Consider the following 140,658-nt stretch of genomic DNA (forward strand, 5'->3'; position numbering starts at 1 on the left):
CTGGACTGACAGCTGGGGAGCATGCATGGGACCACACTAGGCCCTCTGAATGTGGGTGAAAGTTGTGTAGCTTGATGTGTTTGGGGGTCACCTGGCAATGGAACCAGGACTTATCCCAGGTACTCAAACTGGCTTTTACAGTACATTCTGTATGCTGAGATGCCTTACTCAGCCTTAATGCAGGGAGGAGGGGCCAGGTCCAACCCCAACTTGTTATGCCAGCCTGTGTTGACTACCGAATGGAAGCCTTATCCCTTATGAGGAGGGGATGGGGTAAGGTGGGGAGGGATGGGAGAAGAGGAGGGAGGGGGAAGAGGAGTTGGTATGTAAAAAGAAAAAAATTTTTTTAATGTAAAACATATTTTAAAAAAAGAGTTCAGAGACACAAAGAACCCAGGAAAAGACCCTGTGACCTGGGACTCCAAAGATGAGAACTGATCACACCCAGATGCAATGACACAAAAGGCCCAACTCAGTCTCTACTTGCAAGAGACCAAATGTAGATAAGCACATGAGAAGACAGAAGTGTAAGCCTGTCCACCAGTGTGTGCACTGGGTGTGATCAAAGACACAGCTGTCAAAGGTGGAAATCAAATGCCTGTGTCAACAGGGCACCTTTGGCTCAGCATGGCCCACTGGGATCTCTTCACACAGAGGCCATTAAGAGTTGGCACCTACCTTACTTATCACAGGCAACTGTGATCTCATGTCAGCCCTGGACAGCCCTGAAAGGCTCTCCCTTCAAAGGCACATCGGCAGGTAAAATCACTTAGTGTCTGAGACAAGTTGGCCTTTCTCATCCCTTTGTCCCCAGTTGGGAAACCTGCCCTGCATGACATATTCCATGCATCCTGGATTAGCAGAATTCAATGGCTTCCCCACCTCCTAAGAACCAGGAGGACCAGGGGCCACACAGACTGTCTCCTGATGTGCCCACTCCCCACCTCTTCCATAAGTAGTTTGGTTCCAAAACAACAACTGGGGACATTAAATCAAGAGACATTAAATCACTGAGAGGTGACAAGATGAGAAAAGAAGCAGAAAGGAGTTGGGCTTCCCTCCAGACAAAAATAGGGTTCAATTTCCCTCAAATGTCCAAAAAAAATAAGACCCAGAACACTTAGGTTCTGTCTTCTACTAAGCATCATGGGTAACACTCTGAGTTCTACCCTGTAAGAAAGGTCAGCTGCCAACTGTTCTTTGCATCTGACATTTCACCAAGACCAACAACACTGGGGCCTTTGGAGGGGGAGCTGCAGCTGAGATTCAGAGCAAGGACCAGTGTGGCTGGGGAAAGCCCTGCAATGGATGGACATGCTGAGGCTGTTCAAAGGGCCAAGCAGGATGATAGGAAGACCGCTCTATGCCCAGCCTGTGGGGAGCCGGAACAGGCATGAGTGACCTCCAGTCAAATAACCCCATCCTTGTTTGGACCTGTGATCGCACCAGACCCTGTGACATCATGGGCAGGGGATTAACCCCATCCTTCTTTGGACCTGTGATCGCACCAGACCCGGTGATATCATGGACAGGGAATTAACCCCATCCTTCTTTGGACCTGTGATCGCACCAGACCCGGTGACATCATGAACAGGGAATTAACCCCATCCTTGTTTGGACCTGTGATCGCACCAGACCCTGTGACATCATGGACAGGGAATTAACCTCATCCTTGTTTGGACCTGTGATCGCACCAGACCCTGTGACATCATGGACAGGGAATTAACCCCATCCTTGTTTGGACCTGTGATCCCACCAGACCCGGTGACATCATGGACAGGGAATTAACCCCATCCTTGTTTGGACCTGTGATCGCACCAGACCCTGTGACATCATGGACAGGGAATTAACCTCATCCTTGTTTGGACCTGTGATCGCACCAGACCCGGTGACATCATGGACAGGGGAAGATGGCAAACCCTGCAGGGATGGGAGCCCCACAGCCTTCTTTGGAAGTGGAAGGGAAACCTCACGCCCAGGAAACAGGCATGGAAGCTTGAGAACCACAGGATGGGAAAAGAGGCAGAAAGGAGTCAGGCTTCCCTCCAGACAGGGACTTACTAAGTACAACCAGAACCATGAGAGACCACTAACACCATTCAGGCCTCATTCTGTTACTGAACTCAGGGCCACACCCTGTGCCCCATCCAACAAGCCAGGTTTGGATGCCCGTTCTTAATAAGACAATGAAAAGCCAGATGAATGTGAAAAGCACAAAAAGGAGACTTAATCATTATATCTACTGGGGGAAGCAGGACAAAGGGATCCAGTGACACACCATCTCCCCCATCAAGACCCTTTTTAGGGTCCTGGCGTGAGGGTCAGGCTAAGTAGAGGCCAGAGTTCTATACAGCTAAGCAGTCTCAGCCAGGATGCGCTTGCTCCATCACGGTCCCCCTGTGGTCTCTGTTGCAGGGGGTCTGATGAGCCCGCAGCTGTGAAATCCCTTCCAGGACACACCCCACCTCTGGCAGGCACTAAGCTCCAGCCTTTCTGTTCCCAAATTGGGATTGCAGGGGACATTTCCCATTCCCCACAATGCCTTGTTTCAGTCTGCTTGTTAGTGGAGATACCATTGTCTTTTTAAAATATCCTAATCTTGAGCAGGCCTGTTATACTTCACGGGGAGAAGAAAGGAAAAGGATAACACCCAATTATCTAGCTTTCCTGTTTAACAAACTCGGGAACAGCACTGTACTCAGGCAACTTAAGTTAGTCCATTGGTACATTCATCTGCATCCCTTGCTCATTGTTACATCATTATATTACTAGATGTTACATCCCAATCATGTCTGAGATGGTCCTGTATCATGGATTCCTGACAGTCACTCTGTACTGAGTATCACCTTTGTCAGGGCACTGTTAGGAGCCATCAAGGGAATCTCAGAGGACTGATAACTCATCTTTATGGCCCTTTTCATCTGGTTATGGTGACTACAAGACAGCAAGATTGGGATATAAAAAAAAAGAGAGAGAGAAATCAGCCACTGAGCACAATAAACCTCAGGAAAGTCTAGATCAGAAGAATTCATAGTCTTCTCCTCCTCCTATGGTTAAGTACGAAAAACAAAGAACCACCAGGCCCCTAGAACCATTACACTCTGTGTGGTGTGCCTGCCTCTGCTATCCCAAGACCAGCTCTGACAGACACAGAGACATGCCAACAAAAGCAAGGATAAACAGCAGCTGCTGATTTTGGAAAGAATACTGCATCACAACTGTCTTATCAGCACATCTAGATCATGCCCCTTCCTCTATGGTGACCTTTCTAGGAGACAGTGAATGCCTATAAAAATGGGGTGCACCTTTGGGGCAGACAGTCAGAGGCAGGAGCAGGAGGAGAAGCAGCTTCTGAAGACGTTGACCCTTCAGAGGGGAAAGGTAAGGACAGCCCAGAGGGACACACTAAGAATGGCAGGCCAGGTAGGAACAACTATGGGACAGGTCACCTCTGGACAGATGACTAGGGCTTATTCACCGACAATCTAGAATGTTCCTCTGCTGCTGAAATGCGGGATTATGGGACTAAAGTGGGCTGGTACATGACAAGGGAAAATTAGGAGACTGTTTTCTGAAGAACACAGGAAACTGATTGCTGGAACATTCAGAGAGGTCCATTAAGGCAGCAGAGCCATGAACTCATTAACAGGCACAAATGCCTCGATTTTCCAGAGAGAGGGTTTAGATGAATGCCATGCTCTTTGGATTTCCCACAGTTAGGACAGCAAAGGCAGAAGTCTGGTGGAAATTGCTGAGATCTGTTTTTCAAAAAGGCAATTTATTCAAGGCAAGGAATTGTCACTGGCTTCTATTTGCTGAAACCACTTTCTCATGGCAACGGCAACAGAGGGCTTGCTTTTGCTAGTGAGTGTACATGGTGCCAACCTAAACCGTCACACGCACCCTCCAAGAATCACCCACTTTCCAGACACAGGCTAGCTCAGCTCTGGGAAGACAAACTTACTGTAGACTAGTGGAGGATGCAAAGAGGATGGGGCATGGCCAGAAGAAGACAGACTATAGATGATGTTTTCAAATGAGATCAAGTAATTACCAGGGTGGTACCAGTCATGACTGGAGCAGTCACTTGCTGGACAGGTATGTCACAGGAGCCTCTTTGTGTCAGGCTGCAGTAGTGTTTCTGGATATTAAGGGTTATAGCTGGAGTCTTGATGAATGATCCTTATTATTAGGAACACATGTGCAGGGTGCCCTCTGTCATAACCAAATTTTCATCTTGGGGTCACAATTTGAAAGAAGTGACCCCCATGGTGATTCTGACAGTGTTCTGAAAGGTGGGAGCAAAGACCCACACCCCCAATTTTACAAACCTCACAGGTGAAGGAGGACCAGAGGGAAGAAATGCCACAGTGCAACTCATGTCTTAGGTGAAAATGCCGTGGTCACATGCCTCAGGACCATTCTAAATGTTAGAAAGAGGACAGGGAAATCAGTCAGCTGGTAAAGGTACCTGCCACCAAGCCTGATGACCTCAGTTTGGTCCCTAGAACCCACACGACAGAAGGAGAGAACAAACTCCATCAATTTCTCCTCTGACTTGCATTCCCATGACATAGAACACACATAAACACCAATGGAAAGCAATGAATAAATGTAATTCCAAGACTTAAAGAAAGGACAGGAATAGGGGTGTACAGCATTAATCCCAACACTGGAGAGACAGAGGCAACAGTTTTCTGTGATTTCAAGGCCAGTCTGAACTAGAAAGCAAGCTTCAGGAAAGTAGAGTAAGACCCTGCCTCAAAAATAAATAAGCAAATAAATCAAGGTAAATGTCAGAGACAAAACACTCAGAGAATAAGCATAAACAAGGAATCTGAGAAAGTGAGATGGGAAATAATCTCCAGAAGTCACCAGTACACCTCAGATGCACCATGAATGAGGTCCACCACTCAAGGCAAGGGAAACCAGGATAAGAATGGGACCTAATGCCTAGCTTTGCTCACACAATTCTATAAGATGCCTCAGTAAAAGTCAAATTCTAACTACTCACTAAGAAGATACTTAGGGGAAGAGACCTGAGATTGTAGCCTAGGACTCAACTGGATATGTTCACAGACAGGAACTGGAACACTGCCAGGGCCCTAAGGACATTGTTCAATGGTTCAGCACTGGTGTAACATGGGCAAATCTTTTGTACAATCTCAGCACTGAAAAAAAAGAGGGGTGAAATTTATATTTGCCATAATACCAAGGATATTATATCTTATCGCTGCACCAAATAGCAGGAGAATATATATATATATATATACCCATGGAGCCAGACCTCAGGACAGGGCTCACCTTCATTGACATGCTACAGCCAATTCTGACAGTACAATTACCCATGGCAGAAACAGGAAGAGGAAAGAGTTGCTCCACAAGATGTTAACTAGCATGTATCAGAACATATTCCCATGAACAGAGGAGAAACTGGGGTGTCAATAATGTGAAAAACATGCTCTTACCAGAGCCAGGGAGCCATCTACACAAAGTAACATGACAGCTCTAAGGCCTGTGGTGAACGTGATTAGTGACCCATTTCCTTTCTGCAGGTTTCACCCACAACAATGTGGGCTCTCTGGGCCTTGGCCATCATGTTGAGCATCCAAGCAGGAACACTTGACCTGGTGGAAACACCCCCAGCGGTGAACAATCTCCCTGTTGCTGTGCCCAATGTGAGCACTCTCCCTCTTGTCATGCCAAGGCCCCCACACCTCAAAGGTTCTTCCAACAGCCAAGGCTTGCCTCCTAGAAAACATCCAGCTGCCCCCAAAGGAGGCAAGTGTGCACCTGCAGCCAGATACTTCCTCTCCAGCGGCCAACTCCACGACTGTAAGTAAGACTCACTCTAGCTGTCATTTTGGGTCCCGTCCACACCTTCCATAGTCTGCTCATTTCTAGCTCAGAGAAGGTTCAGTCAACCTTCTCAGCAAGTGAATTTTAAACATGATGACCCTGTGGCATCTGCTTGGTGCCTAGAGAGAGAAGGAAACTTGGGTCATACCTAGAAATTCTGGCACAGCAAGGGCTGAATCCAGCTTATCCTAAAGCTCTGAGAGATGGTGAAACTGAGTGTAAGGTAACTATTCTTAGACCGGGACTGACTTATGCTACCCTGGACAAAGGAAATGTCTGACCCCAAAGCTGTCTCTCTATTTGCCTTCCAGTGGATTCTTACCACTTAGAGACTGTGCCATGCCACAGGGTTACTCCTTGCTGGGCCCCAGGACTGCCTAGACTCCCACGGTTGATTAACCCTTGACCTAGTTTCCAGAACAAAAAGCAGCACATTCAGAATCAGCCTGAAAGCCCTTGACCACACGTGCTCTCTTGAAACACCCACTTCAGCCTCTCCCTGACATAAACTTTGGTCCAGGAGACGAGAAATTCTTCTCCCTAAGATTCTCAAAGGCTGAGACTACAGGAACCTGGGTAGTTAAAAGCATGACCAAAAGATAATTCTGCTTGAGGAATCAGGGACTGGTTAGGTTTCATGGGTTAAAAAAGAACAACAGGAAACACTTTGTAGTTCCCTAGAAGTTCTATGCAGCAACACTCCAGTAAAGCCCTGCATCAGATCATGACAGGATGATGAAGGAGGCCATAAGCCACGGACCTGTTATAGTGGCCAACTAACACCCCTCATGAATCCAAGATTCTACACACAGAACTCTGGGCACAGAAAGAGCAGCTAGGATATAAGATATGCTTGTCTGGACTGCCTTCAACCTTAACTCTGCTAAGGTAGAAATGCTCCTTGGACCAATCAGCCACAGCTCTTCAATAGCCAAGGCTGACCACAAGGAACACTTCACTGACATTTTTTTTCTATGCAGCTCCTACTAGAGCCAGACAGACAGGCATGTGGAGATAGCATTATAGTGATTTGACTATTTTCCAGGCCACAGGATGACTCTCAGCCTGTTCTTTACTACCTTAGAATTCCATCTTTCCTTTCTTACTTATACCAGATGGCAGGAAATACATGAGAGGCCCCTACTTGCCTATCACTGCTTAAGTCTTGGGCAAGTGCAAAGACTACCCAACATAGCATATCCAAGTAACAATCATCTGTAAAGACTAATGATATGAAAATGGGTCAAAAGAGCAGAGGAGACTTGGGCAGAATGGCCTAGAAAGAAAGAAAAACTGTGCTTGTCTATTCAATACACTCCTGCTTCTGCAGTCCCTCCACATTACAGTAGATATCTGCAGTCATAACCTTTATCCTTCATCTGGAAGCCAAGCACCACACCAATTATAAGCCTCCAACAAACACAGAGAATGGGAATCAGAATACCAATGACGACCCTGAGGACTAGAGCTGATACTGAGCACCAGACATCAGGACAAAAACAAAAATTAATCAAATAAAGCTGGCCAGATGGCTCATGCTCTAACAGGACCAGTCAAGAATGCACAACACGTGTGTGTGTGTGTGTGTGTGTGTGTGTGTGTGTGTGTGTGTGTGATTTTTGCCAATAGAAGGAAAGAAGGAGACAAGACAAATGATGACAAGAAAAATGACACACACAAATGAGGTTCCTCCTCACTCCACACCCAAGGATCTTTGAAGCTAACAGTCTCATCACAAGTTAGTGTCAGTGTAGGACCAGCAGCAGCTGGGGACAACAGGGAAGGGGGATCTCTCAGACAGAAAATCATTCTTAACTAGGGCAGGGGAAGCACTAGAAGTTGGAAGGCAGAATTCAGAGTTCCTATGTACCCCATATTTCAAGATGTCATCTTCCAAAAGGAGGGTGCTAGGGATGAACTGAACAGAAAACACACAGCAGGACTGTCTCTTGATCTTTTTCAGATCTCATGAACACTCTGCCCCCACAGATCGAGGAACTTGTGAAGTGTAATGGCGTTGGCATGGGAGGCGTGCTTGGGACACTGATGTCCACACTGGACAGCCTTGACCTGCTCTCACTCTTAGATCCCACCTCCCTCCTACAAGGGGCAGGCGGTCTTGGCCTAGATGGTCTCCTAGGCCAAAAAGGCAATGAGGAGTCCTCAAAGGCCTCTTCAGGGTCCAAGGCCACTGGAGGACTCAACAACCTGCTCCCAGGGGGCAAGGAAGGCCTGGGCAGCTTACTAAACCTCGGTGGAGACAAGGGCTCTGGCAAAGGAATCCTGAAGGGAGAGGGGCTCTCTGATATCAAGCAGACTCTGGGTGGCGCGGTGGAAAACGTAGAACATCTGAAAGAATCTGTTGAGGCCAAGGTCAAGGATATCCTCCCAGAAGACATCAAAAACTCACTTTCAGATCTGCTCAAGATAAACATCCAAGAGCTTGTGCTCGAGTAAGTGCTTCCTTGACAATTCTCTGGGTTTCTGGACAAATAAACTGCTCATTGGGAACACTTACACTCAGTCTACAGCAACCCCAGTGACAGCCACACTTTCATAGAGAGACAGACTTACTCCTGCTGGAACTCTGCAAAATATGACCAGGATGTCTTGAGTTTAAACCACTGGGTGGAAAGGGAAGGAAGCTCAGGGGTCACAGGACTAGCAGCGCTTAGCTGGTGAGGAACTGGGTGCCTCACACGTACTTCTCAGGAGGGCCAGGCTGTTTCTATGAAGCAGAACTGAGTCTCTGTCGTCACTCTGCAGGTTCAAGGTCGACGAGGTGAGAGAGGAGAGCACGGACATAACCATGGAAGCTGATGAGATCCAAGTCCACTCCACAGTCACTGCCACCATAGGCGGAAAAGGGTGAGCCTGTTTCCACCATGATTGCTGGGTCACTGGGGACTAGGATACATGCACCCTACCCTAGAGCCAGATGACAAGGACTCAGAGACAGAGAAAGGAGGATCAGCTATTTCAAGCAAGTCTGGCTTACACAATGAGACCCTGACTCAGAAAAAAAAAATTACATAGATGAATAGATACATACATACATATAAACATACATAAATTCATAGATACATACATAGATAGGCAGTTTCATAGATAGAAACATACATAGATACATAGAAAAACAGACAGATAGATGACAGATGGACAGACATACAGATGATAGATAACCTGCCTTGTACTAAGCTTCTTATGTTAAGAAGCCAAGCATTTCTTCTGATAGACTTCTTTTACATATTTCCACAAAAACTCAAAAGGCCTAAGGGCTAGACTTGGAAGTGAACTTATGGCTGGTAGTTTGTGCCACCAACAACAGGGGACCTCCTCAAGGCTACGTTAGACAGTTATTTGTCAAATAATAACTGACTACCACAAGAACCACCCTCTTCATTCTGTGCCATGGGACTGAGGCGCTAGGAGCATGTGGACTAGGAAACACAGTCCTCCCCTCTAGAGGACAACCTTCACCACAACATGAGCCTGATTCCCAAATGCCTAGCCCTCCGCTGCAGCCTCATGTCTCAGGCAGTATTTCATTCACGTTCCTCTCCACAGCGTACTTGGACCTGTCATCACCCTACTGAAATTTGAATCTAACTTGGATGTGACAATGAAAATTGCTATTTCCTCCAACAACACGCAATGTGTCAACCTTGACGTCCAAGACACCCATATCGAGGTCAACGAAATGAAAATAAACTTAATAGAGACGTACGTAACAGCTTCTATCCTTCTACTGAATCAATCCAAAAGTGTGTCAAAAGGCCCTGCTGCTGTCCCAGAGGAGAGCTGGTCCACCATAGTCCTCTAGACAATCAGGAAATGCTAGGAGAGCTAACTATCAACATTCCTCTCTTTTCAAGAACAGTCTTCTCACATCTACCTTCTATCTTTCCTACTGATTCTATTTAAGGGACTCATCCTATGTTTTCCCAAAAAGAACCATGAGGCCACACGGTGCAAGTCTCTCGGACACTTCTGTGGACCAGCTGCCTACCTCTCCTCTCCTGGGCCAACCATAGGTTCCAAGCCCTTCTGACGAGGTTAATAGTAGCCATTCTGACTAGGTTCACACTAGGAAGCTAGAAACGCTTCTCCCCCATACATACCCAGCCTGGACATTCTTTCCCTCCCTCTGGGATGCCCTATGCAGGAGTCACTGTAATTTCTCTAAGTAGAACTTAACAAGTTCTGAATTCAGATCCACAGCTACACCAAGACCACAGATAGGTCTATGGACAAATGTGTTCTGGTGTCTGAAGGATCCAGGGAGACCTCTGGGGCAGGTGTCCTGTGCTTTGGCCAGGAACCTTTGCATCTTCCTTAAAGACTAAAGACCAAGGCAGGAGCGCAGGACTCACCCTCACACTGAGAACCAAAACATCATCCTGACTCCTTCATCACTGAGTCGGTCTGTCTAAGACATGCACAAATCTAGAAACATGACGATCACTCATTTCAACACATATGTCTTTCACAGAGTCACAGGAACTGTGCCTCTCCCCACGTCTCTGCCCTTGAATGACATCATCCCAATACTGCTGACAGCAGAAATGAATGAGAATGTAAGTCCAGGGAAGGGCTGGGGTTCCCTCAGAGACCTGAATCACTGGGGGACTAGGAAAGAATCTTGCAGCTTTGTAAATGGCTGACTGCTGGGACAGATTTAGGAACAAGGGACCCCTGGAGCCCAAAGGACAGTGTGGCCAGGAAACTCCTCTGAACATATGTCCAGCAGCAGAACTAGAGTACCCGAGATTTGGGAATAGTGGATAACATCTGCCCATGAGAGGTTAGGGAACTAGCTCAGGAAAGGGGGAAGCCAAGGGGAGAAGGGGAGGACGTTGGCTGATAAGACAGACTACTGATGCTCCCTCAGCTAAGCTAACCTGTGGTGACTTCACAGCTGCAGAAATCCAACTCCTGTGCCATCGTCCTCAAGGACTTTAATGACTGCAAGAATGGTGAGTACTTCCTTGGTGTCTTTTGTCAGTAGACTCAAGTGGCCCAGGGACCTTGGGGAATTTCATAGGGGACATACCACAGAGATTGGGCCTCTGAGATACCAAACTCCAAAACTACAAGGATTCTCACAACCTCCTCAGCACTCTTAGGAAAGAGGATGGTCCAGTTGACTTTCCCTCAAGTACTTGACTTCTGACACAGAAGAGAGATGACACAGTGTTTCTGGGGGTCTGCAGAGAGCCTCACAACCCAAACAGCATTTAAAGGCAACACTGCAAAGAGTCTGAATGAGGAGAAGTCCCAGGCCCTCACCTCTGGGATCCTGAGATCAGGAAATCTCACAATATCCCTATAAACATACCAACAGTAAAGGCGGGAGGACATCTAGGGTTGAGCCACCCAGAGAGCTGAAGTAGCAAACTGGGCTTATTTCTCAAGTCCCAGGAGAGACAAAATGCGTGGTCCACCTAGACAGTCTCTCCTTCTCCAAGGGGATTTTGACACATCAGATTTTAAAAATAAAACCCTCTAAATCCTTGTGGGTAAACCCAAAGCTCACAGCATCCCTTGAGATGTGGAAGCCATTCAAGGCAGCACCTTGTGTCTGGCATCCAGACAGAAGCAGCTGTGCATACTGGTATATAGGGCAGACCAGTCTGAGGCACCACAGCCATCGATGGCTGCCTGGGCTCTTCCCATTCCTCCCTCCCTCTCCTCCACAGCTACCGGCTTATTCAAGTACCAGGTTCAAAGTACCAGGATTTCTTCCAAAGGACTTTCCATTTTCTACTGTGTAAGTACTCACTGTTATTGCAATGACACCCGCTGAAGGCTGGAAGCACACCTGAGCCCAAACAGAGATCAGAGAGTCAGGACAGTGAGATGATCGGCTCAGTTCTCACCCTCATCTTCCCTGGGGTCAGTCTCCTGAGTGTCCATCAGGACATGGTCAGCCAGTGCTCTTCTCCATTCAAACCCACAGACAAGGGCCTGTGAGGAACTCCCACAGAGAGAACCATAACTTGTCTCAGCTCAGCTCTCCATTCGCAGTGGACTGTACACAACACAACAGATAGAGTCAGCTCCTTCCAACCACCCACTACCCAAGTCAGGGAGGCAAAACCAGGCTGGGACAAGCGATGAAGAGAGGGGACATAGTTAGCTCAATTCTCTTCTGGAAATCCATCAAAAAAGCTGCACTCAGATGCTGAAGCATAAATCCATGCACATTTGGGATGCTGTTCCTCAACAACCTACAACACACACCAAGGACATAAGCTGAGGGTCAGAACCTCCTCCACACGTCACATGTGGAAACAGAGCCATGCTTCCCAGAGAGTATGAATCGCTCTAAAGTCAAGTAAAAACTAAAGGAGCTATTCATAGGACACGAGGAAACACCAGTGGTGTTAGGCATAAGTCTCCCTTCTCTGTTCCTGTCTGAATCTTCCAGCATCCCTTCCAAAAGGAGTATAGCTCAGAAATATGAGGATAGAATGCATAAAAAAGAAAAATGAAACAGACAGATAGATAGACAGACAAGCAGACAGACAGAAAAAATATCCCAGAATTGCCTTAATATCTAAGAACTTACTCCTCCATATGATGGTTTATGAAACATAGGAGGGAGGGAAATAGGGAGGGAAAAGGAAGACGGAGACACAGAGGGAGACTGGCCCTCAGTTCTGCAGAACGGTGACAAGGAGAGAAAGCAATATTAAACACACATCTTCATGAAGTCCGTCATAAACGACCGACTCACCTTCAGGTGAGGATTCATGGCCTCTGGGGCAAGCCTGGCTGCCCTGAGCCCTGCTCCACTGCCCTGCACAGTGAAGCCAGGCCACAAGGCCTTCCCTCTCCTTCGGGTCTCCTGATCTGACATAGCTGTCTCGCTGCTTTCCCTCCTTAGGTTGAATTCAATTTGGGAAAAAAACCAGTGCCTGTGCCTGGAGGTCGGCTGCCTCCAGATCCCAAAAATGCCACCATTTCTGTAACTATGTCCACCTCGATGTTGAAGATACTTTTAATGTACGTGGCCAAGCAGAGCTCTGTCAAGGTGAGTGTCCTCCATCAGCCTCAGGTCTGCACTACTCTGGATGTCAGCTGAGACTGTCACTTCTGAGGGAGAAGGTAGAGATATAAATGAGATACGAAGGTTGTTTGATTTTATTTTTTATTTTTTTTAGTTTCTTGAGACAAGGTTTCCTTGTGTAATCCTAGCTGTCCTGCAACTACCTCTGTAGACTAGCCTGGCCTTGAACTCACAAAGATCTGCCTGACTCTGCCTCCCAAGTGCTAGGATTAAAGGCATGTACCCACTGCCCAGTAAGATCTGAAGGTTCCTGCAGAGATGGATAAGACCAATGCCACAGGACACACATCATCCTTACTGATCAGCCTTGATGCCATCAGTGGGGCTCAGAAGCAGGCAAGGGGGTAGGGAGGGTAAATATTATGAGTGTGTCACCCACATGCCAAGCACACTGCCATGTGTCCTTAAATGATCAATGGCAAGTAATCCTCAAAACACAGCTCAATGTAACAACTCTTCTTGATTTTACTGATGCCCTCAAAGAATCTGTGAGTGGCCAAGTCACAGTAGCAGCAAGGGCACCACGCTTATCTACCCAGGAGGTACTTTAATATGACCCCCACTAAAGATGGAAGAGGTCTCCCCAGTGAGAGGAGCTCTCACACTCTAGGTACCATGATCAGGTGACTCAGCCTATAAGGAATCTTCACCACAGAGTCCATAAGTGTTCAGCAGAGAGCGTCCAAGAACAAGAGCCGAGAAACACACTTCTACTTTGAAAGGCTTGATAGAAAGCAACATTCCACAAGGTCTCTGCCCCAACATCCATCCACTCAAGTAAACAGAGGCATGGGGTGAGGATGCACATGTCATTTCTTTTTCTCAGCTGCACCAGCACCCAGCTGGGTGACTAAGCCTACAGAAGCAAAGTCAGTATCTCAACCAAGACTGAAGGACACATGCCTGACTCATGGTACGCCATCTCCCATCCTCTTCCTCTCACTGACTGAAGTCTTCTTCACAACAGATGAATGACCTGGGTGCCAACATCACCAAAATAGCCTATGCCTTCCAGAAAGACAAACTCCTCGGACTCACTTATGAGGTTGAAATAAGGAAGGGTGGTGAGGACTTTGCCACGGGGACAACGGTGAGTACAGAGAAATGAAGGTTCCCTGAGTTGGAAGAAGGGCAAGGACTTGGATGCATGAGATAAGCTGTCCCCAAAAGCCTGAGGCCCAATATACCTTGGAGTCCCCATAACAAAGGAAAGGCCACACCCCCATGTTTCACTCAAACTCTCTTGTGTCATTTCAGAAATTAATCATCGCTCATAACAGCAAGATTTCAAAAACCAAACTGGTACCAGACATCCAAGTCAAGAGGTACTACAAGCTGTAACTGCACCATCCTCCCAAGGATGTAAAGACCCTGTGAAACACATACACATGATGGGTTCTGGGAAAATATTTCAATAATTACAGGAAATGGGGAATTTAGGTCTACATGCTCTTAGTCACCTGTCCATTCTGCTCACTATCTCCTAGTCTACAGCTGACTTATTCCAAATCAACTGAGATAAGACTTGAACTCTAAACACAAGTGGTACTGTTCTCGTGAAGCTAACATTTCTTTGTTCTTTGTTGCTGACAGGTCTGAGAACACAGTGGAGCCTCCTGAGGCTGTAAGTTGGTGGGCCCTTATGTACTGACCCATGATAGGTGGGAAAGCATGTCAATGCCAGACACTCTGACTCAGGAATGGGGGAAAGAGAGGCCCATGGGTAATAGAGCACACACCTACTGTGGAACAGAACTCAGGTTCCTAACTGGCTCTCTGGAGAGCTCTTAAACCATAGCTGCCCATGATCACACTCACATCTGCATTGGGGGCCACAAGGAGCATACATAGAAACACATACAAAGGAGACGGAAGATACTGAAAGTCTGGGGCCACATGAGGGAGAGAGGTCCACAGTGGGACCCAGACATGGGGTTAGGAAATGTGTCCCTGTAGCGGCCTGAGATACGAGGAGCCAGTGAAGCAGCAGACTCAGGGAACATTCAGGTTAGCAAACCTTCCATCTCTGCTTCTCAGGCAAGAGACAGGATGGTCCTGGCTCTGGACTAAGTGATAAAGACTGCGTAGGATTGACCGCTGACCTCATAGAGACACCCAAATACAGTAGTTTATGCCAAGATCTGTCCCCGGATGTTAGAGAGCAGAGTTTAAGGAGTGTCCTCTCTGTGCACACAGTGGGGTATGGTTACAGTGGAACCCCAAGCCAGTTCACAGAAGCCTGATTTCCCACGAAGAGGGATGAGCAGTGAGAAGGAAAAAGAGGTGTAGAAGCAACCCCATATGCTCTCAGAGGAGGGTCACAGGATGAGAAGGGTGCACCATGACATGGAGGGACCCAGACCTACGTCCTCAGACCACATCACAGCAGGCAGCAGTGACCACCAAGTGCAGGGCTCCCAACCTTTGACCTCCTAGTCATCCTGAAGTCCCAAAGCTACCTGCTGGAACTATAGCAAGGTGACAGTAAACAGGACAATACCTCTGCTCATGGAGCCACAAGGGCAACAAACCCCAGTAGGGACCCCAAAACTCCAAAAAAGCGGGAGTCCTAAGGATACAGGGAGATCCATCTCTATATTTGACCTTGACATGTGACAGACCTGTCCAATAGAGAAAGCCCTCAGAAACCTGCAGCCTCAGCTCATGCTGCTGGGCATTGAGGACAATTGGAGGGCTGCAAGGCTCTACTGAAAATGTCCTCCCGGGTCTTGCAGAAGGAAGAGGTGGAAGGCATTATGGCTGAAGTCATGAAGAAGGCCTGGTCTTCCTTCAATGGTATGTGGAATTAATGATGCTGACAGCCAGCACAGTGAGTGCCCCATGAGAGGTGCCGGGAATGACACATGTGGGACACTAAACCCCAAGCACAAGGCCACCCTGTCACCTGCTGGGTTATACATCACCTTCTCTATCATAAATGACAGCATCATGATGGTATAAAGGGAAAACAGATCAAATTGCCTCCTCTGGAGCTCCCAGGAAGTCTTATCTGCAGGTACCTGGGACCAAGACCACCAGGGTATACAGCTGCACAGTGGACCTGGGTCACCCACCCCTAAAGACATTAGAGTTGTGTCCCTTGAAGGTATTATCAGAACCTCTTTGGACAACAACGATGATGGTGCCACAGGCCAGGAATACACAGTCCTGGTTTGTTCTACTGTGGTTGTCAATAGCATACTGATCTTCAAATGTATGTATCACCCCCGGTCAGGTCCTGTTGTGAGGCAGTGTATCATTTCTCATCAATGGTAGGAGACCACCAGGTCCCCACCTGCTTTGGGGCCTTCCTTCCCCTACACCGTATCTTGCCTCCATCCTACAGGCTGGGATGGACAGTCTTCATGACACCATATTGAATGTGTGTGGCAGTGACTCCTCCTAGGGCCACATACAGGTCAGAGATCCCAAGTGTGACTATGGTCAGACAAGCCACCCAGGTTCTCATTTCCCTTAACTGCTGTCACAAGATGCTACTTCCTTATTTCAGAACTGTTTAAACAAATGAATGTTCCGGAAGGAGTGACTACATTTGCCCTAAAGGATGCCAATGTCAGACCACTGAAATCGGTAAGAAACCGAAATACAACTCTTCCTTGCTTGTTTGTCTTCCTTCGCTTTGCCTCAAATACAGGACCTCGCACGGATTCCCATCCTGCCTGTACGTACGACCAGTGTGAAATTAACCCAGAGAACACCAGCTTCTCTCATAGGACTCAAACCTTAGGCTGTGCCTGACCCCACACTTCCCTGCATCTGGGCACACATCAATTCCTAGAGGGTCTGAATGACAGAAAGGCAGCACTTGCTCAGGGTGGCTTTTCATGTTCTCATTCTTTCCTGCCCACCCTATCAGGGCCAGGGAACCTGCACAAGCCAGCCTTGATCAGGGCACCGATCAGATGGATGACATCTGATCTACAGCCACAGTGACAAGAATCACATCCCACAGCAGTTCTGGATAACAGTGAAAGTGTAGCTACTGACAGCCAGCACTGTTCAGGGTCAGCAGGTGGTTCACTCAGGATCCTGTGACCCCAGAGTCGGTGCCTCGCACTGCTGTCTCTGGGTGGACCCCGACTGCAACCACACGGATCCCCTCCTGCCAGAGGCTTCCCCTTCAAGTTCCTTCTCTCCTAATCTAAGCTCTCTAGGGTGCTCTCCAGGTGCTCTCTCCCCATCCCTGAAGCAGTGCTATGTGATCTGGTGGGGTGTGGGTTAGTGTTTACCATGCCTGCAGTCAACTTCTGAGGTTAAAGGCAGTAATTACTGTCTTTCTCTCTCCGTAGAATCACCTTCAGGCAGCAAACTGAACCCAGTGCTACTGAAGCCAGGCAAAGTACTGCGAGACAGTGAAACCCCCTGTGAATCTTTTCCATGCAACCTTGAAGCCCCATCCTTCTGATTAAGGAAACAATAGCAGTAGTCCCCTCAGCATGCTCAGGATCCTCTGCCTTGATTGACAAGGGAAAGAAGAACAGTTCAAGGTCATGGGCATTGTTGGAATAGCTCCTTAATAAACAGTCTCTGCACGCAAAAGTAAAAGATGACTCATGTCTCAACTCTGGTACATGTTCGTGAGCATGCAAAGCACTTCTTATTTGGACTTGAACAATAATATGAGACAACAAAATCCAGCGTTCTCCAGTGCCCTGGGGGACAATCGTGACAATGATTAAATCTTTCTCCCCTCATTTTCCTGCCTTACTTGGATCTGGAGTGCCTCTCAAAGGCTCAGGTGGTACAGCCTTGCTCCCCACCTGGTGCTATTGGGAGGTGGTACCTTTAAGAAGTGGTGCCTAGAAGTAGTTCTTCGGGTCACTGGGGTGTGCCATTCAAGCAGATGGGGAACCCTGTCTCTTTCTGTTCCTGCTTTTGCTTCCTAGCCATCTCGTGAACACTTTGCTTCTCATAACCGTGTACTGCTAACCACAGACCTAAAGACCAGGAGAGAAATTAGGACACAGCTTGGGTCCTCTAACACTGAGCTTACATTAACCTCTTCCCCACTTAAGATGCTCACCTGGTTACACTGATGGAAAGCTAGCACACTCTCCAACTCTAAATGCTTCTTTCTTATTAATCGAAACCAAGCAGAGCCTGGAACCCAAATCCTCCATGTTGGAAATGGAGGAGCACAGTTTAAACACAAACTGTGAGATGGATCAGAGCAGGTAGAATCCTGATACCACTACAAATCATGCATAAAAGGCTTTGTGTGTCTTGGGTCATAACTATAGTCCTAGCCATGTGGCCCTAAATGAAAAGCCAAGCCTGTAGTGGCCTGCAGGATATTCCAATTACTGAAATGCCTTATAGCAGGAGGGGTGGGGGGGTGGCTAGATGACAGAATCTTATCCCAGGGCTGTGGAGACAGTCAGTTGGAGCACTAGGAATTTCCAAGTGGCCAGCCTAGTGTACTTACTGTGTTCTAGGCCAATGAGAGACTTTCTCAAAAGAAAAAATTAATATGCATGAACTGTACCTCAGGAATCATACTCAAGGTTCTCCTCAAACCTAAACACATATGGACACAGTTGCTAAGCACCTCATACACACATGCACCTGTACGTATATGAACATTCAAACATATATGCACATAAACAAACAGAAAAGGAAAGAAAGCAAGTCAATAAAGGTAGAGTAGAAAAATGCCAAAGCACACTCAGAAACATGCACAAGATGGCCACTTGTAATCTAACTGTCATGTCTACACGAGGCATACACCTTTCTACCCTCTGCTCAGTGCCTGGGTACCAGGTCTACTATGAGACCAGATAGAGTAAGTAGAGCTTGGGATTACTTTCAACTAAGGGGTTGAACCCCAGAAAACTGAGGCTTGGTTACCTGATTGACCTCAGATCTTTGTCCACATCTAAAGTCTTGATTTCTCCACAGGCCAGTGCCTTTTCTAGCCAATCCCACTGAGGCAATGAGCTTCATAACCCACCTTCTTTTACTTCAAGATTCCCAGAAATCATTCTCCTTGATGTTTGCTGAGTTTTTCTGCTTGTTTTCTTGTAACATATTTACTCTATCATCCTGTGTCTTAGTTACGGTTATCATTGTTGTAATGAGACACCACAGCCAAAAGCAACTTGGAGGAGGGTATTTCATTTACACTTCCAAGTAACACTCCCATCGAGGGAAATCAGGGCAGGAACTCAAACAGGGTAGTTACCTGGAGTCAGGTGTCAAGTTGACATAAAATTGATCAGCACACCCTGGCTGGCCTCAAATTGATGATCTTCCTGCATCAGCATCCCAAGTGCTGGAATCCCAGGAATGTGCCACCATGCCCAACCTGAAACCATGCCTAATTCCTCCCTTCCTCTCAGCAACACAAGCCCTCCCTGCTGCTTCCACCTCCAGGGCATCCACCATCTGTGTTTCCTTTGCTATCCTAGTTGTCAGAGACCTGTTTCAGTCGATGGGGGGTTCAGGTCCCAAAGAGGATGTGTAGAGTCGATGGGGGAAGGAGATGGACACGATCTGAGGATGCACTTGGATGGCTGCCAGCAGCCTTTAACTGAAAAAAAGACTACACCTTTTATACTGTATAGTTGTACTTAGGATCAAATGGGGGACAAGGGGCATGTGAGCTGGGGTGTGGCTGAGACCAGGGATTGAGGAATCTAGCATTGACCTGACAATAAGCACCAGTCACATCTTAATGGAAGGGCCATAATTTCCTCTTGCCAGAGATAAAAGTGACTGTTTATAGAGATCCATGGCTAGGTCCCGGGTGGATCTCTGGGAGTCCAATTAACGAGAATAAGGAGGGTTTATATGAGCGAGAATTGATGAGACCTAGGTTGGATAAAGCACAGGGACAAATAGCCAAACGAATGGAAACACATGAACTATGAACCAATGGCTAAGGGGTCACCAACTGGATCAGGCCCTCTGAATGGGTGAGACAGTTGATTGGCTTGATCTGTTTGGGAGGCATCCAGGCAGTGGGACCAGGTCCTGTGCTCATTGCATGAGTCGGCTGTTTGAAACCTGGGGCCTATGCAGGGTCCCTTGGCTCGGCCTGGGAGGAGGGGACTGGGCCTACCTGGAATGAGTCTACCAGGTTGATCTCAGTCCACAGGGGAGGCTTTGCCCTGGAGGAGGTGGGAATAGGGGGTGGGCAGGGGGAAGGTGGGGGGCGGGAGGGGGGAGAACAAGGGAATCCGTGGCTGATATGTAGAACTGAATTGTATTGCAAAATGAAAATAAATAAATAAATAAAAAGTGACTGCTTATGAAAGAGATATCTTGATAGAGGGAGACAATATGGGGTTAGGAAGAAACCTGGTGCTAGAGAAATTCCTAGGAATCCACAAGGATGACCCCAGTTTAGACTACTAGCAATAGTGGAGAGGGTACCTGAACTGGCCTACCCTGGTAATCAGATTGGTGAATACCCTAAATGTCATCATAGAGCTTTTATCCAGTAACTAATGGAAGCAGATGCAGAGATCCACAACCAACCACCAGGCCGAGCTCTGGGAGTCCAGCTGAAGAGAGGGAAGCGGAATTATATGAGCAAGGGGGGGTCAAACTTGATGGGGAAATCTACAGACAACTGAACCAAGCTCGTACTCCCAAACTTTAGATGACAGCTGTGGAACCTACACAAGACCAGACTAGGTTCTCTGCATACGGGAGACAGTTTATGTAGCTTGCTCTGTTTGAGGGGCCCCTGGCAGTGGGATCAGGATCTATCCCTGGTGCATGAGCTGGTTTTCTGGAGCCCATTACCTGTGGTGGGATGCCTTGCTCAGCCTTGATGCAGTGGGGAGGGGCTTGGTCCTGCCTCAACTGAATGTACCAGGGTTTGCTGACTCCCCATGGGAGCCCTTACCCTTTTGGAGAACGGAATGGAGTGTGGGTTGGGGGGGATAGGGGGGAGTAGAAGGAGAGATGGGAGGGGGGTCTGTGGTTGATATGTAGAATGAGTGGAAAATTTTCTTAAAAAAAAGAAAGAGAAAGAAAGGGAGAAAGGGAGGGAGGGAGGGAGGGAGGAAGAAGGAAGGAAGGAAGGAAAGAAAGAAAGAAAGAAAGAAAGAAAGAAAGAAAGAAAGAAAGAAAGAAAGAAAGAAAGAAAGAAAGAAAGCCTTTATCAAGCAGGAATTTTCCTCAAGCTCTCAAGGGAATGGAGACAGACCTTTATCCAAATGCCTGACCTATGGAAAGGACTTCTGGGGAGCAGACACTATACTACAGTTTCTTAGTCTTACTTTATGAGCCTGTTCCCCTCATAACACTCCTAAAAGGTTCTGAGGTCTTACTCTTTTCCATTGTACCATAGAATTCTGATTTCTCTACATTTATTAACTGAACTCTTGCCCTTAATGGTCTCAGGCACAGGATCTGAATTATAGGTATTTCATTCTTAGGATCAGGTGTGTGTAGTAAATCTCTAATTTTCCTGTTCTTGGTGTAATTAGGAGGGCACAATGGAATTCCTGGTTCTGTGGTGGCGGGGATTTTTTTTTCCAAAGAATTATTTGATTTAGAGAGTCTACCACTGTACACATTTTTATCCTTTACCAAACCCCACACAAAATTTCCCAAAGGGAAAGGCATTAATACTGAGAATTATTAAAATTGAAAGTAAAAAGGTGCTGGAGAAGTGTGGTCTGAAATGTCGAAACGCTGGAGCGTGGTCAAGCAGCAATAGTCACCATGCGGTCCACACCACCTAGTCGTCGATGCGACCTCCCATCATCAAGGACCACAGAAAAACTGGCCTCACTGCTGCTGTTGCTGCTCCAGTGGCCTACAGTCAACCCTACCCCTAAGCCTGACAGACAGCCTGCTCTTCATAAAACACCTGTTCTTCTTACTTAAAAAGTATTATTCATGCCAGACGGTGGTGGCGCCTGCTTTTAATCCCAGCACTTGGGAGGCAGAGCCAGGCAGATCTCTGTGAGTTCGAGGCCAGCCTGGTCTACAGAGCAAGATCCAGGACAGGCCCCAAAGCTACACAAAGAAACCCTGTCTCGAGAAAAAAAAAAAAAAAGTATTACTCATCTGTTTAAAAAAAAATAACATCATGAAATTTGTAGGTAAATGGATGGAATTAGAAAAAAACCATCCTAAGTAAGATCACCCAGACCCAGAAAGACAACATAGTATGTACTTACTTATAAGTAGATATTAGCTGTTAAGTAAATGATAATCATGCTACAATCCGCAGACCCAGAGAGGCTAGGTAACAAGAAGGGCCCAAAGGTGGACACATAGTTCTCCCTGGGAGGGGGAAATAAATTTCATAAGTGGACTGGAGGCAGGTGGGGATGGGAACAGGAGGGATAAGGTGGGGTGGGGTGGGAGGAGAAACAACTGGAACTGGGGGGACATTTCAGGGGTGAGATAGAAACCTAGTGCAGTGGAAACTCCCAGGAATCTACAAGGGTGCCCCCATTGAAAACTCCTAGTAACGGGGGATATGGAGTCTGAAAAAGCCAGCTTCTGTAACCAGGCAAGGCTTCCACTGGAGGGACTGGGACACCAACCTAGCCACAAAACCTTCAACTTACGATTTGTCCTGCCTGCAAGACGTGCTGCAGTTAAGCTGGCCCAGACCTTGTGGGAATGGCCAACCAACAACTGTCCAACTTGAAACCCATGCCACAGAGGGAGCCCAGGCCTGACACTGGAGGACCAGGACCCAGAAACCTAAGATAGAACCTAACAACCATTCCCCCGCCCTCAAAGTCAGCGAGTGGGCGGTGGTGGCACGTGCCTTTAATCTCAGCACTCAGGAGGCAGGGACAGGCGGATCTCTGAGAACAAGGCCAGCCTGGGCTACAAAGTCCAGGACCCCCTGGGCTGTTAAAAGAGAAACCATGTCTTGAAAAAAATAAATTAATGAAATGGTTCCTGATGATTCTATGCTATATTTGCTTTTGGGACCCTTTTTCTCCTAATTGCCTCATCCAGCCTTAATATGAGGGTATGCCTAGTCTTCCTACAACATGATATGCCGTGTTTAGTTGATATCCCCGGGAGGCCTGCCCTTTCCTGAAGGGAAATGGAGGAGTGGATGGGGGGAGAGAGAAGGTGGGGAAGGAACTGGGAGGAGAAGGGGTGGGGAACACGACACTGCAGTCTGGATGTAATATATGAGAGAACAAAAAAAAAATGTAAAATAAAGCAAAAAAAAAAAGAAAATGATTCTTGTCAATAAAGTGTTATTTGAGTGACTGCAGAACAAAACAAGACAAAAAAACCTTCTAACCATTGTAAGATACGGTTTTTAAAAAAAGAAAAGAAAAGAAACTTTAAGCATTGCTGATGACAATATAAAAAAAACAACACTTCCATCACTTTTGGATAGTAGATTGGCTATTCCTCAAAAATTAAACAAAGAGATAGCATACTGTCCACCAGTTCCACTCCTAGTTATACTTACAGACTGATAAGCAAATACTCAAATAAACTCTGAACATATCATTCATAGCAGCTATATGAACAGTACCAAAATGTGCAAAATACTCGAATGTTCATTTCTGGATGTAAAACAAATGTGTTGTCTACATGCAATGGGATATTATTTAACCATGAAATGTAACTGTAATGTGGATGAGCCTCAAAAACACTACACTAGCTGGGTGGTGGTGAAAAAAAAAACAAAAAAACACTACACTAAGTGAACAATGTAAAACTTTAAAAGGCCACTTATTTCTCATTCTTTGAGACAGGATGTCAAAACGGGTCTCAAACTTACTAGTAATCCAGGCTGCTGCTTACACCCTGCTTCCTGAGTACTAGGAATATAAGCATGTGCCACTATGCCTGATTTATGGCCACACTTATATTTTTTGTTTATCTGAAATGTTCAGATAAGCAATCTATACAGGCACAAAGTGTCTAATGCAGTTAACCAGGGGGTTGGGTGACAAGATTTCTCTCTGGAGTCTAGAAAATGTTCTCAAAGAACAATGGAGATGGCTGAAGCTTTTTGTGAATATGCTACAAACACTGAATTGTATACATCAAAATGATGGACCCACAAAGTTGTCCTCAGACCTCCAGATGCCTTCTATAACACACAAACATAAAGGTGTGAGCAATACACAGACATGCACACATGTACACACAGTATCCCTGTTCAGAGAGGAAAGAGGAAAGGAGCTAAGTGTGTATCTTTTTTTTTTTTTTAATTTTTTAAGACACGGTTTCTCTGTATAGCCTTGGCTGTCCTGGAACTCGTTCTGTAGACCAGACTGGCCTGGAACTCACAGAGATCCACCTGCCTCTGCCTCCCAGGTGCCGGGATTAAAGGTGTGTGCCACCACCACCTGGCTAAGGGTATTTCTTGATGACACTGTAGTTAGCACACATGAGGCCCTGGGTTCAATCTCCAGCACCAAAAAAGACAGAAAAAAAAAAGATGAAAAGAAAAGGGGAGAAGCAAGAGGGGAGAGGATATCTAGCTACACAGATAACATCAATTTCATAGATTTCAAAACAAACACCATTATTCAGGACAAAGAAAGTCATTCTAAAATGGTAATCATAATAGTCAATGAACAAGGGAACATACAAAATCTGTTTATTCACCTAGGCAGAAAGCTTCAAAGTACTTGAGACAAAACATGGTAACAACTGCGTCAGAAAATGCAACAAACCCATATTGGATTCAATAACTCTCAGTCAATAGAGCAACTTGGGGAATAAAAAGGACATTAGAGCTTTGGACAACATCTTGAATTAACTGACATTTATGAAATTCTTGTCTTGGTTACTGTTCCTGTTGCTGTGAAGAAGTGTGGTGATATTTTGTTTGGGCTCTCACAAATAAAACTTGCCTGGAGATCAGAGTGCATGCAGAGCTAGTCACTGGAGGCCAGGCAGTGGTGGCACACACCTTTAATCCCAGCACTTGGGAAGAGGAAACAGGAAATGATATGGCTGGGTGAAGAGAGGAGCTCCGCCCTTCCAGACTGAGGATTCCGTAGAGGTAAGAAGTCTCTCTAGTAGCTGGCTCCTTTACTGATCTTTCAGCATTTACCCCAATATCTGGCTCTGGGTTTTTATTATTAAGACCAATTAGAATCCATGCTAAAAGAAGTCCTTGGATAAAAGCAATTTAAGGGAGAAGGGACTTACCTTGGCTCACTGTCCATGGTGGAGAAGTCACAGCAGTTTGGGGGGGGGGGTGACACAGGTAGAAGACTAATGCTAGCGCTCAACTAGCTTTCCACTTTTATGCAGCCCAGGGTGCTATCACTTTATATATGTGTGTGTGTGTGTGTGTGTGTGTGTGTGTGTGCGTGCGTGCGTGCGTGCGCGCGCGCATTGGTGTTTTGCCTGCATGTGTATCTATATGAGGGTGTTAGATCCCCTGGAGCTGGAGTTACAGAGAGTTGTGAGATGCCATGTGGGTGCTGAGAATTGAACCCGAGTCCTCTAGAAGAGCAGCCAGTGCTCATAGATGCTGAACCATCTCTCCATCCCCAGTGCTACCACTTTTTGGGTGGGTTTTCCACCGAAATAACCCAGTCTAGGTAATCTTCACAAGTGTGTCCAGAAGCTTGTCTCCCAGGTGATTCTCCATCTTGTCAAGTTGCTAATCGATATTAACCATCACAAATCTTTACCCAGTAACAGAATACATATTCTTGTCAAGTGTTCAACAAAAATGTACCAAGACATATTTTATTTGGATTCACTAAACAAGTCTCAACAAAGGCGAATTAAAACCATAAAATGTATATTCTCTGATTAAAATGGAATTAAATTGGAAATCAGGAATACGACTCAGAAAAAAATCCTCAAATATATCAAAATTAGAAACCTAGTATTGAGCTAGGCAGTGGTGTGCACGCCTTTAATCTCAGCACTCAGGAGGCAGAGGCAGATAGAGCTCCGAGTTCAAGCCCAGCCTGGTCTACAGAGCAAGTTTCAGGACAGTCAGAGCTACACAGAGAAACTCTATCTAAGGGAAAAAGAAAAAAGGAAAGGAAGAAACCTAGTATCAACTAACCCTTAAGGCAAAGGAGAAATAAAAAGGGAAGTAAAAGGTACTTTGAGCTGAACTTCATGACAAATCTGTCAGAATTGTACAGCCAGCTTCCTAACTAACAGCATTATAGGTACGGGCCACCATGCCCTGCTTCTCCTGACGTTTTTGGAAGCACAGGGAGTTTGTAATCAGATTCTGCCCGATAATTCCTTAAAAGCTGATTTAATATTTATGCCTCATCCTTGTGCATCTCCGCCCCATCGTTACTGGGAAGAAACGGTGTTTGTCACCAGCTAGGTAAGTTTCATTTCCTGCCTTCCTACGGTCCTGCTGGCTTCCCAGAAAGGAGGTTTCTCTGGCTGGCACGTGGTCTTGTTAATGCACGTGTTTTATGTTTCTGTGCTTATGATATTTAGCATGTACCTATTCCATTACAAAAAAAAGTTACCAAAGTGAGATGCATATATGTTGTAGAATACTATTTTAAGGTGTGTTACTTTTGTTTATGTTGCATTTGTTTAACTCTGTGAAGCTGTGTTACTGTGCCTGTCTAAAACACCTGATGGACTAATAAAGAACTGAACAGCCACATAGCAAGGCAGGAGAAAGGATAAGTGGGGCTGGCAGGCAGAGAGAATAGATAGGAGAAATTTGGGAGGAAAAAAAAAGGATCGAGAGAAGGAAGAGGATGCAAGGGGCAGCTACCCAGCCAGCCACGAGTAAGAAAAAAGTAAGAGAACAGGAAAAGCCCAGAGGCAAAAGACAGACAGGATAATTCAAAGTTAAGGAAAGCTCGCAAGCAACAATCCAAGCTAAGGCTGGGCATTCATAATTAAGAATAAGCCTCCATGTGTGATTTATTTGGGAGCTGGATGGTGGGCCACCCAAAAGAGCGAAACCAAACAACACATATAGCTTTGAAATAAAACAGAAATCACAACATTGAAGATTTGGCTCAAAGATGGAGTGCTTGCCTAACAAGTTAGCATAAAGCCCTAGGTTTGATCCCTATCCTTAAAACAACACAACAGAAAATAGGAACAAAATGGGGAAATTCAGCCAGGCAGTGGTGGCACACGCCTTTAATCCCAGCACTCCAGAGGCAGAGGCAGGAGGATCTCTGTGAGTTCAAAGCCAGCTTGGTCTACAGAACTAGTTCCAGGACAGCCAGGGCTACACAAAGGAACCCTGTCTCAAAAACCAAAAAAAGAAGATTCTATATAGGACACTATTTGGTACCTGATGGAATGTCTCTTCCAACTGTTACTAGTACCTGTAAGTGGGCCATTTGTTGGAACAGAATGTCACACCACTTGTTCTGGCTCTGGTGCTGCAAGAACATAGAACTGTGGTACCAGCCTCACTCCTGGGGATGCACATAGTTCAGTCATAGGCTTGCTCTCCCTCCACCCCTGCACAACCAGACCTGTGGAGCCATCTCCGGGAGATCTCTTGGACCAAAGACATCAAATTGTCTCTACAGATCAATCTGGCAGCTGCTTTCCTGGGCTGAGAGTGTGATTCTCAGTAAAAACATAAGTATCTACATCAGGTCCAAGTCATCCTTATTTTCATTCCTATGTCAGCAGTTTTCTTATAAAAGATGCATGGTGGATTAAACAAAAAAACTGATCCCCCAGATCTGTAAATATGCTAGTGGTGTGCAGCCTCTGACAAGAGCCTGAGCTACAGCCAGTGTCATGCTCTGAGCCCTGCTCACTGTCCCAGCCCTCCCATAGGAGACCCAGGGAAGGTGCACATAAACTCACTGGCCATGTCTTCCCTCTGCAGTTAAAGAGCTGCACCGGCAGGAGGGATGCAGGTGGGTGGGGAAGCAGCAGCCTGACTCACGGCCCTGCACTCTACTTTCACATGTGTTCCCGGAAGGCCTCGGCTGGGAAGCTTCAAGACTGTCCAGACAGCAACTTCCTCGTGTGACCAGCCATACAGCCAAGTGACCATAAAGCCCTGTTGACAGGGCTTGGAGGTTATGTCCTCTTGGTTTGAAATACCAGCAGAGGACATTAATTTTGAACACTGAAGATTTAAGGTTTTCTTCGACTTGCAGTGAGCAGTGATTGGTCTTCAACAACCCTCCCATTCAGGAGCATCCCTGAAGCTTCTCTCTCCTCAGTATGAGCTTTGCAGTTTGCTCCTTCACCACACCCCATCCAACAGGATGCTGCAGCATTCTTGTGAATCTTTGTATTATATAATATATATACGTGTGTGTGTGTGTGTGTGTGTGTGTGTGTGTGTGTGTGTGTGTGGCTGTATTTGGAGCTCATATTGCAAATCATAAAAATGTTGTTTAATAGCTGGACAGTGGTGGCCCACATCTTTACTCCCAGCACTCAGGAAGGCAGAGGCAGGCAGATCTCTGTGAGACAGAGACAAGCCTGGTCTACTAAGCGAGTTCTAAGACAGCCAGGGCCACACAGAGAAATCTTGTCTCAAAAAACAAAACAAAACAAAAATGTTGTTTAATAAATTGTTTGGGGGAGCAAAATAAAAAGAGTTGTCAGAGAAAATCCATGAGAGAGACTGCAAAGGAGCACAAGAAACACTTCAGACTGGTGGACACAGTCACTGTTTGACTTGGAAAGTATCACAGACATACAAGCGAAAGGGCTGGAGAGCTGGTTGAATGGCTAAGAGCATTTGCCCTCTTGCAGAGGACCTATGTTCAATCCATAGTGTGTGCATGGTGACTCACAACCATCTGTAACTTCAGTTCCATGGAATCTGTTACAGCTAATCTTGGTCGTCAGATCGACTGGATCTGAAATCAATTAAAACATAAGCTACTGAGTGTAAAGTTTAAATCCCCCAGTTGTGAATAATGCTGCCACCGCCGCCTATGTAATAAGTCAGATAAGGCTAAATTAGTAAATCTAGGTTTAATCTAAGCAGAGCATTCCTGGGTGGTCCCAAGGAAAGAGAAGCCATGAGGGAGAACCATGAGGGGAAGTCTTGGGCCAGACCTTAAATACCCCTGGGTATGGAGCTGCTGTGTGGTGGGCTTTCTCAGCCCTGGGGTTTGGAGAGAGCAGCTCCAGGAGATATCCCAAACTTTGCATAATAATCAATAAATATGCCTTTATATGGCTGTTCAAGGTTCAGTCAATCAGAGGCTGGAACTTCCTAGGGCCACACAGGCCTAAAAAATTCATCTTAAGCCAGGTAGTGGTGGTGCACGGCTTTAATCCCAGCACTCAGGAGGCAGAGGCAGGTGGATCTCTGTGAGTTTGAGACCACCTGGTCTACAGAGTGAGATCCAGGACAGGCTCCAAAGCTAGACAGGATCTCGGCCCTTTTGATCAGAGGTATTGGAGAGGTAAGAAGTCACTGATGGCTGCTGCTCTGCTTCTCTGATCTTTCAGCTTTACCCCAGTATCTGACTCCTGGTTTTTATTGATAAGACTAATAAGGATCATGCTTCATCTGGCATACAATTTGGGGGGCACAATTTCATGAAAAAGCTCTTACCTAAAGGATGATCTATTATAGTTATTGATTTAAAAGGCTGTCTCTTCACTATATCTTTACAAGAAAAGGATAGAGAAAAATTTGCCTTTACAGTACCTACTTAAAATAATTCTCATCTTGTTAAAAAGATACCAATGGAAGGTTCTCCCAAAAAGGATGTTAAACAGCCCCACCCTGTGACAGTCATTGGAAATGATTCAGTTTCCTCAATCTATAATTTACCATTATATGGACGATATCTTACTAACTAATTCAAATGTAGAAACTTTAGGGAAAATATTTGAAGAGGTAAAGAAAATTTTGCCTTATTGAGGATTACAAATTGCTCCTGAAAAAATACAAAGAGGAGATTCTATTAATTACCTAGGATATAAAATAGGTTTACAAAAATTCAACCCCAAAATTGATCAGGATAGATCAATTGCAGACTCTTAATGGCTTTCAAAAATTACAGGGATCTCATCCATTTCTCCATTATTGGGCGATCCCCGTGTCATTCTTGGGGTCCTGTTTTCCAGGTAGCCTCCCTGGTGATGTAAGTAGCAGTCCAGTCACCCTTGTTCCACATCTAGTATCCTCCTATTTGTGGATAAAGCACAGGGACAAACAGCCAAACAAATGGAAACACATGAACTATGAACCAATGGCTGAGGGGCCCCCAAATGGATCAGGCCCTCTGAATGGGTGAGACAGTTGATTGGCTTGATCTGTTTAGGAGGCATCCAGGCAGTGGGACCGGGTCCTGTGCTCATTGCATGAGTTGGCTGTTTGAAACCTGGGGCTTATGCAGGGTCGATTGGCTCGGCCTGGGAGGGGACTGGACCTGCCTGGACTGAGTCTACCAGGTTGATCTCAGTCCTCAGGGGAGGCTTTGCCCTGGAGGAGGTGAGGATGAGGGGTGGGCAGGGGGGAAGGGGAGGGGGGCAGGAGGGGGTAGAACAAGGGAATCCGTGGCTGATATGTAGAACTGAATTGTATTGTAAAAGAAAAGAAAAGAAAAGAAAAAATACAGGGAGACATTAACTAGCTATGGCCCACAATTGGATTAACAACACAAGAAATGAGTAATTTGTTTCAATCCTTACAAGGTGATAAGGACTTAAAACAGCCAAGACAATTATCAGCTGAGGCTGAGAAAGAATGGCTTTGGTAGAAAAGAAATTACAAGATGCACATGTGGATTGTTTGGATCCAGAGTTTGATAGTAATGTGGTTATTTTACTTTCTATGCATTACCCTACATGAATTTTAATGCAGAGAGAAGATAATATCTTAGAAAGGATATTTTACCTCACAAACAGAGTAATAAATTAAAGACCTATGAAGAAAAGGTTTCTGAGTTGATTCTAAAAGGAAAATTGAGACTTCATCAATCAGAAGGAATAGATCCAGCAGAAATTATAGTACCTTTTACTAATGATGAAATTTCTTCTTTATGGGCAGAAAATGAACATTGGCAAAGAGCTTGCAGTAATTTTTTGGGAGAGATTAACAAATATCCCAAAAGCAAGAGAATTCAATTTATAAAGAGAACTAGGATGCTTCCTCACATTGTACAGGGATCACAAATTTCTGGAACCCCTACATTCTATACCGACGCAAATCAGGAAAGACAGGTTATAAATCAGGAAATTTGAATAAAGTGGCTCAAAGCCCTTATGTTTCTGTTCAAAAGTCAGAATTATACGCTATTCTTGTGTTATTATTAGATTTTCCAGAACCTCTTAATATAGGTACTGACTCTCAATATGAAGAAAAAGTGTTTTACGTATTAAAACTGATTAATTTATTCCAGATGATACAGAATTGACTTTGTTATTTATTGCCAATAATCTCATAATCTTTTGATTTTCTTAAGGTATAAATGTTATCTCAAAATTTATAAAATTTATATATTTTTTAAACTTTTTGTTATGATATTAATGGTCATATAGAGTACTAATTCTTGAAAAAGGCTTCATTTAACTTCCTGTACATGATTTTGGGTTTGAGTCTCTATCAAATAACTGGGAATTAAGTTTTTGAACTCTGGATGTACATAGCAATCTTCTGACCCCGGGGAAAGCCATCTTCTTCTCCTTCTCTCACTCTCACTCTCACTCTCTCTCTCACTCACTCTCACTCACTTTCACTCACTTTCTCACTCACTCTCTCACTCTCACTCACTCTCTCTCTCACACTCACTTACTTCTTGGGAAAGCCAGCCCACGTCCTTTATAGCCACTGGGCAATCAACCCCGTAGTGCCACATGGACAATGCCGCCGATAGGGTACACAAGCAAGCCAGATTAGGTCCAGGTGCGAGGAAGCAAGCCAGATCCTAGCCTTAGCCAAATAAGGAGCACCTGCCATCGGTAAGGCAGAAGCCAGATGCCGGTGCCATCCTTGCAGCGCGGCCGTGCACGGCTCTCTACAGGATCTAATTCTAAAAAGAAAAGGGGGGATATAGAAATAGGATAAAAGGGTAGATGATTGAATCTACTTTTAAACCAAAAAGCAACTACTAGTTTTAAATATTTTACATTGGCTTGGATTTTTGTGTTTGATACAAATTTAAGGTTATTTTTGTTAGAACATACTGTACATACATTTCTACTCTTGTTCAAGGTATTGTACCTATACAGCTCATCTAACAATATAAAGTAAATTTCTAGTCCTTGAAAGTTATTATTACAAACTATTTAGGACAATAAAGAAATGCAGGTTAGTAGTCACCTATTACAATCAAACTTGTAGTCATGTTAGCTATGTTTTCAAGGTCAAACAGATATTTCAGATAGGTGAGTAGTCTTCAAAAACTTCAGAGATCTACAGAAAATGGCATTTAAGATGTTTTGATAACACAAGGGTTTTTTTTAATGACAATAAGACATGTCTGCTCCTGGCAACACCAATCTACTTCAGAGAAGATGATGGGCATCAAAGAAACTCCATATGCAATTTACTTTCTTTGTGGCAAAAGTTAGTCACTGGGCAAGAAACTGCACTAGCCTCGACTGCTGACAGTATGTTCTCCAAACTAGACAAGCAGGACAAAAAAGAAAGTGACTGCTGAACTTTACCAAGACAAGGCAGAACAGTCCTTCAAAAATCCTGCTTCACAGCCGGGCGGTGGTGGCCCACGCCTTTAATCCCAGCACTCGGGAGGCAGAGCCAGGCGGATCTCTGTGAGTTCGAGGCCAGCCTGGGCTACCAAGTGAGTTCCAGGAAAGGCACAAAGCTACACAGAGAAACCCTGTCTCGAAAAAAAAAAAAAATCCTGCTTCACGGAAAAGTCTGTCAGATATTCTAAGCCTGCAGGCCAAAGATGGATGTCCTAACATTGCAGAGGAACCTTGGGTGACTGTCTAGGCAGCCAGATGTTTCTGTCATTTCTTAATTTTGGAAGTTGTTTGCTCTACACTTCCTGTTTACTCAGGTAATATTACATTCTTCTCAGGTCTCTAATGGAGTTGAAGACTAGATAGTTATAGATATACTTTTCCTTGTTACCAGACTCAGAAAAGAAACTCACTAAAGAGGTGTAAAGAATATAAGGTTGAGAGACATAAAAAAAAAATTTTGTTTGGGGTTGGTAATGCAAGTTATGATAGAAAGTGAATTAGGTACAATACTTTGGACTCATCAAGATAGGCTAGATTATGAATATGATAAGATAAAAAGGTCAATTATTGAATCTACTTTTAAAAAGGAACTACTTGTTTTACATAGGATAAGTAATGAAAATTTTTTGTGTGAGTTTATCAAATATTACTGGACTGGACATTGTTAATATATATAATGGAGTTTTTCATCTGAATCTGTCAAAGGTTAATGGACTAGACATTGTTAATGTAATTCTTGACTGTATATATTGTATATACTTATTGGATATAGTTTTTCATGTATTAGTTATAAGCTTTTTGGGGGGGTTGGGGATTTAGCTTAGTGGTAGAGCGCTTGCCTAGCAAGCATAAGGCCCTGGGTTTGGTCCCCAACTCTGGGGGGGGGGGAGCTTTTTTTAAATTTTAGACAAAAAAAGGGGGAAATGTGGTGATATTGTGTTCCCCCAAAATATTGTGTACCCTAATTAACTTATTTGGGGTCAGAGAACAGAACAGCCACTAGACAGACATAGAGGCCAGAAAATGGTGGCACACACACATTTAATCCTATCACTTGGGAGGCAGAGATCCATCCAGATCTCTGTGAGTTTAAAGCCACACTGGAAGCAGCCAGGCATGGTGACTCATGCCTTTATTCCCAGGAAGTGAGCCTTTAATCCCAGGAAGTGATGGCAGAAAGGTATATAAGGCGTGAGGACCAGGAACTAGAGCTGGTTAAGCTTTTAGGCTTTTGAACAGCAGTTCAGCTGAGACCCATTCGGATGAGGACACAGAGGCTTCCAGTCTGAGGAAACAGGATCAGCTGAGGAATTTGCAAGGTGAGGTAGCTGTGGCTTGTTCTGCTTCTCTGATCTTCCAGCATTCACCCCAATACCTGGCTCCAGTTTTGATTTTATTAATAAGACCTTTTAAGATTCATGCTACACTAGATTTTCTCTGAATTTGTCAAATGCTAATGGACTAGACATTGTTAATGTAATTATTGCTTGTATGTATTTGTATATAGTTATTGTACTTATTATATATAGTTTTTCTATGTCAGTTAAAACCTTTGCTCTTCGTTTAGACAAAAGGGGGAAATGTGTGATACTTTGTTTGTGTTCTGACAGATAAAGCTTGCCTGGAGATCATAGGGTGGAGCTAGCCACTATTTAATCATAGAGGTCTGGAGGTCTGTACAAACAGAAAACAAGAAGTGACAAGGCTAGGCAGAGAGAAAGGAAGTGATAAGGCATGGTCAGATGATTCAGAGAGGTAAGAAGTCACTGGTGGCTGCTGCTCTGCTTTTCTTATCTTTCAGCTTTAACCCAATATCTGACTCCTGGTTTTTATTGATAATTCTAATTAGGATCATGTTTCATATCACAGCAACAGAAAATTAACTAATGCAGAATCAAATGCCCCTTCTGGCCTGTTAGGGCACAAGGCACACACATAGTGCGTGCACACACACACACACACACACATATATATATATATATATATATATATATATATATATATATATATATATATATATATATATATATATATATATTTTTGGTTTGGGTTACTATTGCTAAAATGAAACACCATGACCAAAGCAACTTGGAGAGGAAAGGGTTTATTCAGCTTACACTTCTACATTATATTTCATCACCAAAAGTAATCAGAACAGGAACTCAAGCAGGGCAGGAACCGGAGGCAGGAGCTGATGTGAAGGCCATGGAGGAGTGCTGCTTATTGGCTTGCTCATCACCAATTGCTCAGCCTACTTTCTTTCAAAACCCAGGACCACTAGCCCAGGGATGGCCCAACCCACAATGGGCTGGGCCCTCCCCATCAATCTCTAATTAAGAAAATGCCCTGCAGACTTGCCTACAGTTGGATCTTATGGATGCCTTTTATTGATTAAGGTTCCCTCCTCTCAAATAACTTTAGCTTGCATCAAGTTGACATAAAACTACCCAGCACACTCTTACCAAGTAGGAGGCAACAAGATGGCTCAGCAAGTAAAGCTACTTGGCACCAAGCTTGACATCCTGAATTCTATCCCTATGACACTGTGGAAGGAGAAAAACAACTGTAAGTTGTCCTCTGACCTCCTCTCATGCACACACACACACACACACACACACACACACACACACACAAATAGATAAATAAACACAAAAAAAATCTTAAGGGCTAAAGAGAATACTCAATGGTTCTTTGTGGTAGTTTGAATAAGAATGGCCCCCAATGAAAACATGAGAGAATGGGATGGTCAAGCTGGAGCACAGAGTGAGAGAATAATGAAAGAAATACCATGATAGACAGAGATTTCATGGGGATAGGGAGAAACCAGGTGCTAGGGAAGTTTCCAGGAATCCACAAGGATGACCCCAGCTTAGACTACTAGCAATAGTGGAGAGAGTGCCTGAACTGGCCTACCCCGGTAATCAGATTGGTGAATACCCTGTCATCATAGAGCCTTCATCTAGTAACTGATGAAAGCAGATGCAGAAGTCCACAGTTAAGCACCAGGCCAAGCTCCAGGAGTCCAGCCGAAGAAAGAGAAGAGGGATTATATGAGCAAGGAGCATCAAGATCATGATGGGGAAATCTACAGAGAAAACCAAACCAAACTAGTAGGACTTTGGACCAACAGCCGTGGAGCCTGCATAGGACTGGACTAGGCCCTCTGCATAAGCAAGACAACTATGTAGGTTAATCTGCTTAAGAAGCCTCTTGGCAATAGGATCAGGATCCATCCCTGGTGCATGAGCAGGCTTTCTGGAGCCCATTACCTATAGTGGGACACCTTGCATAGCCTTAATGCAGGGGGAGGGACTTGGACCTGTCTCAACTGAATGTACCAGGTTCTGCTGACTCCCCATGGGAGGCCTTACTTGTCAAAGGAGGGAATGGGGAGTGGGTTGGGAAAAAAGGCTGGAGGGCAGGAGGGGGGAAGAGGAGGAGATCTGTGATTGGTATGTAAAGTAAATAAAATTTCTTTTTTTTTCTTTTTTTTTCTAAGATTTATTTATTTATTATGTATACAGTGTTCTGCCTGCATGCATCCCTGCAGGCCAGAAGAGGGCACCAGATCTCATTACAGATAGTAGTCAGGCACCATGTGGTTGCTGGGAATTGAACTCAGAACCTTTAGAAGAGCAGCCAGTGCTCTTAACCTCTGAGCCATCTCTCTAGCCCCAAGTAAAAATTTTCTTAATAAAAAAATTAAAATTAAAAAAAAGAATGGGCCGGGCGGTGGTGGCGCACGCCTTTAATCCCAGCACTCGGGAGGCAGAGGCAGGTGGATCTCTGTGAGTTCGAGGCCAGCCTGGGCTACCAAGTGAGTTCCAGGAAAGGCGCAAAGCTACACAGAGAAACCCTGTCTCGAAAAACCAAAAAAAAAAAAAAAAAAAAAAAAAAAAAAAAAAAAAGAATGGCCCCCATAAGTTCATATATTTGAATGCTTAGTCACCAGGGAGTGGCAGTATTTTAAAGGATTAGAATGATTCAAGAGGTATGGGCTTGTTGGAGGAAGTGTGTCACTGGGGCTTTGAGGTTTCAAAAGTCTATGCTAAGCCCAGAGTCTCTCTCTCTCTACCTATGGATCAGAATGTAGTTCTCAGTTACCACTCCAGCATCTGCTGCATGCTGTCATACTTACTGCCATATAATGGACTAACTCTCTGAAACTGTAAACAAGCCCCCAATTAAATGCTTTTTCTCTTATTACAATTGCCTTGTTCACGGCATCTCTTCACAGAAATGCAACAGTAAGAGTACATACTGTTCTTGCAGAGAACCTAAGTTCCTTTCCAAGCACCCACATCAGGCAGCTCACAACTACTTGTAACTTAATCTTAGGATCCAACACTCTCTTCTGGGCTCCACAGGAACCTGCACACACATGCATTTACTCAAAGACAGACAGACAGACAGACAGACACACACACCTGTACATAAAAATAAAAATCTTTTTTAAAATGTTAAGGAACAAATAGCAATGCTATATACTAAATGAACTATATACTAAATTTAATTATGAAATGAAATACAGAAGCATTGTATATTTTGTTTGTGTTCTGGCAAATAAAGCTTGCTTTGAGATCAGAGGGCAGAGGAAGCCACTAGTTAACCATAGAGACCAAGCAGTGGTGGCACACACCTTTAATCCCAGCACTTGGGAGGAGAAAGCAGGAAGATAAGGAGTTCAAGGCCACCCTGAGCTATATGAGATTGAACCAGTCTAAAAGAGAAACAGAGCCAGGTGGTAGTGGTACACACCTTTAATCCCAGCACTAGGGAGGTGGAGACAGGAATATAAGGTGGGTGGAGATAGGATCTCGCCCCCCCCCTTCAGTCTGAGGATTCATAGATGTAAGAAGTTTCTAATGGCTGCTGCTCTGTTTCTCTGATCTTTCAGCTTTCATCCTCCATGTCTGACTCTGGGTTTTTATTATCAAGACTAATTAGGACCACACTTCACAGTGATAGACCCCAAAATCTAGGGTCTCAAGTGGACTCCCCAAGGACCCAGACTCCAGTCCAGTTGATGCAACAGCAAGAGGTTTATTGTGGCTGTACAGTCGGGCTAACTCAACTCCAGAGAGCAAGAGTCACATCTTACTGCAGCCATATGGGTGCTTTTAAAGAAAAAACCCACAAAAACCACAAGATTACAATTCCCATACAATTTCATTTCGATTGATTTATGTCTAGAGGCTAATTTCATAAGATCATGGTCTGATCACAGAGTGATCAGAGTGGGTACAGTCATGTCCGCATGCACATTCTTCCTGAAACCTCAAGGGGGGGTATCAGGGCGGGAGTGGAGTTTACACAAAGGTCACAGTGGTCCTTCCTGGAACACTTGCAACTATCCCAGTCATAGTTGAGCGCATCTCTTAATAGAAATCTCTTTATATTGTTACATTGTGGCAGGGGGGATAGTAATGGCTGAGTCAGGTTGCCCTTGGAACTAGTTTTCTTTTTAGTTCCTTATTCTCCTGGGGCTTGGGGGGTGTAAGCCTGAAGGGTTAGGGTCTTTCAACAGAAGTAAAAATTTCCTTAGATTTAAACATACATAAAGCCAAAGCCTTAAAGAAAAAGGAGTAAGAGAGCAAATCCCAAACAATCATTCACTAATGCCTGAAACTGAGCTGTGGAAGCAAAATGCGTTCCTAAGGGGCAAGGAATCATTTTTTAAATTGCAGGGGCTTAAAAGGTAGAAAAGAATGCCATCATACCACACTTAGACTATCTTAGAGTATTTAAATAAAGGATGAAACACAATTGTGGGATACTGACTAGTCAACTGACTAGTTGGTTTTACATAACCAATGCTCCTATGTAAAAGCTGTCAATAGTTTCCTGAGCTGGAGATACCCTTGGATCATCTTTGAGTTATTTAGACTTGTCTATAGAAGAATCATTTAAAGGTTCACATTTGTACTATAAATTTAGGGTGAAGACTTCTGTTGTTTCCTTGTAAAACGTACCCTTTATCTTTTTGGCAGAAAAGATACAATCTCTTTGGTAGATGGGATATAAGTCAGAGACAAGACTGATGGAAAGTAGAGAGAGCTGGCCCAGCACCACATGTGACCACTTCTGATCTGACATCTCTTGCAGAGTATGATTGCTGTGAAACAATCCTTTTCTACACTATGAATATGTATTACTCTCACTGGTTAATAAAAGGCTGACAGGCTGGTAGCTGGGCAGGAAGTTAGGTGGGAAAGCCCAACTGAGAATGCTGGGAAGGAGAAGGGCGGAGTGAGGAGTCGCCAGCAAGATACAGAGGGAGCAAGAGATGAACACGCCATGCTAAATAAGGTACCACCACATGGCGAGCATAAATAAGGAATATGGGCTAACTTAAAATGTAAGAGCTAGTTAGTAATAAGCCTCAGCTATTGGCTGAGCATTTATAAGTAATATTAAGCCTCTGAGTCAATTATTTGGGAAGCAGTTCCCAGGTATTTGGGAATAAGTGGATGGGAGAGAAATGCCCGATTACAAACGGTTTTCATCTGTGTCTTCTTGCCATTTTCCTTCTGGTAACTGTTGTAATGCTTGGATAATTTACTTTTAAAGAACTGGGAAAAGATCCCTAACAGATGTTCTTTTCAGGATAAGATATGACACTGAAGGGGCTGGAGAGATGGCTCAGTGATTAAGAACACTGACTGCTCTTCCAGAGGACCTGGGTTCAATTCCCAGCACCTACATGGCAGCTAACAACTGTCTGTAATGCCAAAATCTCACACAGGCATACATGCAGGCAAAGCACCAATGCACATAAAATAAAATAAAAAAAAGTTGGATACTGAAAATAGAACCAGCTGTCCAGGACTGAACCACACTGAAGAAGGCTCCCATGGGCTGTCCCATGCTAGTGAGCTGAGTGTCTGAAGCAGATCACAGCCAGATACAACTAACAGCTCAGCATGCCCAAGTTCACAGTCTGCTTCAAAAGCAAATCTTTCAAGGGCTATTTCCATTTGGTAAGAGCTTACAGCGGGCCAGTGGCTATAGCTTAGTTGGTGGGGAGTACTTGCTCAGCATGCATGAAGCTCTAGATGTGATCCTGAGATGTGCATACGTGGTGTGGCGTGCATGCCTTCAACTCTGGCATTCAGGAGGAGGGAGGAGCAAATTCAAGGCCAGCCTCAATTACAAATAACCTACCTCAAGGAAGAGGTGGGTGGGTGGGAGCACTATAAACATTATTTTTCTTTTCCCCCTGTGGTGCTGGGGATCTAACTCAGAGCCTTACTTATTCTAGGCAAGCATTATACCACTGAGTACACCCACAGGTCTCATATAATGCTAAAGGAGTAAGGATTTGAACTGAAATCTAGTTCTAATTATTCCATGCTACCACTCGGATTTTTATTCTCATGTTTTTTGTTTTTACTTCATGAAAATAACTACAACAGTAAATAAGCCAAGAACCATTGCTCAGAGCCTATTAACAGGCAATGGCATTTTCAAGTTATTCAAAATTCCAAGTGTTCCTACAGCTAAAGGGGAAGCTGAAAAAGATGGCCATGAATAAATAAGTAAATGAACAAGTAGAGGTGGTAATACGCCACTGAGTCTACAGCATTGAATAACAAACACTGTGCTGAGAAACGTTTAACATAGCGATAGAAAAGAACCCCATAAATAAGCCAAGGTGAAAATGAAAAGTAGAGACAAAGGAGCCATTAATTTATGAAATTTATTGTTGTAAAAGCTGTTCAAGTGACAACAAAGAAATGTACTCTTCCATTTGGTACAAAGGCTCTTCATGACTAGTGCCTTGTCTCCAAAGCATGAGGAAAAACTGCCCAAGTCCACTAATAAGTCACCCTCTCAGGTCAAGCAATGCATGGCTGAGTCTTTCATAGTGGTCCTGCAGAGAAGGTGTCCTTTGAGAGTTTGAGAACTGGCAGAGGCGATCTGAAAGAAAACCCATCAAAAGGAGACAATGGTGTAACCTGACAGCACCATGGGCACAGGACACGGATAGAGGTGACAGGAAGTGCATGGTATGTGTGTCACCTCAAACCTGAAAGAGACATCAGACAGAACGGCAATGCAGATGAAGTAAGAAGCCACATACTCCATCGGGTGTGTGAGGCCTGTCAGGGACAGTGGACATCCCAACCACAGTCATCAGTCTTCTGACAGGGCACAGTTGCACACCTGATTGGCTAGAGCCATCAGCTCAGCCTGAGCTGACCTGGGCTTTCCACAGGAAGGGAGAACAGAACCTCAGGCTCCCGAGGCGGGCTGGGCATAGCAGGACACGCCTGGGCTGCTGCTGGGAGCCACAGTCCTCAAAGAGCAGCGGACCCGGAGTGCAGCCTTCTTCCCTCGGCAGCTCCCTTCAGTCTGTTACTGGGCAGACAGTCTCCCTGACCACTGGCGAGCTTTCCACGCTCTGTGAACACTTCCTTCTTCAACAGAGAAAAGGCCTCCAGAGCCTTGTGCAGGCCACAGAACCGGCTAGAGTTTAATGACATTGTTTGTTTTCACTGTTTATTTCTCTTTTTTTATTTGTTTTTATTTTATTTGCATTGGTATTTTGCCTGCATGTATGTGTGAGGGTGTCAGATCTTAGAGTTACAGACAGTTGTTAGCTGCCATGTGGTTGCTGGGAATTGAACCCAGGTCCTCTGGAAGAGCAGTCAGTACTCTTTAAATGCTGAGCCATCTCTCCAGCCCCATTGTGCTTATTTTTCTTTTTGTTGTTGTTGTTGTTTTGTTTTGTTTTTAGAGACAGGGTTTCTCTGTGTAGCTTTGCACCTTTCCTGGAACTCACTCTGTAGCCCAGGTTGGCCTAGAACTCATAGAGATCTGCCTGGCTCTGCCTCCTGAGTGCTGGGATTAAAGGCGTGTGCCACCACCATCCAGCTTGTGCTTATTTCTAAGATTACTTTCTACTTATGGCACAAAATCCTGGCTTTCCCTTTTATGGAGAGATCTACAGTGTCCATCTGAAATAATAAATTTATGTTTATGTTTATTTTTTATTTTTTCCTCTTTATTGAAAATATTTTTTTTCCTCATATAATATATCCTGATTAGTTTCCCCTCCCTCCACTTCTCCCAGTTCTTCCCCACCTCCCCTCCTAACTGGATCCACTCCCTTTGTGTCTCTCAATTAGAACACAAACAGGTAGCCAGCAGTGGTTGGTTGCACACCTTTGATTTCAGTGCTCAGGAGGCAGAGGCAGGCAGGTCTCTGTGAGTTAAAAGCCAGCTTGGCCTACATAGTGAGTTCCAGGCCAGCCAAGGCTATGTAAGAACCCTACCTTTAAAAACAAAACAAAAACAAGGTCAAACACAAGTCCAGATCCATCCCAAATAGCATCTCACCTTTCTCTGAGGAGAATGCTCCTTCTCAGCTCCAACTGTAAGACTCACTTGTGAGCTGCCCACCACAGACCCCACCCTCTAACCTCTGGAATGAGTTAGAGTGAAAGCTGGGCTAGTTAAAGCCATCCTTATGACTTTTTCTTTGTTTTGTTTTTCAAGGCAGGGTTTCTCTGTGTAGCTCTGGCTGTCCTGGAACTCACTCTGTAGAACAGGCTGGCCTCAAACTCAGCGATCTACCTGCCTGTCTTCCAAGTGCTGGGATTAAAGGTGTGTGCCACTACCACCTGGCCAATCCTTATGATATTTTTTAATCAAAGCCTAGTGAGACTGAGGACTGAATGGCTAGAACCCCAAAGTTACCATTAATCATAATTCTCATCAGAACAAATTGATCCATTAGTAAATATTTACAAAGTTCTTACTACATGTTAGAAATTACCTTTAGTGCAAGAAATACAAATATAAACAAAATAGGTACTTCCTTACCCACAACAGTTTCAGAGAAAGACAGGTAATGAGCATATACATAAACAAAAATGATTTCAGGCACTAAAAAGTACTCTGAAGATTACAGGAACAGGAAGTTAACAGGCATGGGAATTAGGCAGGAAAAGTTGCTTCTAAACAATGATGTTCAGATAAGGCATCTCTGAGGTGATAATGGAGAGAGAACCTCAAAATTCAAAGAAAGAAACCAGGCAAAGATCAAGAACCTCCCAAGCCAAAACAGCATGTAGAAGTTCCTGAGAACAGAACAGAATCTAAGAGACAAAAGGAAGGTCATGAGACTGGAGGAGGAGAACGAGAGGACATCAAGTTGGGAAGTAGCCAGGACAGATCACATAGGCCTGAATTACACTCTGGCTCCGATGAAAAGCTGCAGGCCCAAGCTGCAGAGTAAATGATTTGAATCAGAAAGATCATACCAGCTGTCATGGGGCAGACACTAGAGAACAAGAACAGAAACAGAGAAGGTGAAATTTCTACAATTCTCTAGCACCGCTGGCAGGAGTGCAGGGCACCGGGGCTATTCCTATTACAGTCACCCTGTGACTAGCCATACCCAGCCATATACCCAACAGACATAACACTCACGTGCCTTACAGCACATGCACAGGAATACTCATAGCAATGTCACATGTACTAGCTCCAAACTGGAAACAACCAATACGGCCCACTAGCAATAAAACACATAACAAACTGTTGTGATGGAAAAACACAACTCACAAAAGAACCACAGAATATAAGTTGAGGAAAAAGAGGCAGAAATTCAAACTACATACTACAGAACTCAGTTTGCCAGAAATCAAAACCAGACAAAACCAAACTATAGTATGAAATGGGACAGGGTATGGCACAGGCCTACAATGTACTACAACCAGGAAGTACATGAAAGGCATTTCTGGGTTCCAAAAAACATTCTTTTTGATCTCAGAAATAGCTACCTGAGTGAGGTCACTATAAAAATTCACTAGGCAGGGCAGTGGTGGCACACACCTTTAATCCCAGCACTTGGGAGGCAGAGGCAGGCAGATCTTTGTGAGTTGAGGACAGCCTGGTCTATACAGATAGTTCCAGAATAGCCAGGACTACACAGAGAAACTCTGTCTTGGAGGGGTGTGGGGAGGATGAACACAGGCCAACACAACAATACCTTATTTTATTTTATTTTATTTGAGCCAGTATTTCACTTTGTGAAATAGCCCAGGATGGCTTGGAACTCACTATGTCCAGGCTAGCCTTGAATTTGTGGTTATCTATAGCAGGCTTTCTTGAACCAACAGTCCTCAAATCATGACACGGAGACTTAGTAATTATGAATGTTCAACCTTAGCTTAGGCTTGTTTCTAGCTGGGTTTGGTTTTTTTTTTTTTTTTAACTTAAATTAACCCATTTCTTTTCATCTATGTGCTACCCCAAGGCTCATTTACCTCATCTACATACTGTTCATCCTGCTTTCCTGCTTCTTCTGTGCCTGGCTGGCTGGCCCCCAGCTGGCTGGCTAGCTGGCTCCCCTTTTCTCTCTGTCCCCCAGCCGCACCTATCCCTCCTCTGTCTAGCTGTTGACCATTCAGATTTTTATTAGGCCAACCAGGTGCTTTAGGCAGGCAGGATGAAACAGCAACACATCTTTACATGGTTAAACAAATGCAACACATTTTTACATCATTATACAAATATTCTACTCCACAACAGCTATCCTCCTGCCTCAGGCTTCTAAGAGTTAGAATTGCAGGTATGAGTCATTAATCTGGCTACCTTTTTGCTTTGAGTTAAGCCATTCTCAATTATGTGCAGTTAAGCTCTGTGTTTTTTGAGGTATACATTTTCTACCTTGTTTCTACTAAGAATAATACTGTTTTCTTTTGGTGGGGGAAGAAGAAAGTCTCTCCATGAAGCTCTAGCTGGCTTGCCTAAAACAGGAGCTTGTGAACCGCTGCCTGTAGGTGCTGGGAAAGGAACTTGGAGCCTCTGGAAGAGGAGGACGTGCTCTTAGCTGATAACCATCTCTCCAGGTGTTCTCTATTTGTCTATATGGCACCGTATTAAATTAAGAGAGAATGTTGACATAATTACCCCAAAATTCCTTTTAGTTTATAGGACTTAACTCTTTAACAAATCGGGTAATTCAAATCTGTAGGTAAGCCAGGCTTGGTGATACACATCTTTTTCCCAGTGCTCAGTAGGAAGATGGACCTCTCTGGAGTTCCAGGTAGGCCTAGTCTACATAGTGAGTTTCAGGCCAGCCATAGATACACAGACCCTGTCTCAAAAAAGAATTATACTACCATAACATAGGAACTTTGACAAGATGGGAACTTTTATTTTTGGTTTGATGACAAATTTTTTACTTTGACTTATCTGTTCATTGTGAACAACTGCACAAATAATATGGATACATGCACACTTTGTACATGAACATGTGGAGGCCAGAGATCTATCTTGGGTGTCATTACACAAGAGCTGTTCACCTTGTTTTTGAAAGGATGTCTCACTGGGACCTGGGCTTACCAACTAGGCTGGCTCAGCTGGACAGTAAACCACAGGGACCCTTCTATCTCCTCCCCAGTGCTGTGATTAAAGTCATGTGACGGAAGCTAGGCGAGGTGGCACAGCCTTTAATCCCAGCACTCAGAAAGCTGATAGCCATATCTCTGTAAATTCAAGGTCAGCTTGGTCTACATAGTGGGCTCCAGGCCAGAACTACAAGGTGAAAACCCTGTCTCCGAAAACAAAAATAACAACAAAAGTCATCTGCCAGAGCAGCACTTACTTACCTTTACCTCAGCTCTTAGAATGAGGGGAAATGGTGGGGACAGAGGCAGGCAGAGCTCTGTGAATTAGAGGCCAGTCTTATCTACATAGTGAGTTCCAGCACAGTTAGGGATACACAGAGAAAACCTGTCTCCAAAAGACAAATTAAAAGGTGCACACTTTTAATCCCGGGACTCCAGAGGCAGAGGCAGGCAGATCTCTGAGTTCGAGGCCAGCCTAGTCTACAGAGCTAGTTCCAGGACAGCCAGGGATAGACAAAGAAACCCTGTCTTCAGAGGGGGGACAAAATTACAACCTGATCACCAACCTAATTCCTTTTTATCAAGTGACCCATAGTTACAGTGGGAAGAAATTAAGAGGCAATATGAGAGGGCAACTGTTAGATCTCAGGCAATCCAAATATCCAGACATGAGCTCAAACTGAATTACAAGAGGATTTCCAGCAGTTAGATAAAAGGCTGTTTTCCTCGGCAACTTGGGAAACCAATTCCCATCTGCCAAAAGGAGTCATTTCCCTTACCTCTGGCAGAAGGGACATATGGCTACCTGTGGTTTCATACCAAAGCCCATGCCAGCCTCCAGGCTCACTCAGAATCTACTCACAAGTACTAGTAATACATTTCAAAGTCCACACTAGCACCCTGGCCCTTCTCATTTCAGGTCCCTGCTCTCTTTATGCTCCCTGCCCCTGGCTACGCTTGATATTTTCACTATTTATTCCCTTTCTGCCTATTCTCTCATCTCCCACCGATAGATAGCCCTGGCCAGGTCCAGCCTGTTTTTCTTTCTCCCTGCTCTGGACACTTGCAGATACCTCTGGATACTTTCTCTCTCTTACTCACAATAAAAACTTTCCCAAATAATGGAGCAGTCACGTCAGCAGTTTATTTACTGCACCCCCTTGCATATAGCAACTAAATCTAAAGTTACATTGCTATCTTAAAAAATAATCTTGGGCACTGTCAGCAATTAAGAGCACACACTGTGGGGATTGGAGAGATGGCTCAGCAGACAAGAGCAATGGCTGCTCTTCCAGAGGACCTGGTTTCAATTCCCAGGACCCACATGGAAGCTCACATTGTCTGTAACTCCAGTCCCAGGAGGAATCCAATGCCCTCTTCTGGCCTCCACAGGCTCCAGACACACACATGGTGGGTAGATACACATACAAGCAAAACATCCATATACATAAAATAAATGAATAAATTTAGAGGAAAAAAAAGGGGGGTGCATATTGTTCTTCCTGAGGACTTGAATTCAGTTCCTAGCATCCACACTGGGTAGCTCACAATAACTTGTAACTCTAGCTCCGGAAAATCTGCAACTTTTGGCCTCTGCAAGTACCTGCATTCACATGCACAGACATACACATACACACAACTAAAAATAGTAAAATAGGGTCTGAGAGATGGCTCAGTAGTTAAGAGAACTTGCTGCTCTTCCAGAGGGCCTAACCCACATTAGAAATTCCCAACTTTACTTAAGAAGAGCATTTCTTGGTCCAATGTCAGGGAATGTAAAGGAGACTATGAGGCCTCCAGCCAGTTTATCAGTTGTCTTCTGAGGTTTTGTCAGGTGGACAGAAGAAGGAAACTCAAGACACCTTACCTTCACCAGCACATAGTCCCCAGGCTGAGCTCTGACCTTGAGCCCAGAGTTAGTGACATCCTCCACCTCTGCATCAGGAAAGATCACCTTGAGGTTTGCATCATTCCGGCCACACAGGTCTGTGGAAGAACGTTTGCTGAACTGCAAAAAAACAGAGAAGAATGTATGCATCTGTCAGTGGTAAGTTTTAGGAGGCAGGCATTGCACCTGTTGTCTAGGCTCTCCAGGATCTATCACAGAACATTTCTTAACCAAGAAATCCAAAGTCTCAGTGTGTGTGGCTGCTTCAACAACAGGACAACACACGGTACACAACAGAAACAAAGTTCTGTTGACTATTTTAATGGACCAATGAATCTTTACAGTCTTGGCTTCTGCAGTAACTTTCAATAAGCATGAAGTCCAGGTACTTGTGAGTGATGTGCTTAACAAATCAACGTTCATGTTTCCTGATCTCACACTAAGCACTTAGGACTGTCCCAGAGGTTTTGGCTTGAGTTACTTGTTCCTATTGAATATGCCAATTTGAAGCTAGAGACTCCACCAGAGCCTGGGACTGGAAAGAAAGATAAACCACAATGAGAGTATTAAGTTCTGGAATATACATGAGTCTTTCTATTTCTGCCGAGATGCAGTGACAGGAACCAAATTTATCCTCTGCCCTAAAATCAGAAAATAAGACAAAATACCAGAAACAACTTGTAGGGAAAAGGGGCTGACTAAAGAAACCCACCCTGACCCTGGAGCCCAGAACTAGGGAAAGATGACTCAGATAAGGCCAGTGAAAGAAACACAGTTTGGCTCAAATCAGAGTCATCTCTGCCCCTGGCCAACTGACTGGTGAAACCAACCAATCACAGAGCAGGACAGTAGAATCCTGGCCCTAGGGCCCAGGACCAGGAAAAGAAACACAGCCTGGGTTTGGGACCTGAGACAGAGAAATGAACACTTTATCCCCAAACCCAGAACCAAGGAAACATGCCCTGACTCTCTGAAACCAGTACCAAAGAAACACTCTTGGCTCTAGAATCAAAGTCAGTGAAAGAAATGTGCCCTGGCCTTAGAGGTAGAGTCAAAAAGCCAAGAAAGGCCAGTGAAAGAAACAGCTTGGCTCTGAAATCAGGGCCATCTCTGCCCCTAGCCCACAAAACTGACCAATCCCTGGGCAGAAAAAAACTAGCAATCCCTGGTTGACTCCGCCCCCAGGACATCCTATATAAACCAACCTTCCTGGTCAGTTGTGAGCTGTTCTCTCCACCCTGGTAGAGGCAGATATTCTCCTGGACTCCTCCTTCCTGAATAAATCTCTTTCTCAAAAGAGTTTTGGGTGTGAAGACCTTCATTCACTGGTACATAGAAGAACCTAGCTGAGATGTCCCATAGTGGACTGAGCAAGGGGGAGCTGAATAGAAGAACCTTGCTGAGACGTCCCTCAGTGGACAGAGCAAGAGAAAGCTGAAAAATAACACTTTTCTCCTGAGCCTGAGGAGATTTGCTAAATTTTTGCCATTTCTTAGGCCAGAGAAGCAGAGCTCTTCTAGGAAGCCCCCTTAAGTGGGGGCTGAACAAAGCTCAGCTGTAGAGGCTCTCTAGGAGAGAAGCAGGATTACTATATCCTGCAGGGAGATCATCCCCCATCACACCAGGCATAGCCTGACTCTCCAGTCAGGATACCCTTCCCTGCTGAAGCAGTTCCAGACCTGACTTTCCTAAGAAGTCAGAAAAACTTCCCTTCCAGGGTTGGGCTGCCTCTTTGCAGCTCCAGCCACCAGAGCTGTCCTAAGCAGCTCAAGGTGTTACCTGAGCAGGAAGTAGACTCTCACGAGAACTGGACTGGGCTCACCTCTGACTTCTAGCCACAAAATTAGAAGAAATAATTTCTATTATTTAATCCAAAAAAAAGGAAAGGGAAGGAGTCAGGAAGGGAACAGATGGAAAGAAGAATGAAGAGGAGATGAAAGGGAAGTGGGGAAGGAAGGGAGAGAGAAAGGGAAAAGAAAAAGGGAAAGAAAAATAGAAAGGTCAATAAACCTTGATGGCAACAGAAAGAGATGTATTTCCTAAGAAGATAAAATTTCCAATAAAAACATCTATGATTTCTCATCAGAAACATGAAGGCCAACAGGAAATGGCACATTTTTCAAGACCTGAAAGGAAAGCATTACCAACTCAGCATACAAGTTCCAGCAAAACTATCCCATGGGGGCTGGAGAGATAGCTTAGCAGGTTGGAGCAATCGCTGCTCTACCATAAGGACCACAGTCCAGACCCTAGGGCACACTCAAGAGAGACTCACATACATCTGTAACTCCAGCTCCAAAAGATCTGACACCCTCTTCTGACCTCCTTGAGAACTCAAATATATACAAATGCTCACACACACACACACACACACACACACACACACACACACAATAAATCCTCAAAGAATATCCTTTGAGAAAGAAGCAGAAATGAAGACAACCCAAAATTAAAAATTTAAGAAAATCTATCACTAGAATATCCACAGGAAGTTCTCTAAATATAAAATACTTGGTACATTAGGAAGAAAGAAAAAAATATGGAATGGTTATATACATAAGAAAATTCAAAACAACAGCAGGGTAATCGTGGCACATGACTTTAATCCTAGCACTTGCAAGGCAGAGGCAGCAGATCTCCAAGTTCAAGGCCAGCCTGGTCTACAGAGTAAGTTCTAGGACAGCCAGGATTACTTAGAGAAACCCTGTCTCAAAAAACCAAAGAAAAAAGAAAAGAAAATTCAAAACACTAACAAGAAAATAAACCATCAAATTCAGCAAGGTCATAATATGCAAGATAAAAGTAAACATTTTGGGCTGGGGATTGTATAGTGTTTGTCTAGCATGCAGGGGGCCCTGGGTTTGATACAACACCACATAACCTGGGCACGATGGTGCATTCCTATAATCCTAGTGCTTAGGAAGATACAGGCAGGAGGCTCAGAATTCAAAGTCACCCTTCGCGACATAGCAAGTTCAAGGTCAACCTACATGAGACTAGATCTCAAAAAAAAAAGTCATGTAAGACCTAGATAAAGAAAACACATAGTGTTATTTTAAAAGGCAAAAACTAAAACTCTAAGAAAAAGATGCATATGACCTTACCCCCTCAACCAGCACCAGCTGGGTACAACCCACTGAGATCTGATTGGCTTTTGAAGCCTCTTCTCTGAAGACAGTAATAAGTTCCTCCAGACGTCTTAATTTTACTTCTTCTGGAACATCATCCTTCAGCCTATGATATGCTCGTGTCTTCTATTAACAAACAAAACAGAACAGAGTCACTAACAAGTTGTAGAATCCTCAGGGCACAAGGAGGGAATATATTCATTCTACTCACAAGTTACATATGTAACGTAGTCCAAAACCCACACCTGAGCCAGACTTATTTCTCTAGTTCTAGGAACATTCCATGAGAAAATGGTAACTGAAGTAGAATCTTTGTAGAGACATTCTAAATTTAGCAAATGCAAACCACACTCACGGCTGGCAGGATAGGTCAGTGGCAAAGGTGACTGCCACCAAGCCTGATGACCTGAATTCAATCCTAGAACCCACACAGTGGAAGGAAAGACCCAACTCCAGCAAGTGGTCCTCTAACCTACACACACACTGCAGCACATGCACGCCCCTACCAACATGTACACACAAAATAAATGAGTTTATAAATAAATACATTTTTAAAAGAAAATAAGACTCAAATTAGTCTTCATATTTGTCCTAAGTTTATATTTGGGTACAAACTAAATAATCCATGCACTAAGCTATTCCCCACACTGTTTATAGAGACACAGATGTAAAGCAGCTGAAATACTCACCAACTAGTACCCAGTAAATTATGGTTTATCAACAAAATGAAATATTAAGCAACTGTTAATAAGATAGCTCCACAAATACTAATGTAATTGTTCTAAAATATTCTGCAAACTGAAATTAGCAAAATCCAATCAGCATGCATGTCTTTGATGTAGAAAGTGTTCATGTTTATAAACACATGAAATATATCCAGAAAGTGATAGAAGAAATCACTAAGAGTAGTCGCCTTCAAGAAGGGAACTAAACCTGGGAGCAACAAAAGGAAGAAGTGTTTCATTTTTTTGTTTTGTTTTTTTGAGACAGAGTTTCTCTGTGTAGCTTTGGAGCCTTTACTGGAACTCACTCTGTAGCCCAGGCTGGCCTCGAACTCACCAAGATCCACCTGCTTCTGCTTTCCAAGTGCTGGGAGTAAAGGCATGCACCACCACTGCCCAGCTAGGAAGAAGTGTTTTAACCTTCACACTTTATACCATAAGCACTAGGCCATATTACCTAGTTAGAAACAATAATCATCCTCAAAAAGTATCTAAAAACTATCCTAGGTATACACTTACATGTCTTTATGCTCATGCTTAAATCAGGTGAAGAACCACTGAGCTAGGAAAAAAGCCAAGGAATAAAAGGAAATCTAAAGACATTTGAACCAATCTGCCCTGAAAGAACTACCATACCCACAGAGGAAAACTGAACGGGGAATGGGTATAGATCCTGCTTGATGCTGGCCTGCTGTTAGCAATGATAACTATCCTGATAGCACACTTATGTGTAGGAAGCACCACTCTAAGTTATATACACCATCTTAACAGGCCTCAAAACAGCCCTGAGCTGGTGTCGTTCTCACTTCACACAGCAACCAAGGACTTTAGACAAGGTCACTATTACTACATGACAAAGGCACAATTTGAGGGCCATATTTCCACTGTGTGTTGAAAGGCCATTTATACTGACTACAGAACACTGAGCACTGAGCTTTAGTTTTGTCTTGATTTACTTATTTGTTTGTTTGTTTTTGTTTTTGAGACCGTCTCAGTCTGTAGCCCAGGCTGGCTTCAAACTTGAAATTCCCCTGCCTCAGCCTCCTAAGTGCTAGAATTACAGGCATATATCACCAAACTCAGCTACTGTAAAATATTCATAAATAGGAACACTAGCATGGTAGTATTTTTCGTATCAAATTGCTGAAGTTTGCTGATTGTGGTGGCTAACATCTATAACGGTAATGATCAGGCAGCTAAGTGAAGTAGAAGGAAAACAGGCTTGAGGTTAGCCGGAGCTTTATATTAAGACTTTATCTCAAAACAATGGCTAAAATTTGACATAACATATAAAATTAACTACAGAAAAGAAAACAATTGACAGTAAGATTCTGTGACTTAGATGGCTGTGGTGACACACACCTTCAATCCCAACAATCAGGAGCAGAAGTAAGCGCTCAGACCCTGTCTCAAAACAAAAAACAAACAAACAAACAACAACAAAAAAAAACCCACAAAGATCTTGGGATTTCACTGTGGTGATATATTATGTATCAAATAAAGGTTGTCTAAGGATCAGAGAACAGAGCCAGCCACTAGATTAAGCATAGAAGCCAGGCGATGGTGGCACACACCTTTAATCCTAGCACTCAGGAGGCAGAGATTCATCTGAATCTCTGAGTTTAGAGCCACCCTGGACTACATGAGATTGATTCAGTCTGGGAGAAAAACAGAGCCAGGCATTGATGACACACACCTTTAATCCCAGTACTTGGGAGTCATAGGCCTTTAATCCCAGCACTTGAGATCTCAAGCCTTTGCTACCAGTATTTGGGAAGCACACACGCCATTAATCCCAGCACTGAAAAGGAAGTGAAATGGCTGGGCGGAGAAAGGCATATAAGGCCTGAGGAGACAGGAACTAGAAGCCCTTTCAGCTGAGGACTCAGAGGCTTTCAGTCAGAGGATTCGTGGAGATAGGACCTCGACTTCCATTCGGCCTGAGGATTCAGTAGTGGTGAGAAGTTTCTCTAGTGGTTTGTTCCTTTGTCTCTCTGATCTCTCAGTATTTACCCCAATATCTGGCTCCAGGTTTTTTTTTTTTATAAGACTTTAGGAATTTCACAACATTTGCAACATTTCACAAAGTCAAACTCTTTTCTACCCAACTACCTCCAGTCAGTCCCGAGCTGGTAAGAGAGCGATGCTAATTGTCTCCCATCTGGGACTCACCTGCCTCATGCTGTATGCGAAGAGAAAACCAGTATTATACTGAACTTCTTGAAGTAAAGACACTGTCTGCAGGTGATCATCCTCTGTCTCTCCACAGAAGCCAGTGATAAAGTCACTGCTGAGGCTCACACCTGTCAACAGACAGCAAAGGACGGAGGACCAGTGCTTAGAGTACTGCTACTGCCTACCTCAGAAGGAATGTGGGCATTTATAGATTACAGAAGGGAGGAAAGCAAATGGGACACATTTCCAGACTACTCAGAAGTCATTACAGAACAAGGGGAAAGAGGCTTGCTTTTCCACATCCTGCCGAAACTGGCTTCTCACTCTACATTTCCTCAAGTACTAGAAAACAAATCTTGGCTTCAAATGCTGGATTCAGAAATACTGCAGAAGTGCAGTTTCAAATCGGCCGTGCTTTTGCAGGGGAGGGGCAGGAGACAGTGCTAAAGACTGAACCCAGAGCCTATATGTGCTAGACAAGCACTCTACCACCAACATTCCAGCTCCCAGGTCCTGCTTTCACTAGTCAATCTTTCGGTGCTTCACACAAACATACATCTCTGTATCTTATTTTGCTGCTACTGTTCAGAGATAGGAGATTGTTTGTCTACTGTGCTAAGGGACAGAACCTAGGGCCCTGAACACTCTACCTCAAAGCTAGACCGTATCTATGTATTTTAATTAATTCATAACTGTGCATATGTATATATGATCAAACATTGAATTTAATTTAGCATTATGTCATTTACAATGCAGTAGCAAAAACTATTGGATACTGAATACTTAGAAAGTGCTGTATGTCACTAGCTATTCAATTGCCCTCAAAAATCAGGTGACACGAGCTCCATTTACTCTATTTTATAAATGACAAATCTTTGTTGTCACACAGCCAATAACACGGGACTCAATACAAAGCCAGTACACCCAGCTGCCACATCATCCTACCCCATCAAAACACAAGTATGTGTGCATAATACAAGAAGCATAGTGGCACACACCTTTAATCTCAGCACTCAGGAAACAGAGGCAGGTGGATCTCTGTGAGTTCGAGATCAGCTTAGTCTAGTAAGCTCTAGGCTCAAAAAGAAAAAAATAAAATAAAATTTGAGAGAAATTTAAGACAACATTATCAATCAAATCTAAGCAAAACAAAACAAAAACAGTAATTTTTTTAGGAGGAAGGGGAAAGGAAAGGGATATAATGGGATATCTAAAATCTGCCTAATTATAGTGGAATACGTGGTAGTGCATGTTTATAATCCCAGCAATAGCGATGAAGATGGAAGATCAAGTTCAAGGCCACCCTGAGCAACATAACAAGAGACTGTGTCAAAATTCAAGTGCTAGAGATGCAGTTCAGCGGCAGAGCATACGCCCATAAGACATGAGGCTTGGATTCCATCTCTTGCAATACACACACAGTCAGAGAGATAAAAAAGAAAGTGGAACAGAGAGAGGAAAATAGCGAAGCAGAAAATGAACATAAAAGTAGCAAAAACTATGAAATGACACCATAAGGAATTTGCCAAAGAGGCTAGTAATTGAGCAAGATGAATGTGGACTGTGGTAAGGTGCTCAACGTTTCTTAAAAGTACCTGGGATACATTCTCTGATATGATGAACCAACGCCACATAAGCTTCCCTTGAGTACCTGCAGTAAAGAACAAGAAGAAAAGACCTAGATAAAATACTCATTTTTTTGGTGGGGGCGGGGCAGGGTCTCATGTAGCTAAAGTTACCCTTAACTTCTGTTCCACTTGGCTCTACCTCCCAAGTGCTGGGCTCTTAGGGGTACACCACCATACCTGACTCAATCTTATTTCAATGAACGCTACCGAGAGATAATGAATTCCCACATGTGTTCATTTTTCGATTTGAGATTTCACAGCCACAAATCTCCACAGAGGAGTACAGGGAAGCACCCCTTTGGGCCAGTGAGATGTTCCAGCAAGTGAATACTTGCTACCAAACCTGATGACTTCAGTTCAAGCCCTGGAACCTACATGGTAGAAGAAAACACCAACTCCTGACAACTGTCCTCTGATTTCCATATACACACATGCTCCAGTTCCTAAGGACCTTTCATTTAACAAATCAAGAAGAAATTAAACACTTAAAAGGACCTCTCGGGGCTGGAGAGATGGCTCAATGGTTAAGAGCACTGGCTGCTATTGCAGAGGACCCAAGTTCAGTTCCCAGCACCCACATGGCACCTCACAATCATCTGCCACTCCAGTTTCAGGGGATCTGCTGCCTTCTTCTGGCCTCCGTGAGCACTGCATGCACAAGATACAGACATACATGCAGGCAAAACACCCATACACATAAAAAAAAATTTAAAAAAAAAAAAGAGGATCCCTAAATCTTTGCCTCTGTGGAAAACAAGGCAAAGTTCTATTTCTATGAACTTTGCCTTAGGTCCTATTAGCCCCCAGTCTCGCCTCTGCAGATTTATTTCCAAAGTGAGTCATAATCTGCATTTATATTCTAAGACCCAAAACTTTATTATTCCTGCAAGTTAAAAGACTAAAACTTCAAATATGGCACTGAAAGGACCAAGCAGATGCCATAACAGTCTGCTCAGACTTCTCTCAGAGATCAGGCCTTAATTTCAGTTTCTTGAGACTTGAGTAAGCAGTTTCTGGGAGGACCATAAACAAAAGACATAGTCCTTGCAGTAGCTCCCTTTCTGCACATGCTCTGACTGCTCAAGGTTCAGCCAGTTGTTTACTGTCTGGGACCCCTCACCAACTTAGACCTACGTGCATGGGTCAATGTGAAGGTGCAAGGCCAGCCAGCTTCCATGGCAGCTCAAGGACAGAGTCTGGGCCACTGAGTCAGCCCCCACAGTACGTGCTAGGCCAGCCAGCCTCTACAGCAGCTCAAGGACAAAGTCTGGGACTTGTCCAGGCCTGCCCACAAATGATAACTGTAACCCCCAACCAGTAAATTCAGAGGTTACACACCCTCACCCAATCATATGATGCAAAGGCTTGTACCACGCTGCTTGCAGTTTTTCCCTTTAAAAACCCCTCACCCTGAAAGCTCAGGGCCGTCCTCCTCCACCTGGCTAGTGAGTGTGCTGGACGCGAACCAAGCCGGGGCTTGCTTGTTATCAATAAACTCTTGTGTGTTTTGCATAAGACATCGGCTCTGTGGTGGTCTTGCTAGGGGGTCTCGCAATGTGACCACAACAGCACCCAGCAAGCACTTAATTTAAAAAATGTTAAGCAAATGAGAGACTCACTGCTTACTCTGCTTAGGGGATGCACAGAATCAAGTTCACCTGTGCATAGATACATTCAAACAAGAATCACTTACTAATTTGTTACTGTGTGTTGTATACTAAACTAGGTCCTTAGCAACAAATCAGTGTTTAGTGATTCAGAAAAACTGGAAAGGTAAAGGATGTCCTCTCCCCAGTAAGTCTGACCCTCTCCGCATGGCATCCAGCACACGGTTGCTTCCACTCTGGGCTGGCAGGTGGATCTGCTTACAGATGTTGTGTCTCTCATGAATCAACTGTAGAACCTGATTAAACAGAACACATTGTGGGTTAAGTCTCACCAAAGAATCCTGTAAAAAAGGATACTTCCTACATTCCGGAAAGGGTTGCTATTGTTTTGCCTTTGGTTTGGTTTGGTTTTGTCTGAGAAAAGATTTCACTATGTAGGGCTGACTGTCTCTAACTCAGCAATCTGCCTGACTGCCTCCTGAGTGCTGGAATTAAAGGCGTGTAACACAGTACTCAGTGCTGTACTCCTCTCACTGTTTCTCTTCAGAGGCTGATTTTCAAATTATTAAAAGGGTGATTGGGAACTGAGGATAAAGCTCAGATAGTACACTGACTGCCTGGCATGCAGGAGGCTCTGGGTTCAGTCCTCAGCACTGCAGAAAACTAGGCATGATGGTGCACATCTGTAATCTCAGCACTTAGGGGAGGGGAAGAATCAGGAGTTCAAGGCCAGCCTCAACTACATAGACCAACATGGACTGAGACCGGTCTCAAAAAATAGAAAGAGCCAGGCAGTGATAGCACACGCCTTTAATCCTAGCACTTGGGAGGCAGAGGCAGGCAGATCTCTGAGTTCGAGGCCAGCCTGGTCTACAGAGTGAGTTCTAGGACAGCCAGGGCTACACAGAGAAACCCTGTCTTGACAACAAACAAAGAACTTTTTATTATTCAGTAAGAAGACAATCCAATCTAGGTAGAAAAAGTAGATGAATGGATTTAGAGCAAAAATGTATGCTATTTACTCAATGTGTGGCACTGGGCCAAGTTTGAAACATGTATTCATTCTCAACACCCACAGCACTAGGTTATTACTACTCTTTTCCCAGATAAGACAGCAAACTAAAAAGTATCTTTATATATCTACTAGCAAAAGAGTACAACATCTGGGATTTGGATAAATTTTTTTTCCCTCTTTGACATTTAGTTTTATTTTTTTGTTTCTTAAAACATAGTCGCTGGGTGGTGGTGGCACACGCCTTTAATCTCAGCACTCGGGATGCAGAGGCAGGCAGATCTCTGTGAGTTCGAGGCCAACCTGGTCTACAGAGTGAGTTCCAGGACAGCCAGAACTGTTTCACAGAGAAACCATCTCAAAAAAAAAAAAAAAGCCATCTTGCTAAGTTGCCCAGACTGGCCTGACACTCACTATGGAGCTAAGGCTGGCCTGGAACTCATAACCCACCTATGTTAACCTCCCAAAGCTAAGATTATAAACATACATCACACACTGGGCAAGAGCTGGATTTGAGCCCAAGTGTGTCTCCGGCTACAGTCAGGTGCTTTCCCAAGACATCACATAGCCTCCCCTGCTGGTCTCACTGTATCCCCACCACTACCATCACCATCATGCAGATGCCCACGTTCATAAACTTCTCACTACACAAGTGGTCCCAAGTTCCCATTGCAAAACCATCTTATCGCCTTCCTGACCTTAGGGGACTTTAAGTCTTGCCAAAAGGCCAGTAGTTCTTTTTTTTTTCCCCAATTTTTCGAAACAGGGTTTCTATGTATAACAGCTTCGGCTGTCCTGGAACTCACTCTGTAGATGAGGCTGGCCTCGAACTCAAAGAGATCCACCTGCCTCTGCCTCCGAGTGCTGGGATTAAAGGCATGTGCCACCACCACCCGGCAGGCCACAGTAGTTCTGCAAGGAGATATTGCAATGTAACACAGAATCCCCAAAGCAGGATTCAAGGTCTCTGCTGTATACTACTTCATCCAGAAAATGATATGCTAATAAAAGTTTGTCATAACACTAAATATCATCAACACTCACCTCATCAGGAAAATCCTTGGGGTGGGGAGAGGTAAAACGGATCCTCATTTCAGGGTCTATTCTTGAAACCTGATCCAGAAGATGAGAAAAACGAAGCCCCCCTTGTTTGGTTTTATAGTTGGTAGTAAAGCCACGGCTGAGGTTGGTAGACACTGCATTATTGAACTGGACCTCTGAATTGTCCCGAAAACTATTAACATTCTGACCAAGAAGAGTCACTTCTTTTAGCCCCTAAAAATAGGAAAAACATGTTGAAAACAAGTTTAAAACTTCTTGAATAGTATCATATCAAACCACTAATTAAAAATTAGCTCAATCTACCAAGAGCCATGCAAAAACCTGTCTTTAATCCAATAATTTCACTATGGAGTGTCTTTTTTGTTTTGTTTTGTTTTTTTTTCTCGAGACAGGATTTCTCTGTGTAGCTTTGGAGTCTGTCCTGGAACTCACTCTGTAGAATAGGCTGACCTTGAACTCACAGAGATCCACCTGCCTCTGCCTCCCAAGTGCTGGAATCAAAGGTGTGCGCCACCATCGCCCAGCCACACTGGAGTATCTTATCTAAAGACTGAACAACAGAATAAAACCTTAAGTACAGAGTATGCATGCCTGTAATCCCAACACTCAGGAAGTAAAGGCAGGTTTTTGTTACCATTTCAATCTCTTAAACAGAGTATATCTATCCTAAAGGAGTTTTGTACTGTAAGAGAGTTAAAAATGGAGAAGAGGGGACAATTTTAGTATTTCGGCAGGTGAAAATAAAGATTTTACAAGCTGCCAGTGGTGAAACTATCTGTGGATAGGAAAGAGGCAAGAGAGATACCACAGTCTATAAAATTAGAAAGGCTGCCCTCAGCCTGTCCAGAACATGCTCTGCTGTGGGATGGTCTGTATATCAAATGTGTTGCTCTGATTGGTCAATAAATAAAACACTGATTGGCCAGTAGCCAGGCAGGAAGTATAGGCGGGACTAACAGAGAGGAGAATTGAGAGAACCGGAAGGCAGAGGGAGACACTGCCAGCCGCCGCCATGACAAGCAGCATGTGAAGATGCCAGTAAGCCACGAGCCACATGGCAAGGTATAGATTTATAGAAATGTATTAATTTAAGATGTAAGAACTAGATAGCTAGAAGCCTGAGCTATTAGGCCAAACAGTTTAAATAATATAAGCATCTGTGTGTTTATTTTATAAGTGGGCTGTCGGACTGCTGGGGCTTGGCGGGACCTGGAGAGAAAACTCTCCAGCTACAATGCTCATTTAAAGAAAACTCAGATAGCCTTACCTGCTCAGAAAGCTTCCTCACTTCCTCCAGAATGGAGGCAACAGGCCGACTCCTCTCCCGGCCACGGGTGAAAGGAACGATGCAGTAACTACACATGTTGTCACAGCCCCGCATGATTGACCTGGGGAAGAAAGTACCAGAACACCGCTAACAGAGGAGCAGTGTTGTCCTAGCATGTCTCCAGCTCTATAGCTCTCTTGGGATTTTTCTTTGGCTCTGGATCCTCCTGCCTCTAAGCTCACACTGAACTAATGTGAGATCTGTCCATACACAATCACGGAATATGAAGCAGACTATAACTGGGAGACATGTTGGTGAGGAAGCACAGTGGTAAGGGAAGAGGTCAGACTCAGCACTGCGGAGTTCCTACTGTTTTTATAGGTATATTAGTTGGAACTTTTATGTAGAGATTGAAAGCAAACTATGTCTATCTATGATATAAAAGAGACCCTGAATTTAAAATATAGTTTGCATTTCTCATACAATCTTTTTCTTTGAGACAGGGTCTTCTGTGGGTCAGGCTAGACTTAAACTTGTATGTAGCAAAAAACCTGGATGAGGATCTTGAACTCCTGATGCTCCTGCCTCCATCTCCCACGTGTTATGTTTATAGATATGCATCTGACTCCAGCTTTGGTTTTCTGACAGTCTCTCAATGGAGCTCTGAATTAATTGCCTAGTATGTGCTGTGGAGCCCAGGCTGTCCTTGAACTCACAGCAGGTAATGTTCCTGCCTCCTGCTAAAAAAAAAAAAGTTTTTCTATCAAGAAAGCCCAAGGTATTTCCTTAAGGGAAAATAAACATAGAACAATAATATTTATATTTTAAAAGGAGGGTATGGAACATATCCATATGAGTATATGACTGCATATTCAAGGGACAGTTCTAGAAGGCTTAAATAATGATTGACATGCAAACCTCTGAGAAATGGCCTGAGAGAGCAGGGATGATGGGTGTGAGGGAGTCTTACTATATCACATGCTGGTTTCTGTATGTTGTACCATTCCTGTTCGAATGCATTCCTTTTCCTTATGTTCAACATAATAAGATTAAACATGCTATTTCAACAGCAAGAGAGAAGGGAGAAGCTCATCCCCAAGTCTCACATAATGACTCACACAAAGGCAGAAGTGGCACTGGGGCTCGTCTGGACTGGCATGATATCCGCATAGGTCTCATCCAGAGAGAGAAGCACATTTGCTGCCTGCTGGCCTGACTCCACAACAGCCAGCAGCCGGGGAAGGTCTCGATAGGCATCTGGACCAGCCAAGAGATCCACCATTTTCTCCCTGTTGAGGATCTCTCCCTTCAGTCTCTCAGCCATGCAGCCTAGGAAGTAAAAGGAACTAGTACCTCTTCTGCAGTTCATCTGGTTTCCTGGCTTTTGCTCAGTGCACATGATTTATAACTTGTACTGGAGACCAGGGCACAGAAAACTTCTCTGAGAGTTTAGTATTATCCTTCAAACTGGACCCGTAGCACTGAACCCACATCTTCAAATACAAGAAAACCACAGAAATATTCAGAGCAACTCAGTTAAATGCCTGGGGGTGCGGGAGGCATCCAAAAGCCTTTCCCCCCATTCTTTCCACCATTGCTGGGGGTGGAAGTCAGAGCTTCCCACATGCTAAGCAAGCATACTGCATTCCCTGCCCCTCAAAAGCCTCTCAAACATGAACTACCTCTTCTGCAGTTAAAAGTTACCGCTAAGATAGAACGTATTTTACATTAGAAGCCTATTTATAAGTTTACAACTACACTTACCCTTTTTTCTCTTTCAGCCTACAATACTTACTAAACCCATAAGAAGTGATACAAATAATTATGCTGATAAAATTGATACCCCCAAACCATCATTTTACTAAGGCTATAAAACTTTAAAGCATACCTTTTACAAACTCTTTGGAGTGGTGAGTTGGTTGGGGTTTGTTTGTTTGTTTGTTTGTTTGTTTGTTTGTTTGTTTTTCCAAGACAGGGTTTCTCTGTGTAGCTTTGGTGCCTGTCCTGGAATTCACTCTGCAGCTCAGGCTGGCCTCAAACTCACAGAGATCTGCCTGGCTCTGCCTCTGCCTCCCGAGTGCTGGGATTAAAAGCGTGCGCCACCACCGCCTGGCTTGTTTGGGGTTTCTTTAAACATTTTTTTGTTTGTTTGTTTATGTGAATGTGTGCTTGTGTATGAGTATGTGCACAAGAGTGCAGATGGCTGTGGAATTCAGTAAAGGGTGTTGGAACCCCTAGGTCTGCAATTACAGGCAGTTGTGAGTTGCCCAACACAGATGCTGGAAACCAAACAAACTTGGATCGTCTGAAACCAAACTGAAAGAACAATACATGCTCTTAACTGCTAATACATCTCTCCAGTCCCATAGTTTTTTGGTTCTTTTTTAAGATTTTAAAAAAAAATATTTAGGGGCTGGAGAGATGGCTCAGAGGTTAAGAGCACTGACTGCTCTTCCAGGGGTCCTGAGTTCAATTCCCAGCAACCACATGGTGGCTCACAACCATCTGTAATGGGATCTGGCACCCTCTTCTGTATACATAATAAATAAATAAATCTTTAAAAAAAAAATAGTAACATCGGGCCTGTCTGCTGTCTTTAAAAAAAAAAAAAAAAAAAAAAAAATTGAGGCAGGGATGCACATGAGTACAGGTGCCTGAGAAGAGGGCACTGGATACCTCAGAGAACTTGAGTTTCAGGTGACTCAGACATGGGAACCAACTCAGGTCCTCTAGAAGAGCAACATATGCTCTTACCACTGAGCCATCTCTCCCCATAGTGTAAGTTGTCATACTGACCCAACCTAAGCTCACCTGGGATGAGAGTCTTAATTGAGGAATTGTCTAGATCAGGCTGGTCTGTGGGCATGTCTGTGAGGATTGCCTTGATTGTTAATGGAAGTGGGAGGACCCACCCTGGGCGTGGCATCATCATCCATGGCCAAGGCCCTGAACTGTAGATGAGTGAAGTGAAGCTAGCCAGCTGAGCAGAAGCAAGCCAACAAGAAATGATGTGCAGCCGGGCGGTGGTGGTGCACAGCTTTAGTCCCAGCACTCAGGAGGCAGAGCCAGGAGGATCTCTGTGAGTTCAAGTCCAGCCTGATCTACAAAGGGAGTTCCAGGAAAGTCAGAGCTACACAGAGAAATGATGTGTCCATTCTCTCTCCGCCTTGACTGTGGGTGTCACGTGACTAGCTGCTTCACTTCCTGCCTTGACTTCCCCTCAATGATAAACTGTAACCTGGAACTGTAAAGACAAACAAACCCTTTCCTCCCTTTTTGGTCAGAGTGCTTCATCACAGCAACAAAAATGAAACTCAGACACTCCCTGTGAAAACAACTAAAAATTACTCACAGCCAGGGCCAATGAGACAGTTGGCTCAGCATGTAAAAGTGCTTGCTGGCGCACGCCTTTAATCCCAGCACTCGGGAGGCAGAGCCAGGCGGATCTCTGTGAGTTCGAGGCCAGCCTGGGCTACCAAGTGAGTTCCAGGAAAGGCGCAAAGCTACACAGAGAAACCCTGTCTCGAAAAACCGAAAACAAAAAAAAAGTGCTTGCAAATAAGCCTGCCACCTGAGTTTCCTCCTGGCCCACATGACAGGGGAGAACCAACTTTTCCGTACGCTGTCTTCTGACCTCCATTAGCATGCTGTCACCCACACTAGGCAAACAGATGACATTTTTTTAAAATGTTAAAAAATTATTCACAGACAGACGGAGTGGTACAAGTCTGTAACTCCGGCACTTGGGGGACTAAAGCAGGAGTATGGCAATGCCTCTGAAACCATCTCAAAGTCACATATCAAATACCACACCAGCCAGACCTACACAGCAAGACCATGTCTCACACAAAACAAAGAAAGCGGAAACAACCTAAATGAATCAGCCCAAACCACCCAATAAACAGATATAAAAAATGTAGCACAAATATACAATGGCGTATTATTCAAGCTTTAAAAGGAAAGAGACTGAGATTGGAGTGGTAGAGCACTTTCCTAGCATGTGAAACCCTGGGTTTAAATTCTAGCACCCTACCCCATTCACAAAAAAAGGAAAGGAAACGTTGACACACAGTATAACATATAGCATAAAGTATACAAAGACAAATACTGTATAAATCCATTCATAGGAAGTACCTAGTATATCCAAAAACAGAAAATAGAATGATGGATGCCAATAGCCAGAGGGAAGGTGAAATGTTAAGTTATTGCTTATGGAGGTGGATGATAATTGTTTAAGTCCGTTGAGGCACGAGTGGCCAGGCCCTCTCCCTAGACTACTCTAACAGCCATAATTTCTAGCCCCTCTACACAGGTGGCCAAGCTCCACTCTACAGGACAAAAAAACCCTCCAAGATCAGGCCACAAAATCCCACCCTGGCTACCCTGGAAAGCTCCACCAACTCTATAAAGCCTGCTTCCTGCTCAGTTCTCTCCTGCTTCTCTCCCAGGCGAGGCAGCCACTCCCCGGCATCTCTTCCAATAAATCTCTTGTGTGAGGTCTGTTGTGCGGTGTGACTTTGTGGTATTCCTTGGCTCCTGACTGCCAGGATACCTCTCCCCTCAGAGCTGTAACACTTACAGCAGCAATGGCTGTCTAAGTATGTGAATATACGTAATACCACAGAACATATATAAAAACTATAAAAATGGCAAACTGATGTATACCATGATTATTTTCAGTTTTTTTCCTTGGGGTTTATAAAATTCCTGAAGGATTTATACCCAAGGGCAACTATAATGAAGTGAAAAGGAATAAAACTCCTCTAGTATCTTCCTACATTAATCAGTATAATTGGATACACTAGCTATGTGTTGACATATCAAGAGTGATTGAGTTAACTATACTACAGTGGACACAGTCCACTAAGCATAAAGTTAAATATATCAGCCAAATTCTGAGACAGAAAGAATGCAGAGATTTCGCTTTTGATTAGAGTGTTTTTTACATGGTGTGCACATGCTACGGTACACATGTGGAGGTCAGAGGACACAGTGGGGTTCTCTCCTTCTATCATGTGTGTCCCAGAATCAAAGTCAGGTCAGTAGACTAGATGGCGAGTGCGTTCCCTGCTGAGTCACCTGGCCAACCCCCAAGCATTTATTTTTGAAATATGTTTCCTGGCCACATAGACCAGAACTGTCCAACAGAGCTTTCTAACAAGGTGAAGGGATGTGCTGGATAGAAATGATTGGAGGTGCTGTGTGAGCTGGTGGCCCATAGCTGGTGCTATGGCTACTGAAAAGCTGAAATATGTCTGATTCAAAGGAAGAAGTGGATTTTTGAAATTTTATTCTAGATGTGACTATTGACTACCATACTGGTCAGGGCAGACCTGGATTTTCACTTGGGCTTGCTTCAGTAGTTCACATGGCAGATGACTATACTGTAAACTCACGTTACCTCCAGACTCCAAATGCTAATCCCGTATCTATCACTCTGTACTACATGAACTGCATCGGGCTCTAGGAAGAACACATGACTAACTGAGCATCTACTGTTTCTTTCTCTCCTTTTTTTTTTATTTTTGTTTTTTATTTATTTTATTTATTTATTTATCTTGGTTTTTCTGTGTAACAACTCTGGCTGTCCTGCAACTCACTCTGTAGACCAGGTTGGCCTCTAACACCCAGAGATTTGCCTGCCTTTGCTTCCTGAGTGCTGAGATTAAAGGCATGTACCACTACCACCCAGCTAAATGCAAGTGGTTAAATCCCTCATAGCAGAAATACCATTATCCTAGTCTTTTGAGGTTTTTTGTTTGTTGATTGGTTGGTTTTTTTTGTTTCTGTTTTGTTTTGTTTTTTCGAGACAGGGTTTCTCTGTAGCTTTGGAGCCTGTCCTGGACTAGCTCTGTAGACCAGGCTGGCCTCAAACTCAGAGATCCGCCTGCCTCTGCTTCCCAAGTGCTGGGATTACAGGCGTGCGCCACCACCGCCCGGCTTTGTTTTAGTTTTTTTGAGACAGGGTTTCTCTGTATAACAGTCCTGGCTATTCTGGAACTCACTTTTATAGACTAGACTGGCCTCGAACTCACAGAAATCCAACTGCCTCTGCCTTCCAAGTGCTGGGACCAAAGGCGTGTGCCACAACCACCTGGGTACCTATTATATCTAATGAGCTTCATCTCACTTAATCTCAGTCTCTAACAGCAAGTAAAAGAGATGCACGGGGGAGATAATGGCTAATTTACACCCTGGGATCCAGGCCTCTAAAGCAGCAGTTCTCAACCTGTGGTCACATATCAGATATCCTGCATATCAGATATTAACATTATGATTCATAACAGTAGCAAAATTACAGTTATGGAGTAGCAACAAAATAACTTTATGGTTGGGGTCACCACAACAAGAGGAACTGTATTAAAGGGTCCTAGCGTTAGGAAGGTTGAGAACCACTGCTCTAAAGGAAAAACTCTAGGATCCCAAGTCTCAAAATGGAAAAATCTGCAAATGAATGTATACCTAGAATCCCAATCCTCAGAGGTACCCGGGAGCGTGGTCGCTTTGTCTTCAGGGCTTTCAGCTGATGTAAACGGTTCCAGATGGTCTGCTCAGCCTTCTCCCTGCAGAGATCCAATGAGGCAAAAATGAGCAAGATAGGAGAGCAGGTCAATGGGAAGAAAATGAAAGCCATCTGAGTCCTTAACTCAGGGAAGGCACATAGAGGCAAACTGGAAAAGCACCACTTGCTGTCATTCTCTTGTCCTCTGACAATATCCTCCCTACACATCTCAAAATCCAGACTAGCCTTTAAACCAAACTCAAAAACTACATCCTTCACAAACCCTTCCCCAACTTTCCTGTGACTCTCTTCCCTTCAAGTATCCTCTACCTTAACTCTACTTCTCCTGAACCTGGAAATTTGTTTTTGTTGTTTCATACATTCTGTAGCCCAGGCTAACCTAAAACACATAATATAGCCTGAGCTGTCCTCAAACTCACAGCAACTCGTCTTTCTTGACCACCCAAGTAGTGGGATTACAGGCATAAACCACCACCCCAGCTTGTATGATGTTTAGTTAACATTTTCCATCAGATGTTAGTGGGCCACTTATACACCTGTCATAGTCCCTATACGAGACCAAGCTCCTTGAAGTCTAGCTTTACGGAAGAAGATTCATTTCTGAATCTCTCATAACAACCAGCTCAGTATCATTCCACAGAGGTCCCATAAAAAAATGTGTCAGATCAAGGAGTTAATGTTAAAGGCAGCTGTGGAAATAGTAACACTAACATGTCTTCAACAACAAACAACAACAAAAAGAGGATGTGTTCGCTTTTTTTAAAATTCATTTTTAAAATCTGTTATGTGTATGGGTATTTTGTCTACATATATGTACACCCATGTGCCTAGTGCCTGTAGAGGGATTGATCAGATCCCCTGGAACTACAGACGGTTGTGAGTTGCCATGTGCTTGCTAGGGATTGAGCCCAAGTCCTCTAGAAGAGCAGCCAGTGCTCTTAACTGTTGAGCCATCTCTCCAGTCTATCACTTTTGATGAACTTCCTATGATCAAGTACTTCCTGGCAAGCTCTGAAGATGTCACTTATATCTTCTCAGAATTCTGTTTCCCAACCACTGGCTACACCTCAAATCAGATATATATATTATAAGAATATGCCATTAAAGCCAGAAAACTTTAGGAAATTTGGGAGCTCAGCACTGTGAATTTAAAAATTCTATATAATGTATAGAGCTTGGTTTGGGCATTTTTGTGACTACTGTTTACTTTTTAGACAGTTTCACTGTGTAGTCCAGGCTGGTCTAGAACTCACAATCCTCCCAACTTCTGCAGTGCTGAGGTTACAGGTGTGTACTACCATGCCCAGATAAATGGGTTTGGTAAGAGAAACAACTTCACAGAATTGCTACTGTGAGAATTAAACTAATACATCCATGTATATTGTACACATGGAACCCAACACACAGGACATGCTCAGCAAACGTCAGCCAGTTGTATCAATACTATCTCTATTACAGAGAAACTCTTAACTCTCACTGACCTGGAGTCATTGGCTCATCTCCATAAGTAAGCCTCCTTGACATGGTTACACACAATATATTTATTCCCTATGGAAAGAACAAATCTGTACCTGATAGAACACGTGACAAGAAGGATCACATCAGCCTAAGGGAGAACAAGAAAAAGAAACTTACAAGCTTTGAATTAGCCTTGCAGAATCACTACCACGCAGTCCACCTGCTTTTTTCCTATTATTACGGTGTTTCAACCATTTTTAAGGGTACAGTGCTATAAAGAGAATACTTGAACACCACAGTGCAACCATCACCACCATCTCCTTCCAGAACTTCCCAGGGAAAGCTCTGTACCCACTATGCACTAACTCCTCAGGCCTCACCTGCACTCTCCATAAAGTATCTTTGTTTGGCTCTGGTTTGGTTGGGTTTGGTTTGGCTGCTCTGGAGACACATTCATGCCCTATAGTCAAATGGCCTCCAATTCTAGATCCTCCTGCCTCCACTTCCCAAGGCTGGGATTACAGACACATGTGACCACACCAAATCTGATAACCCCTTTCCTGAAGATGAACAGCATCATGAAAGCTGAAAACAGCTGGAACACCAGTATATGCCAGTCCTAGGGTACACACACTCAAAGAAACTAACTCAGCAGCAACACTCTCTCCCTAAAACTCACTGCACCTAAGAACCTGCACCAAGGCAGGTAGCCCAGGCCCAGGAAACGGGGAAGCAGGGAATGCAAGCACCTCTTGAAGGTTGCTGGTCCGCAGGTAGCCGCTCTTCTGTAAAATGGACCAGGCTATCTCCGTGTCATTTACATTCATCTGGCAGCCATAGGTCTCGAGGTAGACTGCAATGAAAGGTGGACTGAGTAGACAGAGGGCCACATGTCTTGGGCCTCCTTCCCAAAGCCCTCAGAAACACCTGAGGCAACTCGTTATCCACAAAGTCCCCTGTTGTCCTTGTTAGCCACAAGGACCCTAAAACACCTTCAACTGACAGGTGTACTCCCAAATTAATAACAGCCTTTCAGAACAAAGGAAATACAACATTGTATACACACACCTATTATAAGCAAGGTATTTAAAATATAAGGGGAAATATGCTCCTTAAGAAATAAGGAAATAGCTGGGCATTGGTGGCCTTTAATCCCAGCACTCAGGAGTCAGAAGCAGATGGATTTCTATGAGTTCAAGGCTAATCTGGGTCTACAGAGTGAGTTCTAGGACAGCAAGGCTGTTACACTGAGAAACCTTGTCTTGAAAAACAAAAAAACAAAAAAACAAAAAAAAAAAGGAGGAAATAGGGCTACAGAAACAAGAACAGGAAAGACTAACGATCATTTTCATCCATCTGAGGAAATACTAAATTCAAGTCCCCCCTCTAACAAAGAGGTTCTCTAGCCTCTGAAAGCTGCAGCACTGACTAGAGGGTACAAACACCACAGAATAAAAAAGAAGGCAGCCATGGTCATACTATGAAGTAAAAGTACAAATTTACACCAAGTTGCAAAACGTGAATTTCACACTGTGGTAGGCCCTTTCAAATCTTATTTCTAGTTACTACCCCATTACCCCCAGTAGGCTATTATTTATTCCAAATGGAAGCCAGACATAGTGGGTTCATACCATAAAGCCAACACATGGGGGGCCACAGCAGGAGGATTGTCATGAACTGGAAGCCAGCATGAGCTACACAGTGGGCTCCAGGCCAGCCTGGGCTAAAGAGACAGATTCTTTCTCAGAAAAGCAAAACAAAACAGGAAACAGGCTGGACAGATGGCTCAGTAGTTAAGAGCACTGGCTGCTCTTCCAGAGGTCTTGAGTTCAATTCCCAGCAACCACATGGTGGCTCACAACCATATGTAATGAGATCTGGTGCCCTCTTCTGGTGTGCAGGCATACATGCAGACAGAACACTGTATACACAATAAATCAAACCTAAAAGAGTCCAAAACAGAAAACATTAGTTTTTTGGTTTTTTTTTTTTTTTTTTTTTTTTTTTTAAGCTAGAGTCTTATTATGTACCTCTGGCTGGCCTAGAATTCATTACGTAGACAAGGCTAGCCTTGCACTCACAGAGCTCTTCCTGTCTCTGCTTGCCAAGTGCTGAGATAAAAGGTGTTTACCACAGGCCTAGCCAATTTTTTAATATATTTTGGAGGGGGGGGCACATATGCACCAGTTCGGAGGTCAAAGGACAATTTGTGGCAGTTTTCCCCTTCCACCGTGTGGGTTCCAGGGATCAAACTCAGGTTATCAGACCTGAGGGCAAGCAACTTCTGAGTCATCTTGCCAACCCCAAGAATAAAATTCTAAACCAGAAGTGATGGCAGACATCAGTAATTCCAGCAATTAGGAGGCTGAGGCAAGAGGATTATGAGTTTCAGACTAACCTGGGCTACACAGCAAGACCCAGCTTCAAACGGTAGAGGGCAGGGTTGGGTAAGATGGCTTAATGGATAAAGGCTTCTGCCACCAAGCCTGATGACATGTGGAAGGAGACACCAACTCTCACAGTTGTCCTCTGACCTCCACATGTCACACACACACACACACACACACACACACACACACACACACACACACACGCCACACACACATGCCATACACACAAACACATAAATGATGAAATTTAAATGGAATTTTAAAAATTGTAACTAGAACACAGATTACAGTGTTTCCAAAAGTAACCAAAGAGAGGACTCCACTTCCTGTGCAGAGCTTTGAGTTCTGTTTTCTTTTTGAGGAGCTGAGGATGGAGCTCAGAGCTTCATGCAGGCCAGGCAAACAACTCTCCCCCAGCCCAGCCTCTGAGTCTCTCTACAGTAACACCACTCGGCAGGGTCTGATGAGTCTATAACTGAGCAACCTGCCCACACTGTTGACTCCCCAAAGCCACAGTGTACAAACAGAACAGCTAAAGCAGTCGAGCTGGAGGCCGCGGTGGCGCACAGAAGGAAGCCAAGGGGAAGAGAGAAGTAAAACTAACCTTTTCTCTGCCTTCCTAGGAGTTCATCCCCTGTGAGATAGGGGGGTGGGTCCTCCACTTCTGGAGAAGATGGTTTCTCTTGAAGAACCGAAGCACTTCTTAAAAAATGCTGAAAAGTTGGTCCGGCGGCTAGCCTGGAGCTGAAATCCTTCTGAACACCTTCTGAGTTCTGCCCCTCTGGACTGAGACATGAAGTGGTGGGGACACTGCTATGTGCCCTGCAGGTCCCAAGCAGCAGCCAGGACACAGAAGTCAGCGGCCCCCACTTTAGAGACCTCTGTGCTTTGAGGACACATTGTAAAGGCTGCATGGCACCTGCAGTCCCAAGTCTGCAAAAGAGTGAGACACGCCGATATTTACCGCACACTCTATACAGGTATTGCTCTGGACACTTCCTCCTCACCAAAGCATAAGAGAGCATGCCTTGGGGTGGGGAGCATAAGAAGTAATGAGACATAATCTCAGTATTATCTTGAGCTGGCCTGGAACTCACTATGTAGTCCAGGCTGAGGGGTGGGGGTGGGGGGACTAGGTTTTGTTTGTTCATTCTTTTTTTTTTCTTTTTCTTTTTTTTTTTTTTGAGATCTTGCTATATACTCCAGACTGACCTCAAACTCTCCTCATTCCTCCTGCCTCAGTCTCCCAAGTACTAGAATCACCAGCACAGACCACCATATCCAGTTCAAAGGTACTCCTGATAGTTTACCTTAACCCAAGCATGGTAAATCTATAATCTCCAGGACTTGGGAGGCTAAGGCAGGAAGATCATTTGAGCCCAGGAGTTCCAGGCCTGCATGGACAACCTAGCAAGGTCTCTCACGCTGGGCATGGTGGTGCATGCCTTTAATCCCAGCATTTGAGAGCCAGAAGCGGGTCGATCTCTGTGAGTTCAAGGCCAGCCTGGTCTACAGAGCGAGTTCCAGGACAGCCAAAACTATGCAGAGAAATCCTGTATCAACAAAACATAATAATAAAAAAACTTATAGTATCTATAATTTACAGATAGAAATAACTACAGTAGGGCAGAGAGATGGCTCAGTGGGTAAAGCCACCTGCCACAAACCCTGACTTGACCCACACAGTGAAGAGAAAGAGCCGATTTCCATAGGTTGTCTTCTAATCTCTACACACACACTACGGCATGCACTCATGTGCATGAGCACACAAACAAAAATTAAATAAATAAAATGTAATTATAAAAAAAAAAAAAAACCACGGGTGTGATAGTGCACGTCTTTGATCCCAGTGCTCAGGAAGCAGAGGCAGGTGGATCTCTGTGAGTTCAGGTCAGCCTGGTCTACAGAGTGAGTTCCATGACAGTCAGGTCTGTTATATAGAGAAACCCTGGGGGTCGGGGAGGACCACATACTAGCCTACTCTCAAGTGTCAGAAAAGAGACTTTTAGTGTGAGCTTTAAATTTTTTCACTATGGGCTGGAGAGATGGCTCAGCGGTTAAGAGCACTAGCTGCTCTTCCAGAGGTCCTGAGTTCAATTCCCAGCAACCACATGGTGGCTCCCAACCATCTGTAATGAGATCTGGTGCCCTCTTCTGGCCTGCAGGGATACATGCAAGCAGAGCACTGTATACATAATAAATAAATAAATCTTTTAGAAAAAAAAAATTTTTTCACTACATTTTTTATTTTCATGCATACATGTGAACCATCTTATCAGCCCGGGTGTGAACTTTAAAATCATCTACTTCTGCCCTTTAATTGCTGCGTGACCACTTTTTGCAAGTCAAATTCCCACCTCTGGACTACAAATGTCATATCTATTTTTTTTTAAAGTAAAAACAGGACTTAACCACTTGCCAGATGTTATGAAAATCACACATTAAAAACCTACCCTGAAACAGGGCAGTGGTAGCACACAACTTTAATCCCACCACCAGGAGGTAGAGGCAGGTGGCTTTCTGTGAGCTTGAGGCCAGCCTGGTCTACAGATCGAGTTCTAAGCCAGAGCTACACAGAGAAACCCTGTCTCAAAAAACTAAAAACAAAAACAAGCAAACAAACAAACAAAATAAAAAATCTAGCCAGAAGCCATTGGTGATAGCACATGCCTTTAATCCCAGCACTCAGGAGGCAGAGGCAGGAGGATCTCTGAGTTTGAGGCCAGCCTGGTCAACAAATCGAATTCCAGGACAACTAGGGCTTTTACACAGAAAATTTCTGTCTCAAAAAAAAAAAAAAAAACAACACAACTTTAAAACCACAGTGGGTAAAAGTGCCTGTGGCTCAAGTCTGAAGACCTCAGTTAGAGCCCCTGAATCCACCGTGAATGGAAAGAACAGTGGAAGGAGGAATGACTCTGCTCACCGCACGCTGTATCCACCTCACACACAATACTTTTAAAGAGGTGAGAAAAAACCCAAACAGGCGTACTAAGACCTCAGCAACCATTCATTCACAGCCACATCTCTTTTCACAGCACGGACCTTAAGAGTCAATGTGATTGCTGCCTAGCGGGGCCAGCCTGGGATCCGGGAGCCTTCTTTGGGAGCGTTGGGACGGGGCAGCGATCCCCTTGGTTGAATCTGGTGGGAGGGTCAAACGCAAACTTATTAAAGGTTTGCACAGCACAGGGCAGGGCAGAGTTCTTAATGGCAGTGGAAAGGGGCGGGACCACCTGCCACATACAAGCACGTGATTGGGCAGATACTGGTGCTGGGCGTGGCGGGGGCTCCGCGTGCACGCCCACTAGAACCCCGACAGCCACCCAGCAAGGCCGATCGACCCCCATCTCTGCTTCCCAAGGGGAGGCGCTAGGGCTCGGAACGACCCGGTGACTTGGCCCAGGACGTACAGAGGTAGGCAGCGGGACTGAGCTACATTCGCTGGGTCTCCCGCAAGGCTGCCCGCCGCCCAACACCTAGCACCTTCCCCTAGTGCACCCGGCTTTTCCTGGACGCCGCGAACCCGCCTGCTCCACGGCGCGTCACCTGAGCAAGGCCATTTCAAGTCTCTCACCTCCCACAACTGCGAGGTCCCGCGTCCGAACCGGAAGCTCTGTCAGCTGGTGTGGGTCTCTCTCCGGCGTCCTCCGCTGCGCGCCTAGGCGTGCAACTTCTGTTCCGCCGTGACTTCCGTCAGCGGTGTTCTAAGGGAAATGTTTCCTACCGGCCTGGTAGACTCAGGCCTTAGGCTTTGAAAAATATACGGGTGTGAAATCCAGTTCTTTATATGCTAACCAAAAAATTCTAAATAAGACTTAAAAACCAGGTTGGGCCGAGCGGTGGTGGCGCACGCCTTTAATTCCTTGGATCTCTGAGTTCGAAGCCAGCCTGGTCTGCAGAGCGAGTTCCAGGACAGCCAGGGCTACATGGAGAAACTCTGCCTCAAAAAAACAAACAGATTGGGCACGTGGGCAGCCTCAGAGTTTGCATCTGCCCTCTTCCCAAGAAAATGAGGGATTCTTAGGAGTGCTCTGCCCCTGAAAAGTAGGGACTCTGCCCTGTCACCCATTAGCTCCCTCCTGTCATGTGCACTCTCCTCTCCTCCCCGCATCAGACCCTTTAAGAAAAGTGACCCATGGGGCTGGTAAGATGGCTCAGAGTGTAAGGCACTTGTTGCCAAGCCTGACAACCTTAGTTCGAATCCCCAGAACCTACAAGATGAAAGAGAATTTATTCCTGCAGGTCCTCTGACCTCCACACATATGCCATGGGACATACAACCTTGCCCAACACACACACACACGCACACGCACGCACGCACGCACACGCACACACACACTCAGGAAGCAGAGCCTGACAACCTGAGTTCGAATCCCCAGAACCTACAAGGTGAAAGGAGAGAACTGACTCCCGCAAGTCCCACAAGTCCTGACTTCCACAGATTCGCCATGGGATATACACATACACACATACTAAATGTCTCCTGGCCCAGTAGCATGCTTCAGTAGTCCCAACACTCAGGAGGCAGCAGCAGGCTGGTCTTTGTGAATTCAAGTCCAGACAGAGCTACCTAGTAAGACTCTGTCTCATAATAAATAAGTAAATAAATAAATGTAAACAAGAATTTAGAGAAAAGAGTAAAGAAGGGTTTCTGTGGCTAGCTCTGAACTGCCCACCTTTCCTCAATCTCCCAAATGGCCCTGGACAGCCCTGTTCCTCACCACTTCTTTACCTATTCCTGTCACATGGCAGGGCCTTGATGCTCTCAGCTGCTCTCCCTTCCCCGTGGGCCATGCCTCTAGCCAAGGTGCTTCTGTTATGCCCAGATCGCGACCAAAGACCGAGGGTGTCCAGAATGCAACAGCAAGGTTTATTCTGTAGATACAAGCTTGGGCAGGGAACTCATTCCTACACCCAATACAGTGAGGCAGGGAGGAGTTGCTCTTTCTTTGTGAGGCTAGCTTTTTAAAGGCAAAAACCACAAGCCCTTCAGGGCGGTTGGGGAGTTGGGGGTTTGGCACGAGTGCAACTCGGATTGGTTTATTTTTATTTTTGAAGGTCTCTGTTCTCTTTTAATTGGGTGAGGGTATGTAAACTTTGAATTTACTGGTTGGGGGTTATAATTATCATTTTGGGGGCTGTCCGGGACAAGTCCCAGGCTTTGTCCTTGAGCTGCCATGGGGGCTGGCTGGCCTTGCACGTACTGACTGTGGAGGCTGACTCAGTGGCTGAGGTTCTGTCCTTGAGCTGCCATGGAGGCAGGCTGGCCTAGCATGTTCACATTGACCCATGCACGTAGCTCTAAGTTGGTGAGGGGTCCCAGACAGTAAACAACTGGCTGAACTTTGAACAGTCAGAGTACATGCAAAAGGGAGCTACTGCAAGGACTATGTCTTTTGTTCATGGCCCTCCCAGAAACTGTTTGCTTAAGTCTCAGAAAACTGAAATTGAGGCCTGATCTCTGAGAGAAGACTGAGCAGCCTATTACGGCATCCGCTCGGTCCTTTCACTCCTTCTCCCCTAGACCTAACTTATAGACTCTATACTCAGGAAAATGCTGAGAGCAGGCAGACAGACCAGAGCCCTGAGGTCAGAACCACCCTGTGTAGCATAGGTGTTTTGCAAGCTCCACCATAACACCTAGTTTTAAAGTGTAAACATTCCATGTGGACAATTCAAATTCCACAAGCATATAGCATGAGTAACAGAGGAGAGGCGCCCCCTCCTGGTCTCTTCCGGTCACTACTCCCACCAAGAGCCTGGATTTGGGAGGAGGGATAGAGATCGGCATTCCCAGCCTTCCTCTTCGTTCTGTTTTGTTTTGTGTGTTTGTGCGGAAAGCTAGAAGCACCTCTGTGTGGGAAGCCAGAAACCCCCTATCCTCCAACTGAAGCTAGAGTTACAGGCGTTGTGAGCCACCTGATGTGGGTGCCGGGAATCAAACTCCAGTACTAACAGTGCTAAGTGCTCAGTATTATCTCAGTGGCCCTCCAACTGGTTTCTTTAATATGTTAACTCTGAAATCTCTGTGTAAGGCATCCTGGGCCTCACTCTCTACCTCATTGTCCTATTTCAAAGATATAGCTAGTGCTATGGTCTCAATGCGGGTGTCCCCCTCAAATCCATATATTGAAACTGTTCCCTTCAAGAATAGGAGGTAGGGTAATTAAGTCATAAAGGCAGAGCCCTCATGGATGTAGTTAGCTTATTAAAGACACCTAGGCTGGGCATGGTGGCACATCCCTTTAATCCCAGCACTCTGGAGACAGAGGCAAGCAAATCTCTGTGAATTTGAGGTAAATCTGGCCTATATATATCTAGTTCCAAGCCAGCCTGGGCTACAGAGTGAGACCTGTCTCAGAAAACTTGTTTTTGGTCTCATAAAAAAAAATTTATGAGATTAACTCATTTCACACACTTGAAGGTGAGAATACAGAAGTGGTCACACACAAAGGCTCACACAGTAGACAGAGTGGGCCGTGTTTGGGACCCGCCCATAGTTCAGTCTGATCCCAAAGCCCTATTCTTAGCACCGACTAACTCAACCTCAGACTGGCTGGGTTCCCGCTGGGGCTGTGCTGCTGCTGACGGTTGGATAACCATGGCCAACTAGCCACTGCTGACGCCAGTGTCCTTGCCTACAAAGTGGCGACTGTGTGGTGAATACACTGTGGCATGGGGGTGAACGGGATGAGGAGGGGCCGAAGGATCAGAAAAGCGCCGGGGCTGTGGCAGTAGTCCAGAGACCAACTGTGGATTCCTAGGCCAGTGTGGGATTTGGGTCAGGGAAGTTTTAAAAATAATCAGAAACAAAACCCTATGGTTCCAGGAGCTTGGGAACCTCATACTCTTTATGCTTTAGGACCCGAATGTGCTAAGATACTCACCTGTCTTTCACGGAATTCTACTGGTTGGTGAAAGTTCTGATACTGAGCACTCACTCACTCCCCCTCTCCCCTCCCATGAGTGGGGTGTGCTTTCCTTCTCTGTCAGGCAGGTGACCTGAATGGTCTATGTGATTGACTGTGACTGTTCTTCCCACTCCACTGACCTACCCTAGGGCAAGCATGCCCGAGGAAGCCCAACCAACAGCCAGGGGCGAAAGTGCTCTGCTCAGCCCAGTTTGAACTAGTAAAACTGTAGTCGATGCACAGCCAGGAGCATGAAAACAAAGGCCTGTTGTTGTAGCCATGGAGATTGAACCGGGTTGGTTGGTTTGTTGTTGTGTGACAGTATTACCTCAGGAGAAGCTGGCTGAAGTATGTTTCTCTAAGCTGTACCTGCTTCAGTGTCTCCTCCTACAGAAATGAGACCAGGAGAGGTCCTACCATCATCTCGGCTCACTCCCTGGGTCTGACCAATTGGAATCACACATTTGATTGTGGAAGATTTTGATGGATTTCTTCCAGCTGAGGATAGAGACCTGTCAGCTTTACATCACCAAGGACTAGCACAGAACAGATGTATCCTAGATACTTCTAGGTGAACTGTGGGTTGGTGGGTGCATGAGTGAGATGGATGAGTAACCAAGACTGGAGACTCTTCACCTACCTGCATCTCCCTATTTCTTGGTGCCTAATTTCCAACCAAGCTAATTAAGTAACTTCATGGGACAATTTCCTCATTGGCTGAAATTTTATAAGAGACCTCCGATCGGAATAAATCCAACTCAGATAGGAATAAATCCACTCTTACATTTCTGACCCACAGAATGGAAGACATAATGAGTAGCTGTTGCTTTAAGCTGCTAGATGGCAGGGTCATTTATCACAGAGCACAGATAAAGCCTGAATTGACTTTGAGACCCAGTTCTCCAGGAGAAGGTCTCACACCTTGGTCTGGTTCCTCTTGGGAGTGCAGAGCCACCTCGGAGTCGAAATGTCAAGACACAAACCACAGACATGGAGCCAGGCTGCCTATGTGCTCACAGGCTGTTTATTAGCCAAGAGGAAGGAGGAGAGAGAAGAGAAAACCCAGACGCCCCACGGGGCTCAGGAGAAAGTGAACAGGAAGGTTCCTCTTCTTCCTCTTGCCACTGACCCAGAAGACTCCAACCGCAGAGACCTCAGGGGTGGCTTGGGGCCTCCAGGAGGCCTGGCAGCTCTGCTGTTGGCTGGGGACAGAATCCCCACATGGGGCAGGTCCCAGGCTTGGAATGGCTTCTGTGTACACAAAATATCTCTCTTCAAAAGGCACTGGTGGAGGTGAGCAGTAGGAAGGCTGCCCCATCACAAGCCAGACCTGCTGTCTCAGGTCTGAGTCCTGTTCCCCAAGACCAAGCTGGCCTTCCTCAGGCTGGTCTCTGAGACCCTTGTTCTCCTCCTCTCCCTTCCCTCCGCCCAAAGATGAGTAGGCAGTCGGCAGAAGGACAAGTCAGGCCACAGGGTAAATGATCCTCTTCAGGGCTAGTGCATCTGACAACTTCTAGGCCAAGAGCCCCAAGCGGGTGACTTTGGCCGAAAGGAAGGAGTGGATGATAAAGACCATAGTTTTGGGACACGAATGCAGGTCCAGCTGCTGCAGAGTAGACAGAGAGAAGGATCAGGGGCTCTTTCCAGCCCGGCCTCCAGGAGAGCATCCCCACCCCCAGGATGCAGAGGCAGCCCTCCACTTACGATCTCTCCTTCAGCACCCCCAAAGTCCAGGAAAAGGAGACTCGTGCCATCGTCTGATGACATCTGAAGCTTCTCGAAGGGCTGTCGGAGCAGCACAGCTCGGGCTGCTCCTGGCTCAGCTGCCCACAGTGTGAAGCCCTTGTCAATGTGCACAGAGAGGTTACAGGGACGGCCATTCCACGTGCAGGCTGCAGGAGAGCAGGGAACACAGGCTACTGGCACCTCAGAGACCACAAGCCCCACTCAACTCCAAAAGCGGCTCCAGAATCTGGCCTGAATTCCCCTAGATATGGGGGGCTCGCTGTCAAGACACCTGAACAGTGCTGCCCGGTCACCCCCATCCTAACACACAGAAGGGCAAGCCTTCAGAGAACCTGAGCTGTGTCTTGCCCCACTTCTGGCGCACGTGTTGGAGAAGCTTGGGCTGGAAGGCTCCGTGGAAGAGTATGTAGCTATCATGTACAAGGTCCTGGGTTCAATTCGCAGCACAATAAAAAATAAATGAGAGCTCAATTCTGTGATGGACACAGTTTATCCCATAAGGTCCCAGGACTGCCCGGTTAAATTTAAATTTCATATAAAATGAAGAATTTAGATTGACATATAAAAAAGTATTCATTGTTTACTTGAAATTCAAAGCTAACTGGTTACTGTCTTACCTACAGCCTCGCTCCCAAGACAGGGTCACATTGTGCAGCCCTGGCTTGCCTGGAACTTGTTATGTAGACCAGGCTAGCCTCAAACCCACAGAGATCCACCTGCCTCTGCTTCCCAAGTGCTAGAATTAAAGGTGCACACCACCATGTATCCTCACCAGCAGAATCATAAGGATAACATAAGTAAGACTCCAAGAAAAATGTCTCCCTTCCTCCCAGAGCACCTGCATCCCCCAAACAAGGACCTCTTAAAAGGCCCAACCTCCATTTGTTATCCCCCTCCAGAAATGTCATAAAGAAAGAAACTTGAATGCCTCTGGGCACAAGAGGTTCCCCCCGGCACACCTGTAGAGACTTCCTGCACACCTTCGGCAGCCCGGTGACAGCCATCCACCAGCTGTCGGGTCCAAGCTGCCAGCTCTTGCGGTGACTCCACACTGAACAGGTGAGTGTCCACACCGTGGCGCGTGCCCGTGCGCAGGGCAAAGGAGAGTTCTGCATCATAGGGCACTGAGCCCTTGGAGGGGCCCGAGTGTACCAGCCTGTGTGCAGAGCAGAGGGCCACGCATGAGGCTGTGGGGTGGGGTGGGATGGGGCCAGGGCAGGGACCCGCATCCTTCAGTGTCTTAGAGAGGACAGGAATTGCAGCGCATATGTCTCCCCCATCTTCCCCTTCCTCTCATTTCGGCCTTAGTGGGGTCCTCACACATGCTGGTTGCTCTGCCCAAGTACTCCTCCCTACCCCCGACATGGCTCACTCTTTCACGTCCTGTAGATCTTAGTTCAGATATTCCCTCCTCTGAGAAGATCTGTCTAAAGTAGTTCCCCCGTCACTCATAGCCTCACTTTTCATCAGGATTGCAGAGATTATACATTTTGAATGTTTCTGTTATTTAACAGGGTCTCACTGTGTAGCCCTGGCTAGCCTGGAATTCACTATGTAGACCAGGCTGACCTTGAACTTGCCTTGAACCTCCAGCTTCTGCCTCCTAAGTACTGGAATTACAGGTATGTGCCCCCACATGCAACTGAAATTACATATTTTACTTATTAGTTTCAGTAGGCTTTTGCCTAACTTTTTCCCTAGAATGTCACTAAAGCAGAAGTTTTTGTCTGTTTTACACAGCACTATATTCCAAGCAATTTAAACTATGGGCACATAGTAACTGTTTAATAAATATTTGCCTTAATTAACAAATCACTTGACTGGGCAGGCAATCCAAAACCTGCCACTAGTCAGCCGGCCCAGAACCTATCCAGAGAGAGGAGACATGGTAACAAGGGCCCCAGACCGTGCAGCTTGATTCTCATTGGCAGCTGTGGCCTTAGGCAGCTCACTGCCCCTCTCTGGCCAGCAGACCTCTAAGTTCTGGCCCTTAGCCCCTCTGTTCCTCACTCCACCCACTCTGTTTCCCTTTAGAGCTTCTACTGAAGTCCCATCCTCCAGCCCCGAGCCTCAGACCCAATAGTCCCCAAGCTTCTGAGCCACGTTCCCTATGTTTCCCAAACATACTCTGGACCTAACTCAGCATCCCCCTGAACCTCCTCCATAGGCACCCTCACTCCAGTCCCACTGCCCCCACCAACACACACACACACACACTCCAAACCTCCTATTCATCCGGGACGTCTCCTGCCCTCTCCCAGTTGGCAAGCCCTGAGCCTGTGAGTTCCCACCCATGCTCTTTCCACTGCAAATGCCACTGTTCTTCTCCATATGCTCCCTCCACCCACTTGCTTCTTCCCTCAGCCCATGTCTCCCAAAGCTATGGCAGCCTCTCAGCTTCTGCCCTTCCCCTCCCCAGTGAAAGTTCTCTGAGGCAGGCACAGGGCTTCCTCTGAAACACAGCCCCCCGTCTCCTGACTCCCCAACTTAACCCCTCCAGCACAGCCTGCCTTGAGTGTTAAGACACTGCTGGGACTAGGGAGCTGGCTCTAGGGGTGAAGTGCTTGCTGCTCAAGCAGGAGGACCTGAGTTTGGGTCCCAGCATCTATGTAAAAACCAGACCTGCAGCCCCCAGGCTAGGCGAAGCTGAGACAGGGGCCACTGGCCTGTCAGTCTAGCCAAAACAGCAAGCTCTGAGTTCAATGAGAGACCCTGGCTCAAAAAAATAATATGGAGTGGGCATGAGGGCACATGCCTTTAATCCCAGCACTTACAGCCAGAGGCAGGCATATCTCCTGCAAGTTCAAGGTCACTTTGGTCCATGTTGCGAGTTCCAGACCAGCCAGGGATACATAGTAAGACTCTGTTTCATAAAAATTAATATATATGTACATATATACACAAATATGTATATATACACACATATATGAATATATGGTAAAGCCAAATGTGACATCACATATCTGGAACCTCAGGATTGGAGGGGGCAGAGACAGGTGGATCCTGTGTGCTTAATGATCAGCCAGTCTAGCCAAAAATAGCAACCTCTAGGTTTGGTGAAAGGCAAAGTCTCAAATTTAAGGTAGAGAGAAATAGAGAAAGGTATCTGAATATGAGCTCTGGTTTCTACATTTGTATGCACTTGCACACGTGCGCACACACATACACAAAACCTTGCTGACACAGTGTTCCTTCACCAGACAGCAGCTCTGTCTCTTTCCCCCCAGTTCCCATGTGGATTCTGCATCTGGTTCTGCCACATTCACAGGCCAGGAACATGCTCTAGCCCTTCCTGCCTCTGTACCTCTGGCCACACCTAAGATCCTCTACCGTCCTTCCTCAAAGCCACACTTCTCCTTCATCAAAGTCCACTTCAAATGTCACCTCCTCCCAAAGACTTCCCTTGCCAAGCCAGACAGCTTAGTGTCTCCTATAACCTTCAATGTAATGGCTATTCTGGGTCTATCTCCCGACTCTGGATTCTCCCTGAGGGCAGTGACTGTTCATGTCAACTCTGTGTCCCCTGAACCATGCAGTACAAGATGTAGGTGTCAGTAACTGAGTGACAGTTAGCACTCCACATTTTTCTGTTCCGAGCTTCAACTTTATAAATGAGGGAAATTGTGGCTAAAAGGAGCAGAACTTGCTTCAGACCACCTGGGAAATAGCTGGAGGCAGAGCAGGGCTGACATTTGGGGCTTCTGGGGCCCATCTGGAATACCACCTTCCCAAGTCTGAGTACAACACTGAGCGCAACACAGTGCCCCTGCCCCTCGGTACCTGGTAGCAATGAGCGGGGCAGTACGGGCTGGCCTGCTCAGGGCCTCTCGAGTCTGGGGGAGAGAGCAGTAGAGGAGCAACTCCTTCTCCGTCAGGAGGGCCAGGGTTGGGGCCGTACCCCCACTGGGCAACTGCAAGCAAAACAGTAGTGAGGAGGGGTGGAAGGAAAGAGATCAAGGGCCAGGAGGGCATGGGGTGATAAGGGGTGCCAGAAATGGGGCCCAGCCAGCACCTGTTCCGTCAGCCAGCCAATCTGCTTGATGTCCTGGCTCCCAGCTGCACCTGTGGCTGTCAGCAGCGCCTGCAGCTCGTCCTTGACCCAAGGGATGAACGTGCTGATCTGGGCTTGGATGGCACCTGCCCATGACCTTGCACTGGCCTCATCCTTGGCCCTCAAGAAGAGGGTGTCCTGGCCATCTGCTGCCCAGATCTCCAGATACCTGAAGGGACAATGGGATAAAAGATAGGACGTGTCACTGGCCAGCTATCCAACCCCGACATGTGGTCCAAGAAACCCACCCACTGCCAAACCGGAAGAAACCACACAGGGTGTTCATGAGAGATAAGGACTGAGTTTGTTGCTAGAATCCCAGCCACGGGTGTTAAAAGCTCGCAAGACTTAGAGACAAGAAGCTACAACACACACATATACACACACAAATTTTAGATACCCACTCAAACATTGGCCAGGAGCCACAGTTATGGTATAAGGACCCAATCCCCTTTTTCTCCTGGTGTCTATGAAAGGTTCCTGCTGAGATAGCTTTCCAGCCCTCCCTGTTGCCTAGAATCTAAGGCATTCATCTACTAATAAGGGAAATATATTAAGAATCTTAAGAAACCAAGTTTACTTATAGGGGTCTGGAGAGATGGCTCAGAGGTAAGAGCACTGGCTGTTCTTCCAGAGGTCCTGAGTTCAATTCCCAACACCCACATGGTGGCTAACAACCATCTATAATGAGATCTGGTGCCTTCTTCTAGCCTGCAAGGATACATGTAGACAGAACACTATATACATAATAAACAAATGAATCTTTTTTTAAAAAAAGTTTACTTATAATAAAGACCTGGGCCAAGCAGTGCACATCTGTAATCAAATCAGGTTGAGGCAGGCAAGAACAGACTAAAGAGACTCCATCTCAAAAGAAAAGAAAAGAAAAGAAAAGAAAAGAAAAGAAAAGAAAAGAAAAGAAAAGAAAAGAAAAGAAAAGCAGCCAGGTGTGGTGGTTCACATCTGCAATGTCAGCACTTGGGAGACTGAGGCAGAAGGATCAGAAGTTCAAAATTATCAAGGCAGTCAAGACGGCTCCATGGGTAAAGGCACTTGCAGCCAAGCCTGATGACCTGATTCCCGAGACCCACATGGTAGGAGAGAACCAACTCCTAAAAGCTGCCCTCTGACCACCACACATGCACTGTGCGCGTGCACATACACGTGCACATACACATACACACACACATACACACACACACACACACACACACACACACAAAATAAATAAATACATAAAGATAATTCTAAAATTTTTAAAGACTGAGCTACCTAAACTATACAGACTCTGTCTCAAAAAAGTGTGGGGGGGGAGGGCTTGGGAAAAGAGAGAAAGTGAGTAGAGAGAAAAGAAACAAAAAGCCATCCATCAAGTATGGAGGGAGAGTTCCAGGGGACAGCAACAGCAGTGCTGGAAAGGTTTTCCAAAATGTTTTGTGTTCCATTAAAGATTCACTCCCCTTTGGATTTCTGTACTACGTGGAGCAGAGCAGAAACCAGAGGCTGTTCCCAAAACCTAGCCCATCCACCTTCACCCCTGCCTTCCTCTACTGCAGAACTAGAGAGCAAAGTATTCGGGTTCATGGCTTCCCTTGCAGTTATGCCTGCCACGTGACCCAGTTCTAACCACTGAGGCTTTGACAGGAATCTCTGGAAATCAAAGGCAAACCTTTCCTAGATAACAATCTCCAAAGACAGACTCCACCAAATCCACCCCTCCCTACGCACACAGTCTGCTACTTCTCCCAGCAGAGGGATGAACTTCAAAACACCAGATGTGGTGGTGCATCCCATAATCACACCCCTCCTTAAGTTAAAGCAAAAGGATCAGAAGTTCAAAGCCCTCCTGGGCTCCACAGAAAAATTGAGAATAGCTCTGGCTGCTTGAGACCCTTTCTAAAAATAAAAAAAATCAAGGAGAGTCAGGATTGGAAGTCAGGGCTCCTCCCTACACCAAGTCCCTCCTCAACTGTTCATTTCCCAGACGAAGAAGAGACAAAGGGAGTGGTGGTGCGTGCCTTTGAAACCAGCACTCAGAAGGCGGATCTCTGTGAGTTCAAGGCCAGCCTGGTCTACAGAGTGAGTTCCAAGGCAGCCAGGGCTACACAGAGAAACCCTGTCTTGTGTGTGTGTTGGGGGGGGGGGGGCAAGCAATGCATACAATCACCCTAGAGTTAAGTCATACATCCATTTGACCGAGTTGTTAAGCACCTCTTTTGTGCCAGCATAGATGCTGGCATCATGTCCATCAGTTACATACAACACAGATGTCTTTTGTTTCGTTTATATTATCTCAATGCCTCCCCCACTCCAGCCTCACCTGGGTTCCGGGTCAGTGGGGGTGCACCTCCTTGAGACATATGCCATCTTCAAGGATATGTGTTTGGCCTCACTGAGGTTCCGGGGTTGGGAGCCAGGGGAAGAAGGCTGACGTTGAAGAGGCGAGGCAGGAGGTGAGTCCCAGCCAACTGAGGTCCCGCCAGCAGAATTCTTGAAATACGGTGAGACCTCCTTCATGTACTTAACTGGTAAGGAGAGAGGTCACCTGTTACCACTGTGGCATGAACTCCATGTAGCACAATTTTCACTAGTTAACTAAAAGCTTAATTTATGGTGCTAGAGAGATGGCTCAGTGGTTAAGAGCACTGACTGCTCTTCTTGAGGACCCGGGTTCAAGTTCCAGCATCCACATGGCAGCTCACAACTGTCTGTAACTTCCAAGATCTGACAACTTCACACAGACATATATGCAGGCAAAACAATAATGTAAATGAAGTAAAAAATAATTATTTTTTAAAAACTTAATTTCTGCCTAACATTATTATAATTTTCTAAACTAAATCCTCTAGCATGGCAGAGGGGTAGAAAACATTGACTACCTCCCAGTATCCATCTACTCATTTAACCTGGTTTATGGACACAAGGCCACCTAGAACAAAGGCTACACTTTCAGCCTCCTTTGCAGCACGTGTGGCCAAGTGAATAAGTTCTAAGCAAGGACTCGGAAAGTTTGGGGCCTTCAGGTGGCCATTTGAAAAAAGCAGTCAGCAGAGGCCAGGCAATGGTGGCACGTGGCTATAATCCCAGCACTCAGTAGGTAGGAGCAGGAAGAGCTCAAGGCCAGCCTGGGCTACATACTGAGATGAGAAAGAGAGAGGGCAGGAGAGGGAAAGAAAAATAGAGAAATGGAAGAGGGATACACAGAGGGGTAGAGCCGAGCGGTGGTGGGGCACACCTTTAATCCCAGCACTCCAGAGGCAGAGGTAGGCAGATCTCTGTGAGTTCAAGGTCAGCCTGAGCTAAAGAGCAAGTTCCAGGATGGGCACCAAAACAACACAGAGAAACCCTGTCTCAAAAAAAGAAAAAGAAAGAAAAGAAAAGAAAAAGAGAGAGAGGTGGAGTTGGGAGAGAGGAGAGAGAACAACCACTATAGCAAGACAGGCTCCGAGCACCATGATGGAAGTCAGGCTTTGTGACTTCTGGCTACTGTCCTGGAGCTTGCTCCCACCTCTTCACACTTATCTGCTAGAAGGAGCCAAACGAGATAGTTCTATGGCAGTGTTCATCATCCTCCAATACATTAATAGCCTCGTAAAGACTTCATTTCCCAGGGTCCTCTACATTTATAAATACCCATGTCACCAATTCTGGCCAATAGCATGAGAAAAGAATAATGATACACAGCAGGCTTTGACGGACAAGGAAAAGAGGTGTCCTTTCCTTTCTCTGTGTTCTCCTTTCGCTGCCCAGAAGCCCCACTGACAGGGTACCATCTTCAACATGAGGATGTCAGCCATACTCTAAAGAAGTCCAATGAAAATAGAGATAGCAGGGCATTGGAGAGATGGCTCAGTGGTTAAAAGCACTGGCTGTTCTTTCAGAGGACCCAGGTTCTATTCCCTGCACCCACATGGCAGCTCACAACTGTCTCTAACTCCAGTTCCAAGGGATCCAATGCCCTCTTCTGACTTCAGTAGGCCATTCATGCACATGGTACACAGACATTTTTGCAGGAAAAAATACTCTAAAACATAAAATAATAAAACAAAAATAATTTTAAAAAATAGATGGTGTAGTCCAATTCAAATATACATAAACAGATGCAATTATCTCAGAATTGCTAACATCAGAGTTGGAACCCTTACCAAAACAACACATTTGGGCTATTGAGCACAGGTAAACACACACACACACACAAATAAGTATTTAAAATTTTTTAAAAATAATGTTTTAAAGCAAAACATCTTCAAGGCATGTGATGTCAGCTGCCGGTGAATCCTAGCTATGCAGGAGGCTGAGGCAGAAGTATCACGAGCTGAGGCCAGCCTGGGTGATTTAGCTAGACCTCCCCATGTCAATAATCCCACTTCAAGGCCAGCCTTGTCTCTACAGAACAAGTTCCAGGACACAGAGAAACAACACTGTCTCAAAAAAAAAAATCTAAGTAAATAAAATAAGTCAAATGTGTAGCACATGACTGTAAGCCAAGCAAGGCTATAACCTGTTTTTATGTTTAAGCTGTGTATTATTTCTCCTGCAGTTGTACATAAAATGCTTTTATGTTCGAAGAAGAAGAAGAAGAAGAAGAAGAAGAAGAAGAAGAAGAAGAAGAAAAGAAAGAAAGAAAGAAAGAAAGAAAGAAAGAAAGAAAGAAAGAAAGAAAGAAAGAAAGAAAGAAAAAGAAAAGGAGACAGAGCCAGGTGGTGATGGTGCACACCTTTAATCTCAGCATTTGGGAGGCAGAGGCAGGAGGATCTCTGTGAGTTTGAGGCCACCCTGGTCTATAGAATGAGTTCCAGGACAGCCAAGACTACACAGGGAAACCGTGCCGTCCCTCCACAAAAAAAAAAAAAAAAAAAAAAAAAAAGATGGAGACAGAGAGTTGTATGATGGTTCACACCTGTAATCCCAGAACCCAGGCAGCTGGGGCAGGATTGCCAAGTAATGGATGCTACAGAGCAATTGTTCTCAATCTCCCTAATGCTGTGGCCCATCAGTTCCTCATGATGCAGTGACCCCTCAACCATAAAATCATTTCATTGCCACCTCATAACTGTTGTGAATCATAATGCAAATATCTGATATGCAGGGTATCCAATATCCAACCCTGTGGGGATCAAAACCCACAGGTTGAGAACCACTGCTACAGAGTGTTCCAGGACAGCCCAGGCAGTGACGGCACACGCCTTTGATCCCAGCACTCCAGACACAGAGGCAGAGGCAGACAGATCCTCTGTGAATTCAAGGCCAGCCTGGTCTACAAAGCGAGTTCCAGGACAGTCAAAACTACACAGAGCATCCCTAAAAAAAAGAGCCAGGCGGTGGTGGCACATGCAAAGCTACACAGAGAAACCATGTCTCGAAAAAAAAAAAAAAAAAAAAAGACAATAAGTAAATAAAAAATAATAGAATAAAATAAAAAAAGAAAGAATGAAAAAGAGAATGGAAGAAGGAAAAGAAGAAAGGAAGAAGGGAGGAAAGAAGGAACAGAAGGGAAGAAAAGAAAAAAAGAAAAACTTCTATTATGTTGTTCCCCTTCTTTTAATGTCCTTTTTAGATTTATTACTTCATTTTATGTGTATGAAAGTTTTGCTCAAATGTGTATCTGTACACCATATGTGTGCCTCAGAGGTCAGAAGAGGACACCATGAGCGCCATGCGGGTGCTAGGAATCATGGCCAGCTCCTCTGCAAGAACAAGCGCTCTTAACTGCTGAGCCATCTCTCCAGCCCTGCTGTTGGCCCTTTTGAAACAGGGTCTCTTACTGGCCTCCCCAACACTGAGATTGCAGGCATGTGTCATCATGTCCAGCTAATTTTATCTTTTTTTTTCCCAGTTTTGGTTTTGGTTTTTTGAGATAAGGTTTCTCTACGTAGACCTGGCTAGCTTTGAGCTGAGAGATCCACCTCTCTTTGCCTGGGATTAAAGGGGTACACCACCACCACCACAACCCTCCCCCTGCCCCTGGCTTACTTTTATTATCTTTAAGGCACCATGATTTATGGGTTTATTTCTTACAGCAGCAGTTAGTATCTTAACCAGTATATGGCCAGGGACCCTGGCAGATCTGCCCAATATCTCTGAGAGGGTGCTGTGGACCTTTTTTTTTTTTCCTGTGGACCTTTTGTCATGGTGGAGTATGTATTGCTCTATACAATGAAGTCACCATTGGCTACACACAGCAATGAACAAGTGAAATGAGACTAACACAAACCAGAAGAATTGTTTAAAGGATTGATTTTTATGTGACTAGGCACCACATGGGTGCAAGTAGCCACAGACACCAAAAGAGGGCCTCAGATCCCCTGGAGCTGGTGTTATAGGCAATTGGGGGACCAACTGATGTGAGTGCTGGGAACCAAACCCAGCCCCTCTGCAAGAGCAGTGCTCAATACCACTGAGCCATCTCTCCAGCCCCTGAACAGAATTTTAAAATGTTTATTGAACTACAATTAAAATTAATTTTTAAAACCAGGTGTGGTGGCACACACCAGTAATCCGCTAGGACAAAAGCAGGAAGGTCAGAAGTTCAAGGTCATTCTTGGCTACATAAAGAATTCAGAGCCAATATGGGCTACATGAGACTATCTACAACAACAACAAACAAAAACAAAAACAAAACGGGCCAGCAAGAGGCTTAGCAGGTAAAGGCACTTGCCACAAAGTCCAATGACCTAAGTTTGATTCCTAGAATCCATGCCATGGAAGGCGAGAACCGACTCCTGTAATTCATCCTCTAACCTCCACACAAAGGCTGTGCCATACCCCCAGCCCTGTCTATCGGTAAACAGTAAATGAAACAAAAAAAATCATAAGTAAACTCAAATAGTCACAGAGAGCTAATGGCAACCACAATGGACAGGACAGTTCTAGAATATCAACCCAGATCTGCTTCTCTGTCCAACTAACCAGCAAAGCCCTGCTCTGATATGTGAACCTGCCCTACTAACTGTGCTAGGACAGGAAAGGACATCTGAGCCAAAAAGCCCCTCCAAACTAGGTCCCAGAGAGTCTATACTGAGAGTTGGATGCAGGAGGATCAGAAGGCTAAGATTATATTCAGCTATAAAGCACATTCAAACCCAGGACACTTGAGACCTGTCTCAAAAGAAATAGAAACAAAGCCAGGCAGTGGTGGCACATGCCTTTAATCCCAGCACTTGGGAGGCAGAGGCAGGTGGATCTCTGAGTTCACAGCCTGAACTACAGAGTGAGTTCCAGGACTATCAGAGCTGTTACAGACAAACCCTGTATGAAAGAAAGAAAGAAAGAAAGAAAGAAAGAAAGAAAGAAAGAAAGAAAGAAAGAAAGAAAGAAAGAAAGAAAGAAAGAAAGAAAGAGAAGGAAGGAAGGAAGGAAGGAAGGAAGGAAGGAAGGAAGGAAGGAAGGAAGGAAGGGAGGAAAAGAAAGAGAAACAAAAGCTTGAGCATGGCCAGGCATGAGGAATTCAGAGACTCAGAGTCATCCTTGACTATATAGGAAGTCTAAGATCAATCTGGCCTATTAGAAGGAGACAGACAGACAGAAATCTTGAGGAAGCATTGTGGCTCACATCTATAATCCCTGGCTCACTTGAGAGAGTCTAAGGTAGTTGAATTGCCTAGAGTTCTAGGCTAACCTGGGCTACAGAATTAGGTCCTATCTCAAATGACTGAACAGGAAAAAAAGTTAAGGAAGGTAATTTAGCTTTAGTTCAGGGGATCTGTGTGACACTCTAGTCTGGGTCTTACTCTTGACTTTGCCCTCACAGCCACAGGAGGGCTGCCATAGCTCAAGTCAATCATTCCTTATGTCACAAAATACAAAGCAAGGAGAGAAGAAAGAAGCAGAAAAATGGCTGCTTCGTTGCACCTGTCGTAACAGGTGCCCGTGGAGGCTGGAGGTGTTGGATTCCTTAGAGCCGAAGTTACAGGTGGTTGTGAGTCACTTTGTGTGGCTACGAGGAACCCAACTGCAGTCCCTTGAGGTCAGTGTCCCCACCTGGAGAGAACACTGGGAGGACAAGAACTTCATGTGACTCATCTATGTCCTCAGAATCCAGCAAGCTTCTCCTGTGCTACACGTTCAGCAAATGAACATTTGTCAACTCTGAAGCCAAAGAAACTGTTAGAGTCACTGCCTGTCTGGCTGTCCCAGAACCAGATCATCTTTCTCCATTCCCACAGGAACATACTATAAATGAGAAGTGTTCCAGCTGGTGCCAGAAACAGGGCTTGGATTTCACAGACCAAGTGGCCTCTCCCTGAATGAGGGTGGAAATGTGGAGGCCCCAGAATTTGGCCATAAATAGCCCAGTTCCTCCCCACTCTGATTTCTGCCTGACTCATCTGAGCAGAGAGGGTGGGACTGCCTACAGAGTGTGGCTTCCAGAACTGAGGGCATGACCATGGCTGGTGGCCAGGATCGTGGAATCTACAAGGATATAGGCCCAGCCAGAGTCTACATTCTCCCCAGCCAAGTCTCTGACCTAGCAGCCTGGTAAAGCTCACACAGGAAGCTGAAGGTAATGAAGAAAGCCAGAGGAGAGCCCTGGCCCCAGGACACAGGAAGAGATTCCACTCAAGGCATTTACTAGATTCTACAATGGAGCAAGGCCATACCCCTGCCCACTTTAACTGAAGAGCATAGAGTCTCATGTGTTTTGCTGAGAGGAGTCACATTTGTTTTGGCTCAATGCAGAAATGTTCAGAATGCATCCCAGGGCTCAGTAAGTGCCCATGACTAAATGTCCTGGCCTGGAATCTTGGAAAATCTGTTGGCTAGGCTCAACCTGTTCCCTGTCTGCTCAGAGTGGGTGGTTACTTCCCTGTTGAAATTATACTATGGGTTCATCTTTTTACTAATCTAAGGCCTCTATACTCTAACCCAAATGTCAATACTGTGAACAGAGGAACCCAATCTCATTTGCCAGGGTACAACCAGCTTCTGCTATAGCATTTGACATACACGAGGTAGCAGGAGAATAACAATAACCAAGTATAGTAATGCATACCTACAATCCCAGCACTGATGGCTGAGGCATGAAAAGCAAGAGCAAGAACCATGTAGGCCAAGCAATAGTGGTTCACATGTTTAATCCCAGCACTCAGGAGGCAGAGACAGGTGAGTTCAAGGCCTACCTGGTCTACAGAGTGAGCTCAAAGACAGCCAGTGATACATGGAGAAACCCTGTCTCAAAAAAACCAAAAACGAAAACAAAACAAAACCATGTAGGGACTGGAGGGATGGGTTCAGTGGTTAAGAGCACTTGCTGTTTTAGCCAAAGACCCAGGTTTGGTTCCCAGCACCCACATGGTGCCTCACAACTGTCCTTAACTCCAGTCCCTGGGGCTGCCCCTACCTTCTAAGGGTGCCGGGCACACACGTAACATACATACATGCAGACAACACATTCATATACATAGAGTAAAAACAAATGTCCCATTAGAAAAATATTTGGACTACATGGGAATCCCTAGTATTGAACAACCAAGAAATGTGTTCTGTGATGTGAGAAAGGCATTGCTCTTCGGTAGAGTGCTTACCTAGCATACCCAAGAGCCTGGAGAAGGAAAGAAGAAAGGGAGGAAGAAGGGAGGCGTATGGGAAAGAAGGGACACCTGTCGAAGGAATGGCTATCGAAAGGCCTGGAACGAGAACATACAAGTGGTCTCTGGGGGCTTGGTTTAATGTCCTTGTTTTATGACATAACCACTATGAGCCTTGATGTCCTTTTTGTTTGTTTGTTTGTTCCTGAATCTACCTTTCCTTTTTTCCTTCTTTCTCTTTCTTTTCTTCTTTTTCCCTTTCTTTCCTTCTTTCTTTTGTGAATAAGGTCTCAAATGCCTGAGGACAACCTTGAACTTTTTTTTTTTTTTTGCAACAATGTCTTTCATTAGGCAAGGATTTTAAATGATCTCTTCAATTTCTCCACAGACAGGCAAAACTATGTGTGGCATTTAACATATTTGAGCCTGCCAACTGACTCACTACCTAAAGAAGGGAAAATTACCCCCAACATGCTTAACCAGGAGACCAATTCATCTGCCGACCCCAAGAACATGGAGATGAATATGACAGAAAGATTGTTGCCCATCTGCAACTTCCTCCACCGCCATGCGATAACCCAGTTCAGGCCCAGATTCCCGCGCACATTTCTTGCCAACAATTATCAAATATCCTCGAAGACTTTCATCATCATCTGCTACAGAAATCTGGGCTAGGGGTTGGGGATTTAGCTCAGTGGTAGAGCGCTTGCCTAGCAAGGGCAAGGCCCTGGGTTTGGTCCTCAGCTCTGAAAAAAAGAAAAAAAAGAAAGAAAGAAATCTGGGCTATAAGATTCTTGGGTATCACCAGAAAGTGTTGGTGCTTGAGGAGAAATGTCATGAAAGAAAAGATGATCTTGGTGGAGGATTTCTTTGCGATGATCTTGCTGAAGATTGTGTCACCACCAAGCTGGGCCACTTGAGTGTTGGCAATCTCTGTCAGCCATCAGAGCTCCTCAATGTCCTTCCTGAACAGTAGCCACAGAGCAGGGAGCAACCTTTAACTCGTGATCCTCTTGTCTCTACATCCCAAGTGCTGGAATTACAGGTGTGCACACCGTTCACCTGGCTCTTTTCTGCTCTTTAAGGCAGGGTTTCATTACTTGTGGTTCATACTGGCCATGAACTAGTGGTCCTTAGCCTCCCAAATGCTGAGGTTTCAGACATGTGTTACCATGCCCAGTGAGTCCCTCATTAAAAAAAAAAAATTAATAGGGGCTGGAGTGTAGCACAAATCTTAGAAGTTCTAATTAACAAAAACAAACCCCCAAAAAATAAATAAAAATTTTTAAAAAAAAACCCAGAGCCAGGTATTGGGGTGAATGCTGGAAGATCAGAGAAGCAGAACAAGCCACAGCTTCCTCACCTCACCAATTCCTCAGCTGATCCTGTTTCCTCAGACTGGAAGCCTTTGAGTCCTCATCCAGAATGAATCTCAGCTGAACTGCTGCTAAAGGCCTAAAAGCTTAACCAGGCTCTAGTTCCTGGTCCTCACGCCTTATATATCTTTCTGCTTTCTGCCATCACTTCCTGGGATTAAAGGTGTGAGTCACCATGCCTGGCTAGTTCCAGTGTGGCTTTGAACTCACAGAGATCCGATGGATTTCTGCCTCCTAAGTGATAGGATTAAAGGCGTGTGTGCCACCATTTTCTGGCCTCTATGTCTGTCTAGTGGTTGTTTTGTTCTCTGACCCCAGATAAATTTATTAGGGTGCACGATATATTGGGCAACACAATATCACCACACTGGAGAGTTGGCTCAGTGGTTAAGAGCACTTGTTCTTGCAGAGAACATTGGTTTGATTCCCAGTACCCACATGGAGGCTCACCACTCCCTCAGGCACCACGCATGCATGTGGTGCACAGACATACATGCAGGCAAAGCACACATATAAATAAAATAAAATAATAGAATTTTTATTTTGTTTATTTGGGGTTTTGTTTTTTAAGACAGGAATTCTCTGTGTAGCCCTTCCTGCCCTAGAACTCGCTCTGTAGACCAGGCTGACCTGGAACTCAATCTGCCTGCCTCTGCCTCCCGAGTGCTAGGATTAAAGGCGTGCACCGCCACATCGGGCCCTAACAGAATTTTTGAAAAGATTTATTTTTATTAGGACTGGAGAGATGGCTCAGTGGTTAAGGGCACTTACTGCTCTTGAAGAGAACCCAGGTTCAGTTCCCAGCACCCACATGACAGCTCACAACCTTAAATAAGTCCAACTGTAGGGAATCCCACACCCTCTTCTGGCCTCTGAGGGTAGCCATAAAAGTGCACTTACAGATATGCAAGCATTTAACTTTAAATGATTTTTATTTTTATTACTTTTAAGAATTGGGTAGGAGGTATGTGCACCTAAATATAGATGCCCTCAGAGGCTAAAGGCATTGGATCCCTTTAGACTTGGAGTTATAAGCAGTGTAAACTGCCAGTGTGGGTGCTGAGAACCAATTTCAGGTCTTCTACAAGAGCTCAGAACTCAGAGATCCCCCTGACTCTACCTCCTGAGTGCTGGGATTAAAGGCGTGCGCTACCACCCAGCTTGCAATACACATTCTTAACTGTTAAGACATCTCTCTGACCCCTATTTTTTGCCCTAATTTTTTTATTATTTCATTTTTATTTAATGTGTGTGTACAAGTACATGCAAGTACACTGTGTAGGCACAGTCACACGTGGAAGTCAGAGGATAACTTGTGGGATTGGGTCTCCCCTTGAACCATGTGGGTCCCCAATCTTTGGGCCTAGCAGCAAATGTCTACCTTTAGATCCATCTCTTCAGCCCTTAGTTCCTCATTTTTAAAATGGAACTAATACGCATCTGCCTCGCAGGATGATGAGGCCACTGTTTGCCTGTCTGCCATAGAATAGGTCTTCAATAGAGGTGTGGTTCCCTGATGTAAAGATATCAACAGAGGTTATCACTGTGAAGGGGGGGTTGGTTTTTGTTCTTATTGTTGTTGAAACATGGTCTCATGTAGCCCAGGCTGGCCTTGAACTCCTCCTTCTGCCTCCACCTCCCAAGGTCCTATGTATCTGGGCAAGTGCTTCACCACTGAGCCATATCTCAGCCAAGAATACTTCTGCTGTTCTCGGCATAACAGTGTAAGGGAGTGGGCACAGCGGTAATACCCAGATAAGTATTTGAATCCAGGCCCTGTCACTTGGTCTCTAGCCTTGGTATCTCTCAAAGTCTCTCTGAACTTGTCACTTTTCCTATTTAATGGGTACTAGTATGATAGTTCTCTCAACAAGGCATTGTGAGGATTCAAAGTCTCTGCCCTGAGGCTGGTGGAATACAGAGAGCTTGGGATTCCAACGCCCATAAGGGATAACCTTTAAGGGCCTGCTGGCTTAGCAAGGCTGGACTAAAAATAGTTTTTGGACTCCTGTATGCTGACTGACCAGCAGAGACCCCACACTACACCTTGGAGAATAAAATCTCATTTTACATCACCTGTCTTACAGATGTGGTATGGCAGGAGCATTTAGTAAGATTCTAAAGGCAGATGAACCCTTTATTCTAACGGTAGTCCTCTTAGGAACCACACTCCGAATATTTATTCACAGGTACATGAAAAAGCCACATCAGGATTATCTAGGATACAAGAGCCTATAGACAAGGTGTATGTCCATGATGAACATCAACAGCACAAAACAAGACGTGAGCTCCTGAACTGTCGGACATCATTCTGTGCCCTGGTATCTGTATCCAGTCCTGGATCAGGAGGAAACAGGAAATATTTGCCAGAAGAATGAATGAGCCAAGCATGGTAGAACTAACCTGTAATCATGCTAAAGAGGCTACACAAGCAACAATACCAATTCATGGGCTAGAGTTGTGGAAGCATAAAAAGAGAAAATTAGCTGAGTGCCAGCGTTCATCTCGGTCTGCCTACGGACTGCAGATGCACTGTGACCTGTCACCTCTCTGCCAGATGAACTGTACATACCCTTCCTTAAGTTGCTCTTTGTCAGTGATCTTATCACAGCAATAACAGGAGTAACTAAGATGCCTAACTTCACCTATTCAGTGAAAGATTAAAGCTCTTTGTAAAGGCTAAACTAGACCTTAGAGAGCCATATGCCTTGCAGTAGGGATATTTAAGAACATCACTTCCAGCCAGGCAGTGGTGACACACGCCTTTAATCCCAGCACTTGGGAGGCAGAAGCAGGAGGATCTCTGTGAGTTCGAGGACAGCCTGGTCTACAGAAGAGTTCCAGGACATCCAGGGCTACACAGAGAAACCCTGTGCATAAAAACAGGAACAAAAGCAACAACAACAAAAAAAAAATAACATCACTTCTGAGAGATCTGAGCTAAAATCTCCTCCTCCTCCTCCTCCTCCTCCTCCTCCTCCTCCTCCTCCTCCTCTCCTTCTCCCTTCTCCTCCTTCTTCTTCTCCCTTCTCCTCCTCCTTTCGTGGGAAAAAATCTCACTCTGTAGCCCTGGCTTGCCTGGAACTCACAATTAGAACCAGGCAAGTGTGACCTTAGGCAAGCAACCTGCATCTAAAGACCCAGCAGTTTTTCTGTTTGTTTTGTTTGGGGAGGTGATGGTGTTGGGCAGTAAGTACCACCACTGTGCTATTTCCCAGCCCTAACTATTTTTATGAAATCCTATTTACTGTGTGTGTTTATGTGTATGAACACACGTGTACAGAGGTCAGAGAACAACAGGCAGGAGTCCGTTCTCTTCCTCCAACATGTGGGTTCTGAGGACTGGACTCGTCATTAGGCTCGGCAGCACGCGCCTTTACGTGTTGAGCTGTCTCTCTGGCAATAGCCACAAGCATTTCAATTGAGTTCTGCAGATCAGGCCAGCGCTGGATTAGGCCAAGTTTTGTCTGTGGGGAGTCACATGATCCAAAGTTATGTGTGTGCAGCCAAAAAAATGTCTCCTTGAGAACAATGGTCAGAACAACAGGTCTTTGCATTCATGGGAGACCCAGACAGGGGTTCCATTTATGTCTGTTCCAGGCACAGAAGTCCCTCTGACACCTAAGGGGCACAGAACACTCAGCTCCGCTGAATAGGTAACCCCAAATTAACTACATCCACTTTGAAACTGTTAACACATGCAGCCAAATCACATGGGACACATAGGAAGTGTCTGTCTCCCAGAGGAAGAGCCAGAGTTGGCTGGCCTCAGAGTTCCAAGGACCCAGAACAGAGGAGCCCCAATTTCACAAGCCAGAATGAGCCTAGAGACTTTCTTAAAGATTTAGGAATGACAGCTGCAATCATGAATGTTAGCGGGAAAGTAAAAACAAAAGACCAGAAACATACCCTGCTGATCCATCTTCAAACACTCTCAAGATCCAAGCTGTACAGAGCTCAGTGCCAGCCCTCGAGGGGGCCGGAGGGCTCAGAATACAATGGCTTCTGCTCTCAGAGAGCTTCTAGATTGGAGGAACAGCTCAGTGATACAGTGCTTGCCAGTCATACATGGGGCCCTGGGTTTTGTTTTTCTTTGTTTGTTTTTGAGATACAGTTTCTCTGTGTATACCTGGCCCTGAGGCCCTGTGTTTGATTCCCAGCACTGGCGTAGGGGGCATGGGGGGGCGTGGCGGGGGGGAGTTCTATACTAGATGCTTGAAATGTACTATCTCATCCTGATGAATGGGCTGGCCTCGGCTTTACGTACATTATTCTGTTTGCTTGTTTGTTACCGGAAGGGTTCGAGACAAGGTTTCTCTGTATAGTCCTGGCTGTCCTAGAACTTGCTCTGTGGATTAGGCTAACCTCAAACTCAGAGATCTGCCTGCCTTTATAGACCCCCCCCACATCCCCACCCCACACAAGTCCTGGGATTAAACATGTTTGCTGCCACCACCATCTAGCCTACATGCATTATTACTTAATCTTGGGAGGGGAGGAGAGAAGCATGGCAAAGAGTATCATCCAAGACTGAGGCAATAGTGGCCTCTGTAACCAGTTAGAATCAGTTCAATAGGAGTGAAAATCTTCTTAGATTCTGCAGGACTTAAGAAACTTTATTCTCAGAGCTGGAGAGATGCTCAGTGGTTAGGAAAACTTCCTGCTCTTGCAGATGGCTGCAGTTCAGTTTCCAGAGCCCACACCAGGTGGCTCACACTGTTAACTACAGCTACAGAAGAGGGGGCCACCCTTCTTCTAGCCTCTGAAGGCACATGCATGTACACATAATTAAAAATTATAATATAAATAATATAAAAAATAATAGTAATTCCTGTTATTCTAGGCTTTTATCATGAACATTTATTTACATGCTAATATATACTTGTGTCTTTTTTATTTTTCCTTTTCTTGTTGTTTTTTGTTTGTTTGTTTGGTGTTTTGGTTTTGGTTTTTTGGTTTTTTGAGACGGGGTTTCTTTGCGTAGCTTTGCGCCTTTCCTGGAACTCACTCTGTAGACCAGGCTGGCCTCGAACTCACAGAGATCCACCTGCCTCTGCCTCCTGAGTGCTGGGATCAAAGGCATGCGCCACCACTGCCCAGCTAGATTCAGAGTCTTACTTATAGTCCAGGCTGGCCTGAAACTCACAGCAATTCTTCTGCCTTGGCCTTTTGAGTGCTCAGGATTAAAAGCATGTGTCACCAGGCCCAGCCTTTAACTTTTTCTTCTTTTTGTTTTCTTACTTTAAAAAAAAAAAAAAGATAAATTTATTTTTATTTATGTCTGTCTGTGTGAATGTATGTCACGGTGTGCTAGCACTCATAAAGGCCAGAAGAGGGTGTCAGATCCCCTGGAGCTGGATTCACAGGCAGCTGTGAGGCACTCCATGTGGGTACTTGGAGTGGAACTCAGGTTCTCCGAGCAGTAAGCACACTTAACCACCAGCAATCTCAACAGTTCTTTCCACTCTAATTTCTAACATTTCTCTACATTTTATTTGCAAAAACTAATAAGTAAGATGACTGTGTGCATTTCAAGTAGGAAACTCTCTAGTAAAGTAAGTCAAAGTTTTAAGAGATCTACCTGAGAGCAAACATTTCTATTGTGTAGGAAAGGGACTCTCATCACTTAGGCCTCCCCAGTGCAACCTAGCTTTTTTTTAATTCTTCTAGTCACTATCCTTAAAAATTTCAGAAGCAGCTGGGCGGTGGTGGCACATGCCTTAGGCAGACAGATCTCTGTGAGTTCAAGGCCAGCCTGGTCTACAGACTGAGTTCCATGACAGCCAGGGATACACAGTGAAACCCTGTCTCAAAAACCAAAACAAGCCAGGCAGTGGTGGCACACACCTTTAATCCCAGCACTCGGGAGGCAGGGGCAAGCAGATCTCTGTGAGTTCAAGGCCAGCCTGGTCTACAGAGTGAGTTCTAGGACAGCTCCAAAGCTACACAGAGAAATCCTGTCTCAAAAAAAATGGGTTTTTTCAGCAGCATATCAACTCTATATTTCTTTGAGAATTTCATACATGGGTACACTGTATTTATATCAGTGCTACCCCTCCAAGTCTTCTCGTGTCCCCTTCCACTATATATATATATATCCCCTTCTCAAATTCATGTCCTTTTCTATAATTATTATTGTCTATACACAAATACACACATTTCTACACAAATGTCCCCTATCAGGAGGACCATCCCTAAAGAAAACTGACTCTCCCTCCTTCAGTCGCCATTAACTACCTGTAGCTCTTCAGTGGGGGTGAGGACTTCTGAACGTTTCTCCTGTCGATGTTGGCATATCAGCTTGCTGTGCTCTTGTGCAGGCAACCATATTATTGAGAGTTCATGGTTACAACATCCCTATCATGTCCAGAAGACTCTATCTCATAGCAATCCCCATGGTCCTCTGGCTCCTACAATCTTTCCACCCCATTTCTCTATTTTCCTTTAGCCTGGGGCATAGGGGCTATGTTATGGGTGTCCCACTGGAGGCTGGGCACACACCAACGTGACTTATTCTCTGAACCTTGACCAGCTGTGGCTCTCTAAAATAGCCCCTGACCACTGCAAAAGGAAGTTTCTTTGATAAGCAAAAAGAATTGCACTTAGGAAGCACACGAATACAGCATCCCTTCTTTTTCCTTTCTTTCTTTTGGGGGTAGGGTGAGGGTTCGAGACAGGGTTTCTTTGTGTAGCTCTGGCTGTCCTGGAACTGGCTGTCCTAGAGACCAGACTGGCCTCGAACTCAGAGATCCACCTACCTCTGCCTTAAAGACACAAGCCTGAGGAGGTGGTGCATGCCTTTAGTCCCAGCAGGTATAAGAGGCAGGTGGATCTTTGTGAGTTCCAGGACAGCCAGGGATACACAGAGAAACCTGTTTTGAAAAACCAAAAAATAGACAGGGTCTCACTGTGTTGCCCAAGATGTCTCTGAATGCCTGGGCTCAAGAGATCCTCTTGTTCAGTCTCATGAGTACCTGAGATTATAGGTTTGTTCCATCCTGGCCATCTTTTTGTTTATATCTTTAAAAACCATAATCTCAGCCAGGCGGTGGTGACACACACCTTTGATCCCAGCACTCGGGAGGCAGAAGCAGGCAGATCTCCATGAGTTCGAGGCCAGCCTGGTCTACAGAGTGAGTTCCAGGACAGCCAAGGCTTCACAAAGAAACCCTGTCTCAAAAACAAAACAAAGCCGGGCGGTGGTGGCGCACGCCTTTAATCCCAGCACTCGGAAGGCAGAGCCAGGCGGATCTCTGTGAGTTCGAGGCCAGCCTGGGCTACCAAGTGAGTCCCAGGAAAGGCGCAAAGCTACACAGAGAAACCCTGTCTCAAAAAACCAAAAAAAAAAACAAAACAAAACAAAACAAAACAAAAACCATAATCTCTGTATGGCATGTAACTTTCCCACTTTGAATAAAGCATTTAGACTTACTTTATGAGTTTTTACTGGGCCTTGGTATTTTGTTTTTATGTCTATGAGTGCTCTACTTGCATGTATGCCTATATGACAGAAGAGGACATCGGCTCCCATTACAGACGGTTGTGGCCACCATGTTGTTGCTGGGAATTGAACTCAGGTCCTCTGAGAGAGCAGCCAGTGCTCCTAACTGTTGAGCCATCTCTCTGGCCTCCATGCCTTCGTATTCTTTTTCAATGTATGACAGATTCACTGCTGTCACTATCGGTATGTTCAGCCAAATTGGAAAAAGAATGAAAGAAAGAAGGGCATTTCCTTGTAGGTATCCCTCCCTCTTCTCCCTGGCCTGGTCTCCAAGGGGCCAGGCCAGTCCTGGCATGAGATCTGCACACACAATGGGCCGCTCTAAGCAGCAGACAGAGGCGTATTGGCTGCCAGCTTACACCCAGGCTCTGGTCACAAGCATATCCCTGTGGATGAAAACCGGCTCAGAAGATTTGTGCAGACCCCTGACTTAGCAGAAAAAAAGTTCTAGGAGGCATGCTGGGGTGGCTGAGGTCCAGATGAGCCCTCACCTCAGGCCAGGGAAGGAGGCCTGTGAGAAACACCTAGAGTTCACTGATGGCACCTGTCCTTTCTGGACATTCTCGGGGATTCTATATCCACCAAGCTGCCTTGTCAAGTTCACATCCAAATGACAGGCCAGCCTTCCCTGGCTCTTCCAAGTAGCCTTAGGGGTAGGTTGGGGAACTGGGAAGTTGAGAACAATGTGGCCAGTGACTGGGCTCTCAGGGAACCTAGGCCCTGGCAAGCTCCTAAGAGCCCTGGTTCCAAACAGGGAAAACTGAGTGCCTAACTCATACAAATGCCTCAAAGTCCCGAGGAATAAGTGCAACCCTGCATTCTTCTGTCCTCCAGGTTTTTCCAATTACTCCTGCAGTGCAGACTTGAACCCAGTTCCTCACCCAACACGGCCCCCCACCCCCACCCCCACCCCCGCCCTATCAGCCTGTGGTGCTGTCTTGAAGAAAACTCCCCCTTTCCATGACGCAGTTGGCCAAGAGACCAGGTCAAAAGAGACTCAGGGCTGGGAATAGAGCTCAGTGGTAGATAATCTGCCTAGAATATGTGAGCCTTAAGTTCAGCTCCGGCACTTCCACCACCATAACACAACAGGGAGCTGGGAGAGGGAGGGAGAGGAAATGAGGATTCAAGTAAGAAAAACTGGAAAGCAGAACATAGTGATTAAGACATATAATCCTAGTAGGTCAGTGGTGGTGGCACACACCTTTGATTAAAATCCCAGCACTTGGGAGACAGAGGCAGGCGGATCTCTGTGAGTTCGAGGCCAGCCTGGTCTACAGAGTGAGTTCCAGGACAGCCAAGGCTACACAGAGAAACCCTGTCTCAAAAAAAAAAAAAAAAAAAAGGAGAAAGAGGAGGAAAAAAAACAAAAGACATATAATCCTATTAGTCTAGAGGCTAGGGCAGAAGGACTGTAAATTCAAGACCAGCCTGAGCTAAACGGCAAGACTCTATTTCAAAAAGCTTAAAAAGAGTCAGATGATATGATGATGTATCATTTAATCCCAGAATCTGGGAGGCAGAAGCTGGAATATGTCTGTGAGTTCAGGACCAGTGTGGTCTACATAGTAAGACCCTGTCTCAAAAAAAACAGTCAGTCAGGGCACTTGAGGGGCTGGAGTAAGCTCTGGCAGTTTAAAGCTCATAGTGCTCTTCCAGAAGACCCAAGTTCAGTTCCAAGCACCCACATGGGATGGCAACTCCAGCTCTAGGAAATCTGACACCTCTGGCATCCAAGGTCACCTGCATTCACATACACAAACCCATATACAGACAGACACATAGTTAAAAATAATAAATGCAATTTCTTCAAAGAACTCAGGCATGCTGATACAGCCTGTAATCTCCACATTCAAGACTTGAAGGCAGGAGAATCAGAAGTTCAAAGTCAGCCTGGGCTACTTGAAACTACATCAAATAACCAACACATAAAATGAAGGTGCTGGGGGAGATGGTTCAAGTACCTTATTTGTTAGTATTCTTTTGTTTGTTTGTGTTTTTGAGACAGAGTCTCACTATATAGGCCTTAGCTGATCTGGAACTATGTATACCAGGTTTTCCCTCAAACTCATAGAATTTGCCTTTACCTCTGAGTACTGGGATTAAAGATATGTACCACTATACCCAATAGTTATTATTCTTTTAATAAGAAGTGTGTGTGTGTGTGTGTGTGTGTGTGTGTGTCTGTGTGTGTGTATGTGTGTCTGTGTCTATGTGTGTCTGTGTGTATGTGTGTCTTTATCTGTATGTACCACATGTGTGAGGTTGTCTGTGGAGGCCAGAAGAGGGCATTGGATCCCTGGAGCTAGAGTTATAGGCAGTTGTGAACCACTGACCTGGAGGCTGGGAACTGAACTCAGGTCCTCCAAAAGAGCAACAAATACTCTCAACCACTGAGCTGTCTCTTAGCTCCCTCCCTACCTTCCCTTACCAGACCCAGGCTGTCCTAGCCAAGGATGACCTTGAAGTTCTGATCCTCCTGCTTCCACCTCCCATCAAATCATTCATCCTTCTCAGGATGATGTATGTGCTACAGATAAATTGTTCTCATCCTAAAGATGAGAGGGTAGAGATTTGGAACATAGCTCCAGTAAAAATTTTCCCATCTATAGACTAAGGTTTCAAACAGCAATCCAGGTGCAGTGGTATATGTCTTTAATCCCAGCACTTGGAAGCAAGGAGCAGGCAGATTTCTGTGAGTTCAAAGCCAACCTACTCTACATATCAAGTTCCAGGACAGTTGGAGCTAAACAGACCCTGTCTCAAAATGAGCAAACAAACAAAAAGCTTCAAACAGCAGAGACTAAAGAAGCTTTTACATCACCTGTAATGTGATCCATCTTGATGTGAGCAGTCCCAGGTGCATGTTGCCACTGCCATAAACCCAGTCATATCTTCCTGCCATTTTGTTTTTTACTTTACCCCTTCAAACCATAAGCTTAATATAAATCCTACCTCCTTTAAAAAATACAATAAAATGTGACGTTTCAATTAATGTCAATTACTTTAAATCACATCACTGGCTATAAACATCAAAATAATAAGATGTCTGAAGCAGAAAGTCTCTCTCATACCCATAACATGTATGATCCTATTTGTTGATTGTGCTGTTACAGTATGATTGATAGGGGCTAGGGATATATCTCACTGGAGGAATGGTGCCTGGCAGGCCAAGGCCCTGGTAATGTGATTTTTTTTCTTTTTATTAGGTTTATTCATTTTTTTTAGATTTATTTATTTATTATGTATACAGTGTTCTGTCTGCATGTATCCCTGTAGGTCAGAAGAAGGCACCAGATCTCATTACAGATGGTTGTGAGCCACCATGTGGTTGCTATTAATTGAACTCAGGACCTCTGGAAGAGCAGCCAGTGCTCTCAACCTCTGAGCCATCTCTCCAGCCTCATTTTTAAAAAAAAAAAAATGTATTTTGCCTGTATGTAGATATGTGCCCCACATGCATGCCTGGTGCCCCCAGAGGTCAGGAGAGGGTGTTGGATCCCCTGGAACTGGAGTTTCAGGTGGTTGTGAACCACCACATGGGTGCTAGGAACCAAACTCAATCCTCTAGAAGAGGAGTAAGTGTTCTTAACTCCTGAACCATCTCTCCATCCCAACTTTTTTTTTTCCCTTGAGACAGATTTTCATTATGTAGCTCAGCTGACCTGTAACTCCCTATGTATACAAGACTGGCCTTGAACTCACAAAGTCTTCCTGCCTCTGCTTCCTAAGTGCTGGGAGTAGAGTACCAGGATTCACTGCCTCCGACCTGGCCTTGATTATATTATACATGTAACTAATTGGTATACTTAAGCTTTTAAGGACTAACATTTTAGACTGAGAAACAAAACTACTATGTACAATGAAATAAATAAAATGTATCAATACTAGTTATAGATATGCCTAAAATATCAAATAAAATAAAATTAAGTGGGAGTTAAGGTCTTGGGCCACAAGAATGGCAAAGGTGAGGCTCTGGAGCAATAGCTCAGTGGTAAAGAGTGGATCATTGAGAACCAAGGTACTATCCACATACATAGTGCACAAACATACAGGCAGGCAAAGCACCCATTCACATAAGATAAAAATAAATGTTTCAAAGTGGCAAAGGTCACCCAGGGTCCCAAAGCCTCTTTACTTCTGTGGCGTCTTGGAGACCCTTTGGGGAAACTTGGCAGGATTTGGGTCTGGGACTGAGCTCAGCAGCTCTGCTAGCCATGGCATTGTGCATCAGCCCCCACCATCTCTGGGTTCCTATTCTGGGCAAGAAGCCAAAGATACATTCTTCAGGCCCCCACAGGCGTTTGGAGCTGACAGAGTGGAGTTTGAGGAAAGGGCTGAGCAAAGCAGAAACCTCCTGAGAGTGTCAAAAGGCAGATAACAAATAACCACATCACAGAGCTATTCAACAATGGAGAGACTGAGACCCAGGGAAAGTGAGTGTCTCCAAGACCACACATGGACGACTTGTGGAGGGAGCCACCCAAGTAAGGTTCTCCTCAAGACACTTCTCTGGTCCTCACTGGATGTGATGGGTGGGTCACTACATAGTGGACAAATCTCAGGACTTGAGGGCCTCGGGACGATAAAAGAGCCTGGAATTAAAAGCTCCAGCAGCGCTTCAGCAAAGAATCCAGTTGTCCTTTCCCAGTCCCCACTCTTCCCCTGCCCTGAGCCACTCAATGGGTGACAAATCCTGTTCACAGCCCAGGGAGCCAGGAGCTACGGTCTCATTTAAGAGGAAATTAAGGTTCTTAGAAATGAGGCAATTTGCCCCAGACCACACTACTAGCGAATGAGAGACAAGAAATACAAACCAGACCTACTTAGCTCTGTGCTTCTCTCCTTCCGGCAGCCCAAGATGACCCCAGGTGGGTCCTAATTCTATTTTCATGCCCACATCCCATCCCTCAAGGCCAGGCTGGAGCCACTGGAGGCCTGGAGGAAGCAGGAAAGAAGTTAAAAACAGCCCTTCCCAGCCCTCTGGGATCCGTACCCTGGTACTCACCCTCCAGCACCACCTCCTTGCCTGTCTTCTTGAGGGCCTGTACCGCTTCATCATGGGTGGCAGAGGACAGATCTTCACCATTCACAGACAGGATGGCATCCCCAACAAAGAGGGCCTCTGTCTGGTCTGCTGCCAGTCCCTTGAAGATCTTGGAAATGAGAATAGGCATCTTGTTCTCCCGGCCCCCTGCACAGGCACAGAAGGAAGAGGAAACTGAGGCAGGTGTTTTAACACATGGGGAACTTACCAAGGTGACATTGCTTCTGACTCTCTGCTGGGAAAAGGGAAATGGGCAAATGATGAGAAATACAGGGAGAAAACTGAGAAGTCTGACACACAGCCGGGCTTGGTGACGTGCAGCTATAATCCCAGCATTCAGGAGGCTCAGGCAGGAATAGATTGCCTTGAGTGCACAGCCACCCAGAGATACAGCAAGACAGGCGAATAATGTATTTTCTAAACCATAATGCTATAGTTTGGCTCCTGGACCTCTTGTTTAAATGTCTTGTTAGTTCACTGCTTTACTGATTTTTTTTTCAATGTTTTAGATTGTAAGCAACTTCCCACAGTATGAAAATCTACTGATAACCCCCAATCTGGAGTTCAGGGAAAAGTAGTGGTTGCCATGACCTGAAGGACCTCTTCTACAATCATCAAGTTTTAGAATCCAGAGCTGGGTGTGGTACAGAATGCCTTTTATCCCAGCACTTGGGAAGAGGTGGGGAAGGGGGCAGGGGTGGGGGGAGACCAGGGGTTCGATCATCCTCAGCTTTGTAGGGAGGGAGCTTGAGGCCAGACTGGGATAGATAAATAAGACCATCTCAAAAATAAATAAACTAATTAAATAGGCTTTACTAACCAAAATTCACACTGGAAAGGAAGGCCTTAAGTTCTAGACATTTCAAAAGTATATCTGAAATTTATCTCTGATACAAGAAAATAATACATTTTACTGGACTACTTTGTTGTTTCCAAATCTCAAATGCCATTTTAAAGAATTTGATACGTATTTACTTTGTGTCTGTATGCATGTATACAAATACACATGTGCTATTTGTGGGGGTCAGAGGACAACTTGCAGGAGTTGGTTCTCTCCTTCCACCATCTGGGTCCTGGAAATCAGTCCAGTCATCAGTCTTGACAGCAGTCACCTTTACCCTCTGAGCCAGTGATTCTCAATCTGTGGCTCGCAACCCCTTTGGGGGTCAAATGACCCTTTCACAGGGGTCACATCAGATATTTACATCATGATTCATAACAGTAGCAAATTTACAGTTACAAAGTAGCAACGAAAATCATTTTACAGTTGGAGGTCACCACAACATGAGGAACTGCGTTAAAAGGTCAAAGCATTAGGAAGGTTGAGAACCACTGCTTCTGAGCCATCTCACCAGCCCTCAAATGTCCTTTGCTTGTTTGTCCTTTGTTTGTGGTTTTGATTGTTTGAGAAAGGGTCTCACTCTATGCAGCCCTGACTGGCCTGGAACTCACTGTCTAACAGGCTAGTCTGAAACTCAAGAGAGATCCACCTGCCTCTGCCTCTGGAGTGCTAAGATTAAAGGCATGTGTCACCACGCCCAGAACAAATGTCTTTTTAAAAATAAATAGTCATCGGGGCTGGGCATGGTGGTACATATTTGTAATCCCAGCACCGAGGTGGCAGAGGATAAAGGATTACTGCAAATTCAAGACCAACCTGTTCCACATATGAAGTTTCAGGACAGTATGGGCTACATAGCAAAACAGTATCCAAAAAAGAAAAATCAGTGCTCAACCCTATGTAGACTCAAGTCAGACCCTCAGATATCACATTCCTGGCCCATCCTCAAAGTACTGAGGATGAGAGACCAGTGGCACAGAGCAAGAGGTCATTGTTTCAAGGTTACATAAGTCAGTGACATCTGAGCCTGGATAGAACACCTCTCCCAACCCCCACCCAAGCCCCACAGTTGCTAGTGGCACGGCACAAGGCTTGAGGCCTTGTAGAGGAAGGTGTTTCTATTTATATCTAGCCTCCTCACCTAAAAGTAAGGACTTCCATTCCATTTGAAGCTATGACCATTCCCAGCTGCCTTGGACTCAGCTGGACCCCAGAAGGGAAGTTACCATGGCAACAGGAGCCCAGGCTTCGATCCAGGAGGAACTGGATGAAACTGCTACTTTCCGTAAAGTCCCATGAAAATACCCTTCCAATCACCTGGAAGTGCAGATCTGGGTAGTATCTCTGTACTTTGACAAGACCCTGCTCCTCTGAGAGTCAGTCTGTCTGTCTGAAAAGTGGAACTCTACAGGAACTCTAGGTTCCTTCCTGCTCTAACACACTGAGTGTATTTTTTTTTTTTATTGCTGTGTTTCCCTAGCCTATACTAGAGTTTGGGATTAAAGCTGGTGCCCACTCCGTGTTTTCCTGTTCCTTCTTTAGACTCTTGGGGTTAACTGCCCAGGAATTTACCCTTCCCTAGAAAGAACTTACTCCCTGGGCTGTCTTTCGGGCAATGGAGGCTCTATAGTTAAGATTTAAATGCTGGTTCTGCTGTTCACTGACTGACCCTGGGAAAATCATTTCTCCCTTTTGAGTCTCAGTTTCTTCACCTGTGAAATGGAGATTAAACCCGACGCCTTTCACCACTGATGGTCAAGGTGGAATAGACCATGGGCAAAGTATAACGGACACAACATCTCCTAGCACACAGTGGCATTCACCACCATGCCCACTTCCTAACCTGGGCCAAAGTCTAGACAAGGTATCAATGAACACAGCCAGCTCCCAGGAGGCCACGGAATATATGGACACATTCAATTAAAAAAAAAAAAAAAAGGCTGACAGTCTGTTGAGGGCTGAAACCGATAGGCAGATGGGCAGGAATGGTGAACCCAGCAGCTGGGAATGCACATGGATTTTAAGCACCACGTTTAGTTGTTTTCGAGAGTCCCTCCTGGCCTCTTTTCCTCTCACCACATGTTGGCAAGCCCTGCTCTCAGAAACATCATCATCATATAGTTACCAAAACAGATTCAGAGATAGGAAGTGACTTGTCCAAGTTCACACAGAGATTCAGAACTCCAGTTGCAGCCTACCTGAGCTGGGGAAGTAGCTGGTAAAGTGCTTGCCTACCATGTATAAATCTCTTGATCCTCAGCACAACATAAACCTATTTTAGCAGCACATACCAGTAATCCCAGCACTCTGGGATTACTTCAGTGTTATCCTTTGCTACATAGTGACTATGAGGCCAGCCTGGGATACATGAGACCCTGTCAAACAGCTGTCAGTCTTGGAGACCAAGAACTATCAGGAATGAATGGCAACTCTGGGTTCACCCTCTCCCCCCTTGTCCATGGTACAAATGGGCAGATGAGGAGACTCAAACCCAGCCATCGCGACTCCCAGCCTAGGCGTACAACCTTCTGGAGCCCAAGATGTCTAGGTTGTTACTGGCCCCTTCTCTGGGACCATGCCTGTGACTTCATCCACACTGAGCTCCTAGACTCCAGGCCTTCACCTGTGCACCTGGGTTGTGTCTCAGGATTTCCTCCTTTTCCTAAGTAGTGTCCCAGGCCCCTATCTCCTTTCGCCCGTCTGCCTTCCTGGGGATCCTCATGCCCTGATACCCATAGCTACCATTTTGCTTCAACACGGAACTACGAACCCATGTCCTTGGTGTGCCCAGACACTTCCATACTTGTGTCTTCAGAGACCCCTGTAAGACCTCCAACTCCCCAAGCCCCTTCCGACCTTGGTGCTCCTCCTCCCTCACTCCGTTCCTTCCTCCCCTCAATCTCTGCTCCACCTCAGACAGAAAGAAGGCGTTTGGCTATCTAATCTCCGTGCTCTGCCAGGCCCCGTGACCCTGAGCGCTTCGCAGCAGCCCAGACACCACGACCTCACGCCCTCAGTGCCCCGCACCTACCCTTGATGCTGATGCCCAGCCCGCCGGCGTCGGCCTTGCGCACCGTCACGCGGCGCCGCTGGAGCAGCAGCGCCTCTGACAGCTGCGGGGGCGCCGTGCCTGGCTCAGCGGCGCCGTTGAACTGCGCGGGCTCGGGCTCCGGGCCGGGCTCGCCGTCGGCGGGGCTCACGGTCAGCGCGTCCTCCGCCAGAGTGAGCAACACCCGCTGCCACCGCTCGCCTCCTGCCCCGGAGCCCGCCCCGGCGCGCAGTTCCAGCAGCCCGGTGCGCGGAGCGCGCCTGCCTGACGCCATCTTCGCCTCGAAGTCCCAGTCCGCTGCGCTCGCCCGGTCCCACAGTACCCGGCCGGCTCCGACCCAGCGCCCAGGGCAGAGGGCGGCAGGGCTGCTGAGCCAGCGGCCACCCTACCCCGGGCCTCGGGGGGGCGGAGCTTCGGAGGACAGGCTGTCGGGGGCGGTGCTAACGGGGGCGGGGCCCCGGGAGAGACCGAGGAGAAGCTGCTGGGTAACCTAAGGATGCTCTGCGGACCGCTTGGGAGTGGGTCAGAACCGCGTCGCCGAGAGGCCATAAAGTTAGAGGAGGAGGTTGGGGGTGTGGGGTGCTCGGCGGGGACATAAAGGGACCGGATTCTGTGGATGGGGCAACCCAAGGATCGGGTTCGGTGCGCCGTCGAGGACTGGACCGTAGCTCGTGGAGGCAGAAGGACGAGAAAAAGAATCAAGGATCCCTGGGCGAGACTTTGGGCTTTGGGACAGGGCTGCGTGTGGCGGGGAGCTAGGCTCCAGGGACTTTGCAGACAGAGTTAACTGGTAAGCGAGCTAAGGAAGGAGATGGTTTCCCACGTTTTGTGTGCCGTGGGGAGAGGGTCCCAGAGGCGGTCTGTGGGCGTGGTTCAGCTTGAGGGCACAGCCTCTAAAGAGGTAGGCCTGCCTGTCAAGAGGAGAAACGCTACTCCTTTGAGGGCTTGGTCCCAGCACTTGCAAGCAGAGGCAGGAGGATCTGTAAGTTTGAGGCCAGCCTGGGCTACATGAGACCCTGCCTTAAAAGAATACAAAATAAAACGACATAAGAGGCTGAAGAGATGGGAGGCTCAGCGGCCAAGAACATGCACTGTTCTTATAGAAAACCTGAATAAAGTTCGCAGCATCCATGTTAGGCAGCACACAACCACTTGTAATTCCAGCCCCACGGAGATCTGACACCACTAGTAGCCTCCTTGGGAAACTGCATTCACATTGCACACACCCAACCACTTGTAATTCCAGCCCCAAGGAGATCTGACACCATAGCCTCCTTGGGAACCTGCATTCACATTGCACACACCCACACACGACACACAAAAAATAAAAATAAATTTTAAAATGTGTTATATATACATGTACATACATGTATGTCATTTATTCAGTGCTTGCATGGCACATGAGCTGGCTGATTTATACTATCATTTGTGCCTCATTTGTAAATCCTGCATAACCTATACATTATTACCATTTTTATTGTTGAGGAAACAGACACATGAGTACTTAGAGCAGACCTCTGTTTTGTTTGTTCATTTATTTGAGACAGGGTTTCTCCATGTAACAGCCCGGGCTGTACTGGAACTTACTTTGTAGACCACGCTGGCCTCGAACTCACAGAGATCCACCTGCTTCTGCCTCCTGAGTGCTGGGGATTAAAGGCGTGTGGACCACCACACCCGGCTGTAGACCTCTGTTCTAACTTGGGTCTTTCTGGCTTCCAAGCTCATATCCCTTCTACTCCCCAGCGCTGCATGCATAGCAGCAAGGGATGATTGCACTTTACTAATTGAGCACTAACTGGCCCAAGCAAGATACCATACACCTGCAATCACAGTACTCTGGAGACTGAAGCAGGAGGCTCACGAGTTAATTCTGGCCATCTAGGGACTCATAGCGAGCTCCAGGTTATACATTTTAAACATATATTTTCATTTTTATGCAGATTGATATTTTGCCTGTGTGGATGTCTGTGCACCACATGCAGTTCTCAGATGCAGAAGAAGACATCAGATCCCTGAAACAGGAGTTACAGATGGGTTTGAGCTGCCATGTGAGTGCTGGGAATTGAACTCCAGACTTTTTGGTTAAAGACTGAAGGACAAGCTAGGCCTATTGAGAAGGTCTGTAATCTCAGATACTCAGGAAGCTGAAGTAGGATAGTCACAAGTTCAAGGCCAGAAATACAGGACTAGGGATATATAGCTCAGTGGTAGAGCCTATCATGTGCAAAGCCCTACATTCAATCTCACCACTGTAAACACACACACACACACACACACACACACACACACACACACACACACGGGGCAGGGAGTAGTAAGGATCACCTTGTAATCACAACACTGGGGAGATGGAGACAGGAAAATCAGAAGCTCAAAGGCTGAGGCAGAAGAGAAGATTCAGCAGTTAGGAACACTGGCTGCTCTTGCAAAGGACTTGGATTTGATTTCCAGCACCCATGTGGTGACTCCAAACATCTATAACTCTAGTTCCAAGGCATCTTACACCTTCTTCTAGCTTCAACAAGCACCAGGCACACAAATAGTGCACAGGCAAAACACCATACACATTAAAAAAAAAAAAAAGTGGTTTTTTTTGGGTTTTTTTTTTTTTTTTTTTTTTTTTGGTTTTTTTCGAGACAGGGTTTCTCTGTGTAGCTTCATGCCTTTCCTGGAACTTGCTTTGGAGACCAGGCTGGCCTCGAACTCACAGAGATCCGCCTGGCTCTGCCTCTCGAGTGCTGGGATTAAAGGCGTGCGCCACCACCGCCCAGCCAAAAAAAAAAAAAAAAATGTTTTAAAGTTAAAAGTCTGCATGAGACCCTGACTCAAAAAGAAAGTTGAGAAGGTGGGAGAAAGGGGGAAAGAGAGAGGGGAGAGAAAGAAAGCAAGAGGACATGAGATGGGGCACACACCCACACACCACCAGAAACTAAGGTCCTTTCCCAAGACTCTTAAAAGTCCCCCCACGTACTGCCCTGCTTAAAGAAGCTTAATGAGCCCAGACAAACTTTCTGAGAATGAACCCTAATAGGGAGCTCCTCCCCTAGGAAATATTCTCTGTGGATAGAGCTAAGGAAAGGGGAAATGGGCATCTGTATACAAAGCTGCTAGCAGAGAAGGGAGAAAGCGTAGAGCCGGAAAAGTGTGTGTGTGCTGGGAGGGTTGGGGGGGGTCCATGGTCACACAGCATGAGTGATGTGTGATCACCTACTTCCCTGCCAGCTGCTTCAGGAACATGTATTGGGAGGAATGCTCTACTCCCCCACTTAGTCAGCTGTGGCCAGAAATTGATGACACACAGAAACTAACACACACACACACACACACACACACACACACACACACACACACACTGGCCTGGCTACCTACCAAACGCCTGGGCAAAGCTCCCAGAGAAAACCGGTTCGCTCTAAAGAGATAGGAGGAGAAAACCTAGAAAAGGAAAAACACAAGGGAACTGTCCGGCCACTGAATTCCCTACTGGCTCAAGCTATGCAGTCTTGGTCAACAGTGTTCCCTCTGCATAAGCTCCAGGACAAGAAGCATGGGCTCCTGAATGCCCAGCACTCATGATGAGACTTGCCATAGTGGAGTAAATCACACAGTAAGAGCTTTCTGTGCATCAAAAGGGTCCTCAACACTCAGGAGGCTGAGGAGGACGTCCCAAGTTGAAGGACATTCTACATACAAATGGTCTCAAGTAAAACAGCAGCAGCAAAGCTGTGTGGGTCCCTTCTCTGTGTGAGCTGGGGCGGTGGGAACGGCTATTAACTGCAACGTGTAATCTCTTGATTCTGAGACCTCCAATCCCAGGCTAGAGAGGCAGCTGTCCCAGACACTACAAGGGCCGCTTTAATTGGGTTTGGTGGTACTCAGGAGGTAGAGATCAATCTGGCCTCCATGAAACTCTATCTCAAAAAAGAGGGAGGCATAGAGATCTGGCAAAATTGCTCAGTCTCCAAGCCTAAAGACCCACCAGGTAGGAAAGTACCAACTCTCAAAAGTTGTCCTCTGACCTCCACATTGACACATAGAAAATAAATAAATAAATAAAATTTAAAAATAGGTTAGTTTTGCCCAAAGTCAGGTGAAATCAATTGGCCCTGGTAACATATAAAAGATCTGCTCCCTAAATACCAGGATTTAGGATGCTAACATTCCTTTACACTAAATTCTAACGTCAATAGTTCAGATTCTCTAGCAGCTGAGATGTATGAATCTAGCAAATATCCTAGAGCAGCCCAGGAAAAGAGTTAAAGGCTTTGGTCCCAGGGATCTGCTGATTTAGCACTTGGGAGGCAGATCTCTGAATTCTAGGCCAGCATGGTCTACAGAGTGAGTTCCAGGACAGCCAGGACTACACAGAGTAACCCTGTCTTGAAAATAAACAAGCAAAATTGTTCAGTGGTTGGAAATGCTTGTGTATAGGCCTGATGACCTGAGTTCAATCCATCAGATACCACAAGGTGGCAGAAGAGAACCTGCTTCTGAAAATTGGCACAGATACCTACTTATTGTGAATAAATTTTTTTTAAGTTTGAAAAGAAGCCGGTGGTGGTGGTACACACCTTTAATCCCAGCACTTGGGAGGCAGAAGCAGGTGAATCTCTGTGAGTTCAAGGCCAGCCTGGTATACAAAGAAAGTTCCAGGACAGTTAGGGCTGTTACACCTGTCTCAAAAAAGAAAAAAAAAAGAAAGAAAGAAAGAAAAGAGAGCTGGAAAGATGGCTTCAGAGGGTAAAGGAACTTGCCAAACAATCTTGGTGTCCTGAGTTCCATCCCCCAGAACCTACAATAGAGGAAAGAGAGAATTCCACAGAGTTGTCCTCTGACCTCCACACATGTGCCATGGTACATACTCCCATACACACATATACACACACATGCACACACACATACACACAATGTATTTTCTTTAAGGGGGCTGGAGAGATGTCCCAAAGGTAAGAACACTGGTTACTCTTCCAGAGGACCTAGGTTCCCAGCACTCACACAGTGGCTAACAACCATCCAGGGGATCCGATACCCTGTTCTGGCTTCTGTAGGCACCAGGAATGCATATGGTGCACAGATACACTGCAGGTAAAAGCCCCATACAAATAAATGAATAAATATAAAAAAGGTGTAAGAATAAAAGGATCCCAGCACTTGAGAGGCAGATAGATCTTTATGAGTTTGAGGCCAGCTTGAGTGTCCCAAGGTGGGGGGGTGGAGGGAGACAGGGGAGAGAGAGAATGAAGGGAAGGAAGGACATGAGACCTGCTGGAGAATTCTTATAATACCAGCACTCTGGAGGTGGAGAAGGAAGATCAGGAATTCAAGGTCATTCTGGTCTACATAGTGAGTTGACAGTCAGCATAGAATGCAAGAGACCCTGTTTCCAAATATAAAAATGAGATCTGGAGCAGGGCGGTGGTGGCGCACGCCTTTAATCCCAGCACTCGGGAGGCAGAGCCAGGAGGATTTCTGTGAGTTCGAGGCCAGCCTGGGCTACCAAGTGAGTCCCAGGAAAGGCACAAAGCTACACAGAGAAACCCTGTCTCGAAAAACCAAAAATAAATAAATAAATAAATAAATAAATAAATAAATAAATAAATAAATAAATAAAATAAATGAGATCTGGTGTTATGACGTGTGCTTTTATTCCTGTTAAGTTTCAAACCCAGGACAAATGGCTGAGGTGCCTACTTAACATATCAAAGCAGACCTGATCATCAGATTCTCCCAGCATCCTTCAGTCCTTACCTGTTACTGGGTATAGCTGGCATACCCCACCCTCTACCCTGAACTCTCCAGCCCATGGGCTAGGCTGCGCTTCCCCAGAGGCTCTTTCCTATATAACCCAGCCATTTCGGCTACCCACCCCTTCCATCCCTTTTGTACATTTGGCCTCTTCGCTGCTGCACCTGGTTCCCCTCTCTCTCTCCCCCTTCTCCTTCCCCCCTCCCCACATGGCCAAGCTCAGTCTGGTCATGTCCACTCTGCACTCTCCCAGATGTCCTCTACCTATGCTCTCCCATATAACAAATTTTCTCCTCCGCCACACCTAGAAGCAATCATGGACTTTCTTTTCCTTTTTATTTCTTTTTTTCATTCAGTTCCAATAACTGAGTCACAGGCCAGCCTAGTGTACATAGTGAATCCCAGGCTACCCAGGGATCTCAACAACAACTCACAACTATCTCAGCAACAACAAAAAAGCCAAGCATGGTGGTACATGCCTTTAATCCCAGCACTTGGGAAGCAGAGACTAACAGATCTCTGAGTTTTGAGGCTAGCCTGGGATCTCAACAACAACTCACAACTATCTCAACAACAACAAAAAAGCCAAGCATGGTGGTACATGCCTTTAATCCCAGCACTTGGGAAGCAGAGACTAACAGATCTCTGAGTTTTGAGGCTAGCCTGGCCTACAAATTGAGTTTCAGGACAGCCAGGGATACACAGAAAAACCCTATCTTGAAAAACTAAACCAAGCCAGGCAGTGGTGGCACATGCCTTTAATCCCAGCACTCAGGAGGCAGAGCCAGGCGAATCTCCGTGATTTCGAATCCAGCATGGTCCACAAAGTGAGATCCAGGACAAGCTCCAAAGCTACACAGAGAAACCCTGTCTTGAAAAAGAGACAAGGGGTTGGGGGTAGAGGGAGAAGCCAAAATATCTGACAGATCCTCCCTGAGTTATGATATGGAATTCCAGCTGTACAAGGTAAGTGAACAGCTGTTTGAAGAACAAGTGAAGACAAGAAAGCCGTAGATCAAGCTAATGAGATCTTTGGAACGATTTTAAGCCTAAAATGACAATGATAGAATCTCAATACCATTGGAAGCCTATTCACTTAAGTCAATAAAAGAGAATGGATTAAATGTAGACTTTTGGCTTCCACAGGCACTGCATGCACATGGTGCATAGATATTCAGGCAAGCACTCATACACATAGAAATAAAAATCTCAAAAAAAATTTTTGTGTGCTTCTGCCTGTGTGATAACGTACACCTTTATTTCCAGGAACCAGAGGCAGGCAAATCTCTTGACTTTGAGACCAGTCTGTCTACACATTGAGTTCCAGTCCAGCCAGAGCTATATTTAGTAAGGAAAAAAAATGCTTCTAATATATATGTGATATTGGCAAAGCCATCCAAGAAGGTATAGAATCCTGTTAAGTAGAAATAAATGGAACAACATGTCAAGTGAATGCAACCTACAATCTAAATGGACACTCATTTGTGTGCTAGAGAATAAATGTTGGGCAGACCAGTGAGATGGCACCAAACTGGATGACCTGAGGTTGATCCTGAAGCCCCACATGGCAGGATGAGAGAACCCACCCCTACAGGTTGTTTTCTGACTTCCATACAGGAACCACCACATAAGAGCACATACATACAGATACACGCATGTAAGTAAAAATATAATAAAAATGTTTGTTGGGCAAACAGTTAGACAGTATCTCTGTGAAAGAAGAGACAACATGAGTGGATAAGGAAGAAGTAAGTACATGACATTAAAACTTTTGGTAGCATGAGAAAAGGCAGGCATCCTTTATGATGCTATGGAGCATTTGTAACACATAAAAATTTTATTGTTGGGCATTAGCCAATCAGCCTTCCAAGAACAAAACACTTGTTAAACATCACCAGTGAGTACTCTGGTACTCTTGCCTTCTACTGCAGATGGTTAGATTGACAGAGAAGGTAAATCCTTCACGATTCTCAAGAATCTGGCTGGGCATTGTAGAGCCAGATCCACCACTCTGTGACAGCAAAAGGTCAGATACAGCACATGTACCACGCTTCACAACTTATAAGGAAGTTGTTAGCTGGGCTGAGAGAGGCAGGTGGATCTCTGTGAGTTCAAGGCCAGCCTGGGCTACAGATTGAGTTTCAGGACAGCCAAGGTTGTTATACAGAAAAACCCTGTGTCAAAAAGAAATAAATGGATAAATAAATAAATCAATGAAAAAAGTTGTGAAGGAGGACTTTGGGAGAGGAAGGGCATCGGTGGAAGTAGAGTGGGACAAGAGGTGAATGGAGGTAAAATATGATCAAAATACATTATATACGTACATGAAAATGTTGTGGTGAAATCCAATATTATGTATAATTAACATAGGTTATTTTGAAAACCATTTAAGACAGGTGTAATGGCACCTGCCTTTTTTGCCATTCCAGTTTCCTTAATTTTTAAATATTATATTTTATTTTTAATTGAAAAATTTTTGGCAAACACATCTATTTTATACTCTCAGAATAAACCTAGGAAGTAGGTATCCCTTTCTCTATGAAACATCCATAGATTCTCAGACTCAGGGAAGTTAAATAACCCACTAAAAATCACATGGATGCAAAATTAAAGGGCTTATCTACTTAGTTCTTTCCAAAATCTCAACAAACCTTATAAATCAAACACCTTGGAGTTTGTGGTGATGTTCAAAGTAGGGGGACAAAAACCAATCTCCCAGGAAAAGAAACTGATAGAGTGATATTGGATAGTAGTTCCTCTTAACAATAAGATATAGTCCTAACCAGAACCCAGATAGAAGAATCCTGATAGAACTCCAGTCCATTCATACTAGGACAACATGGAAAATTACAAACTACCAATACAAAATGCTATCTTAGCTGCTTCTATAATGTTGTGAAGATACACTATTACCAAGGCAACTTATAGAATAAAGCATTTAATGGGGAACAGTTACAGAGAGTTGAAGTCTATGGTCGTTATGGCAGGGAATATGGCAGTAGAAAGGCAGGGAAGGTGCTAGAGCAGTAGCTGAGAGCTTATATCTGACCCACAAGTGTCAGACAGACAGAGAAAGAAAGTGATATAGGATGTAGTGGGTAGCCATTCCAGCTTTGACCTGGAAGTTTCAACCCCCATTGAGGCTTCGTCGGTAACGGTCACGCGTACAAGACAGGGCTGAGAGAGGACGCTGAAGATCCGAGATCCGGATGTGCCAGCTCTCTTGGTTCCTGGACCCTGGACACTGAAAGTAGACGGAGCAGAGTTCTCCAGAGAGCACCGCCAGACTGCACCTTTCCCAGACCCTGTAGCCTATCCCATCACTTGTAAGTTACCCCACAAAATAAACCTCCCTTTTAACTATGCAGAGTGGCCTTAATAATTTCACCAATAGAGCTAAATAGGAATGAATGGGCTTTTGAAACCTAAAACCCCACCCCCAGTGACACAACTCCTCCAACAAGTCCACACATCTTAATCTTTCCCAAACAGTTGCACTATTTCGAGACCAAGTATTGAAACATATCAGCCTATGGGGCCATTCTCATTCAAACTGTTGTATTTTAAAAGTGGATGGCACCTGCCTTTAATCTCAGTATTTAGGAGGGGGGGCGGGCAGACTGGTCTACATAGCAAGTTGCAAGCCAGCAGAGCTACAAAGTGAGACCCTGTCTCAGAAATAGGGGATGGTTCAGCAGTCGAAAGCACTGGCACCGGAGCGGTGGTGGTGCACGCCTTTAATCCCAGCACTTGGGAGGCAGAGCCAGATGGATCTCTGTGAGTTCGAGGCCAGCCTGGTCTACAGAATGAGTTCCAGGACAGGCACCAAAACTACAGAGAAACCCTGTTTCAAAAAACCACACCAAAAAAAAAGCACTTGCTGCTCTTGCAAAGGATCCAGATTAGGTTCCTAGCACATACATGGAAGATCATAACCATTTGTAACTGCAGTTCCAGGAAACAGATGCCCTCTTCCGACCTCCACAGGCACCAAGCACTCACTTGGTGCACATACATTCAGGCAGCCATAGTTCCTGGCTAATATCACATTTCTATAATCTCAGAACTTGGGAGGTGGAAGCAAGAGAATCAGGAATTCAAGTTCATCTTCAGCCACAAGGCCAGCCTGGGCTACATGATACCTCCCTTAAAAATAAATAAATAGCCAGGCATTGTGAAATGTCTTTAGTCCCAGTACTTGGGTGGCAGACTGGGCAGGTAAATTTCTGTGAGTTTGGGGAGCCTAATCTACATAGTGAGTTCCAGGACATCCAGGGCTATGTAGAGAGGCCCTGTCTCAAACAAACAAATAAATGAATGAATGAACTAGGAATGGTAGTACGTGCCTATAATCCCAGCACTTAGGAGGCAGAGGCAGGAAGATGACCACAAGTTTAAAGTTAACAAGGTCTACATCTTGTGTTCCAGACTAACCAGGGTTTCACATTGAGACTTTGTCTCAAAAGGGAGAAAAAAAGAAGACAAACCAATTAATTAATCATGTAAGTTCATATATGATATAATTATATAAGTTTAATTAATCAAAGTTAGCTCAAAGTCACCTCAGCATCTTAATTCTAAACACTGTGGGAAAACATACCAAAAGATATTTGCAACACGTTATCTGTTTTAACAACATGGACTTGTAGTGTTTTTATCTGTGTCTAAAGGTTTCATCAAAGGCAGCTATCTTTGGCACAGGTAGTACTGGGAAGCTTCGGTGATGTTTAAGTTGGGTTTTCACAATGCTCAGATAGCAAGGAACACAAACCTTTGAACAGTGAAGCAGACAAGGCCTGCCAGGGCAAAGACGCCACCTTTTTGATGGAGTCAATAGAAGCCAGGAAGGTGTTCATCACTCAGGTTCTTGACCTAAGCAATTTCCGTTATGGTAAACACTTCAACCAGCCCTGGCCCTCCAGCCCAGGAGCAGTCACTGGGGAAATGCCTTGTTTAGGGCTCCAAACAGACTAATGCTGAAGTCAGGCCACGCAGATTCTGCCTCATGCTCCACATCCCCAAATACCAGCTGGGCAGGTCAGCCTGAGTTTCTGAGAATTAATGCTCTAGGTATCCTTTTCCTCAACCCTTTTTCTTATTAAAACTTGTCTTGGGGGCAGGGGTTACCAGCAGAGGGCAGCAGACCACCAGGGCTGCCGGGTGCAGGGGCCTGGCCACCATCTAGCTCAACTCTGGCTGAATACAAGAGAGTAAGTAACAAAGTGGACAAGAAGTGGGCTTCTCCTTCCTCACTTCTTCTCTTTCACCTCTCCGTTGTCTCCCTCACTACACCCCCTCCTTAAGCTTTTGTTTCTTTCACACAGGAGCTACCAACATAGCCCAAGCCAGCCTCGAACTGGGAATCCTTCCTCCTTAGCCTCCCAAGTTTGAGAATCACAGGCCAATCTCACTTGTTTTGTTTTGTTGGTTTTTTAATTTCTTCTTCTTCTTCTTCTTCTTCTTTTCCTGAGACACAGTCTGACTGTATAACTCTGACTATCCTGGAACTCTCTATGTAGCCAGGCTAGCCTGGAACTCACAAAAATTCACCAGCCTCCCCAGTGCCAGGATTAAAGGCATGTGCCACTATGCATTGTGGGGGGTGATGGTGAGATGAGGTGTGCATGTTATGTCTCTGTGGGTGCCCTCAGAGGCCAGAAGAGGGCGTCAGATCTGGAGCTGGGGTTACAGGTGGTTCTGAGTCACCCAAATGGGTTCTGGGAACCAAACTCACATCTTCTGGGAGAGCCACCTGACTCAGATTGTCACTATTTGTTTATCTATTTACTCTTTTATTAATTCACTATTTATTTAGTGGCGCTGAAGATTAAATCCAAAACCTTGCACATTCTAGGCAAGGACTATGGAAATAATTACTATTTTTGTTAGTTTGTTTATTATTTTTGTGTATGTATGAATGTTTACCCAAATGCATATCTGTTTGCCACATGTGCCTGGTGCCTGTGGAGGTCAGAAAAAGGCATCAGATCCCCTGGAACTAGAGTTCCAGGTGGTTGTGAGCCACCATGTGGGTGCTGGGAATCAAACCTCGGTCCTCTGCAAGAGCAGCCAGTGCTCTTAACTACTGAACCATCTTGCCAGCCCCTTGTTTGTTTTTTGAAACATCGTTTTTTCTGTATGTCCCTGGCTTTCCTAGAACTTGCTTTATAGAGCAGGCTGGCCTTGAACTCAGAGATCTGCCTGTCTCTGCCTCTCAATTAAAGGCAAGTGTTACTACCATCCAACTATTTGTTTTTGAGACAAGGTCTCATTCTGCAGCCCCAAGCTGGGCCTTGAACTCAACTATGTCACCCAACCTTGTCTCAAACTTATTGCAGTCTCCATGCCTTGATTCTTGGTCACCGGAATTACAGCTCAAGTTTGCTGAGGTTTTGAATAACTTTCTTCTATTTTCCATGTGAGGATTACACATGCATCTAATCTATCATCATCATTGTCATCATCATTATTACTATACAAACCACATTCTTTTAGCCAATCCTATCCCTATTCCCCTTCCAGAGCATGGACTAGAGCAGTAGAAATAGAACTGATATGGAGAGCAAATTGACTAGGACTATAGCCCTAGCTTTCCACTGATGAAGTGTGTGACCTCAGACAGAACATTCATCTTCTTAGTTCTACTTAGTTCTTCTTAGTGGGCTGGAGAGATGGCTCAGTGGTTTAAGAGCACTGGCTGCTCTTCCAGAGGACCCAGGTTCAATTCCCAGCACCCACATGGCAGCTCACAGCTGTCTGTAACTCCAGTTCCAGATCCCCAGGGGATCTGACACCCTTACACAGAACATATACAGGCAAAACACCAGTGTACAGGCTGGAGAGATGGCTCAGCGGTTAAGAGCACTGAATACTCTTCCAGAGGACCCAGGTTCAATTCCCAGCACCCACATGGCAGCTCACAGCTGTCTGTAACTCCAGTTCCAGATCCCCAGGGGATCTGACACCCTTACACAGAACATATACAGGCAAAACACCAGTGTACAGGCTGGAGAGATGGCTCAGCGGTTAAGAGCACTGAATACTCTTCCAGAGGACCCAGGTTCAATTTCCAGCACCCACATGGCAGCTCACAGCTGTCTGTAACTCCAGTTCCAAGGTACCCAACACCCTCACACAGACATACATACACTAATAAACATAAAATAAAAATAAATAAATTCTTTTTTTAAAAAAACACCAGTGTACATTAAATAAATAAATCTTAAGAAGAAGAAGAAGAAGAAGAAGAAGAAGAAGAAGAAGAAGAAGAAGAAGAAGAAAGAAAGAAAGAAAGAAAGAAAGAAAGAAAGAAAGAAAGAAAAGAAAATGAAAGATTGCCTGGCAGTGGTGGTACACGCCTTTAATCCCAGCACTCAGGAGGCAGAGGCAGGTGGATCTCTTAGTCCAAGGCCAACCTGTTCTACAGAGTGAGTTCCAGGACAGCCAGGGCTACACAGAGAAACCCAGTCTTGAAAACAAAACAAAAAGAAAAAGAAAGAAAATGAAAGGTGAGCCAGGCATGGTGAAACTTCCCTTTATTCCCAGTGTTGGGAAGGCAGAGACAGGTGGATGTCTATAAGTTCAAGGACAGCCTAGTCTACACAGCAAGTCCAGTCCAGCCAGGGCTACTTAATGATGCCTTGTCCCAAAGGGAGGGGTGGTTGAGGAGGTCTGGAGAGATGGCTCAGAGGTTAAGAGTGCATACTGCTCGTGCAGAAGACTTGCATTCATTTTCAGCAGCCGTATTGGGTGAACTCCAGCTCCAGGGGAAATCTGATGCCTCTGTCTCCCACAGGCACCTCCACTCATATGCACATAATTACACATGATTAAAAATAATTCTCAGAAAAAGAAAGAAAAAGTGGGCCAGTGAGATGGTTCGATGAGTAAAAGCACTTGCCTTCAAAACTAGAGTTCAATCCCCAGAAGCCATGGTGGAAAGACAAAAGTAGCACCCAAGGGTTGTCTTCTGACCTCTACCTGCACACTGTGAAACATAGGCATCTCTACTCCTCTATGAACATTGAGCATATCAGCACTATAATAATAAATAAAACTTAGACACGACAGGAAAGAACGAAGGAAAGAAGGAGGGAAGAAAGAAAGAAACCATAGAATATATGAAACATATAGAACATGGCTAAAACATAATCCTGATGAAACAATAATAAGCATTGAAAAAGATTTCCTGAATGACCCACAGTGGCAAACAGGAGAACCAATGTATTTACAAAGCATATGTACTAGAATATTGTGTAGAGATTTTGTTATAGATGTGTTAAAAGAATTTGCAGCTTATAGCACTTGGTTGAAGTTATATAATGCATATATAGAGAAAAAACATAAAAATAAACCACCCAGAATGAGAAGAGTAAGAATACTAGGATTAACAAATTAGGATAATATATTGTAAATTCCCAGGCTGCAACCTCATGTGACGCCTTTTATGTTGAAGACATTTCAGGCATCAGGAGATGGAATGTAAGGAACATGTAAGGCCTAGAGTGAACAACCCTGGTCAGGAGTGACAAGCAATAGAATGATGTAAGTAAACCACAAATGGAGTAGTGATAAGCTATAAGCTATGTGTGGAAGTAGGGATAAGACTAGAAACCTAGCCAGGAAAGGATATAAAAGATGAAGCTTCAGACCCGACCAACAGAGCTCATCAGGCCCTCGAGTGAGATGACTCTCCTCCGCCAGAGACGTGAGATCCTGTCCCCAGTGCAGACGTGGCTGATCTGAGGAAGGCTGACCCAAGATCCAGATGAACAGACGTGGCGAGTCCGGACCTGTACACCCAGAGAGGTACTCCTGCTTCCATTTGGAAGATGGAATAAATATTGCTTGTAATCTTACTGTGTGAATAAATGAGTGTACACCAAGTCTGAATCAAGAGTGATTATTCCTCCCCTGTAACTGAGGTATGTGCTGGAAGAATTGAGTTGGGTCTGTCTAAGTGCCTGGCATATGAGAAAGTGTCCATACATTTTAATTCCTGCCAAGTGTTGTAGTTTGCACCTGTAATCCCTGCTGTGGATTAAGATGTGTGTTGCTCTCCTTTGTTTAATAAAGGCTCTACTGACCAATAGCTAGGCAGGAAGAGGTTAGGCAGGAGAGCCAGACTGAGAGAACACTGGGAAGAAGAAGGGCAGAGTTGCCAGCCAGACACAGAGGAAGGAGGGCATGTAGAAGATGAGGTAACAAGCCATGAGCCATGTGGCAGCACATAAATTAATAAATATTAGTTAATTTTAGTTGTAGGAGCTAGTTAGCAACAAGCCTAAGCTACTGGCCAATCATTTATAATTAATAAGTCTCTGTGTGGTTACTTGGGAGCTGGCTAGGGGGACAGAAAAGCCTGCCAACAAATCCCAGAACTTGAGAGGCTGAGGCAGGAGGAGTAGCATGCACTGTAGGCTAGCCTGGCCTACATAGTAAGTTCCAGGGCAGTCCAGTCTGCAGAATGAGAACCTACCTCAAAAATAAATAAATAAAATTAGGTCAGTGAGGTCACTCACTCAGTGGGTAAAAACCCTAGCAACAAACACTAACTATCCTCAAAACCACCATGAAAGGAGAGAACCAAGTCTTGACTTGTTCTCTACACTCACATTCACACAAACAACAATAAATAACCAAACAAATAAATGTTGATAGCCAGAGATGTAGGTGAGTTGATGGAGTGCTTTTCTAGCTTGCATGAACCCCTGAGTTCAACCCCCAAAACATACAAAAATAATAACAAATAATAAACTAAATATCGTGGCACACACCTGTAATCCTAGCACTTGGGAGGTAGAGGCAGGTGGATCAGGCATTCTGGGCCAACCTCAGCTACAAACTGAGTTAAAAGTGAACCCGTAAGCCAGGCGGTGAGGAAAGGCACAAAGCTACACGGAGACATGGAGAAATCCTGTCTCGAAAAACCAAAAAAAAAAAAAAAAGAAAAAAAAATGAACCCGTAAGCCTGGCAGTGGTGGCACACACCTTTAATCCCAGCACTCAGGAGATAGAGGCAGGCGGATCTCTATGAGTTCTAGGCCAGCCTGGTCTGTAGGAGTGAGTTCCAAGACAGCCAGGGGTGCTGTGACATAGCTCAGTTAATGGAGTACTTGCTTAGCATGCAGGAAGCCCTAGGTTTGATTCCCCCAAACTGCATAAACTATGGTGGCAGCACAGACTTGTAGTCCCTGCACTCAGGAAGTAGTGCAACAGGATCAGAAGTTCAAGGTCATCCTCAGCTACATAGGAATAGGAAGCTAGTCCTAGACACATGAGACCCTGCTTTAAGAACATATATAATAATGTTAATAATTAATTTAAATTTCTGTTCCTGGCTTGAGGACTGCTTCCTTGGGTCTGACATTGTTATTGCTTTTTTTTTTTTTTTGGTTTTTCGAGACAGGGTTTCTCTGTGTAGCTTTGCGCCTTTCCTGGAACTCATTTGGTAGCCCAGGCTGGCCTCGAACTCACAGAGATTCTCCTGGCTCTGCATCCCGAGTGCTGGGATTAAAGGCGTGCACCACCAGTTATTGCTATTTTTTAAGAGCTTGCTATTTTATTCAGCAAGCATTTTTTAACACCTTTTTTAAATTTTTTATTTATTTTTTATTTTCTGTGCACTGGTATCTTGCCTGCATGTGTATCTGTGCGAGGGTGTCGGATTCCCTGGAACTGGAGTTACAGACAGTTGTGAGCTACCATGTGGGTGCTGGGAATTGAACCTGGGTCTCCTGAAAGAGCAGCCAGTGCTCATAATCACTGAGCCATCTCTCCAGCCCCGTTTTGTTATAGCACTCAGGAGATAGAGACAGGTGGATCTCTGTGAGTTTGAGGTCAGCTTAGTCTACCTAGTCAGTTTCAGGACAGGCAGAGCTACATAGGGAGAGATCCTGCCTCAGCAAGAGAGGATGAGGGGAGCAGAATTCTGGCTGCAGAATTTTCCTTCAACACTGGCATCTACCGCTTTACACCAGCCAGTCAGGGGTTTCCTAAGGCCTGAAAACCCTGCGTCTGCTTCCACATACAGTTCTCCCTTTCTGTGGTTCTCCACATACCCATGTGCCTCATCTCATCCCTCACACTTCATCCAGAACAACTCTTTCCCTTTTCCTCTCAGATGTCTCGCACAGCCTCTTTTTTCCTCAGAAATTCCCTCAAAAGCATTCACTGGTAATTTTTCTAAAATCACAGTAATTACCTCATTACTTTGATATTAATAGACCTCACTTGGCACCGGGGAGCCAATTGAAAGTGCTCAGGCCCTGTGTGAGGGGTGGAGAGGGATTCTGCAGAGCAGCCTTCCTGAATGCTGGCCCTGGGACGGCCCTTATTTGCCTCCCTCCCAAGTTCTCCTTCAGTGTTGCTCCCAGGTGTTCTGACTGAAATCCTGAGAATCCTGGAACCACAGGGCTCCTGAGAAAATGGTAGACATCTAAACAAGAAAAGGAAAGAATGAAAAGTAGTGGTGGAGGCTAAACCATGGACTATCTAGAAGCCTGGAGTCTCACAGAGAAGGAAAGGCAGAGGATGGAAGAGAGACCAGAGCTCCTGGCCACCCTAGGCAGCCTTTCACCTTCCCTTCCCTCAGCTACACCCCAAGGCAGGTATGAACTGGAAATCTGATTGGAGCTTAGCCTGAAGGACTCTCTCGATTCACACCTCCCCGGGCCTCTATTGACTTCCTTACAGCTCTGTAATCCGGTAAGGTCTATAGACTCCTGATCAAAAATTTATGTAATCCTCATTGTTCTTACATTATTATCTTTTTTAATCATATGTAGGTATTGTATTTCAAAATGCTTCTTGAATGAAACGAGGCAACTGCTATCATTTAACCTTGACAGAGAAGGAAGAACACAAGCTTGTAACGGAGGAGTCCTCAGGGTTCCGGGCCTGAACCTGACAGCTACAGACACCCTGGAACCTCTCCTCACCCGGAAGCTCTCATACCTCTAGACCTTTGAGTTCTCCCTCAATTTAGGAAAAGAGTGGATTTAATTTGCATGTATTGTGTGCTTCCACAGGCTACTTTACATTGCGACACCTCGCCCTACCCTCTGGATTACGCTATGAGAACTCAGGTGATCGTCTCAGTGTTCTCGGTAGCTGATACGGATTGGCTACAGGCTCCCACATGTATCCTCTTCACCTTAAGACTCCTTTGAGAATCTTCCTCTCAAGGTCGTCCAGAACAAACTCTGAGACCAATGATGAAGGCTCCCTGAGCATCAGGCACTGACCGGTTTTCCACAACCCCTACCTGACCACTGCACTTCACCTTATCACTGCATTTGAGTCTGCAATCGGTTGTGACCATATGGCTGGCCACACTATGTTGGCCACGCTTGTCCATTCTCAGGTTGATAGATAGGTTTTCCAAGTCCAAGACTCTCCAGGAATACTTCCTGGGAAGCTTCCTCCGTAAATGGAATGCAAAGAGATACAGTCTCAACAGAAATCCAGGACTGAGAATGATTGGGCAGCCAGAGACTAGACTGGCTGAGTTAGGAGGTGGGAGGGGGGCAGTATAGAGGATCCTTTGTTAGGCCGGCTACAAAGCTGCCCCATCCCCACCATCTGGCTCCTGCTCTAGCCCAGTGATGCATGATGGGGAATACTGGGGGCGGGTGCTAAGGGCTACCCACCTGCTCTGCCTCCTGGGATAAGCCGATCCAAGACCTCCCAGACCCATCTGGTCAACACATCCCCAGGCCCTGACCACCCCTGGGACTCCTTTAGACAGACTGAAATTGGCCGGGAGTGTGGCCAGCCTGTCAGGGTCACAGGTCACCGTTAATCTGCCAGAACAAGGGAGGACAGGCAGGTGGGCAGGCAGGCGGTGTGGGCGAGGCCCTGGGAGTTCCTGCTGTCTTCCTAGTGACCACAGAGGGAGGGTTTCCCCTTCTGGGAGGCAGGGAGAAGGTTATTGGACTCTAGGGAAATTGCTCATTCTCACACCTAACTGATCTAGTTCCAGATGGGAACCCTGGAAACTGTCCCTAAATATGTTCAGGGCATCACTGAAACAATGCATGAGACAGAGAAATACTGGGGGAAATGTAAGTGCCCATCAACAGGAAGTGGGTTAATCTGAAACCTGTGAGACTAACTTCAGGTTACTGAACTTGTTGGGCTGAGACTGAGAGGTCCATGTGTCAACCGACTCTTTAGGATTCTCTTGCCTGGAAAGATAAGACTATAAACCAACAGATCACTTGTTTGTCTCAGACTTCCTGCAAATCAAGCATCTCAGAATTCTGACCTGCCTAAACATGGCCTTGCACTCAGGATTCCACCTGGCCTCAGGTTGCAACACCCGACCTCTCCTTCCCAGTCCAGCCTGCAGTCTGCAGCTCCAGCACAAAGCCCTTCTCCTTTTCCAAGTTCCTTACCGACCGGAGCATTCATGGAACACTCCATTCTGCAGATCAGCAGCTCAACATCAAACTAGCTTACATCTGAGTCACAGTGTCATCATCAAAAACAATTTCATCAAGGACTCGGGTGTCATTCTCTACAATTGCAGTGTGCTAGGAGGATACACAATTGTATCTGCTTTTCTCATTTCTTCCCTGGAAACGGTGAAAGTTTCCTAGATCATTCCTAGGTCATTTGGGAGATGAAAGAAATCTGCTCCCCTCCCCCGGGCCACCACCCTTCACCCCCACCCCCATTAGAAACAAGATCTAGTCAGTCTGTCTGTCTATCTATCTGTCTGTCTATCTATCTGTCTATCTATCTATCTATCTGGTACACTCAGGAGGCAGAGGCAGGCAGATCTCAGTGAGTTCAAGGCCAGCCTGCTCTACAAAGTTCCAGGACAGCCAGAGCTGTAACACAGAAAAACCCTGTCTAGAAAAACCAAAACCAACCAACCAAACAAACAAACAAAAAAACTGTAATTATAGTTCCAGGGGATCAGATACCTTCTCCTGGCTTCCATGGGCACCAGACACATACAGTACACATGTGTACATTCAGACAAACACAAATAAACAAAAACATAAGGAGAAAAAGGTGAGGAATGGAGGTACACACCTGTAATCCTATCATTTGAGAGGTAGAGGCAGGAGAATCCGGAGTTTATGGCCAACTTCAACTACATAGTGAATTCAAGGATAACCTGGGCTGCACGGGACTCATCTCATAAGATAAAAAATAAGACAGGTATGGTGGCTTACATCTGTAACCCTAGCCCTGGGGAGGGGCCTGAAACAGGAGGATTGCTGAGGCGATAGCTAGAGAGGTTTACACAACAGGATCCTGTTTAAAAACACCAACAAAATTCACTAGATGCTCTTTAGGAGTATTCTCCTTTGGAGCCTTTTGAGACACTTCTGCGACTCCTTCAAGAACCTGCACTCCAGTCGGGGCTCAGTAGTACAGTGTTTACTGCTGACCCAACTTGGTGTATCACTGAGCTACACCACCCCTCATTCTATTTTAAATTAATCTATTGAGACACAGTCTCATGTATTATAGGCCTTGATCTCAGTATGTAGTCAAGGATGACCTTGAACTTCTGATCCTCATTCCCTTATCTCCCAAGTACTAGAGTTACAGGTGTGAACCACCATGCTCAAGTAGGCTTATTTTATTTTGATTTTTAAAAATTTGTATGAGTATATGTGTGTGCACACATGCAGCTGCCCACAGAGGCCAGAAGAGGGAGTCAGATTGTCTGGAGCTGGAAGTGCACACAGTGTGAGCTGCCCTTTTTTTTTTTTTAAAGATTTATTTCTTTATTATGTATACAATGCTCTGCCTGCATGTATCCCTGTACACCAGAAGAGGGCACCAGATCTCATTATAGATGGTTGTGAGGCACCATGTGGTTGCTGGGAATTGAACTCAGGACCTCTAGAAGAGCAGTCACTGCTCTTAACCTCTGAGCCATCTCACCAGCCCGGTCTTGACCTTGTAATCTTGATGTTTTCTAGGTAAGTTTCCTGGTTAATTAGAATTCCAAGACTTCAAAGTTTTATCGGTTAAAATTTCACAACTAAAGAAAGCTTTTGATTAGAATTTTACCGCACCGGGGAAATGCTGATTAACATTCCATCACTGGACTTCTTTTTTTTTTTTAATTTATTTTATTTTATTTTATTTTTTTTTTGGTTTTTGGTTTTTTGAGACAGGGTTTCTCAGTGTAATAGGACTGGCTGTCCTGGAACTTGCTCTGTAGACCAGGCTGGGTTCGAACTCACAGAGTTGTCTCTGCCTCCTAAGTGCTGAGATTAAAGGCGTGTCCCACCATGTCCAACCCATCACCAGACTTTTTTTTTTAATTAAATTTTTTTTTTTATGTGCATTGGTATGTTTTTATGTGCATGTATGTTTGTGTAAGGGTGTCAGATCTTGGAGTTACAGGTGGTTGTGAGGTGCCATGTGGGTGCTGGGAATTGAATCCAGGTCCTCTGGAAGAACAGCATGTGCTCCTAACCACTGAACCATCTCTCCAGCCCCCCATCACCAGACTTTTATTATTGAAGATTTCATGACTTGAGAGCTCTACTGTTTTGAATTTCATGGTATCTTAGTGATTCAGCAACACAGGCTTCTCCACCAAGATGACTTGGATCTCTACTCTATCACCTTCCTTGGAAGGCCTTCCCTAAGCTATTTCTGTCTACCTGCCATCTGCTTTAATTTTCTCCATGCTGTTGATAAACACTTAAAAATATAACAACTGCATTCCTTCCTGGCTCCTTTACTACAATGCAAGAAGCTCCACTAGGGCAGAAACTTATTTTGGAATTTGTTTTGTTTTTTGAGACTGTGTCTCATGTAACTAGGTAGGATGGCCGTTAATTGTTCATCCTGCCTCTCTCTACCTTATGCTCCACCATGCCCAGTCCACCATGTCCTGGAACTAGCTATTGTAGACCAGGCTGTCCTGCCCTAACTTTCTTTACTGTAATATAACAAAAAATAGAATATAAAAAACCTGCCATCATGATGGACCTCCATGCCCAGTTTAAACTCCTTTTTCTTAAACAGAGTAACACATTAAAAAAATAAGCTGTGCCAGCCATGTGGTTTGTGGTCGTCTGTATCACAACTGTCAGGTGTATACAACTTGAGCCACAGACAGCAACTGGAACTTGGGAAAATAAAGTTCTTACACTAAAGTTTGACTTTTACCTAATTCTCCCAGGGACAGAAAGGTCAGGGGTGGGGGTGGCGGTTCTTCAGAGCAGATAAAGCTTAGGAAGTGTGAGGGTCTCAGGTGGACAAGAAACACTTTTTTTCTCCTCCACTTCAGTGATGCTGGGAAGTCCTTAACCGTTCAGAGCCTGGGGCTCCTTCTTGCAAAAGGGCTATAATAAAAGACCTTGGCTCCCAAAGCGATCATGAGGATTAACCGAGACAACTCCAGCCAGGAGGGCTCTGAATTACACACCGGATTGCTATTGTTGATAATGATTATTATTACTACGACCAGCGGGACTTTGGGAGTAGCAAACGGAAGGACATATGCAAATCCTCCAGCGCAATGTCTGTTACACTGGAGACCTTCATAAAGGATCCTAACCGCCTGTTTTACACCCTCATCCCCCACCCACCCAGCCCCCATCCACATCCCCGGCCATTTCCCATAGACTTTCCCAGCATCCTTCATGCTCCCCGCCCCAATCCCATCCCATTGCAAGATCTCGCCCCACAAGCCTCAGCAGAGACCAGAGAAAGTGCCCACGGCAGCTGGCCAGGGTCCGGGAGAAGACCCGGCGCCAAGGGAGGCAGGTTCCGGGCAGAGACCCCTGCCCATTGTCTCAGCCCGCCAGCCCGCCAGCCAGCTGATGTCTTGGGTCGCCGACACCAGCTGGTTAGGCCCCACACCACCTCTAAAAGCCCTCCTCCCTTGGACCCTCCCTGTCTCTCATCTTGCAGGGTAGTCCAGAGAGAATCCTAGTGTGATTACAGGGCCTGGGCTTTTGTCGCTCAAATCAGTGACTGATTTGCATTCTTTGGCAATTTGCATAGCCCATTCTTTTGTGGAGGGCTAGGCTGATGTAGAGCCCGCGGGGTCCTTTGGATTTGTTTATTCCGGTAATTCTATTTTTGTACCCCTGGCTGGTATGGAACTCACTACTCCTGCCTCCGCCTCCAGCTATCTGTGATAACAGAGCGTGCTATCCAATACTTGAACCACTAGGCACATTGGTTATTTAAATTAAAGTAGTTTTAATTCTTTGGTACCATAGTTATAGGCACCAAACACACATATAGGGCTTTTTTTTTTTTTCTTCAGGGTATCAATATAATCCAGGCTGGCTTTGACCTTTGCTACGTAGTCAAGGCTGACTTTGAACTCCTGATCCTTTTTCCTCTACTACTTGGGAATGATGGGGTCACAGGCTTTCGCCACCATACCTGGTTTTACGCCATACTGGAGATAGCCAGAACTTCAAGCAAGCGTTCTACCAATGTGTCTCTGGCCACATGAAGGGGCTGGGAGTGTAGCTGGGTTGAAGCATTTGCCGAGTATGTGCACAGGCCCCGAATTCCATTATCACTGCCACACACACAAAGGAGAAAGATTGCTGGGCATGGTGGGTCACACCTGCAATCTCAGCGCTTGGGAGGAAGTGTCAAGAGGACAGTCACATGTCAAGGTCAGAGTGGTTTGCACAGTTTTAGGCCATCCAGGACTGTCTAGAAATAAAGAAACTAAACCTGTAGGGCCCTCCTACTAAGCAGTATGGGTATAAATCACCCATCACAGAAAGTTCTGCTGCATGTGGCTGATTCAAGTCCTTTAATTCGACTAATTTCTCTTTCTAGAGTAGAGGTCTTCCTTCCACAGCCTTTCTCCCTACCCCCATCAAGGTAATGACCTTGGCAAGTAGGTGTTCTTTTGTTCTCCACAGGGCAGGCTTGCACCTGGACAGAGGGTGGAGAACAGGTGTGGAGCTGTGCCCTGGAGCACCAATGGGGTGGGTTCAATTGTCGTTCTTATAAAGCAAACAACTGCACCCAACTCTGTCTTTGGCCTCAGCTGGAGCCTCCATTGCCTGGAGGTGAATGAGGGAGGGAAGGCTTAGGGAACTGTGAGCCCTGTCCCCACCACCACTCACAGGCAGTTTAAGGTCACTCCTCCCCCTTGGGATGAGTGGTTTCCAGCACAGCTGACACCTGGGGAAGGTGTGCCAGATGGAATGCGCTTTGAGGAGCGAGCGGGGGTGGGGGGTGGGGGGGGAGGACTGGCAATCTGCCAATGGCTAAGGCCCAGCTGCAGCGCAAGCTGTGGAAGGCATGTGTGGGTCTTGCCTGGCCTATTTCAGGCTATAGGTATCCCACATCCACTGTGGCCGCACCTCACCTCTGGAGAGAAGCAAGGGTTTAGCAAACACAGCAGTAATATCTTCATAGCCATGTGGCCATCTCTTGCCATCCCAAATTGTTCACCCACGCCTAGACTCTGCTTCTGCTAATCCTCTAGCTAGTCCCACCTCAGCAGATGGCTACTCCATCCTTCGAGATATTCAGGCTTCAAATCTTTCACTTTGTTTTGTTTGAAACAGGGTCTCACTATAGTTTTGGCTCAAACATACTGTAATCCTCCTGCCTCGGTCTGCTGGCTCATGAGGAATGAGCCACTATGCCCAGCTAACCATTCTGGTGTCCCACATATAAATCCTTGGCAAACTCGGCCACTTCCACCTTCAAAATATATCTGAAACCCACCTCCTTTTCAAATCTCCACCGCCTCCATCCTGCCTTGAGCATTGCTGTAGCAATAGTCCACCTCTGCTTCTCCAGTATACTCTCTCCCACAGCGATCAAGATCTCAAAAGTATTTGGTGGCTGCAAAATTGACTTAGAACAAAGCCCAAGTCCTTACTAAGGTGCAGCGGGTCCCACCCAATCTCTAGTCTCCTTCAAAGTCTCTGCCCTTCACCTAGTTCCTTTGTGGTCTATGAATTCCTGCCTCAGAGCCTTCATTTCCTGCTCTCTCCAGACTTGGCATCTCTGTTACCTGCTTCAGGTTCAGTAGTATAAATGTCACCTCCTTAGAAAAGTCTTTCTTAGCCAGGTGGTGGCACACGCCTTTAATCCCAGCTCTCAGGAGGTAGAGGCAGGTGGATTTCTGAGTTCCAGGCCAGCCTGGTCTACATCTTGAGTTCCAGGACGGTCAGGACTACACAGAGAAACCCTGTCTTGAAAAACAAAACGACTTTCTTTGCTACCTATACATAAAATCATACCCGAACTACACTCTTTGCCTTTCTCCCGCCTGTTCTTCCTCAGAATAGTGTCGTGACTCACCCCATGTCAGCTCACTGTCAGTGTCACATTGCCTGGCCTAACCCAGGGGGCAAGGATTTTGTCTAAGACTGTTGTATCCCAAATGCTGAGGACAGTCCCTGGTGTTCAATGACAGGAGGGGGCATGGAACAGTGGAAGAGTGTTTGCCTAGCATGCTCAATACTCTGGGATACTCTCGCATAGCAAATATGGGTGTGCTTTTTGTTGTTGTTATTTTGTTTTGTTTGGTTTTGAGACAGGGTTTCTCTATGTAGCTTTGCACCTTTCCTGGAACTCGCTTTGGAGACCAGGCTGGCCTCGAACTCACAGAGATTCACCTGGCTCTGCCTCCCAAGTGCTGGGATTAAAGGTGTGTGCCACCACCACCACCACCACCACCACCACCACCACCACCACCACCACCACCCGGCTTGGGTGTGCTTTGTGTAAACAAAAATTTTACCATGTAGGGAGAGTTTAAAGATTTACATAAAAGTTTTACTAGGTGGTAGAGATTTATGGAATAATATTGGCCCTTGGAAGGCTAGCAACATTGCAACTGTTTTTGTTTGTTTGTTTTTTGAAATAGGGTTTCTCAGTGTAATTCAGGCTGGCCTGGAACTCACAGAAACCTGCCTCCCTCTCTGTCTCTGTCTCTCAAGTGCTGGGATTAAAGGCATGCACCACCACCCACCATCTGACAAGGCTAGCTACATCTGACAGAAGAAGAAAATTTCTCACTTTGAGCCTATCTTATAAGGGAGCTGGTAATCAGTGTTACACATGGGGAAATAAGGCTTGGGGGCTAGGAGCACTTCCCCAGGCAATTGGAATGGACAGCCAGAGAGCTGAAGGATACTCTTTCCAGTGCCCTGGGAGATTCAGTTGCATAATAGAGATCTGAGGCACCCTGCCCTGCATAGGTGAACCTTTTATCCATTCTTTGAGGAGGCTCTAACTTTCTGGACTTTTCTTCTTTTTAAAATTATTTATTTAATGTGTGTGTATAGGTATATGTGTGTACCTGAGTGTGTATATATGTACATTGTGTATACGTAGGAACCTGCAGAGGTGAGAAGAAGTCGTTAAAGGTAGTTGCAAGCTACCATGTGGATGCTGGTAACTGAACCCTGGTCCTCTGTAAGAGCAGTAAGCACTCTTAACTGCTGAGCAATCTCACCAGCTCCGGCTTTTTCTTCAAGAGTGTCTGACATGCGGGGGGGGGGGGGGGGGGGGGGGGGGGGGGGGGGGGGGGGGGTTGGGGGTTGGGGTGGCGTGGGGGGTGGTGGGCGGCGGCGGCGGCGGCAGCAGCAGCAGCAGCAGCAGCAGCACACGCCTTTAATCCCAGCACTTGGGAGGCAGAGCCAGGCGGATCTCTGTGAGTTCGAGGCCAGCCTGGTCTACAGAGCAAGATCCAGGACAGGCACCAAAACTACACAGAGAAACTCCGTCTTGCGGGCAAAAAAAAAAAAAAGTGTCTGACACATTTGTTTAGAAGGAAAGGTGTGGTGGTGTGTGTGTGTGTGTGTGTGTGTGTGTGTGTGTGTGTGTGTGTGTTGGGGGTCCTTAGGGATGAACTGAAACATGTTTTGTTTTGCCTCAGAAGCCATTCTTTGGTCTTCAAGTAGGCAACAGGGAAGCCTGTCCACCTGCCTAGTATCTCCTTGTCCTATCAGCTTCAAAGAGGCGTGCCTGAGGAAAAGAAAAGCTCTTTGGGAGCTGGGAATGTACATTAGTTGGTAGAGTGCTTGTCTAGCACTAGGCCCTGGATTCCATCCCCAGCATTGCAAAACCCATGAGACATGCCTGTAATCCCAGTTACTCTGGAGGATGAGGAGTTCAAGGCTAGCCTGATCAACATAATGAAAGCCTGTTCTTGTTTGATGCTTTGAGACAGAGTCCCACGTAGTATATACTGGCATCAAACTCAATAGTATCAGAGGATGACTTTGAACTCTTGATCTTCCTGCCTACACTCACACACACCACCATACCTGACAAATGCTTTTTCTCTTTGTGGTTCCAAGGATTGAACACAGGTTCTTACGCATGCTAGGCAAGCTTTCTACCACTAGACTATTGCTGCAGCCTCTAATTTGCCTAATAGTCTGGGTTTTTTTTAGTTCTCCTGACCATTGGCAAATATAGTTTTTTTCCCAATTCTTATTCTTCTTCTTATTATTATTTGTTTGGTTTTTTGTTTGTTTGTTTTGAGAGAGGGACTCTCTACAAAACCCTGGCAGTCCTAGAACTCACTATGTTGACCAGGCTTGCCTTAAACTCACAGAGATCTGCCTGCCTCTGCTTAACAAGTGATGGGCTTAAAGGCAAGGACAACCACCCCTGGTCCAATCTTAATTATTGACATTAATTTTCAGATCATAGACTACACACAAAGATTACATTACAGAATGGCCAACAATGGGTTAAAGAGGCCACAGGGTTCAGAAGTACCTTACTGAAGGCAGAATGCAGGGAGTTGATAGATGCTAGGAGAGTTACTGCAGGTGCTTAGATTAATACAACAACTAATGTTGCCACAGTTCCAGTATGGGCTGTTGAAGTTCAGGAGGTTCCAGATGCTAAATTAATGGGGGTGGGGGAGTGTTTCACACTTGCAATTCCAGGATTTGAAAGACAGAGGTAAGTACAACAAATTCTAGGCCAGCCTGCTCCATTGTATACTTACTCCTGGCCAGACAGGGCTACATTAGTAGATTCTGTCTTAAAAAAAAAATAATGAGGCAGGGTGGTGGTGAAATAGTGGTGGGGATGGTGAGTGAGTTCTAGGCTTACTAGGTCCCCAGAAAAGACAACTTGAGCTGTCTTTGTCAAGCAATCCATGTAAGCTAAAACCCTTAGGGCCCTGAGGACAGAAGCAGGAATTTGTGGCTTGTGGATAGCTTGATGATGGGTGAAGTCTGAATCTATGTTAGGAGCCCTCCTATTGTATGATCCAAGTGAAGAAGTTGCATCATTCACTGGTCTGGTGTGTTTGATAAGTTTGTGGGCCTGGTCTCTCTGATACAGTTCTCATATACCTACATGTACATATGTTTCTGATTAAATTTGATAAAGCCTATCAAATTAAGTGGTAGATAGAGCAGAGACATCCTGATCTCTATTTCACATGTGGTATTAGAGCTTTGCAATACCAGCACTCAAGAGGCTAAGGCAGGAGTATTAAAAGTTTAAGCTTAGGGCTGGAGAGATGGTTAAGAGCACTAGCTGCTCTTCCAGGGGACCTGGGTTTTATTCCCTGCACCCACATCATAGCTCACAACTGTCTCTAACTCTAGTTCTAGGGGACCAAAACATCAATGCACAAAAAATTAAATAAGTAAATTATAAAAAAACAGAGTTTAAGCCTAGACTGAACTACAAAATGAGCCTCAAGCCAGCACCAGATATATAATAAAGCTATCTCAAGATTAAGAATTAAAAAAAAAATTTTTTTTTAAAGACAGTTTCTCGGTGTAGCTTTGGTGCCTGTCCTGGAACTCACTCTGTAGCTCAGGCTGGCCTCAAACTCACAGCTGGAGTAAAAAAAAAAAAAAAAAAAAAGGTGAAACTGGGGACTCATCATTCCTCTCCACATTCTATTCTTTCCCTTGTTTTATATACTTTAAATTTTTTATTGGTAGTTTCTGCTGGAGTATCCACTGCAGATAAGCACGGGAGGTCTCCTGTTGCAAATCACCCTCTGGAACGATGGAAGGATCTTTTTACTAGCACTCGAAGGAGACCCGATCTGGTGTTGGTGTAGGCCCGGGGTTCTGTTTATGTCTTTCCTCAGGACAATGAGGTTCCTCTTTGGATTCCTGAGTGCTGTGTTCACCCTGTGGCTGCTGCTGAAACCCTACATGACAGAGACCTATTGGGCCTTAATGAAAAACTCTCCACTTCCAATGCCAATGGAGATTGACAGCCCAATATGGCCAGCTTTGGCAAGCATTAACATAAGCCTAGGAACTGTAGCCATGCTTTTGGATTCTCCAGAAGAGCTGCCAGCCTAAGTGGTGCTGGATCAAGAAAATGGGCCTTGGCGGTTCGTGTTACTGGAATTGTATCCATGCCAGTGGATGTCCACACGCTCCAGAAGAGAATTTGACATTGCTGCTGCTGTTGTTGCTGTTATAGCAGTGGCGGCCACCGCTGCTACTGTTTCTGGGATTACCATTTCATAATTGGTTACTACAGCTAGCACAGTGGAGACCCTGGCAGCAAAAGTAGCTACCACAGTTAGTTAATCTTTCATTCTATTGGGCATGATAAATTTAATTCAATAGTTATATACATTTCGATTGGCTTTGAAAATTATAAATTTATAAACACAAGTTCCATTCGCTTTTGGGATACCGTCTTACAAGGACTCCAATTTGCAGTAAGGCTCATTAAGGAAGGGAATGGCTCAGTTGCCTTTAGCCTACTGGCTATGGGTGGGATAGGACTTCTGTTGCTCTTTTCTGTGTCGAACACACAGATTGCAAGCCCAGCGCCACTTTGAGATCTTTGGCAGCAGTTAACTCTGCAACTCACACACGATTGAGCCTGTATGATAATGAGTATTCAGAGACAGGTAATGCTTGGGGGGCGCTCACCAACCTAAGACAGAGCTCCTGTGTGGCCTGGACAGGCGTCTCCATGACGGGTAAGGTGACCTGCTGACGTCCCACGCAACCTAAGTCAGAAGGTCATTTTTCAGTAAAAGCGGGACCTGTAGGGTCCTGGCCCCTGTTTTGGGTAATAGTTGCCTTGCTTGCTGACCTTGACCTTGATATCCTCCCTATGCTAATTCCCTGCTGGGTTCTACCCTCCTGAGTGCTTAAGGGAAGTTCCTTGTCTGTGTATCCTACATAATGGGCGTTAACAGCTTAGATGCAAGATTGTAAAACATCAAACATGGGTAGCGAACTTCTGCCCTCCGGGGTTCTCCCATTGTGCTGTAAGCCTGTATTTAAGACCTCCTCCCTCCTTCAATAAACAGCATTCGGCATTAAAAAAAAAAAAAAAAAAAAAAAAAAAAAAAAAAAGACAGTTTCTCAGTGTAGCTTTGGCGCCTGTCCTGGAACTCACTCTGTAGCTCAGGCTGGCCTCGAACTCACAGAGATCTGCCTGTCTCTGCCTCCTGAGTGCTGGGATGAAAGGTGTCCACCACTACCACCTGGCTAAAAAAAAAAAATATTTTTAAGGTGGTTTATTTTCTTCATAATCTTCTTGAGGTTTGTTTGTTTGTTTGTTTGCCTTTGGGTTTTTTGTTTGTTTGTTTTGTTTTGTTTTTTGAGACAGGGTATCTCTGTGTAATAGCCCTTGCTGTCTTGGAACTCGATTTGCAAACCAGGCTGGCCTGGAACTTACTGAGATCCGCCTGCCTCTGACTCCTATGTGCAGGGATTGTGTGTGTGTGTGTGTATGTGTGTGTATGTTTGTACCATTTCATGTCGCAAATGCACTGCAGCTAACCCAGTTGGCCTCTAAGAACTGATCGTCCTGCTCAAGTGCTGGGCATACAGGTGTGGGTCACCCACCATGTCTGACCTTGTTATACTGAGACAGGGTCTCACTATATGGCCCAGGCGGGTTTTGAATTGGCAATTTTTTTGCTTCAGTTTCCCAAGGGTTGGGATTACAGGTGTGTGCCACCATGCCAGGCTGGCTTCATTTTAGTTATCTTTTTCTTTGAATTTTTCTTTTATGTGCACTGGTGTTTTGCCTGCATGTATGTCTGTGTGAGGGTGTGGGACCCATGGAACTGGAGTTATAGACAGTTGTGAGCTGTCTGGTGCTGGGAATTGAACCCTGGTCCTCTGGAAGAGCAGCCAGTGCACTTAACCACTGAGCCAAAGCTCCAGCCTGTTCATTTCAGTTGTAACTTCTAA

General features: G+C 45.3%; 3 protein-coding genes and 1 pseudogene across 4 annotated transcripts; 1 reads left to right on the forward strand and 3 right to left on the reverse strand.

Annotated features, from left to right (window-relative positions):
• Positions 1-5,570: 5,570 nt before the first annotated feature.
• On the forward strand, positions 5,571-17,479 carry LOC131908665 (vomeromodulin-like). Its single transcript, XM_059259700.1, has 14 exons — positions 5,571-5,835; positions 7,823-8,312; positions 8,626-8,727; positions 9,427-9,582; positions 10,352-10,436; positions 10,778-10,835; positions 11,559-11,629; positions 12,749-12,895; positions 13,899-14,021; positions 14,189-14,256; positions 14,525-14,555; positions 15,667-15,727; positions 16,443-16,522; positions 17,242-17,479. The coding sequence occupies exons 1-14, from the start codon at positions 5,571-5,573 to the stop codon at positions 17,263-17,265; spliced, it is 1,761 nt and encodes a 586-aa protein (XP_059115683.1). The 3' UTR covers positions 17,266-17,479.
• Positions 17,480-31,466: 13,987 nt separating this feature from the next.
• Positions 31,467-73,374, reverse strand: Cdk5rap1 (CDK5 regulatory subunit associated protein 1). 2 transcript variants are annotated; one of them, XM_059261682.1, is made up of 15 exons: positions 73,306-73,374; positions 72,774-72,872; positions 70,333-70,661; positions 68,088-68,191; positions 67,452-67,486; positions 65,820-65,920; positions 60,476-60,686; positions 59,358-59,478; positions 58,073-58,303; positions 56,215-56,312; positions 54,377-54,432; positions 52,779-52,909; positions 49,861-50,010; positions 46,736-46,876; positions 31,467-31,830 (listed from the first exon to the last, which is right to left on the reverse strand). In XM_059261682.1, exons 3-15 carry the CDS (start codon positions 70,640-70,642, stop codon positions 31,825-31,827), a joined length of 1,695 nt encoding a protein of 564 aa, XP_059117665.1. In that variant the 5' UTR covers positions 70,643-70,661; positions 72,774-72,872; positions 73,306-73,374; the 3' UTR covers positions 31,467-31,824. The 2 variants fall into 2 exon arrangements, with proteins under 2 accessions (XP_059117665.1, XP_059117664.1); XM_059261681.1 differs by lacking the exon at positions 31,467-31,830 and adding an exon at positions 40,191-40,429.
• Positions 73,375-77,633: 4,259 nt separating this feature from the next.
• On the reverse strand, positions 77,634-110,149 carry Snta1 (syntrophin alpha 1). Its single transcript, XM_059259701.1, has 8 exons — positions 109,763-110,149; positions 105,852-106,037; positions 84,760-84,964; positions 82,401-82,608; positions 82,169-82,299; positions 79,348-79,544; positions 78,347-78,534; positions 77,634-78,248 (listed from the first exon to the last, which is right to left on the reverse strand). Exons 1-8 carry the CDS (start codon positions 110,052-110,054, stop codon positions 78,156-78,158), a joined length of 1,500 nt encoding a protein of 499 aa, XP_059115684.1. The 5' UTR covers positions 110,055-110,149; the 3' UTR covers positions 77,634-78,155.
• LOC131910065 (adenosine 5'-monophosphoramidase HINT1-like) lies at positions 92,442-95,755 on the reverse strand (annotated as a pseudogene).
• Positions 110,150-140,658: the final 30,509 nt, after the last annotated feature.

The sequence above is a fragment of the Peromyscus eremicus genome, chromosome 4 (genome assembly GCF_949786415.1).
Source record: "Peromyscus eremicus chromosome 4, PerEre_H2_v1, whole genome shotgun sequence".
NCBI classification, from domain to species: domain Eukaryota; kingdom Metazoa; phylum Chordata; class Mammalia; order Rodentia; family Cricetidae; genus Peromyscus; species Peromyscus eremicus.

What these genes read in the sequence shown, in the direction of transcription:
- LOC131908665 (XM_059259700.1), top strand. Translation starts at nt 5,571, where the DNA reads ATGTGGGCTCTCTGGGCCTTGGCCATCATGTTGAGCATCCAAGCAGGA. An exon ending in GCCACCATAGGCGGAAAAGG is followed by an intron (nt 8,728 to 9,426) that starts GTGAGCCTGTTT and finishes TCCTCTCCACAG; the next exon opens with CGTACTTGGACCTGTCATCA. An exon ending in GACTTTCCATTTTCTACTGT is followed by an intron (nt 11,630 to 12,748) that starts GTAAGTACTCAC and finishes TTCCCTCCTTAG; the next exon opens with GTTGAATTCAATTTGGGAAA.
- Cdk5rap1 (XM_059261681.1), bottom strand. Translation starts at nt 70,642, where the DNA reads ATGCAGCCTTTACAATGTGTCCTCAAAGCACAGAGGTCTCTAAAGTGG. An exon ending in AGTGCCACTTCTGCCTTTGT is followed by an intron (nt 59,479 to 60,475) that starts GTGAGTCATTAT and finishes TTTCTTCCCCAG; the next exon opens with GTCAATCATGCGGGGCTGTG. An exon ending in TGAGGAAGCTTTCTGAGCAG is followed by an intron (nt 58,304 to 59,357) that starts GTAAGGCTATCT and finishes TCCTATTTTTAG; the next exon opens with GGGCTAAAAGAAGTGACTCT.
- Snta1 (XM_059259701.1), bottom strand. Translation starts at nt 110,054, where the DNA reads ATGGCGTCAGGCAGGCGCGCTCCGCGCACCGGGCTGCTGGAACTGCGC. An exon ending in GCTGGGCATCAGCATCAAGG is followed by an intron (nt 106,038 to 109,762) that starts GTAGGTGCGGGG and finishes GTGCCTGTGCAG; the next exon opens with GGGGCCGGGAGAACAAGATG. An exon ending in TGTGCAGGAAGTCTCTACAG is followed by an intron (nt 78,535 to 79,347) that starts GTGTGCCGGGGG and finishes GCTCTCCTGCAG; the next exon opens with CCTGCACGTGGAATGGCCGT.